At 37.8% G+C, this 144,179-nt stretch overlaps 3 protein-coding genes across 12 annotated transcripts; 1 reads left to right on the top strand and 2 right to left on the bottom strand.

Annotated features, from left to right (window-relative positions):
• The first annotated feature begins 22,600 nt into the window (after positions 1–22,600).
• CCDC66 (coiled-coil domain containing 66) lies at positions 22,601–52,923 on the top strand. Of its 7 annotated transcripts, XM_082487564.1 has the most exons (18): positions 22,607–22,674; positions 23,825–23,889; positions 27,079–27,496; positions 28,381–28,516; positions 28,689–28,792; positions 29,872–29,996; positions 30,782–30,940; positions 31,779–31,910; positions 34,585–34,838; positions 35,225–35,309; positions 36,059–36,220; positions 37,721–37,868; positions 38,293–38,415; positions 39,720–40,198; positions 41,916–41,953; positions 42,241–42,527; positions 42,967–43,094; positions 47,001–47,386. In XM_082487564.1, the coding sequence occupies exons 3-18, from the start codon at positions 27,079–27,081 to the stop codon at positions 47,082–47,084; spliced, it is 2,862 nt and encodes a 953-aa protein (XP_082343690.1). In that variant the 5' UTR covers positions 22,607–22,674; positions 23,825–23,889; the 3' UTR covers positions 47,085–47,386. The 7 variants fall into 7 exon arrangements, 6 of the variants coding, with proteins under 6 accessions (XP_082343691.1, XP_082343690.1, XP_082343693.1 ...); XM_082487565.1 differs by lacking the exon at positions 23,825–23,889 and having other exon boundaries at positions 22,601–22,674; XM_082487567.1 differs by lacking the exons at positions 22,607–22,674; positions 23,825–23,889 and adding an exon at positions 52,885–52,923 and having other exon boundaries at positions 26,542–27,496; positions 47,001–47,087.
• On the bottom strand, positions 48,877–83,665 carry TASOR (transcription activation suppressor). 4 transcript variants are annotated; one of them, XM_082487562.1, is made up of 23 exons: positions 83,238–83,665; positions 75,663–75,808; positions 74,424–74,516; positions 73,411–73,483; positions 71,646–71,737; positions 71,139–71,297; positions 69,708–69,835; positions 69,006–69,037; positions 68,191–68,296; positions 67,679–67,782; positions 67,453–67,556; positions 67,155–67,227; positions 66,957–67,031; positions 64,613–65,329; positions 62,415–62,857; positions 59,794–59,938; positions 53,643–54,586; positions 52,810–52,932; positions 52,042–52,201; positions 51,242–51,350; positions 50,919–51,097; positions 50,675–50,833; positions 48,877–50,014 (listed from the first exon to the last, which is right to left on the bottom strand). In XM_082487562.1, the coding sequence occupies exons 1-23, from the start codon at positions 83,620–83,622 to the stop codon at positions 49,452–49,454; spliced, it is 5,112 nt and encodes a 1,703-aa protein (XP_082343688.1). In that variant the 5' UTR covers positions 83,623–83,665; the 3' UTR covers positions 48,877–49,451. The 4 variants fall into 4 exon arrangements, with proteins under 4 accessions (XP_082343688.1, XP_082343685.1, XP_082343686.1 ...); XM_082487559.1 differs by lacking the exons at positions 75,663–75,808; positions 83,238–83,665 and having other exon boundaries at positions 64,613–64,971; positions 65,164–65,329; positions 74,424–74,505; XM_082487560.1 differs by lacking the exons at positions 75,663–75,808; positions 83,238–83,665 and having other exon boundaries at positions 62,415–62,593; positions 74,424–74,505.
• Positions 83,666–93,805: 10,140 nt separating this feature from the next.
• Positions 93,806–125,342, bottom strand: ARHGEF3 (Rho guanine nucleotide exchange factor 3). Its single transcript, XM_082487854.1, has 10 exons — positions 125,140–125,342; positions 111,331–111,438; positions 104,376–104,546; positions 102,559–102,621; positions 102,120–102,216; positions 101,933–102,009; positions 100,178–100,435; positions 97,807–97,977; positions 95,109–95,246; positions 93,806–94,089 (listed from the first exon to the last, which is right to left on the bottom strand). Exons 1-10 carry the CDS (start codon positions 125,233–125,235, stop codon positions 93,937–93,939), a joined length of 1,332 nt encoding a protein of 443 aa, XP_082343980.1. The 5' UTR covers positions 125,236–125,342; the 3' UTR covers positions 93,806–93,936.
• Positions 125,343–144,179: the final 18,837 nt, after the last annotated feature.

Below are 144,179 nucleotides of genomic sequence, written 5' to 3'. Positions count from 1 at the left end.
CCAATCCCACTTTTACATCATATTCCACTAGTGTAGTTTGTTGATTATCTTTCTGACTAAGAGCAATTTGTGATTTCAGTAATGGAAACACAGCCATGTATTGTAACAGCAGAATTAACATATATAACAAAAATGGAGGTCTACATTAAATTGACTTGATTACTTTCTATTTCTTTATTAAGCTATTTAGAAAAAAGAAAAAAGGTGATAGCTCAGAATTTTAAATATAGAGGGAGAAATGTTTTCTAATTGTCATCTTGACATTATATAACATTTCCCTACAAATAGGTACAAAATGGCTGCTAATGTACAGGAATTCCTCCTTGTCAGTCTGGCACATCTATTTCTAGTGGACTGCAAATCTCAGCATATGTAATTTGCAAGGCTGAATATGCCTGAGGTGTGACTGTGCAATGCGGGAGAAGGTGGCTCTCATAACATAGTTCTTGCAGATTCAAGGATTATTTTTTTTTCTGTTATCACTTGATAAAGTATTATTTAGAGGGGAAAAATCCATATGTGTGACTATGCCTAATATCCTTTTTCAATTTTTGTGGGCTTTCTCATTGTTTAATTGACTGCATTGGGGCAGTCAAATAAAAAAAAAATTAAAAAGGAAAAATACAGGAAAACATAAAACTTTAAAGCTTAGTGGAAATAACTAGTAATTTTGTTTCCAACCATTTCTGGTTATGGATTAAATATACCATAGTACCTTTAATTTCCACATAGTTTTTCTTATTTATTATTTAGACTTAATCTTGGGAAGAAAACTCATTTGAAGCTGCTGAAAGATGACAGAAACCTCAAAACATAGGAAGCAAAAATGAAGCCTATAATCAGCTAAAATAGCTCTTTCCTCCCCTCACCTTTAAGAATGATGAAACATGTATGCTCCTGTCAACCCATTAGCATTGAGTATCACAGTATTCTTTTGGCAGATGTGAAAAAAGCAGGAGAAAACCATCATCTATGCTGAAGCCACATAGAAATGTTGAGGGGCAGATTCAGAACTCCCAGAAAAAACAGGTGATAGAAACAAATAGAAGTATTGGTAAAATTCTTGAATGAGATTACTAGCTAGAGGAAGAAATATCTAAGCAAATTTCTATGAATGTATCAGACATAGAGAAGGTAAGAGAAAAACAATGAAAAACCTCACAAATATAGCTTAGTTCCATTGTACTAAAACCATTTCTTGCTCCTTCTGGATGTAAAAGACCTATGTAGTAGTGAAGTATAAACTATAAATCACAAGATTTTTCATGTTGGGATAAAGGAGTATTTTGCCATGCAGTACTGAATTTATTCTGAAATCTTCAGGGCAATTGGAAAGCAAATATATATAGCAAAAGGCAGACAGGCAAACCATATGTTACAATAGCAGCAGCCGCTGTGAAGGGTGGGATAAATGCATTAATCACTGAAGTATATCTCAATTTAAAAGATTTTTATAAACCATGAAAGATCAGACTACAATACTGAGAATGATTTCTTGATCCCTGAGCAGACTGTGCTACTACTGTGGTATTGAGAACTGTATATGGCCATCTTTAATACGAATAGAGGCACCAGGGAGATACTGGGATAAAACAGGAGGCAGTAATTACAACAGCAGTATTTTTAATAACATTTCCCTGCTTCTTATTTATGTTTGCTCACATTTCTCTGCTCCTTATTTAAATGCATTTTGGCTTTTCCAAAATAAATTTTTATTTCCTGCATTTTTTTTTTTAATACTTTGACCATGCAGCTGTGAAGAGGAGTACATCTGAAAATGATTTGCAGCTACAGCAATTTGTCTAAGAAAATGTACTACCTCTGTAAACAAACCTTATCTCACAGGAAATATTTTGCCTGCTTCTTTCATGCAGCTAATGGGATTCACGTTTTTGGTGTTTAAGTACAGTTGCAGTTTTAGGATCCTAAAGAGCACTATGGCCTGCGCTTGACAGACAAAAGGGTTACTTGAGAAATAAAAGGGAATCTGAGCAAAAATACTTTGTTGTCTTTAATGAGGAAAAAAAATAGGAACACAGGAGCATAATGAGAAAACAAAGTATTTTGGAAGTTGAAAATTATTTCATGTATAATAGTTTACAATTATATTAGTTGAGTGAAATGGCTCTTTATTTCCGTGTTCTTGTTACAGAGCAGAGATTATGGTGATCCACAATGTATTATAAGGAATAGAAGTGAAGAAAGATCAGGCTTAAAAAGGATTTAGTTTGGCATAGCAGCAGGTACTCAGGAATGTAAGGTGAGTTCAGGTTGTTTGCACATAAAACCACTACATCTTCAAGACCTCCAATATTGGCTGTTTAGCACACTCATAACTGAACTTTCATATATGCCTACTAATACAAAAGTAGGGAAAAATGCCCAATAGCAGATATTCTGGTTACACGCTTTCTTTCAGGGCTCCTACCTGCATTTGATTTTTCATGAGTTCTCTGTAAAGCAGGACATTACGGTGTCGAATCTTTGTTTCAGGTACTTCTCAGACACCACTCCCATCTTGTTACATAGACAAACCACTCTGGTCGCACTATAGTACAGGTTTTCTTTTTCTTGCCAAGTTACTTTCTAGACACATTTTTTTTCTTGAGAAGCTGTGGGTTGTTGATTTTTCATAGTTCTCTTCTTCCTCCCAATTTGTTTGGTAAACACAATGCAGCAGCAAAGGCAGCCATGGAATTGAATGATGCTATTTGTCAGTTACCTCCTGGTGTGATGAAGCCAGCAGGAGTATAAAAGCACAAAAGAATGCCTTTAAAAGAAGAGTAATTTTCTTAAATGTTGAGAAGTGATTCTCTTAAGATAATACTTGCAATCAGCACCCAGCATGTGCAGCAACCACGTACTGGAAGACAAAATTGGCTGCTTCAGAGAGTTCAGCATAAAGCAGACGGTTGGGGTACAGTAGTTCTCCTACACAAAGTTATTAAAAGACAAATCCTGTATGCTACTGAAGCTCAAACTGAGGTGTTCCAAAATCACATAGTTCTTATATAGAACAGAAAATAGTTAGGATCTTCGTGTTGCTATTTGAAATTTAAGCTGTGGTCACCAAACCCATCCATATTAATTAGTGTGTGTCTTAAGAGATGCTTTTTTGCAGATCAGCTTGGAAAGTAGAACACTTTCAGAGGCATAGAAATGACTAAGACACATGCAAGTAGAACAAATACACTAAGGAAGAAATGAATGAGAGGTGGGGGAAAGACCAGAATAAAGTACTGCAATAATTAGAATTCTTATTTGTAGGAGAAAAAACTAAAGCATATTGCAATGGAATTATGGTTGTGGTTATGAAAGGTATACTGGAAGAACATGTGAAAGCTACTGAGTTACTGATGAAGTACTCTTTATTAGTCTAGTTCCGGCAATGGTCAGCACTATAAGTACAGAGATGACTCCTACACTGATCACCTCTGGCAGTCAGTTTTTAATGGAATTTACGGTACACTATTATTCCTGAGATTCCTGTTTACCACTTATAGTAGAATCCCAGGTGAAGCAGTATCCCCAAGGCTGCACATTTTCTGTGCTCAAAAACTAGATTAACTGTTTATAGCTATTCTAGCACTATCAGTGCTATTTGTTATTACAGAAACATAAACTTAAGTTTCATTCATTTAAAATTCTGAATCTCTGAACATTTTGTCCCCTGTTTTCACCAGAGACATTCTTTTTATGCTCTGATTTTGAAGGGAAGCTATCCAAAATTTCAAATTGTCTGAAACATTTCCTTTTTTATATGCTGTTGTAGATTTTTGATATAAAAACACAGACTAAGTGAATCTTAACCATTAAGTTATCAAAAGGTGTTCCTTTTGGTGGAAGTGATGGTGGTGGAAGCGCTGTGCTGAATGCAGATTACAAGGGGAGAATAAATGTGCTTCACATAGAGCCCACTGGAAATTAACTTCACATGCCATTCAGATTAGATGAATAGCATGGCTGGAAATGGCTTGTTTTGTCATGATAAAATTAATACAGATTTTAAAATAAAGATTATACTCTGCAATTAATATGACGGTTTATGATTGCTTAAATAAAGTGAGAAAGACATAGGCACTTCATTTACTATGCACAAATTGCATATTTTATAAAAGTGGAGCTCTTTTAGAATCATAGAATGGTTTAGAGTTGGAAAGGACCTTGAAGATCATTGAGTTCCAACCCCCCTGCCATAGGCAGGGACACCTCCCACTAAACCAGGTTGCCCAAGGCCACATCCAGCCTGGCCTTGAACACCTCCAGGGATGGGGCCTCAACAGCCTCTCTGGGCAACCTGTTCCAGTGCCTTACAACCCTCAAAGGGAAAAACTTCTTCCTAATGTTTAATCTGAACCTGCCCTCTTCCAGTTTAAAGTCATTCCCCCTTATCCTATCACTACACGCCCTAGTAAAAAGTCCTTCCCCAGCTCTCCTGTAGGCCCCCTTTAGGTACTGGAAGGCCACAATAAGATCTCCCCGGAGCCTTCTCTTCTCCAGGCTGAACAGCCCCAACTCTCTCAGCCTCTCCTCACAGGAGAGGTGTTCCAGCCCTCGGATCATTCTCGTGGCTCTCCTCTGGACGCGCTCCAGCAGGTCCATGTCCTTCTTATGCTGGGGACTCCAGAGCTGGATGCAGTACTCCCGGTGGGGTCTCACCAGAGTGGAGTAGAGGGGCAGAATCACCTCCTTCGACCTGCTGGCCACACTTCTTTTGATGCAGCCCAGGATACGGTTGGCCTTCTGGGCTGCGATCACACACTGCTGGCTCATGTTGAGCTTCTCGTCAATCAGCACCCCCAGGTCCTTCTCCTCAGGGCTGCTCTCCAGCCATTCCCCGCCGAGCCTGTATTTGTGCTTGGGATTGCCCCGACCAAGATGTAAGACCTTGCACTTGGCCTTGTTGAACTGCATGAGGTTGGCTTGGGCCCACCTCTCCAGCCTGTCCAGGTCCCTCTGGATGGCATCCCTCCCCTCCAGCGTGTCTACCTCCCCAAATAGCTTGGTGTCATCGGCAAACTTGCTGAGGGTGCACTCAACCCCACTGTCCATGTTGCCAACAAAGATGGACAGGTCCCAGTACGGACCCCTGAGGAACGCCACTCATCACTGCTCTCCACTTGGACATTGAGCCGTTGACCGCAACTCTTTGAGTGTGACCGTCCAGCCAGTTCTTTACCCACCAAGTGGTCCATTTGTCAAATCCATGTCTCTTCAATTTAGAGACCAGGATATCGTGTGGGACAGTGTCGAACACTTTGCACAAGTCCAGGTAGATGACATCGGTTGGGCTTCCCTTGTCCACTGCCGCTGTAACCCCTTCATAAAAGGTCACCAAATTTGTCAGGCATGACTTGCCCTCGGTGAAGCCATGCTGACTGCCACCAATCACCTCCTTGTTTTCTATGTGCCTCAGCAGAGTTTCCAGGAGGATCTGTTCCATGATCTTGCCAGGCGCAGAGGTGAGACTGACTGGCCTGTAGTTCCCTGGGTCTTCCTTATTTCCCTTTTTGAAAATAGGGATTATGTTTCCACTTTTCCAGTCAGTGGGAACCTCGCCAGACCGCCACGATTTCTCAAATATGATGGCTAGTGGCTTAGTGACCTCATCTCCCAGTTCCCTCAGGAACCATGAATGTATCCCATCAGGTCCCATGAAAGTAGTAAGTTTCATCATGCCAATGAACAGGAAAAATTTAATTTATTTCTAAATATATAGATTATAAGTATTTAGCTTTTTCCTGGATTTATAGTCTCTTTTCCAGTTGAATGTTTTTTTAAATGTTCACACCATATTCTTCCGTCATCTGATGACAGAATCAGCAGGGAAGTAGCTATGTCTTTGGAGGAACTGCTTCTTCATATAAGGTGCAGTGATGCTGCAGACTGGGTTTTGATGCAGTCCTTTTGTGGTCTCCCAGCATTAGCATTACAGAATCACAGAATCATTTAGGTTGGAAAAGACCTTGAAGATCATCGAGCCCAACCGTAAACCTAACACTGCCAAGTCCACCACTGAACCAGGTCCTTAAGTGCCACACCTACACATCTTTTAAAGACACCCAGGGCCTTTTTTCACCACACACCTTTCCAGCCACTCCTCCCCAAGCCTGTAGTGCTGCATGGGGTTGTTGTACCCAAGACCCTCTCATCTTGCAGCCATTCAATGGGTTTCTCTTGATACAACATTCCTGCAAATCTTCTCCTAACTGGGACAACTCAGAAATACAGCAAGGGGAGGGACACGTGGACAACTGCACCTGCCTCTTGCTAGAAAGAGCAGTGCAGCAATTGGTACAGATTCCATCTCTTCACCAAAATCTCCTCCTCTAAGTAAGACGCAAGCTGAAACTCCTCCTGCCAACAAACTTGGGCATTTGCCCTCATCATACATATTTCCCTCACTCTTTGCAGCCTAAATCAGGCTAATGTAATCCTAAGCTGAGTCCAAGAAGAATATACCACTTTCTTTTTCAGAGTGTTTTCCACAAAGGCAGAAAGAATGTCATTTGCTCTCAACACTGAGAAACAGAGCTCCAGCACAAGCAGACGCACTGCTCCCAGGGAAGAGCTGCAACTGAGAAAGTGCTATGGAAACAAGAGACCCTCTTGCCTTCACACTGCAGCACAAGTCTCACCTGTGCCACAGCCACCCCCAAACAACAGACATGAGCTGGTCTTTGCTCTGCCTGGTCTATATTTTAACTCTTGCTTTATGGGACATTTACAGAATTCATCTTATCACAGCATAATCTGATATGTATTACTTTAGAAGCAATGCCAGGTTCAGCATTCCTTGCTATCCATCTACTTCGTGATCTACCAATTCATATATGGTGCTGCACCACATTTTTTTCCATTATGACAGCATAGCTATTTGTGTGGTTATACGGTGAAAATCAGGAAAGTCATCCACTGAAAATTACCCCCCCCATTTCCCCTCCCTTTTTTTACCTGCACAAAAATTTCATTCTGATCAATTCTCAGTCCAGCTCCACATGTGACAGCACGAAACACTTGTACTGGCACACAGAAAAGAATAACAGTGCATGAAGGGGTAAGATGTCCACTGAATCTTTTAACTTAGCCAAGGAGCTTCTTTCTTTCACTATGGTGAAAACTGCTGTCTTAGCTCTATGAGAAAGCTTCTCATATCTAATAGTATCAGGCAACAGTCTTTCTAGTTGAAAGTTCAGAGACTAGAAACCAGAACTTAAAAAAAAAAAAAGGTTCCATTTCAGAATGCAGAGTCACGTAATAGCCATGTTGCCCTCTGCTGCTCTATTGATACAATCATACTCTTTTTACGAATAGAGTAAGTATACTTCTGATCTATTTTTAAATTTCCTAATTTATTTATTTACATTTCCAACCTGTTAATGAGTCATAATTTGAGTAAGTATATACCTAATTACTGCTTATATTAAATACATCTGTCTCTTGGGAAAAAGGAACAATGCTTATCTAGAAAGTGCTATCATGAGGTTAGTGGCTTAACTAACAGTATACTGTGGAATAGCATTTTGAAATCTAAAATAAATGTGTAATTTTAGTTAAAAATCCTTAAGTATGTGGGGAAAAGAGCCTCTCTCACAGAAGTAAAACTATTGCTCATATCTGACCTCTGGGATAATATTCAAAATGGTAATGAATAAAAAAATTGAACTGGGAGTGATAAATCATTTTCCTTTTTTTCCATTCTGTACATATCCAGTTTGTAACAAATTAAAGACTTAGCAAAGACTATAGAGCTTGTATATACAGTAACAATTAGACACGTGGCTTTGTCATCTGAGGGAAAAAAAAATCTATTAATTGATTAGCCTAAGTCTTGCATTTTAGGCAGTATTATCATTCTGTTCACTCAGAAGCCAGTTGTTTCCAGCCATCCTTTGGATCATCTGTTATTATTCAGGAGTGGTGTGTCCTAGGGACAGTAGAGTGCAACCATGTTTTTCTTCTTAGCTGTAACGTGATAAGCATTAGATGCCAGAATTTAGCAACTCCAATAACGAAAATGGCCTCTTACTTGTCGCAGGGGTCCTATTGCCAAGTGATTATATCAGTAGGTCTCACAGCTTCTGTCACATTCAGCCTATTGGTTGTCTGGTTTGTAAATACAAACACTGCCACAAATCCAGAACATTTTCAGTCTAAATAGGGATAAAGTATGACAGATGGAAAGTAGAACACAGATGGAAGGAGGGAGTATAAAGTCTTCATTGCCACAATCCATATCATACTTATTACGAAGGAAAAAATAGCTCCATTTCTGAAACACTCATACAAAATTTTTTGAGCTTAGAACTATCATAAATCAGTTGCTGATGAATTGCTCAGCAACTTCTGCCCTTTAGGCAGTCAACTGTCCCACTGTCCCTATATTTCTCTTTTTTTATTTTTCACCCATGACAGTCCATTCTAAGTGTCATGGACATCATCTTTTTTTCATTCACCAAACAAAGATTCAAATGTGTAAGCATTTTATGATCTCCATGACCTTTCAAGTGGTTTAAGAGTTTAGTTTAATTCTATGGTGATATTATTTGGCTTACTCCAACGTTGCAAGCATACAAAGGTCATTCAATAAGATCTTAAGTGCTCTAAGTTGTTAATTTCCTTAGCATGAAATAAGAAAACATGATAAAGTAAATAATCCCTTTTTTTAGAAAAGAAGAAATGGAAGTGAAAAAAGACACAAACAACAGGTGTTAACCCCTTCTATACAGTAGCTATCAGGGGTGATGTGTGTATAGCAGGGCCTGGGTAAGGAATTCCTTTCCAAAAAGCTTATGTGAAAGGCTCCAGTACTTCAAGTTGCCAGTTAGTTCAAGCATTTATGAAATATTATACATCATACACATAAAGAACCATGTAGCCTTTCTGACACTATTATTTTCAGTGTTTTGCTTCGCCCTGAGACTGAAAAAAAGGACTTATTTACCTTGAAAAACTGAAAAAAATAAAAAGCCCACCTCTTGCAATTTTCCAAAAGTCCTGTTGTGTAACACCATGTAGCCATAGAGATGAGATGAAACTGCACTTTTCTATGTTACTGGAAACCAGAACAATGTACGTGCTATGAAAGCGAGGTGCCACTTAGAGTATAACATATTTGAAGAAAAATCCTATCAGATAGTTTAATAACACTGCCCTATATTGCAAATGGAAAAGTGAAGTAGGGAGGGAAATACTACACCCCAATTATTCTGGAATAGTAATTAATGTGTTTCAGCTCCTGGCCATATGGCTGTTTCACAGACTATCTTTGGACATTCTATTTGGGCATTTCTGACAGTATAGTAGTAGTACACCATCTATCTAGCTCTGTGTTTTAACTCCCTAAATACAAGTCAAAAAGCACACACACATACACTCAGCTAAGATTAATCATACAAAATTTCAGGGAAAATATTTTTAATCACTGTTAGAAACAGTCATTACCATTTCAGTGTTGCAGCCTCTTCCTTTGCAACTTTACTGATACTTCTTAGAAACTTCCATCAGTCTGGCAATAATCCCATTAAAACCAAGTTATTTTCTATTTAGTGTGCATAAAAGTTACAGAATTTGGCTCATTCTTACTACTATGATCCAATAATGCATGCTTCTGAATTACCACATGTTGTAAAAGCATACTCAATTAAAAACATCAGGTATGACAGAACATTATAGAACACCCTTTCAGAATCTGACAGTTTTTTATGACATGTAAAGATTTGCACAAGTATGAAGCAATTTCTTGTAGATACTGGAATAATTGCTGGCAGATTTAATTTGTTCCAGAATAAAGTAACACTATCAGATGTACATTTGCATTGCAATAGTACAGAAAAATCACTGCAGAAGGAAGACTAGACTGCCTTGAGCTACAGTAAGCAATATGATGATCTGTTGTCACACTTGTCATCACAAGTTCAATCTCATCTTATAATAGCTAGATAAGTGTATTTTTCTTTGAAGCACAGAGCATTTTTGAAAGCTATGGCACAACATTTTTATCTTCTTTTCTTAATAAAGCTCCTTTGCCTGTTCAAAAGGAATATCCTGAATTACTGTTGTCCCAGTATGTTTCTATTCAAGCTTATCTAATTCAACAGTACAAAGCTTTCAGAACAAAAAGAAATACAGTATATACTTATATACATTTTTGTGTATGTATACTTACAAGAGCAACCCACATATATATTTAATATATGTGTGTGTATACATACACCTCCATATATATATAAAGCTTTCATGGTAGAAACAAAGCAGTTGGCAAAGCTTATTCACGAAGTGGGAATGAATCATAAAACATTCAATAGATCCAGGCTGTTTTCCCAATTTTCCGCAAAACAATTATTGCCAGATATAATGAACATGCTTTTCAAATACTGATAAGTGTTACATCTAAATGATTTTACATATTCAGAAATTCTAAAGCACATAGGAAAATGACAATATTCAGCAAGTAGCATTTGTTGAGATTTATTAAGATTATTTTGAAATATATCCAAGTTCAAGCCCAATTTGGTTTAAGAAGCAAGTTATGATTAAACAGCTTTGCTCAGAAAACTTGACAAAAGGGGAGACTTTTACAAAGGATGAGAGAAAGCATTACATCAGCATAGGTCATCCTTTTCTGTTTTGTTAAATCTCCATCCATTACGCTGCATTTTCTGTTTCAGCTATACCCAAGGGTTGAACAAGTTAAAAACAAGACATAAGGATAAAAGGAAAACATTTCCAATTCTAAAAGACTTTTTATTGTTAAATTTCAGGGGGGAGGGGGTGAGGGGAGACATGGAATTCAGCGTAGTTGATGGTCTTTAAGCCAAATCAATTTCTGCAGTTATTTATTTTAGTTGGAGCTCAATCTGCTATTACTGCTTTGGTTAAGTTTTTAATGCACCATTTAGTCAGCCAAAATTTACGAAGTTCTGCAGAAAATACAAAAGAAAACCTAGGAATTTCTGGAAATGGAACTGTTAGGGCAGAGTTTATAAATCTACTGAAATCTATGAAGTTTACCCTATTGCCAACCGTAATTACAACTGTGAAATTCTGCAGGAGGAAAGACAAAACTATAATAAAACTTTCCATTTGGGAACATTTATGACATTGTACTAATTGAGGGACTGATTCACCATCATGTATAACCTGTAATATTAACAGTATCTTTGGAAAATCTATACAAAATTCTATTTGCCCAACAGAATTACTCATAGAGTTACAGGGACTATAATAAATGGCAAGGAAAAGGACAAGAATATCTTTTTTTTTTTTTTTTTTTTTTAGGGTTAAATAGTCTCATTAATGACCATAAAGAAATAAATGATCAACTAAACAAAAACCCACGGGACCAAATAGAAAATTGTGCTAACTGGACACATAAGTTTTTCCTTCATATTGTTCTTACCCTAGGTAATATAGAAGTTGAAGTTTGCAACAATTTATCACTTTCTCCCATATTTGCGCATGAATCCAACCATGTGTACAGCTCAAAGGTGAAGGAGAATGTGCTGAAATTTTGGGAAGAAAATACTGATAAAGGGAAGAACAAGCGAATATGAAAATGCCTATGAAAATTGCATTGTTTACAGTGTAGAAAGAAAAGGGCAGATGAGGGAATTTGGTAAAAATCCTATTTATGCCTCAGCACAAATAGCTTTATATTCAGTCCACTGATATTCTACTCAGAGTTTTCTTAATCAGATTAGCAAAAACATAAAAGCATTTTGAAAATGGTTGTAGAGATGCGTGCTTGTTTATATATGCCTCTGGCCTATGGGTGTGCTTCTCTTCCCTTATCACACAAAAGTGCTGTGATCTAGATTGATCATCTTCACAAAACTTCTAAATGCACAAAATAATCACAAATTCCCTCAAAAACACAATGGTGTATTAAATATTTTTTCCTAAATCATGTTACAATAAAGTATAACATTGTTATGTACTATACCCTTGCTGACTATTTTAACATATGTAACATTTCTATAGTTCCCCCCCACAATCAGAAACAATTGGAAGAAGTATACAAGACATTAACAGTTTTGAAGAAAAAATAATTTTTTAACGTGCTGTCATCCTGTGATAATGTCACATCATAAAAAAAGACGTAGTCTCCTTCAGTAACACTTCCTAGTTTACAATAAATGGATACATAGGATATCCATTCATACAAATGAATATATCTATCTTAAAGCAAGATAAATGATAATCCTCTCCTCTCCTTATTATACTTCCATTATTTCATGTGAAGGTAAAAATCAACTCATAGCTGATTTCTCAAAGCCACACAATTTCTAACTAATGCTGCTATTCAGGATGTTTGTTTATTATTGTCATGTCTATTGTTTTCCTGTTTATTATTTTTATGTCTATTATTTTTCAGATACTGCAGAGCTGTATTTATTTCCTGTAAAGAAATAAGCAACTTCATACCTTCCCTCACTTCCCAAGCTGCGGCAGCTATGCAAGTCAGTATTAAGTTTATTCCAAAATCCCTGGAAATCTGGTTTTAAAGACTGAAAACAAGAAGCCCCAGAAGCCCAGAATGTACCTTTCACTTTTCAGATATGATCCATTACAACATGAACATACATTTTTTCTTTCCCTCAGGAATTCTTCAGAATAGTTCCTTTGCCTAAGTTCTAGAAATCAGAATGGTTCAAATTCTGCATAAGTTAAATTTTATCCCAAGTAGTCAAACAATATAATACAAAGTGATGGAAATATAAGTGCTAGCATTCATTTGCTAAAGCTATCATTTTCTTTTATATTTCTGCAGCTGCTTTAACTTTGATTGCTTCAGTGCTTTCTCCTAGTATATCTTCTGCATGATGATTTGTGCAAGCTCTGATGAACATTCCCTATTTAACTGGTATAGTTGTTTTTATCTTAAGAGGTTTTGAACAATTTATAGACATTTTCTTCTTAAGATAAGTTGCACTTTAAAGTATATGTATATAGAAGAAGAATAAAGAAGGGAAGAAAGGTATCTGCATAACACCTTATCAGGTAGCTCCTCAGAAAGATTCAGTGGCTTGATCCATTTTTGGTATGTAGAGGACTTCACTTTCTCCCCTTTTTCTCCACTATTTTGGCCTCTTTGAGTTTAAGATGAAATTTTGAATTCTTAAGGTATAATATAGTTTTAATTTATTAGTGTTTAATTTACTACAGTGTTTTCTTGCTTTATCATAATCATTCGTCTTTGATAGCAAGTACAAATAAACATCATTACTGTTTCAATTATTTCATTATTATTTCCTGCTATTTCTTGCTAAGGTTTTGGTTGTTTTAATTTAGCTTTCATTAGTTTATATTCAAATGCATACTGATTGATTTCTTGGAAGGACAGTTTCTGCGATCCTCACATCAGATATTTATTTTGTATCTGCTGTGAGATATTAATTTTATTACATTAAATGCTTCTGCTATGTAGTAGAACCTAGTCAGTTCACATGGGACAGTTACTACGTATAAAGTTGAAGAACGCATCAGTGCCAATATCTCCGTATCCAAAAGAAGGCTCCTTCAAGAAAAGTAACAAAAGATTTGACAGCCTATTGGATTTTTATGAAGGGGAAAAATTGAAAGGGGGGGGGGGAATCAGGCTTTTTAACCTGGGGCAAAAACTCTTAGCTGTCAAAAGATAATCCTGAGATGCTTGCCATGTCTTAATTAAACACAACATGGGCTGATAAAACCTACCTAAACTCCCTGCTGTACAGTGAATTTCTGCCTAGACATTGAAGACTATTTTGAATTCTCCGCAGCTTGCAAATTGTACTGAACAGTTGTCAGATTTCTGCATAATGCGTTTCAGTCAAGACTTGAGAAGTAAGAAGCTCATTTGTAAGTATTTTGCAGGAGATGCTTTCCTGACAAGAATGAAATCTTAAGTGGTAATCTGTGCTTTATAGTTTTTTATTATAAACCAAATCAAAACATACTTTTAGGAAAAAAAGATGATACATCCTTCAGAAGAAACACTGGTCCATCCTCACTTAATAGGTTGATCATTAGTAATATAATTTTTTAAAAAGTCCAAACTTGATGCTACACACTAGTGTTATGTAATTAACATTCTGCTACCCGAAAATACTGTTATTTTGATGCAATCTTTATTCTTCCCCAGCATTTGATGGGGAATATATTTGCAAGAAATATGACTCGACGCTGTTGTCTTTTGACTAACACTGTATATTACGCTATTGTACCATGAGGTTTTGTTTCTTTGCTAGTAAGAATGTAGAAAGAAATCTTGGTAAAAATCTGCAGCCACTCCGGTCACAATCCATTCTTTGCTTGATACCTTTTGCTATATTATGCAGTATGTTCTATTTCTACACTTTGTACCAATTCTATGGTAGGTATAACACTACACATAAATCTTTTCTTAGTCACATCACTTTGAAATAAGTTTTGTGATGGATTGAGATTTTTTTCATTTAAGACTGCCATATGAAGAAACAGGACAGGAAGTGACTGTGACAAGAACACTGTATAGCTGCGTGCAATTTCAAAGTACTGTATGTCGTGTACAGACAACAAATATGCAGCAAGTACGCTTGGCTTTTTGAAGCAAGGCTCACTTCAAAACATATTTTTTCCAAAAAAGGCTACTGGAATATTCAGCTAAGTATGTAATCTCTGAACAATTCCTACAAACAATGGTGCATGCAAAGGTTAATATTCATAGGTGTGCATGAGATACCTGAATATAGAAAATACTTCACGAGTACCTATGGCAAATGCTATTAAGCCCAAGAAGCTAAGTAAAGCATTTCTCTCAATAGGAAATTAAGATTCACTTTTGTTCTGATACAGTGCAACTCCACTGGAGCAACAGCCGCTTTTGCCATACATGAATTTGGCTGCAACCCAGTCAAACTGATGGAGTTGAAGGTTACAAAAGGAAAAGACTACTCTAAGCTTCAATTTACATAAATTTGGGTGGTTTACTCCTGAGTTTGTCTTCCCACTTTAGTGTTGTTCAGAAATGCTTATGCAATAAGAACATACTTTCTTTACATTCTTTATGTGGTCTTGATGGTCTAAACTGTATATATTTCAGAGCATAAAAGTACCGATCTTGCACATAACAATCATTCCAAGGTAACACGTTATACAAAGTCAATGCCTATTGACACAATCTCAAGCATAACTATTATTTAAATCCATAAATATTAAGGGAAAAAATGTGTAATATCCCACACTGAGAAGAAAAGTACGATACGCATAGTCTGCACATTTGTTGGCCACAAAGGCAGGTTTCAAGAACCGCATTCGTCTGCTACATAGGAATACATTTTGGAACTATTGTAGTGTTTAAAAACATCTTAGTGTGTAGTAATCTATGATATCAGATGTAAACTCCAATTTATGGACATCACGTAAGCTCCTGTTTGGAATACTATTTTAAAATCTTAACATGCAGTCCTGTATCAATTGGAGTGCCAAAAAGTAACTGGTTTTCTTGAAATACATTGTTTGATTTCAACAGTCACTTTACTTGGCATACAGTTCATACAATGATTTCATTAATCCTCAAGTATGCTAGCTAAAGATTAACACCACCTCATGCTGGCATTTGATTGTGTAAAGTTGATAGATACTCGTTATCATTTTGCTTTTGCAGGAAGCAATCAAAAAAAACAAGTCTAAAAACTTTCGTTTGTGCTCCCTAAAATGTATTGGAAACAAGGCCAAAACTGTTTAGGTTTCCCTTTTAACTTCTGAAGACCTGAAAACTAAGTATGAATTTGAACCTGACCAGTAGGATGTAAGGCATATTCATGCTTCGAGGGCTGCTGTTGGTTAACAGTGATCTTTGTTTCAATGCGCATCTGTAGAGCCCTTGACAGGCATTTGCTGTTTGCTCACCTGTACACATAGCTTCTCTATAGTTCAAACTGCCAAGTTTAATTAAGAAAAATTAAATACACCTTAAGGACATTCCTGATATACTTTAATACATCTGCAATGGCTGGATATCCCACAGAAACTACATACAAGTATTAAGAGGAAGGATGATGATTTCTGTCTGTCACAGACAGGTAAAAGATACACTTTCTTTGTAGGGTAAAAAGATACACTTTCTATGAATGTTACGTTATTCTGTGAAGATCTGGGAATCCCTCCCCCAAAATTAAGTTAAAACCCAGAGATTAACAGACTCAAGCCACGCTTGCATTATATTCAACTATTTAAAAAATACTCCCTCATGCAGCACCAACGCCAAATACAAAACTGGCTACATTCCATATGCAAGTCCCAAGGAAATGTACTCTTAGGGGACCTTCTCAGCTGCATTTGTATTGTAAATGCATTTACAAACCCAGTCCCAGGCCAAAACCCCATTGTTCTAGCTTCCAGAAGCTATCGCTAACGATGTTGAACTTAATCATCATGCCAATCCATCTATCCACCTAGAAAACAAGTACAACAATTCTGAGTGGGGTTTTCATGCATATGTAAGTGACTGAAAAAATCAATGGGACTTGTTCTCCTAAGACCCTTAAGACCAGATATTAATGGTATTTATGTGTCTGAAGATCAAGGCAGACACCTGATGGGGCTTTCATAACACCTACCTCCCACTGAAAGCTCATCCTCTTACCTTGCTTATACGGGCTATTAGGAAAGTTTAATTAATGAGTGATTGAAGTGCTTTGTATAGTGTTTCATGATCCTTAGGAGAGATGCATGTAGCCTGAAAGCATTTTTATTCAGTCCTCTGGAATGATAAGTCAAGGACTTAGGAATACTGGTAATTAATCTATCAGGAAATTAAATAGAGCCTGGTAACTCTTCTCCTGCAAGCATTCCAACAGTCCTTGTGTTATAGAAACAAGTATTATCTCCTCTACTGTCCTTCCTAAAAGCATAAGGACTTCAAATAGTATTTTTCGACAAGCAGTAATAGGAAACATAATCTTTAGGTTTCTTAAGATATTTCACGTCAATTCCTATCACGTCCATTAATGTTGGATTCTAATATTCACATAAGAATCAGTAAATAAAGCTACGAAAGTTAATTATAATGTGGAAGCATGGCAAGTTAGAATATAGTCCATACAATGGGACATGTCATGAATAGATATATTATCCACATAGTTTGAAATGCGTAGCTAAAGCATCCAGTACAAAATACAAAAATGTCTAATGATAATATGTAGATTCCACAGCCACATATTTCAAAAATGTATGCCAGTGGGGCGATCGATGTCATAACTAGCGAAAAGATACAGCTAAGAGAAATCCACAAGTTAAGGCTGGACTTTTACTACCTGATGCAACCTATATTAAAACTCTTCAAATAAAATAGAACAATTGTCTTAAAGTTGAAAGGCTCTCATCATTTAAAATAGTAACAAATATAGAAAGGTGAAAAAAATTAAGTATTTTTAAAAATGTGTATCAGAGCAGGATTTATCTTCAAAAAGTCCTTTACTGGTTCTTCAAAAAACATTTTAAATTATAGTGCATACACCAGATAGTTAGATTTCCTTGCTCATTTAAGAAAGTATGTCAAGAAAGTTATAGGCTGCAGGTAATGAGACTGCCTAAAAATTGGTACTACCAGCATTAGTGCACAATGCACTCTCAGTGCAAGACAGAAGCTGTCCTGTTGTGGGACTGAGTGATTCTCCTTTCCATTTGATAAATAAATACTTTGATACAGTCCTCCTCATGATATATAAATATTACATAGGGACTCCTTGTGAAACTGTGCTTCAGTTAAGGAACATTAGATATTTTTAGAATTCTACTTCTTAATGTGGGAATGACCCATGATATTTCAGGAGGAAATTTCCAAGGTAGTTTGAAGGAAAAAAAGAAGAAAGAATTTGTCTGGCCTTCATGATAATACAAAGTCAAGCGTGCATTAAAGGAAGCAACAATTTTTTTTTTACAGTGTAGGAAGTCCTTTTATACAAGTTACAATCTGCTTACTTGCATTTAATTGTATAAAAATCTTGCACTTAACAAAATATGATTCTTCAAAAATAGCAAGTCTTTTGGGCATTTGATGAAGTAGTACACAAAGTAAAACTATTTCAGCCAACTTCATCAATGGTGTAGCTGTTAAAGAACTAATTTGACGCATTATATGCAAGCAAAACTAGCTCTGCTTCAGATATGAAAAGACTTACCAAAGGGCAACAGCCTGTTCAATTCAATAAAGATAATTTAAAGGAGTATAAATACTTACATGCTTTATGTATTGAATTTACAAAAAGACTACTAGTCAAACTAAGAGCAAATGTACATTCCAGTTAACACCTTCTCTCTGCCAAAACTCACTTAATCATGTTTTACTTTTTTCCATCTGAGTATTATGAAACTGCAGGTGCTCAAGTTTTATATACCCATTATACTTCAGAATATACCCATTTACTTTAGAATGAAATGTCCATCAACAGGTCATTTGATATACTCCTTTGCCCCACAACAGGATCAAATATACAGTATTTTTCTTTTTAATAAGTGACTGACTACATCTCTTCATTTAGACTAACCAAGCCTTACTCTTTTCATTCTCAAGCCTCTACCGCCCTTAGACATATCTTTTGTGCAAATAAGGTGTAATACTTGGGTTAAAAGATGGTTTTAAAAAAATCTAAGGTTTAGTAACTCTTAGCCAGACCTTCAAATACAGCCAGGCAAAAATTCGGATTTCTCCCTGTAAGTCAGAAAGGGTAGCAATAATCTCAATGACTAAAAGTTACGCAAATGTTCCCATACATGGAGGCAAGAGTTCAGAAAACAAGGAGTAAAGCAACATACAAACAATATAATTCAGAAGAAGGAAGGAAGGATGAATTCAGAGAGGGCTGAAAGATGACTTTATTCCAGCTTCCTTGATTCTCACTTTTTTGTTCATACCAAAAATAAGTACATGCAGTTTTACCAAAGCACAGCGATTAGCATGTGATTAACTCTTCATTCTGTAGATATTTACCATAGAAGTGGTATGGCCTAAACAAAAAAGTGATCAATTTTCTGCAGCTTTCAAAACTGAATAGTGATGTAATAGTACATAAATTGTACATCAATTTGTACATCAAGTGTAATCTACTGTGATGTATGAATTCTCCGTAACATTTCATGTATGTTCATTTACAAACAGCTTTAAATATAGAACAGAATTAAAAATAGAGCATAGGGGACAGGTTTATTCTGCTACTTTGATTTAATAAGAGTCTCAATTGCTCTTTAATACTAGGATGGCTTTTTGAAACAGACTTGTGATGAATTATCTATTAAGCCCACATATTGTATCCCTCAACACTACCCCATTCTGGAACCTCCAGTTCCATATGTGTAGAACAAGTTTTCTAGATGGTCTTAACTTGTAGACAAAGAATAGAATAGTGCTGTGTTTTTTCCAAGTCCTGAAACCACTGTGATTTGCGTTAAAATGAATATTTAATCTTAATTCTGGTATCATCCTAGACACCTCAGGAAAGGTTCACTATGAACAGAAAAACAGCCTTACCATCTCTGTGGACATCTTGATAAAAGAGCAGGCTATAGAGTAGATTGTGAGGTACATTATTTAAAAACTAGTTTTATTTACAGCTTCAGATAGCAGCACTTGATCAGCTACTACCATCTTTTTGAAATAACCTGTTTTCACACTTGTCTAGCAAAACACTGATGTTTTATTCAGAAAACAGTAAAATGGACTCTGAATCTTGATGTTTCAGAAAAAATGGTTTTGGAGTCCTTGTAAGACTATTTTCTGTATAACAAAGTTAAACTTTTGGAGAGTTGCTTGAAACTATATTGCCACCTGCTGTCTCAAACAAAAATCAAGAGACAGGTCTGGTTGGCTGCAAAACAACAGAAATCTAATTTGGGAAACCTATTGTGAAGCAGAGGATGAAATATAAATTTTAAAATCATGAAGAATGACTTAGTGTGCACTCTCCCTCTCTTTTGCTTGGTCATGATTTGTCCAGAAAAAATGACATGAGTAAATGAGAAAGAACTTACCAGTGAAGATTATGTAGCTAGTCATGCCCTGCTCATCATAAAATAACATTCTCTTGCAGCTCTTATCAGAGTTGGGATACAACGTACAGTTGGGATGAAATCAGGGATACAAGATTCATGAAAGTGAAAAGCTGCTTATTACAGACCCAGTGTTTTGAGAGAAACTGTGGATACTGCAAGCTGACTCAGAAGAAGAAAATGCTTCAGTCTTCTGTACCTCCTTTAGCAAAGAGGTGATAATCTACAGGAACTAGGACTTGGTCTCTCTATGGTAATGCTGCATTTCAATGAATTAAGCCTTGAGAAAAGCAGGATAGTGAAAGACAGAGAGTAAGGTTAAGGGTTTATTAACACCTTACTTTGAGTGTTTTGAGGGAACTAAACAGAACGTATCTTAATCGGTATATAAACACTGTTAAATTAATCAGAAGGGATTATGAATATGAACAGAGACACACACCCCCCAACAAAAAAGAAAGTGTACACTGATAGGTTAGAAATATGCATACTAACTCACTCAAGTATCTGGGGAAAAAAAAAAACAGAACAGTAATACGTCGTTAAATAAATAAATAAATAAATCGCATTAATTAAAATATTATAGCATAAAGCAGTATCTCTGGGATCAGGTTAGCAAGAAAAGAAAGAAGCTGCTCTATGGAACACTACAAAGTTGCTATTCTTGGACAGTAGATAAGGAGACACATAGTGCCTGTTTGAAATGTTTTTATCCAAATTCAACAGACAATGCCCTTCCTGAGGTAAAAGAGCCCGATTTCAATATTGTTGTGGACAAGCATTGTTCAGCAGACTTTTATATTCTTTTGTTTTTGTCTCACCTTGATCAAATTTTTATTTCTGGACTTAATAGTGTTCGTACAATATATCAGCTAGACAAATTAATGTTTGGAGGTCATTCTTGATGACATCCCAGGGAGATTCACAGAGTAAGAGATTCAGTGACACTGATATAAGGCAGCCAAAAATGGCAGCAGGTATCAACAACATATCTTGTGTGTTCTGTGAGAACACTTCATATAGAGTCCATTACTGAGAAAAACTCCAGGTTTTCTTTTCCTCCCTTGTTCTAGTCCCTAAATGAGTTTCAAAGACTTGTTAGCTGATCCATCAATCAATAAATACCACATAAACAGCTGCGAAGCAATAGTAGAAAAAGAGTCATTATTTTGTCTGAGTATTGACATGTTAATTTTATATAAAGACAAAGAAGTTCAGATAGTATGGCAGAGAGCAGATTTTGTGTACACATTAAACTCAGCTTCATTGCCTGTTTCTCTATTATTGATCAGTTGTTTTCTTTTGCAGTCTCAAAAAGGAAAAACTTCTATGACCGTCAGCTGGAGTAAGCACTTACAGGATCTGCCTCTACATATACGGGACCTCTGGCCAGACAAAATTAACTACATCTAGAAGCAACACTATTCAAGACAAGTCTTAAGGTCTTAGCGTCCTTTGAAATGAAGGATTTCAGTAAGCATTTGGCTTTAAGCATAAGCTTAAACGCCATCTTGAATAGTTGACGGGCTCTGAAGCATTTTACTAAATCTGACTATACCCTTTAACACAGACAAATCCTCCTTACGTAAGTCAAAGATGTTTTTCTTACAAATGAGGCAAAATGTAGATTCATTTAATTTGCACGTTTACACGTCCTGTTATTCACGAAGCTATACCTGCAGAACAACAGACGGCACGGTGCCCGATATTCAGCTCCTGAAACGCTTCTCAAGACCACCACAAAGGGACCGTGGATACCCCCCACCACCCACAGCACGGCCCGGGAACCCACCAAACACCGCGACGACCGCGGAGTCCACAGGACCGTCATGCAGAAACCAATTAAATACCTCTAAGCAAAGCAAGCCCGAAAGAGCCTACTGAATACAACTACCCGTTAAAGACAGCAGAAGTTAAGGATGAAAAACGCCCTACGAGGAGACGGCCCTCACCTGGCGCCCCGAGCAGAGGACGCCCGGAGAGGTTCGGTGCCGGGGACCCCCCTCCCTCCACCCGCCCAGGGAGCGTGGGGCCGGGCAGACCGCCCCGGCCGGCTCTGTCCCTCCTCAGCCGCTTTCCGTCTCTCCTCCCCTGACGAGACCCGGAGGCCGCCGCTCCCCACGCAGCGCCAGGACGCCCGGTGAAGCCCCTCACGGCTGGAGCAGACCGCCCGCCCGCCGCCGACAGCCATTTCTTCCCCACCTCTTCAGCGGAAAAGCGGCCGCTCCGGTTCGGAGGCCGCAGAGCCGAGCCCCCGCCTCCCCCCCCCCCCCCATCTTCTCTCCCTCCCCGCTCGCCCCTCTTTCCCCTCCTCCCTCCGCAGCCTCTTGAGCGGCGAAAACCGGCTGCGGAGGGAGGAGCGGACCCCCTTGCAATCCCCCTGCCGTTGCTGTGCACCCCGCGCGAGGCCGCCCGCACCGGCGGGGTGGTTTGTGAGGAACCTTCCCCCAGCGGGACTGCATGCCCCACAACGCCTCGCTGCGGCCCACCCCGCAGTGTGCGAGGAGCCCATTGGCAAAGCCGCCGCTCGGCGGGAAGCCTATCGCCTCCCGCCTCCTTGTGCGGGTCTGGCAACAGTCGTACACAGCGAGCGGGGGACGCGCGCCGCTGCCGTCCCTCTCTTCAGCCGCGCCGCTGGCAGCCGGGCAGAGCCATGAATCTGGGGTAAGGAGGGAGGGGGGGAAGTTACTCGCTGGGCCGGCAGCGAGAGCCACACCCGCCGGCTGGGACGCGGCTCTGTCCGGGCCCCTCACGGCCCCGGAACCTGCCCGGCCTGCTCCTGCGCAGCGGGCCGGTGCCGCTGCTCTGAGGGGAGTTAAGGCGCTTAATGCCCGGCGGCCGAGGCGCTGGTTAACGGGAGCGGGCTGGGCCACAGCGCCGAAGCGTTCCGCTTTCGGAGCCGGCCGGCCGCGCTTCCCTCCCGTCAGGGAAGACCCCCCGCCGAAAGCGCGGCGGGGCGAACGGCGCCTGTGTGCACGCTCCTGGGCGACCGCCCCAGAGCCCCAACCCAACCCCCCCCGCCCCGCATCGCCTCCTGCCCCCACAAAAGCGTCCGCAAAGAATAGGTGCTGGGCTCGGCTTCGCTGCCGCGTGCTGCTCGAACGTCTAGAATTACAGCTTCGGGCGCTTCTGTGCTGCCGGGTAATTAGAAAGTTGCGTGCGAGCTTTAGATGTGATAGATTTTTATTTTATTTTATTTTTTAAGATCGGTGTTATTTTGAACATCAGTCTTCATACGAGAGTTTCTCAAATTAATGCGTGGAGGAAGAAAAGCGTTTGGGTACTTTATACTCATACACCTAAATACTGCCTTTTTTTCTTTTTTAAAACTCTTACAGTAGCCTTTGTTCCACTTTAAAATGCGGACAGTTTTGCATGGAAGCGCAATTAAAGACTGTTTTCAGAATACAGCCCCTCTTTGCAATCAGCACTGGCATTCAAGGAGATGTGTTTATCATTTTTCGTAGCATGCAGTTTATATTGTTGGATTGTTAAATTCTTGAGGCAGGCATGTTGCTATGTATGACAACATAGAGTCACACCTTCGGAGTGAAGATTTATTTTGTAACATGCAAGTCCAAATTTTCGAGTCTCAATAATAAAAATATACCCTTTTCAAGACCTGTTGATTTTGTAGTATTAAGTAACTTCTCACAAACATAGAAAGCTTGGGGTATGAAAGACTGTCTGGAACAACAGTAAATACAGTGTTATAATTAAGTACAGTTGTCCGTGTTATTAATGTAAAAATCTTACCATTATCAGATTACTTAATATTTCAGCTTCCCCTCTCTCTCTCTGTCTCATTTTGCAGCGATGGACTGAAGCTTGAAACTGAAGTGCTGGATGGAAAGCCTAGGCTAATTTTAGCTGCTTCTGGTATTTTTTTAATCATTTATCTCAAGTAATCTTTAAAGCTTCTTGAAGTTAAACCTAAGATCCAAGCAACATGAAGCACAGCTTTATTGAAATATTTTTCAGATTAGGAAGAACATTTGTGCATTTGTGTTATTTACAAAAGTCCTCTTACTTACCAGCTTGATACTGAACAGTAGGTTGATAATAAACTTCTGAATAGTCTGTCCACTGGTGAACAGGTGGCAGATAGCCTTGACTCTTTACAGCTTGTCTCTCTATTCATAAAAAAAAAGATAAGTGTTATTATATATGGCATAACTTGATAATTTCTGTAACTTTGTAGCACCTTAGTTACCAAGCAAAAAGAAGCCTAATAACTCTGCTTAATTTACACATAATTATATTGTTACAGTCACATTTCTGTCTTTAAAGCAGCTTTAGTATTTGGCAGTTGACGTTGATAATTTTCAATAAGCAATTTATTTAGGCCAGATCTCATTACTACCATCTGAGATAGACTTTTCCAGTATATGTTCATAATTAAGCGTTAATAAATTTATTTTTGTGATTCGTCAGACATATGTTTCTATACAAGCACAAGTCCACTTTCCCTGTTCTACATAGCAGTCAGGATACAGAAATTCTCCATTTAATGCTCCCTAAATTATACTTTATTTTCTGCCTTTACCAGACAGCTCTCTAATGATGTGTTGTGGGGTGTTTTGAGTTAGTAAGGAATACCAGTCTACTGCCAACAAAACCTTGCCCTACCTCTGAAACAGCAATGCTACAGCTTTCACTTTTTACAGCCGTAGTTAGCATCATTGGCTGGATAGGGCCATTGCAGAGTGCTCCAAGATAAAGCATTACCTTTGACTTTGAACTAGCCTTGAACATGCAGTCTTCTCCAGAAATTAACATGTTTATACAACCGATACAAACAGCACTTCCTTGAATTGAATTGTGTCCAAAAATGCATCAAGTTGTGGTACTTCTGAATTTAAGTTTTCTGCACTGTCAAATACTGCTCAGAGTCTTAAGGGTGGATTATTCTGTAGCAGCTTAAGCTGCTACTTAAGATAGTTTTCTCTCTTACACAGAAAAAACCCAAAGAAAAAAACCCATAAGCAGCATTTTGGAGTTCCACATTACATATCTCCCCAGTGTGATAGAAAAGACACTATTTATGTTTCTTTCTCCTTTCCACAGAGAAGTTGGGTTTGCATAGCATGTAGAATTCCACTTTATTTTATTTCAGAATAGCCAGAAAGAAGTCAAAAAGTGACTTTTACCTACTCAGGTAAGTGTTGAATGCTTGAGAAGACAGTGATAAACACGGCCACAGAACACCTTTACTACTGGAACATTATCAAAATGGTTCAGGATTTAACTCCTGTCTCTGCAGGACAACAATTCAGTGTACTCCCAAGCTTTAAGATGTTCATCTAGGTTGGAAACTATTAATAGTGTGGTCTTGCAGACTTTAAGAACAGTTCATGTTCTCCAGTGTCTTTAGTTGGTAATGCAAAAAAGAGGTATAGGTGCTACCAGTGCAGTGTGCAACACTGTCAGAGCAATAATTGCATAGCACAGCTGAAGAAGCCTTGTTTCCAATGGATACGTTCCACTAAAATATCATCCCTGCTATTTTCTCCCCCTTTTCCATATGTGCCGGATTTTGTGCGTTGAGGACCACATTCCCTCTATTAACTGATATTATAATATTCTTTATTAATAAGTAATATATTAAACATAGTACTTAATATTATTTTTAAGACCACTACACCTTTATGCATCCTCTAGGGTTTGGGTTAAAAAGCTGAAGAGTCTTTCAGGGCATGGGTAAGGAGCACAATAATGGATGGTGTGATTATGCAAGTATTGTTTCTTTAGGCTGTTAGTGATAGAGACACATAACATCGTGTAGTAAGATGGGGTTGGATGCAGGCACTACTCTGGAAGGATGTGACACACAAAGGAAACTGAAAAATCATAATAAACAAACAATTAAAAATAATCCATTACCACAGGGCTCTCTGAGAAACAGAATGAATAGCAGAGGAGGATCAGACTGGCACAAGAATTTTATTAGATCTACATAAAATTGGAAATAGTTACTGGAACATTTCTAATTTTTTTCAAACATACTTTTGAAGTGTGTATACTGAAGTATTAAAAAAAAAAAAGTAATATAGTTGGGGCAGATGTTTTGGGGAAAGTACTTTCCCCCTGCCTTACAGTTTACTAATTTCTCAAGATTGTTTTTCAGGAGGAAGTTGTTATTAAATACTTCTCTCATATGTTTGTGGTTTTTTTCCAAAAGATAAATCAAAGCCTGCAACAAAGGTAAGTGGAAAAATGGCTTTTTTGGTTAGAGCACACAAATTAACTAGTTGATTTGTTAACACAGAAATTTGACAACACATTTGAACTGTCTAAATTCTTGTAGCAAATTATATTTGTGAAAGATAAATATGTATGTATGGGTCCCTTCCAACTTGAGATATTCTATGATTCTGATTTCTCAGGTTCATAATAGCTGTTAAAAAGGATGAATTGAAAGCCCTCTGACTACTTGTACTTTTGCAAAATGCTTTAGTTTACTTTGCCAAGAAGTTACAGCAGCACAGGGAATCATCTAAATCAGAACTTTCAGAGACCTTAAAGGGATTCTGGTAGAACAGGAATCTGGAGTGTTCCAGTTTAGTCGTGTAGGGTGTCTCTGTCTGAGTAAACTGGAATGCAGTGGGCTGGGGAAGGAAAGAAAGCAGAAAAAGGTCTCAATACATAGGAGGTAATTACAAGTGTACATCAAGGATGTTGAAAAGGATAAAACTTTAATACAAAATGGAAAAATCAAGATTGAAATAATACTGGCTGTGTGGTGAAAACATATACCAGTTTGAAGCCAGCCAGAAACATCAAAGAAAAGCAGAATTAATGTTTATTAATTCTTTTAAATATTATAATAAAGTTATTTTTCATACTGCCATTTTTAAATATTCGAATATATATGCTATATTCTCTTCCAAGGTATCCCTAGTACTTATTAAGAGATTTCATTAGTTTATACTGAGTTAGTTTCTATTGATCTAACAGAGAAGAAAAATGACACTTATTTTACTTGTTGCTTCAATCTTGTTTTCATTTGTTACCTATGAAAATTTATTCCCTTATTTAATATATGGTGAAATTTTATTGCTTTAACAGATGGGTAATAAAGCCAGAGGACCTAGACAGGCATTGAGAATAAGGCATACTGGGCATGTTCTGAGGTCAGCAGAAAGTGCTTGTATCAAGCAGGGAAACTTAAAACCAAGGAGTGATTCAAGCTTATCAATGACAAAAAGTGAACAACTGCAAGCTACTAAACACTCCTCACATCAAGCCACAACTAAAGATCACTCTTTGATTTTCCAAAGAGATAGCTCAAACAGATATCCTGATTCAGAGAATCCTAATGTTGTTAAAAAAAGTAAACAGAAACGTCAAAACCCATGTGTATCAGCTGAAGACCTAAGAAGTTTGGCATGTTTAACACAAGAACAACTTCAACAGATTTTGATGACTGTAAAAGAAGGAACTAGAAGTGTCTCTGAGAGTCGTAATGAAAATCAAGAGGATATGGGTAAGATACCAATAGTTGAATAAGTTAGTTTCATGAAAACAGAGTAAAACATTAAGCTTAAATTATGAACTCAAAGTTCAGCTTTATTTGCAGGTTGCAGAGATGTTACTCTTTTGTTTAATGGTCTCAGACAAAATACTGTTTGCTATTATGGATGTGAAATTGCCCATTAGTGTTAGGAACCAAGCATTTGATAATTTTAACAGTAAAAACTAAGGATTGCTTGTTAGCATTCCAGTACTTTGAAGAGCGAAATGGCAAGCAATTCTGTCCATATATCATGCAAAAAAGGAACTGTTTTACACTGGGGGAAAAAACATAGAACTGCACTGTATCATTATGAGTTTGAAAAAAAGCAGTACCTCGAAGAGATAGACCTTTCTGGTTTTGTGAAGAGTTTAGGTCTTTGCTGTGTGTCTCAAGCAGTAGTGCCATTTTCCTCTGTCCTGAAGATGTACCTGTACCTTTTTGCCTAGCGGTAATATTACTGTTGAATAGTATCGTTTTTTCAATTCTTCTACTAAGAAGCATAGGAATTATTGCGTATCTTCTTTTATTACGTCTTTACTCCTGTTTGTGGACCTATGGAGGTGGTCAGCTCTTTGCCACCAAGAATAAGACACACAGCAATTAAGCAATTAGAGTCCCCAAGTCTGCGCTCTTAGCCAGGAATAGTGTTTACTGTAAGTCTAGGGTTACAAAAATACCCTGTGACATTGCAACAATGTGCCTTAACTATACAAGCAGGGCTGAAAGTAGTTTTGTTAAATAGTGAGGAATTTGAAAATTTCTGCTGTTCTTAAAGTATTTACTCAATGCTGAAGAAAGTTTAGTGGTCATCTATATATTTATGTATATTTTTATATATTTATATTCTACTGTAGCCACTAATGAGGCATCAGAGGAAAACGTTATAGTGTTGCTCCAAAAAGCTCGTGAAGTTTCATGTGTTCCAGATGAAGCTAACTCTGATTCAAGCAGGAAACAAGAAGCATATCCACAGCCAGGACAGAAAGTTATGTACGTAGATCTGCATTACTGTCTGCAAAAATTGTCTCTCCAACAAAGATTTGTATTGTAATTCTTAATCACAGTAAGAATCTTTATAAATGCTAATTTAAAAGTTAAAAAGCTAATTATTAATTTTAAAGTTAGGTAAAATTCTTTTTTTCCCCCCCCTCTCTCTCTCTAGAAAGGATCCGTGGAAACCTGCTGACATGTTTAGTACCTTGGGTGAAAGAGAAGGGGAGAAAGCCTTATTAGAATTTAAAAAGACCCAATGGAAAAAAGAATTAGGTACTTATGATATACAGAATATATGTCTGATCAATTTATTACATTCAGGGTGCCAAGAAACTTTGAGTTCCATATGCTCTTTTAAATTTACTTATATCAGTGCAGTTGCTACAAATTGGAAGGTACATAGTTTTATTAGTCTCCGAGACAGATTAAGATACTTGAATTTCAAAATTTTATGCAAAGATTATCTATAACTTCTTGCAAATAACCAAAGTAAAGTAACCGCTTGTAACCAAATAAATATCACAAATAAATATATTCAGAATTTATTTCAATCTACATAATTAAGAAATACTGGATATGAGATGCTTAGTTACAAGTTTTGGCCGAAGTTTTAATGAGTTATTTGCCACCGATTTTGTCACATTCGGCCAGTAGTTGATAGCCATTATCATTAACAAATTCATTTGTTTTTTAATGGGAAAAGCATCACCTTAATCTACAAACATGACTGAATATATCAGATGACAATTTGAACTTGAAACAGTTTGCAGTCCTGCCCCGCCACCAACCAAGGGGATTCTCTGTAGAAAAATAAAAATGTTTAATGCAGTAGTAAATTCTAAATTCTCTCTGACAAATTAAGCTTTTTACAATCCACATGCAGAAGTGTGGCGTTTTGTTTTCAACTTGGGTGTAGACCATCTGGTTTCAGGGTTTGATTCTGCATTGTCAGTAGCTTCCATGTATAGCTGCATTGATTTTAATAATATTACAGTAGTCCAAGACTAGTATAATAAAATGGAATTTATATACTTGGTTATTTCTATTAGATTTCCCTCTCCCCCTGGGACATTGTTAAGACTTGAGTGTTTTGTAGTCTTCTCAGAGATTCCGACATTACCTCTGCATCTCTGGGCACAGACTTACCCGTCATCCTCTTAAGAGCAAAGCCATGTTTAGACTGATTGGTTAGACAACGGGGACTTACTCCTGTAGCCCAGTTTAAAATCAAAATTACAAGGCAGACTTGCATTGCTGCTTTTAAAAACAAACAAACAAACAAAAAAACCCAACTGCTGCACATCTGTATTAGGAACTCTTACTAGAGTTTGGTTTTGGTTTTTTTTTTGAAGATGAACAGGTAGCACTGAAGAAGAAACTGAAAGAAACTTTGGTGGGAGAGATGGGTTATTTCTGGGCAAAACCTGGCAATAATAAAGCCCATAAAGAGAAAGAGGAAACAACGGACCCAGATAAGGTAAGGCTATCAATAAACATGGTTTCCACAGTACTGTTGCAGAACTGTTCAACTTTTAATTCATACAAGATCTTCTTTTCTATATGAATGCAGTAGAATCCAATCTCAGTAGTCACTTTAAGCTCTTGCATGGCATGAATTGCTGCAAGTGTGTTTCACGCTTACATGTTGCTCCAGTTTGTAGCTTCACAAATAAAGGTCTTTGTAGCATGAACAAACCATTCCTGTCCTTCCGTGTTGATTCCCAACTAAAACATATAAATCTTTTCCAGTTCTGTTTTGAGAAATAGTTCCAAATGTAGTTCCTGGTTATATAATTATTTACATTGTTGACACATATATTTGAGTTCTCACATATATTTGATTGCTTACATAATAAGCATAGCAATTTGATTTTTACTCTAACCTGTCTTTTAAAAAGTCAGCTGTCGCTCTGAAAATGCTGTCAGATAAATATTTTGTACTCAGATGAGGCTGCTTCTCCAGTGAAATCGATTGCTGTTAATCGGAAGTTAGGGTTGTAAATCGCTTTTTTTGTGGCGTATTCAGCATTCCTAGAAAAGTTACCACTTTGCCGCATAATTATGTAGATTGAACCAAATTCTTAAGAAATACCGGATATGACATGCTTAGTTACAAGTTTTGGCTGAAGTTTTAATGAATAGCAGCTTCTAGAAGTATAATTTCCTTGTTTATTATATGTTAAAGGCCATTTAATACAAACAAAACAGGTGAGCTAAATAAATCAATCAAGTCTTAAACAACAGTAGTCACTTTATTTGCAGACAGTGTTTCCACCTGACTCAGTTATTACCACTGAGGAAAACTGTGTCTGCACAACTGCTTTAACCACAGAGGCTAATCAAGTTCCAGTGAATGTTTCAAGTGCTCCAGCTGGGCAGTCTTCTGATTTCAGTTCTTATTGCACAGCGTTTGTTTTAGGGGTAAGATTTTAAATTGCATGCTGTTATGGGGTGGTGTATTTTTTTTACTTATTTTTTGACAACAGATGTGTATTTCTTTTAAACCAGAAGAATTCAGTAGACCTTTTTGCTCCATCTGGAGAATTGTGTCTGAATCAATGTATCTCAAACTATTGATGCTTTGAAGACCGAGCATTTTCAATGCTGATGTGAGGAACAGTACTAGAGGTGTGAACTGAAGTGTTACTTAGCTTTTAAGCAGGCGTTAAAGAAATAGAGAACCTATCAGAAATAGAAGACTTTAAAAAAATATATTGATGGTAGAAGGTTAAGTAGTTTTTGAGTTATTGCTAGTAGTCGCTGATTGAAGAGCAGTTTTTGTCAGATAGCACTGAAAGTTCTCAGTGCCACTGAGTTTGTTAAATAATACAGATATCCATTAAGAAGCAGGAACAGAAGATTGTATCTAGAATTTACTTGAGACAGATCACTGCTAATTAGATCGTGGTGTTGAATCTACCTGGAACACAGATGGAGCAGTGACCCATAGGAAGAAGAAAGGGATTTTCGTTCATGATACACAAAAGTAAGGTTTTTTTGAGTGAGAGGCTGATGGTTCAAGTTAGAATACTAGTCAAAACTGACTTATTTAGCATCTTTGTAACAACTGAAGCATTTTTATGGAGCAGTCTGAGACGTGCTACAGTTACAAACTTACATTCATTTTTTTTTGTGCAAGAGAACAGCCCAGTTAGCCTAGCAACCAAAGGCAAAGTTTTCTGCCAAGTCTTTATTATGTGGCTAGACAAAGTACTGAATGTTTTGTACAGGAAAGAGACTAGCACTTCTCTTATTTCAGGAAGCTGTGCCACAGGAACAACCTTTTAGTGCTTTGAAGCATGAGCAACAGAAGAAGTGGCTTGAAGACCTGGACAAACAGAAGGAAGAAGCTAAGCTACGAAAAATAGAAGAAAAACTTAATTTATCAAAGGTATCTGTGGTCTAGAGGGGCTTTTTGGAATAAGAGAAGTTTTTCTCTCTATTTTTGTTCTAAGAAATAAAAATTTGAATTGTAGACCTAATGAAGGAGAGACAAAGATGTAATTACCTGCAGCATGTCCAGATTTTCACTGTAAGTTCATAGGACAGTCTAATTGAATATTCTGCCAGTAGCTGTTCCAGTATTTCAGTGGCAGAGAACAGACTACCATGTGTCTGGTGAGATGTGTTAGAGTGTTTGCTGCAGAGATGAACACAGTGATATTACTATACTTTTTTTTCTTTCCCACCCTTGTGCAAAAGCACTAGGGTTTGGAAGATGTAGAGACACTGGCCAGACACGTTGTGAAAAGAAATTTTCTACGGATTATGGAAGGAGATGAGAAAAGAGAAGGAAAGTTATAGACAAATACAGTGTTTCACAGTGGTGTTCAAATCCTGTTTCTAGAATTATTATGTTAATATGCATATACACACACGCACTTATGCTCTTATGAAACTTTAAACACTTGTACTCCAAAAAGTATTGAAAAAAATAGTCTTACCTCTTTTACCCTTTGGTTTTCCAGGCTGTTGAACGTAGGTCTCTTATGCTGGATCTAGATGGAAACTCTGGCCAATATAATTGTTTTGCAGGTAGAATACCTGAAGAGACTTTTAATACTGTCACTACTGGCCAATGTGGTCAATATATCTTTTACCCCTGGAGGTTCTTCATGTAGAAGCTGACTTCTTTCCTTTACATGTTACTATTTCTACTATATCAGTAGTTTTAAGGTCAGTGGAATGCTCTGCGTTCTTATACAGCCTGATACTGACACTCTCTTCCAAAGACTCTTTGTCTTTCGAAGTGAAGAAACACACAGTGAGATTGTGCTATTCCTAGAATCCAGATTTCCAAATTAACTGTACACAGCTTTAACTCCAGGATTATATCTTCCACTATGCATGGGATGTATTCACATCATGAGCTGTTCTCTATCACTGGTAAACAAGAATCTTGGTTACCAAAACTTGATTGACATAAATGTTCATAGTCTGTGGCCTTCTGGATTACATGGCTACAGTTTTTACGCTCAACTGAAGCAATTACATAATTCCTATACAGAAATTCATTTTAATTTCACAGTTTGCAGTACTAGAAGAGAGCTTTTCTGCCCGTCTTCAGGAAAAAAAAAACCCTTGTTGTTAAGGTTGGTTACATACCTACATACAACACAAGTCTCTTCATTTCCTGAGTTGTTGAAGGAATCAAATTTCCTTTGCAAATTGAGCTTTATAACTGGGAAGGGAACACAGCTGTGAAAGGTTCTTTCATTAGCTGCCTGGGTTTTTAATTTGATAGCTATGCTGTGGGAAGATGGTTGCAGTCACCAGTGAGTAACCTAACAGTAATCTCACTTCCAGCCTCTTTTTGAAGGGAAGTTAACGTGCACTTAATCTCGTTTTCTTCCACATCTTTTTTTTTCAGGTCTTGCGTTATACTCTCAACCCTTCTGCCTATTGCACCAGAGACGTGCATAAGAATAAAGTAGATTTTCCAACTACTCTGATCTGCTTCTACATCACAGAGTATTGAAAGGGAACAAAACTCAGGGAACAGGAGGAAGAAAAATTTGGATTCTCATTATTTGGACTATGATTTTCTTACTTCACTTAAAATAGGTGTGAAACTTTTCTGACAGAAGGGAATTTTTGTTTAAGGAAAGGACTCACAGAAAGTTTATTAGATTAGATTATGTTAGTTTTTTTCCTGCAGAATGCAAGTTTTGAGGCAGCCATTCTGAGGGAAACTTTTTTTAGTCAGAAGAGAAACCTTCTTAGTACCTATAGCAAAACCAAAAGCCTCTTAGGTAAAAATCTTTTATTAGTGATAAACTGGAATGCCTCAACTGCCAACACTGAACCAAAAAGATAAGCCTGGGTGTTACAGAAGAGAGACTTAAACCTAGTATGTCACGTCTACAAAAGACTTTACTAGGATAGCAGTGGTGGCTGCAGGGTGTGGAAGAGATTTTGAAAGATGGCTTATTCTATAATGGGCCTGTCTAGCTGAAACCAGGAGGTTAGAGATTAATATCTCTGCCCAAAGTACATTAATTCTGCTACCATCCAGAATTAAAATGGAAGGGGTAAATGTAGGACAGTGTAAAAGATGCCACTTGTTCACGTTACTAGAGAGAGAATATGTACGCAACAGGAGAGTATGGCAGACTGGACAGGGTACTGACCTCTCAGTCAAGCAGTTCCCAGTAATATTAGAAAAATTATGGAATGGAACAGTAATACAAATTGAAAAAGCAGTACCAAAAAGCCTGAATCCATGTTACCTTACTTTTTTATTTTTCAAAATTTTTTTTCACTTTTTAATTTTGGTTTGTTTTGTTTTTTTTTTTTTCCCTGAAAATATAGTAGCAATATGTTTTTGCTGACCAAGGATATGGATCGGCAGTATAATTTCTGATCTGACTTGCATTTTAGGCAACAGAGAGACTTTTGTTTTCCCATTTAGGGAATTAACTACTGTCTGTATTGTAGCCCCGTAACAGAGCATTTGAAATATTTCTGGTTTACAAAATGTGTATTGTCTGTTTGTTAACCATACTTTATAGAAACAGTGTAATTGAGCGCATTTCCGTTTTTTTTGTTGCTTCATATTTATTTAGGCTGAAGAGCATGACAGATGGGCAATGCATTTTGATTCTTTAAAGAACCACCTTAATGCTAATGCACAACACCCCTTAAATGGAATGTACAAAAAGCAGCCTGAAAGTCTTTGCCTGTCACCTGACCCTAAGGAGCTGACTGCTTTTATTCACCCTTTTTCACCTGCAGCTTTAGGCAACCTCATGCCCTCAAAGGTGGGAAATGCAGAAAAAGCTGCTAAAAACAGTGCTTTGGAACACAATCAGAAAGTCAGGTGAGAAAGCTTTGTAAGGATAATCATCTTCTCAGCCAGTACCTTTCTGATATCTCCTCAGAAATTAAAAAAAAAAAAAAAAAAAAGATTTGAATAACATTATTTAAATCTGATCCTTGGATCTTATCCATTTGGCTTTTGTTTTTTTCAGAAATACATGTTGTTTCACTTTTGAAAGAGAGAAGTGCTTCCATTGTTCATTAATAAAATTTACTGCAAATAACCTTACTTTGCTCCTTACTTAAATGAATTTTGTAATTGTAAACTAATACAGTGGGATAACCTCAATATGAAAATGTTACTTGAAATCTAATTTATTCTAATTAAGAAAGGCTTTATTTTATTTTCTTATGATTAAAAACATTTACGTGTTTCTTTGTTCGTAGTTTCCTCCGTTCAATGACAGCTCTCCTGGACCCTGCACAGATTGAAGAGAGAGACAGGCGGCGGCAGAAACAGTTAGAACATCAGGTAGACTTCTCTTTTACTAACGGTATTTTAATAAGAAAGGATGAAAGGTAGTGTTGTCACATGAATAAAGCATGAGATTTAATACCAGAATCCAGCGAGGTACTTGACTTCTATGCTTCAGATTACACGTATATAGTTGTTTAATGGTATTTCATTCAGTTAGACTGTATTATTTTCTTTTAATATTTGTACAGAGATGATTGTATTTCTGTAACTGAATTGTTGCATCAGAAAACATACAGTGCAGTCTTTAGAGCTTTAGTACTTTTCTCAGCATTTTTCTTCAGTCTCCACTGTCATCAGGAGGACTGATATTTACAGGTACCCGCTCCATGAATCTGTCAACTTTTATCTATTGTCATTTACATTACTTCTGTGGCACTCAAACTGAATGTATATCTGCATGACGATGTCTGTAGCGCAGTGTTAAGAAGTCTTAGTATAAATGTAAAGATCCTGTTCTGGTCAAACTATTTTTCTGCTAGATCGAAATACTAGCTTACAGTACAACGGTAAAAATCAGACCACCATTCCTTCACAAGAAAAAGAAAAGCTTTTTTGAAAACATAAAAAGCTACTTTTGTTTGTTTCTGAGTATTTCAAATTGCTTTATTGGACTGGTAGTTTTTGGGGTTTTTTTTTGTTCAAATCCAATTATTATACATCTATATGGAAGTAGATGAATATATAGCTTATAATAACCTTAATGTTATATCTTTTACTTTTCCCTTTTTTTCTGATATTACTAGAAAGCAATAATGGCTCAGGTAGAAGAAAAACGAAAAAAGAAACAACTGGAAGAAGAGCAGAGAAAATGGGAGGAACAAGAGGAAGAACAGCGCCTAGCACGAGAAAAAGAACAAATGCAGAAACAGTTTGAAGAAGATAAGCTGAAACAAAAACAAAAGGAGGTGGGATTTTGCATTTTCTTTAGTCTAGATAGTCTGTAGTAATACTGGGTTTTGACAAAAATAGTTCTTGTTCTTCACCTTCAAAATGGTGTTGACTCATCATTTTGAAAATTAAAACTGCCTGAAATTTAGGCATTTGAAATCAAAATCTGTTTCCTTAATAAACTTACAACACCAGATGAATTTAAGGCAGGTTTCTTGTTTTGGACAAGGGCCTTTTCAGGAAGAGAAATGGATAAGAAATGGCAAAAATGGAATTGTAGTTTTAAATAATGAAGAAACATGTATTTTTAAATGCCAATCTTAAATTAAAAAATTCCTCAAAGCATGCGATACAATTATTATTGTTCATAACTTGATGCTTTTAAGAGGCTTCAGTATCTGACTGGATGTGCTTTCACTCTGGATTAAAGACTTTTTTCAAAATATATTCTGGAAAAGTAATTTTAAAAGTCATTCCTGTTCTAGAGCTCTCCTCTTTGTAACTATTGCTGAGCTTTACATACTCCTTTCATATAAAGGTTAAGTCAAAAGTAACATTTTGACCTTTGGTAAGTACAAATTTTGCATTTGTATACATTCTTACCTGTTACAGAAGAGTCTGTAGAAGGTTAAAAGCTTTGTCTGATATTTCATTCTTCCTTTTGGCACAGTAGCAGCTATTACTCTTTGCTTCATTTTTGGAACAGTAGCAGAATTCCATGATGTCGTAAGACAGGGTGATTCCAAAAACACACCTTTCTCTAATACCTGCAGAAATGCAAATCCCTGATTGCTCTGCATTTTCTGGATGGGAATGTTGAACATCTGCCTGTAGATGCTAGAACAAACCGGTAAAATATTGCTAAAGTCATCTTTCTCTGTAATAGCTCAGCTCCTTCAAAACATTTTATGCTACCAGTTGTTCTTCGTTCCACCTGCAAATGCAGTAGGAATTGGGGATGAAGTGGTAATAGCAGTTTGGAAAGGAGATTTTCCTTGGCCCGGTCTCCTGTACCTTGAATGTGCAGAGTCTGGAAACTGTAACCCTCATATTTAGGAATGTTCTGCTTTTGTTAGGGAGGCTTCTGCTGTCCCATTTCTGTGGAAGTAGGAGGAAGGTGGGCTTTAAAATTATTTTTATTTAGGCTTCTTTTATTTCATTAAACCACATGATGTAGGAAGCCATAGCTGGCTGAAATCAGATGGCATATAGGAAAAGATCAACTTATTAGAAAAGAGATAAATATCCAAATAACTTTGAGGATCTAGATGGTCACTTTTTTATGCTAGGATTGAACATCTTTCATCAGCACAGGAGAGGTTCTGAATTTATAATCATAAAAGTTCTATGTTACATACTGCATCTACTCAACTAGTTTTGTTTTTGTCTTTTAAAATAAATGCTTTACCCAAAATAAGAATATATGTAAACCCTAAGGAGTATATGGCAATCAAATAATCCTAATTATTTTATTCTCAAAATAAATGATCATGTATATTTACTTTTTTTTTTTTAAGGAACTTGTGACTCTAAAAACAAATGAGCTTTATCAGACAATGCAGAAAGCTCAAGAATTAGCACAGAGGTTAAAACAAGAACAGCGCATTCGAGACTTGGCTCAGAAGGGACATGACATTTCAAAACTTCAGAAGAATCTTGGTGGTGGCAAGTACAAGTCTTTTCATATTCAGTTTGCCTACGGTGGGGTTTGTTTGTTTGTTTGCTTGTTTTCCCATTTGCATTTGGGTCAGAAATTGCTCCTTTGATTCACGAACCAAATTTCATTTCAGCTTATTTACCTTCCAAACAAATATCAGTGTTAACTAATACGGACAATATTGTATTTTAGTAAGCTTCAAATACTATGTTACATAAAGAAAGAAATAGAAAGGTATCACCAGGAATGCATAGGGCATGTTCAGACCTATGTGCTGCCGATTAGATTTCCAGTGAAAAAGGCAGAGTATTAGGATCTGAACCATAGTTCTCAATCTTGCTTTGAGTTTTAAACCACGATAGACTGATAACTTGATAGCATGGTTTAAATGGAACATACGTTACTAAATTGAACAATTTTACTTCTTTTTAGGTGATACAGAATTTGAAAATTGCAATACTGACATTTCACATCAAAGTCATAATTTTTCTGATTACATTAAGAGTCCCATTGATCAGCAGACTTCTCCTTGGAAAGACACTGCTGTACAGACAGGTATGCAGCCCTTAAATTTTAATTACTCTGTTGTACCTCAAGCAAGACAGCAGAACAGCATATTTGTGAAACTGAGCAATAGGGCCAAATCACTTTCATTCAGAATGGAATAAAACTAGAAAGAAATACTTGGACAGACACAGGCGTGTTGGAATATTACAATATATCACTATATTTGTCTAAATAAATATGTCTATATAGTTGTTACTTACCAGTTACAGATTCAAATCACCCAATCTGAAATATAGCATTGACTTAAGAGTCATGGTTACAAGCCATATAGGACTAAATTTATTGAGGCATTTAAACGTGGATTTGTAGTAGTTTTCAGTGTGAATGTTCACAGGTTTATGTAATGTGGTTTTGTATCAAGCAGGGCTGGGCTCCTAATGAATCCTTGAAAATACTGGCAGAAACATTGTCAATAATTCTGGAATTAGAAAACTAGACTCATTAGAAGATGAGAACTTACATTCAAATGTTCAGAAAAACATATTACAATTCTTGCTAAATACCCAGACACAATTGCGGGTCCATCTAGATAGAATACTTTCCAGTCTTTTATCTTGATATTGTATCATACCATTAAAAAACCCAGATCAAACTTAGTCTGCGTTTATTAATGTTGTAGATGAGGTGCACGCAGATTCACTGTACACTTACAGTTACTTTATGCCTGGAATTTAGAAATTTATTACCTTCCTGTCACTTGTGAAGTGGAAGCTTTATTTTATCTTTATTTGATTCAGCAACAATTAATACTTTTGGTTTTGACAATGCTAGTAGAATTTTCACTGTGAATTTGGAGAGTTTACAAATTAAACAATGTTTTTGTGTGTGCCCCTTAGTAAAGAAAGAATCTGGATTGTTAATAATATAAAAATTGAACAAAATATTTCCAGTGGAAGAGAAGGATTGGGAAAGTAAGATCTTCCCAGTAGCACTGTGAATATGACCAAACCATCAGCATGCTGAAAAACTAAACAGAAGCTGTGTTTTGCTCTTTACCATTTGGTACCATGACAGAAACAGAATTCTACATTTTAAAATAATGTTGTTTCATTTTACTTAAATTTTGCTTTTACAGTGATGTGGTTTCTTTCTCCAATCTTTTTCTCCTCCTTATTGAGTTTGCTTCTGCTGGTCCTATCTATCTTCCACATCAAAAAGCATAAAACCCATAAAATTGTAACAACCCATTTTTGAATAAAATCAATAATGGTAGATTGATATGCATACAAAAGTCAAACAAGTAATTTGAATAGCTTAGACTTGGAGTTAAAATATACTACTGTTATTTTTAGATGACTTTAATACTTCAGCATACACTGAGTCTGCTGAGGAAAGAACTGCGTGTTGCGGATCACCTGATATTTCCATAGAATACAAAGAAACCTCTAGCAGCAAAAAATACCGGAAGGAAGTGCAGTATCTAGATAAGAATAAAATTTCAGGAAAAGAGAATGGTGGCATTTACAATGACCTATACGAACAATATGCAAGAAGAGAAAGACAAATCAAGCCTTCAGAAAAATACAACAAAAGACCAGACTGGAATATAAACAAGCCTGGGAAGAGATACATTCCAGCCTCAGAAAGATACCCTAAACAGCTACAAAAACAAAGGGAAGAAAACAAAGTAAGACGACAAATGGAGCTGCTTCAGTTGGTAGAAAGAAACACCCCTGGGAATCTCTGCCCAAAAAAGGGTGGTTATTCAGACAGGTCTCCTTCACCTCATGGAGAAATAAGTATGAAGAATAAGGGACACAGAGCGAGAAAGGTAATGATGTGTATTTTTAAGATTCTTTTTCCACACAGTTTTACCTGGATTGGAATTCAGTTATGTAACTCAAGCATTGAGAATTTTCCTGTTATTACCTTTTGTGTAAAGAATGATGTCACAGCGTTGTTTCATTCTTCATGATCAGAAGGATATATTCAGATTTTGTGACTTAGCTTTTACTGTCATTTCAGTCTTCAAAAGTGTTTATTCTCTTTCATTTATTCATCATCATTGATTCATTTTGTAACCAGGGAGCTTGACTAAAAGCAGTGTGCAGGGTAGAACGACAAGACTGACTTTCTCTTTTTTTGTCCAGTCATTATGTTGTGGTGATGGTTGAGGTATAGGAGTACATGCTCAAGAAAACAGTTTTTATTTCTACAAAGAACATGAATTACTGAGGACGTACTCTGTTGTCAGAAAAATGCATCCTTCTTAGTGGAGTAATTTCTCCATTTGTCGTAAGCGTGTATCAGTGTAGCTTGTGGCTGGGAAAAAAAAAAACAAACTATTTTCATTTAAAGAAAATACTATCATCAAATATATTCATGCCTTTTCTCTCTCTCTTGCTTGCTCGCTGTCTGTCTGTCTGTAGATATATATGTTTGTATAAACACCTCACTTTCTCACACCTTCCAAAAAAAAAAATCTGGTATAGCAAAGGTGGCCGCTTTAGTGCTGTTTAGCCATTTGTTTACTGTGGCAATATACACGTATTTTAGAAGCTGTGGATATTAAAAAAAAAACAACTATGTGAAAATATATAACTGTTCATATAGATATCTTCAAAGTTAAATTCATTTGTTAAACTGAGTTTATTGGTTTATTTGAGGTTAATGGTAAATCGGTAAGTTTTGCGCTTACATTATTGAAAGGTAAATTTGTACCTGAAGAACTTTGTACCTGAGAAATGAGGCAATGAATTTTAAGCAGAGTTTTAAGGTAAGTTAGTGTTGTCTGATACCATAAGAGGCAAGGGATACGTTAATCACAGAATCACAGAATCACAGAATTATCAGAGTTGGAAGGGACCTCTAGAGATCATCTAGTCCAACTCCCCTGCTAAAGCAGGATTGCCCGGAGCACATTACTCAGGACTGCATCCAGGCGGGTCTTGAAAATCTCCAGGGAAGGGGACTCCACAACCTCCCTGGGCAGCCTGTGCCAGTGCTCTGTCACTCTCACCGTAAAGAACTGTTTCCGTGTATTTGAACGGAACTTCCTGTGTTCTAACTTGTGCCCATTGCCCCTCGTCCTGTCTCTTGGAACCAATGAAAAGAGCCTGGCTCTATCCTTCTTCAACCCACCCTTTAGATATTTTTATAAATAAAATTTATAATATTTTTCATTTAAATAAAAAACTTGAACTGACTGTGTCTAGAAACACAACCTTTCCTCTAATAATGATTATCTTGGGTTGAACCTTTCAGGTTTATAAGTGCAGCTTTCCAAGGTCATTGGAAAATATATAGTGTTTTTGATAGTCCTTAGAGCTACCAAAAACATAAAAGTTGGAGCAAATCCTCCCGTTTAATTTAGCTCATAGACACTACAACTCTCTTTAATACAAGTCTGATAAATTCCTTTCTCCTGAACTCAGGTCAAACAGTCCTTTTGGAACTTCAGAACAAACTTGTCTTGTAAAATTAAAGCTTTTAATATAAAAAACTTGAAGCTTTTTATTTTACTTTTGACTTTCTTGGTTTTCTCCTAGGAAGAACAATTACATAAGAATTATTTGAGCAAAGAAAGGTACGTCAATACTCTGGATTAATGAAATGTATAAATACATTAATAATGAAATATACATGCCTGCCTTTCCTGATTTGGAATGTTTTTTAAAAGAATTTAGACACATCTGATTGTCAACTATTAAAAATACATAAGACCAGACAAACTACAGGTCTAAAAGCAGAGTAAATGAGCAAAAGTCCAGTCCTCTGAGGACTCTGTCTCTACTATTTGAGAAAATTCATCACATTACTGAAGCATTGTTTGGTGGTTTGTTTTTTTTTTTTAACTGAAATCGTTTCATACAGATCTGAGTCGCCACCTGTTCCAGCAGTTAAGAACAGATTACACCAAGTACAACAAAAGCAGATACATGCTTCTAATTTCCTGGTGCATAACAACAATAGTAGAAGAGAGAAAAATACCAAGACAGATACACAGCAGAGGAGCTCCTCTCCTCCTGTTACAGAAGCTGGAAGACCTCCCTCGTCACAATTTATTCCATATGTTCGAACAAATGAAGTATATTGTCTTGATCCAGATGCACCAGTGACTAGACCTTCAACGCACGACCCACAGTATCAACAGTTTAATGGTACTGAAATGTATTGTGAACTGATTCACGTAGAAGAAATGTTAGAGTGATTTAGTTCGAAGTACTACAATTTATTCAAATTGGTATTTGTCTTTACTGAATTTTGCTGTAACCCATGTGTGTCACAGCAGTAAACTGAAAGCCTAGGCCACCAAATGATACTAATACTAAAAAAAAAAACCAACCCCAAACCAGAAAAAGTTTAAAAAATCAAAAAAGCAACAAGATTTCTTAGTCTTTATCTCTCTATTTTGTCTCTTTACCTTTAATGAAGTATGATTGTACTTCTCTGGTATTACTATTGTACATAGATTTGGGTTTAGGACTCTAATAGCAACCAAACTCTGACCTTCACAAGTTGTGAAGATATACAGCTTCAAAATCAAAACAAAATTGATAAAGAATATTGTTAACTGATTTTATATACATTTACTTCTAGATTCTTACCAAACGCCACGACAGATTTTTAGCTCTGATCATGTTAGAGATCCTCTTCTAAATCCGAATGCAGTTAAAATCAGGGAGAGACAACAAGCAATTCTCAAAGGATTGTCAGAATTACGCCAGGTAAGGAAAAAGTTATTGCATAAACATGTATGTATATATATATATACAAAGTTAAAATGAACATTGCAAACTATCACATAGTCACAAGCATTAGTCTTTAATTCATTTTTCCATCACATATGGTAAGTTGTGGGCTCTGTCCTCTACTTTTGTTCCCTATTAGTAATTTTGCTTTTCATGCATTACTTCCACCTTTGGACTGTCCTTAGAGAGAGACGATGGACTCCTTAGTCCTTAGATTAGCTGGGAAACACTGGAATACCTGAGAAAACTTGAAACCAAGAGGAACGGTTTTGTTTAGTCTCCAGGTTTCAATAGTTAGGGTTGCTTGTAGTAAGAACGTTTCAATTTCAAGGGGAAAAAGAATAGTATTTTAACAAATCACTGGAACCCTTATTCATGAAATTACACTTCTGCATTTTTCACGGCTAAGCCAGTTGTGACGCAGCAGAAGAGTTAGCGGGGTGGTACTCGTGTCAGTCCTGCAAAAATACTGTAATTTGCAAATTTGAAGTGTGAACACTTATAAATTCCTTCCAAGATAGCTATTCTTTTGTTAATGTGTAAAAGTGAAATTCAGGGTTTGTCAAATCGGCCACATTTAGTGAGTGAATATAACATGAAATTTAGTTTAGTGCTACACACACAATTGCTCCTGAGACAAAAGCCTGTGTATGTTTGTATACACTGTTCTATTTGTAGTAAGTTGCTGGTAGTGATTAGAGCTATGGGATTGCCAGAAGGATTTTGAGTATGGTGAAACTGTCTGTAGAGATCTGTGTTGCAGTAAATTAAGATCATAGGTGGTAACTGTGAAGTTACATATTTTCCCGATTGGAGCCAGAATACCAGGACACTTACCATCAGGCATCTAGTTATTAAAACATGAGTGAATTTGATACTCCACCTGTTGGCGACAAGGTATGACCCATAGCAGATTCAAACCGCAGGTCTGGACAATCACACAAACAGTTTCCTTTCGTGCTTCTAAATGGCCTGACAGGGGACTGCAAGAGAAAAAAACCATGTTTACGTTTAGATTTGCATTTCATTCTCAAAGAACAGTAAAAATAAAGATGTATCAGTATCTTCCCTTGGTTTTGAATGGCTCCATACTAAAAGTACTCTTTTGCTAGCAGCAGTATTTATTTTTCTTTGCCCTAAGGGAAAAAAAAAACCATATATGTTGAAAATAAAGGGAAGAAAATCTCTCAGACTTAAGTAAACAAAACTATCAGTAGTTGACACTATTAATTACCTGCTGTGCTTTAGAAAGACAGAAGTTGTGCCATACATACATGGTGTTTCAGGAGTACGTAAATTCCTGGTGCAAATGAAGGGTCACGGCTCTCCATAAGTTATTAGGAAAAGTTGTAACCCAAGAACACTGAAAAGCTGCCAGTTTCTAATGGTTTCCAAGTAGGTTTGACTGGATCAGGTCTTCCCCAGTGCTCATTAACATTTTTGTTAACTACCTACACCTGTTAAGTATTTTGTATCCAGGCTTCATTTGCCAGTGTTACTTCGGTTAAGAGCGAAGCCAGCCTCAAAGCACAATTTGAACCTTGTGCTTACTGAGGTGAACAAAAGCTGTGAATATTGAAAGAGATTTAAGGTGATAATATCCATGTTGGCAAACTTAGGAGACAGGAGCTTAGGGACATTTTTGATGCACAGTATATATTCAGATCTTAACAGTTGCTAAAAACTAATGTTATGGTTAATCTCTCAGTGGTCCTTGGTTCTGAAAGAGCCTTAATTTAGAACATGTAGAGTTCTTTTTTAAATATCCTACCAGCTGCAGAATGCGTTTAGGACATTAACTGTTGAATTTGGGTATATTTGTATACCTAAGTATTGTATACGCCTACAGATGACACCTGTCTTGCATTGGTTATTTCACTGGAAAAGGAAGAGTAATGCAATATTTTCTATGAAATGTAATTTAGACAAAGAGCAGATTTTACTTTTCTATTTCAGAAGATAATCAAGTCTTTTTTAAAAATTATATATACATGCAGATATATACTGGATTGATACTTTCAGAGTAGATATATGTATTCACCAAATATTTGGCCATTCTTTAGCAGCCTTTTGTCTGGGGGAATTCACAGCTGATTTGACCGGTCTTTTGCCTTTGAAATGCACACCCAGCTATAGCCATCATAGATAGACACAATTGGGCTGTTCCCGTGTCGGTCCGGCTGCACTGGCTGCCCCATGGAAGACACCAGGGAAAACAGAGGGCGGATTTGGCCTTTCCTGGCCAAAGGGAGGGGGAGTCTGTCACTGCACTTGTTACAAGACAGCAAGTCTCCTCCTGCGTTTCAGGTGACAGTGGTAATAGGAACTATCAACAGACTTCTTTTTTCCTCACTGAAATCAAAAGTCAGGGCAATAAGACCCAAGTTTATTCATCTAGCAAAGTGAATTAAGTATTTGTGAAAAAGAATGGCCAAAGTTTAAGAAAAAGGACAAAAAAAAAACGAGCTACAGTCAGTACATACCAAAGCATCTTATTTTTACTAAGGCAATCAAACCACTTGCCAACAGGTTGTAGCCTGCAATAGTTAAGTGATCGTGCAGCCACCAGCCCGCTGGCCAAGGACACACAAAGAGAGCCCTCACCAGCCCCGGGCAGATATTTCACATTACTTTTCTCTAGGCCCTTTTTATTACCTTTGCAAACTGTGTGATAGAGTTTGTTCCAGTTTCCAGCGTTACTTACTTATTTCTCACCTCAGCTCTGGGTTGATTTAGGGGAATTTATTGCATGACTGTTTTGTAACATGCTACTAAATGCAAAACATTCTATAATAGAAGTAGTTATTGACAAAGGGACCGAACAAGTCCACTGAGCCATTAATAGAAATAGCGGGTAGCGTTGATTAGTTAAAAAGGCAATTCGTCGAGGGATTGCAAGTAGGCAGCTGCTGCTTTTGGAAAGATGTAGAGGGAAGTCTTAACAGGCTGCTTTGCTAACTGAAGCCGGTTCTCCAGGCCCTTGCTCCCCTTCTGTGCCACCAGGAATGTCGTGTCTAAAGTCTCGTAGGCCCTGCTGGCTTGTGTTAGTCTGTACTGAGCTGCACCAGCAGCCTCTAACCCTGCTCTTTGAGAATGGTCTTGCAATGCTGAGGAAAAATACCATTATAACTTTTGCTTTTTTTCTTTTTTTTTTATTAACAAATTTACTTGGTACCAAATTACTTCTGACAGGTCTAAAATGGATAGAGACCAAGGGGCCAGATATATCAGTATATACGATCCCATTAATTACTTATTTCAGATTTATGAATGTACCCAACATAGCTGTATCATGTATTTGTCATCACATAGCTAAGGATACACTTCCGGGAGATTTTTCATTACAGGTTTTCTCCATTGTCTGGTACTTAAAACAGTCATTAACAAAGCAGGAACCTTTTACCCTTTGAGAGCAAATATGCATATCGTAAGACATCCGACGCTGTTCTAGTACAAATGGTTAATGCTGTCCTTTTATCTTAGAGTGTAATTTACATTAAGACTAAAAGGTGGTATCCTTCAAGTTTTTGGGTTCAGCTTCATCCGAGAATACGCTAGAATACCACAAATATAGAGACAACGCACAGAGGAGCGAGTTAAATTCACTACAATGGAAAGGTCCTTTTTGCTCTGCACAGTCATCCCTGGAAACTGGACTGGCTTCCCCTGCAGTCACACCACGTCTTTGCACAGGACAGGAAATCTTAAGTTCCCTCTCTACTGAATGTATTACATTGTACCGCCTTGCTTTTTTTGAGTTGCATATTTAAAAAGCATTGAGCCATAACAAGTAAATTGTTCTAAAATATGAAACAGTGACACTTTATTAGTTCAGGCTGCATGAGGAAGACAACATTCACATTTATAGTCCATTTATTTCAGGGCCTCCTGCAGAAGCAGAAGGAGTTGGAGACTGCACTGATTCCTCCTATGGCTCAAGAAGATAACTTTATTTCACTGTTCTGAGAGGTACATATGAATGTTCTGAAGTCTTAAAATATAAATGCACAGCACTTTGTTTGCTATTGTAATTAACTATGAACCACCTGTATCTTTTTTATGAAAATTTTAAATTATGAATTTTGATAATTACAGGGTCATGTTGCTTTTCATATTGAAGATACATTTAACTAATGATGGTGTCTGTTTAGAATGGTCTTCATGCTGCCTGAAGACGTGTGTATTTAATGTAAATCACCAAAACACAGCATAAAAATGTTATATGGGTTTTTGTAGAACTCAGTGTATGTATTTTGATAAATAAAAAGATTAAGATGTATTCTGAATGGCTTGGGTAGACTTTGTTGGTATTTTTAACTATGTGAAACTGCTTGTACTTGTCTAAGCCTAAAGCTGTCGGAATAGTTGATGTATATTAACTCAAGTAATCTCAAATTTTAAGACTACAGAATTGCTGACTATAAACTTTCCCTCCCCCCCCCCCCTCAATTGAAACAGGATCGCAGCACTTAACATTATAGTGGGCTGGGCCCAAGGCAGTAGAACTCAGTTTAAGAAGTTTTCTTATAAACAAGGTCTGAAGACACAATATTCAATGCTTCCAGTCAGAATTAAATGTTTAATTCAGATTAATTTGCTTTTAGTCTTCAAAAGATAGGATTATGTGGGGTAAAACTGTTTCTCTTCTAGATCTGTGCAGAAGATGCATAACCTGAGTTCATGGTAGTTGTTCTGTGATACCAAGTAATAGATGCCGCAGAACCTCAAACCCGAGACTCTCCCAGCAGCGACTGTTGTTAGGCATAACCTGAATCTGAAAGCGCCTTCCAGCAGGAGGGGAGGGAAGGGAATAAAGCTGCACTCGTTCCTCTCAGTTGTGTGCCGGGTCACGCAGTAGGTGAGAATCTGCAGGTGATGTCACAGGTGGTAGAACAGTTCTTCACAAATCCATTATGGTTTCTTCATACAAAGGAGTTCTTTTTTTGAAACAAGATTATTTGCCATGTTTGGTGGGAGAGTAACAACTACTGCTCTGGTCTAGTATTGATTTGTTCTTAATTTAAGCAAATAAATCAAACAGCTGTTAATAGAAGGAAAGACCTTTAACTTTAGGGGTAATTCTATGGGGCCTGTTTGTTCTTTTTTTAACAGATACCCTTTTTTAACCAGTAATATTTTTCCCAACTAATTTTGTGAGTTTAGACTCATATAGTTTCAAACTCTGTCATCTGGTACTAAAACTGCACATCTTACATAAAAGCTTTAAAACCCGAATTACAAACAGGAAGAAAACCCCCAAACATAGAACTTTGTCCAACCTGAAGACAAGAGCAGTAAATGTATGAGTCAAGAGCATTAGTATATGCAAAATGAGCAATGTAATAACAAGGGCGGTCTTGAGACTCCACAGCTATTTACTGTCAGCTGCTGTTTTCCAGAAGCCCGAGTCAGATGATGTACAAAATGAGCCAGTTACAAGGAACCACTGGGGAAAAATAAACAGATGTGAAATTAAAAAGGACAAGATTAAGAAACAGATAAAACTCTGTACTTCTGACAATACTAAGACTGAGGGTCTTCTAATGCAAATTGAACTACCACAGTCATTAAAACCCGGGTTGTCCTTCTCTCATTACAGTAATGACAATGGCAAGACAAAAGCTGTAAGATCGCTCTGCTGGTGCTGTAATAAGCATGGAGTAAAATCAGGCACAAAGATAATTGCTACTCCTGAACTAAAGTTTGGGTGTGTTTCTCACATACTTTGAAACCAACAGAAAAACCACAGACAATGCAGTGTGTTAGCAAGTCCTTTGTGCACTAAAAGTTTATTTTATTTTTGTAATGGAACTGCACCATTGGTTACTCTACTTGAGGTATTTAGCCAAAATCCAGTATATAGTCATTAAAATAACTACGCTGCCTTAGAGCTATGTAAAAACATTTGTACAAAATCTGTGTCAAATGTCAAATAAATACGTAAGGTTTGATATTTATGTAAAGAAAAGTGATTTGGATAGTCTTACAGTTAAAAAAAACCCTCGCCGTTTCACATATTTTAGGCAAACATTCAGTTTTACATTAAAACAGACCTCAAACTGAAGCCCAGGTACAGGTCAAATACAAACATAGAAACTTAAAAGTGCCAACAAACAAGATAATTCAAGTACAGTAAATGTTAAAAAATATATATATTTATTTCAATTTTCAGATGCTTCCAACAGGTACAGGCCATCAGAATTTAAATAAGACAAGAAAACATTTGAGATAAAGGACAAGAAACGTTTTGTTCCAGAATAAAATAGAAATTGTTAATCCACCATTTTAGAAACAGAAAAGTCCACAGCAACTTATAAAAAGAGACTTAGGAGTTTATTTCTGTTTTGAATATGGCCTGGAAGAATCACAATTTATATCCCAGCCACCAGGCGATGACAACTTGTCTGTATCCATGCTCTGACTGTACGCAGATAGAAAATAATTGCCCCCTTCTTGGTTTTGACTTGCAGAAGAAATTTGGTATGTTGTTCCCAGAAAAGTCTGATGAGTGAGCACGTTAAAGTGACTGAACTGATGGGACATGTTTAATTGTCTGCTATAAACTTGGAAGTTATTGAAAGGAGCTCGTTCAACTGAATTGTGTTTTTCTGCTTCAGCAGAGCATGTTGTAGAAACCGGAGTAATTTGTTGTATCTCTTCCAAGTCAATTTTAGAAGTCTTTTCCATCAAGCCAATTTGTGCTTCAGGAGATAACTCCGTAACTGATGAGCAGCTTTCTTTTGCATCTGCTCCATGTGACCCCTTGGCCTCTGTCTGCAAAGCTTCCAAATGAGTATCATACTTAGAGGCATCATTGCAGATTTCTATTTGTGATGTTTCATCCCCTGAATCCAGAGACATGTCCTCCTCATCCTTTTCATCGTTTTCTACAAGAACTACATTAAAAAAAAAGAGAAAGTCCTATTCTATTGAAATACAAACCTTTGTTAGAAAAGCTATACACTACTCACAGAGTGTTACGCTTCAGGTCTGCAAGTCCAATATCACTTAAGTCTTGGTCTTCTGCCACTCTTGTTCATTTACTCAACATACACATTTAACCCTCTGTGTGAGTGTCCAGTTATTCCGATGCTAAAAGCTTCTGCGCATTGTGTTCATGTTTAGTGTTGGGAAATCCCAACTCCCAGCTCCAAAGGGGTTAATGTCAAAACAGCATCTAAAGTTACACAGTAGGTGAGTATTTGATCAGACAATTAAAGGAGTACAATTACTGACATCTCAGTCCTTCTGCTACGGTTTCTAAAAGCTACCATTAAGTCTATCCTTTTCCTGAAAACAGACGGTTACACCACTTTGGCATATGTCTACTTTCTTGAACACCACGTTAGCCTATGATTCTGTATTTAAGATCTCCTTTGGTGCTCCATCCCAGCTGCTTTTCCCCCATCATTTAAAATAGAAAAAGAGTAGCTTGAGAGTTGGGTTTTCCTCGCCTTCTGTAGTGTTAATTTACAAGAGTAAAGGCACGCTAGCTCAAGGACCTCCACCCCACACATCTAATTAGCTAAAGAAACTGTAAGTGTATTTAGTATTACCTGACTGTCTTTTGTGAGCATCAGAGGGAGGAAGGCTGTTTTCTTCAGTAACCGAGTTGTGATAGCCAACAAGACTTTTAAAATTTTGCATAAAGTCATCAACAGTAGCAACCACTATTCCATTATCAACATAATTTGAAAGTGTTTTGAGATTCTTTTCTAAATACAGAAAAGGAGATTTTTGTATTAATACTTAGCACCTATTATCAAAAGAGGGAGACGTATTCATAAATTTGGGGTTTACCTGTTAAGAAGACAACATGTCTCTGTTGTATGTTTTGAGCCTGAAGCCTGATAAGACACTCTAATTCTGGAGCATTTCGAGTTTGAGAGTCACAATTATGGTAAGACAGAATCTCAACCAAGTGCTGCTTTTGATAGGTATTCAGAAGGGTCAGCAGACTCAGGGCACTGGCATTCAACCTATAACGGGGGAAAAAAGTGCACTATTAGAAATATAAGGTCAGTCTAAATATTAAATTTCAGTCAAAAGACAAATAAAAAGTAAGTTCTACTTAATTACAGCTGAAGCATTTTAACAACTGGTATTGGAAGAACACTACTTACCTCCCCAGCTCTTTAAGTTTCTTTTGTATTTTACAGTGGACTTTCCACTGCCATTTCCCATCTGGGGTACTAAGATCCTCCAGAAACTTTAAGAACTGTTTTAGTTTATCTGTTTCGGAGATATTGAATAGAAGTTAGATCTTGCGGTATGCAAACTGAAAATACTGCTTCAGTTTATACATAAAGCTTCTGTCCGTTTTTATCAAAGTAGTTACACAGCTGTGAACATCAGCCTAGTGCTTTGGGTTTTTTTGCCTAGCAGATTAGCCAACAACAATGCTTCAAAACAGATTCTTTATTGTAGGGCACATGCTTAACAATGGTACCTGCTTATGTAAAAGCTGAATTCAGTCATACATGATCTGCCTTGCTAAAATATATTTTAAAAACTGGTAATTTCATTAACTATTAAGTTTCAAATACAGAAAAAGTGAAAGAATGTGGTTTTTCAATATTTTTTCCTAGCATATTTGTGGATTGAGTAGTAAGGAATAAAAGGTTCCATATATATAACTACACAATCTAACATAAACTTAGAAAGACAAGCCAAGATCTCCAAGTTCACACATTCCCCAGAAACATGTCCTCCAAAAAGCCCATTGAGGTAAGAGACTGAATTAGCTGAAGTTCTCTAATAAAAAAATAATAAAAAAAAAAAAATCACAAAAAATAGATAGAAGTCTTGAAAATTAGAAGACTTGATTGATTCTTCACTGCAATAAGTATGGCATCTCTCTCATATACTAAAATGTCAGGCTTTTTTTTGTCTGTTTTAAAGCTTCAGAAAACACCAGACTTACCTATAGTGATGGACTCCGGATTAAGCACAGATTCATCTGACACAACAAAACCACCAGACACAAACAATTCGTTGTACGTGTGATTTTTCACATCATCCAAACTATCAACACCCGCAAAGCTGACACAAGAAAGCCTCTTCAAAGTTACTAAGCCAGGAATCTGTTTAGAAATATTGTAAATCAGAGATGTATACCAAAGATCACACACACACAAAAAAAAAAAAACACCAAACAAACAAAAAACTACAGAACCTTCCTACTTACTAATACCAAATGTCAAACTTCAAAACACATTTTCAAAGATTTATTTTTCCTGGTGCCTGGGGAAGTGCTCTCTCAAAAACATTACAGGAATGAGACAGTGGAAGTTGAGCACTTGGAAGAATTTTACTTTCTGTCCAGCGTGGGTTCATAGAGCCCAGCTGTCGGCAACACCTTTGGTGATCCAACAGCTGCCCTCCCTTGCCATTAGAGCCCCACAGAACTAGAAGCAGAACTCCTACTCCTCAGGCCTCTGTACAGCTTTACAGCTACTAAGAATAAATATGCATTAGCACGTATGTTGGAGGGGGGAAGAAGTTATGGGTATACAATGTAACAAGACAAGGCATTTACCACAACCATTTTTATTTTTTCAAACTGCAACTAAACACTGGACATGGTTTAAGTGCTATGTTGTTATGAGAAAGTGGCCTTGCTCGAAATGAGCTCGTCTCACAATGCTTTAACAGTAGCTTTCTGTAGTACACATTTACTTATGTGAAATACCTTATGGATGAGGTTGGCGATGTCTTCGTTTTGGATAATTATCAGCAGTTTATCTAAATCAGCTCTTCTTTTCAGGAACTGTTCTGGATGGCACTCTGTGTTACCTAACTTGGTGAGATACTCCTAACACCACAGAAAGAGAAGATGGTGAAGAAAAATGGAATAGTGAATCCCCACATGATGACTGCGTTAAGTATCCTATTCAAATGAATCTGACAGAGACAGGTTTCCTTGTCTTACCCATACATTGTTCGGAAGAATGTAGCAACACAGACATGGGCTGTTTCAGTCATTCTTACAGACTTGTGCATAAGTGGCCAACTGACCGTCTAGCAAAACTGCATGAGTTTTCAAGTAAAGTCAGAAGATTTTATTATTTCACTTTCATCTTATACATTTAAATACAGAAGAACAGTACTCTCCAAAAGTTACTGGTACTATTAACTCGAGGGGAAGGGGGAAAAAAACCAACCACACCCCCACACATCGACTTTCCATATACTCTTTCTAAAATGGCAAGCTATCACATTTTTGCCCTTATCTTTTTTTCTGTAAGGCCACCCCCCGGCAGCATCTTCAGAAAGAATCAAACTACAGCCTGTTCTGCTTTCCAACTATGAGAAAAAGACTTACGTAAAAGCTAAATATAAGCAAGACTACCTCAGAACCTCAAACAAGAAATGGGACAGGGCAGCCTACTTTCACAATTCAACCTTTTTTGAAACAAATTTCAGACTACCTTATGTTTGCGAGTCCAGTTTTATACATTCTGATTTGAAAGGCACTCTGTTCTCTTTTAACACTAAAGAGAGGTTGAACTGGAACATACTTACCTTGATTTCTTTGCAGAGAATGCTTTCTTCCTCTTCATGAATATAAAATTTCACAGTGTTTTTCTGTACATCTTTAATAATTTTGACCAAACTATTAAATACTTCAGGTTTTAACTGGCTTATAAAATCAGAAAGGGCTGGTTGGGTTGAAATGTTTAAGTTCTCTGGGGATTTCTGTGTCTTTTCTGGTGGCTCCATCAGATCACCACTGGAAGAGGTCTGATCAGACGTCAGCATATCCTCCATTTTAGCATTCACGTGATCCATTTCCTCCTTCACTAAGGGCAAGCTTGACAAATGCTGCTCGTTAGAATCCAGATCTTCCACCACGTTATTACACAATGGCTCCAATAACAATGCCGTGTCATAGTCCCCGCAAACAGGTACCGTGTCGGGTGCAGGATTCAGTGCAGCGTTACTAACTACTTCTGCTGACTCAGGACTAGAATAAATTGATGGAGTATGCCGAATGCACGAAGAGGACAAAATAACGCTATTCAACTTTTCATTCAGTGTCTCTATATATTCTTGGACAGAAATCTCTGATGCCTGTAAACATATGTATTCAGAAAGTCTCATTATCCTCTCTCGAGCAGAGAAGACTGGTGTGGACATACCACTAACATATGCAATATTCTTTTGCTGCAAAATTTCCTGAATCTTTCTTGCAAAGAGATTATATTCTTCTAATAGCGTAGTCTCTATTATTGCACTAATGGAATGCTTAGTTGTAAAAGGGTGATCTGCTAGCCCACACTGATCTTCAAGTTTCTCCACTTGTCTTGTATAAAGTCCATCTTCTGCTGTTCCCTTTTGTGCGTCTGAAAATGGAGAGTATGGAAACTGATAATCAGAACTTCTCTGCCTATTTATTACCCGGGGGTCATTAGGCAAGGCATCCTTTGGTGGCAAATGCACCAGTGGTTCTTCTGGTGATTTCAGACCTATATAGGAAGAGTTAATCATCATCATCTCATATTTGAAAGTCATACACAACTGATATACTAAAACCTCCAAAGCACAGTTTTAAAACAGCATTACTGTTGTGCCTCCCCCCTCCAATCAAATCCAATGACTCAAGTGTTACTATCTGCTGAGGTACAAAAGCACAAAAAATTTAATCCTTCCTAGAACAATAGCATCAAAGTAATTTTCCCAGAGATAGTATCAGATTTAAACATAACAGGAACCGCCTTAATTACCACCACCAACAAAAAAATACCAAATTAGAAATCAAGCAGGGTGACAAATTATTCAAACATTTTCATTTGCTACTAGGCTAAAATCCTCAGATTTTCAAGAGGCTTATTTTAGCCACACATTACCTTGTGGAGTTAGACTGCAAGCTGCATCTCTGGTCTCACAATCAAGAATACAATTTTTTTGCTTAAAAAGGTAGGACGTAAGTCTTATGGTAAGTATTGAAACAGAATCAGTTATGCTGCAAGGAGTGCTGAAAGCCTCTCATAATGCAAACCTCAGATCCTTTCTGCAGCACTCAGTTTCTTCACCATCCACATTCAAAACTATGGTTTTGTTTGACTTTAAACCAAATTTAATACTTTGTTGCAATCAATGATATATATAGACACACAGGTATTTCACTATATATATGTTCCGTAAATACTTCAAAGAAGGGGGGGTTGTTGGTTTTGAGTTTTTTGTTTTGAAGCGTTAAAGCTAGTACAGTTGTAAGCAGAAAACCAGATTTCTTGAACAGAAGCAATAACCAAAATAGCACAGTTTCTAAAAGTGAGTGTTCTTTTGGACTGCAGTCATTTTTGTAGCCAGTTAAAAGAAGTTATATTCAGTCCCTAATTTAATCATGTCCATCCAGATCCAAAAGGGAAACACATGCCACTAACAGAATCCCTTTGTCCCGGTGACAGTATCGCCTCACATCACCTTCGTGCCACTAGAGTTCTACAGAGAAACCAGAAATGTGGTTCCATTTTATTTTTCTTATCAATGAAACTATATATTCTTTCTTTGTCCTTCAAAGCACACCCTTTGAGTCAACCCAAATTTCAAGTTTTCTTTAAAATCACTAACATGGCTATAAATCAGGTTATTCCAATTAGTTCCATTCTATTTTATTTGAACCTTTGTTCTGTTGCCCTATACCTTCAGCGTTGATCTACACCTTTTGCATACATAAGTATATTAATTTTAAATGACTTTGAAAAACTCAGTAGCAAATCATAATGTTAACAAGTAAGCTTAGTTTAAGCTCGTTTGAGAGACCAGGCACTTAAAATGTTATGTATCTCATTCTTCTTGAGCTGTTCAGCACTTACAAGCTACATCACTGTTGAAATCAAGAAACATTGTACTATAAGCAAGTCTCAGTAAGAAGATTAAAAGCTATACTATGACTTTAAAATTTGGGGCTATTTTAGTAACTCCTTACATTTTAATACAGCTAATCCATTGCATACCAAGTTTTAGCAATGAGATTTTGTTCTGTGGCTCTCCTGTCTGCACCCCCAGTACAGGGAAAATTTAAAATCCCAAGGTTACTGAAAAAATGAATATACAATCCACTCATCCTGATTTGATGGAAAATTTCTATAACAATCATATTAGGAAAAAAGTTTAAGATATATATGATTAAGAACTGATTAGGTTATTCTTCAAAGGTTATTATTTAAAATTTTCCAGAAAGAAATAAACTTAGCTTTAAAAACAAAAGCCTTTGCTTTTACTAAAGGTTTTTATTAAAAAAAAATAAACCAGAATGTAAACAGAAAGATATACTGCTGAATATGAGTATAAATCCAAAATATTTTCTAACATGCAAACAGGATTTAAATAATAAAAGGATTATTTAACCTAATGTTACCCTTATTTAAACAGCATTCCCTAAAGGTGGCATCCTTCATAGATCTACACCTTTGGGTCACAAGTCTTCACAAAAAATAAATGCACAAGCAAAGAGCAAACCCCAAATAAATAAATAAACACTTCAACAACTGTTAAAGTATGATTTGTGATTTCAAATATACTCTTTGTTGGTAGTACCCCGTAACTGGATATGTCAAAGAAACCAAAAAGAGAACTGCCTGAAAACAATCTTCGAAAGAACAGCTGTTTATGAGCTGCTGAAATATTTATCCTTGCAGATTAAGAGTCAAATTCTTCACTGTTTCAGAGAGGTCCTTAAACAGTGATTCCAGAAAGAAGATTCTTGGGTAGATTTTGAAATCAGAAATTCAAACACCACCTGACAAAGAAATCCTTGAACGTTCTGTTTCTTCATACCCGAGCTTAATTTCATCAAAAGCCATCATGTTTAAGAATGCCTATTAATGCATTAATCTTCTTTTACAAGAGAAGGAAGAATAAGTAAGAACAAATACCATTTTTGCGCTTTACGTCTAAAGCCAAAGAAGAGTCTCAAATTCAAACCAAAACTGAGTTAGCTTTCAAAAATAAGACCTAGGTTTGCTTACTATTGTCAGAATTTTAGACTATATAATCATAAAGAAATGAACACCACCACGACACAGAAGTAGCCCAGCCAAGTTGAACACCTATGAACAGCTATCTCCTCCAACACTTGCTGATGTCATCAGGGAAGAAGCAGGACACACACACCCCCCCCAAGTCACAAACAATTAAGAGTTAAGTTCTTAAAGTAAGTTTAGCTGAACATGATCCCTGTATCAAAAGTAAAACATATTTTCGTTTAAAAAGAAAAAAATCCAAGAGATCGCTCATTTGCCTTCCTGCAATTGTGCAGAGATGAAAAAGAAAAGACTGATGTTCTCTGAATTCCGTTCTATAGCTAATTTGCTACAAAAATGAGACATGGAGAAGCCATTGGATTTAGAAAGCAATCAGTTTCAGAAAAGAACAAAGCTTACTTTAAATTATATTACTGAATCGATCTTAATTCCCTAAAATAAAAATTCAAAGCCCTATAGAAGATACTACACAGGACAATATACACAGTAAAAATCGAGTGCCCATAGCCCAAAATATTAAAGGCTCTTTTGACTTTCCTACAGCCACCTTGATGTACTTCAACAAAACGAATCCACTTGCTGAATAGCATCTTACTGTCTCATTTTTTAATGAAAATTCAATACCAGGCAAGAACACGAGCTGCTTAGTAGTTCAGGCTATAACAACATATGCAAACTGTCCCAGTCACTCTTCTCACCTGTTTCCTTATCTTCATGTTTTTCCATCTGATCTTCTTGAATTCTTCCTGCCCCTCCTGAAGGAGAGTGGCAGTTAGCATTTTTAGAGTTTCTTGGTGTTTACGTAGCACCTTTTACAGATCATATTGCAGAGCTACTCAATACCTGGAGTACTGCATCCACCTCTGGGGGCCCAGCATAAGAAGGACATGGATCTCTGGGGGCCCAGCATAAGAAGGACATGGATCTGCTGGAACGAGCCCAGAGGCGACCACAAAGAAGATCAGAGGGCTGGAGCACTTCTCCTATGAGGACAGGCTGAGAGACAGTTGGGGTTGTTCAGCCTGGAGAAGGGAAGGCTCCAGGGAGACCCTATAGCAGTTTCTCAGTACTTAAAGGGGGCCTACAGGAAAAGCTGGAGAGGGACTTTTTACAAGGGTTCTGTGATTCTGTGAAGGGAGTGTTCTGACAGGACAAGGGGTAATGGCTTTAAACTGAAAGAGGATAGATTTATATTAGATAATAGGAAGAAATTCTTCACTCTGAGGGTGGTGAAGGACTGGCACAGGTTGCCCAGAGAAGCTGTGGATGCTCCATCCCTGGAGGTGTTGTTCAAAGCCAGGTTGGATGGGGCTTTGAGTAACCTGGTCTAGTGGGAGGTGTCTCTGGCCATGGCAGAGGGGTTGGAACTAGATGATCTTGAAGGTCCCTTCCAACTCTGTCCTTTCTATGATTCTATGAATACTTACTGCAGTAACAGCTAATTTGTAAGAACTCAAGAAATCCAGTGATGCTCAACACAATCTCATTCATCTCTAGAGAACAGCACTTCTTACTCTCAGAAGACTTCAGAGACATTTTTTCTAGTAAGATTTGTAGTCTCACAGATGACTGTGCAACGTGTCAGTCAATTGACAAACCGTTGCACGAACTTCCACATCCAGCATCTATGACGTACTACAGTTTTTAGATGCTTAATCATCCACTTAACTAGTTATCTCAGCAACCATATCTCATTTATATGCATAGTGACCATTGCCTCCAGGAGTGAAAGAAATAAGGTCCTATCCAAACCACTTTACAGTCTCCATACTCTGTAACTCAGGAAAATATCAGAACAGCCTTTTGATGTTTAGCCCTTAAAGAAAGTACAGAAAACGTCACCCAGAATTGTTCTGTCATTTTGTTGAAAGGCTTATGAATACCGTGAAGGAAAACCTGTTTCTCCTACCGTCCTCCATTCTCAGCCAAACTAACAAAAAAGCTGCTGAACTACATAACTGGATGGATATCAGAAGTGTCCAAAAGACAGATTCCAGCATTCCTGGAACACGACCAGAAATCAGTAAGGTTTTACTGAGAGAATGCAGTTAAATTCTATGTAGATTTAGTCATAAGACGACTTGATTCATAGCCTTGAATTTAGAGCTCTTGATGACTACTCCTACAGCCCAGTTTCCACATCCTTTAAATCCTTGGTTTTATGCTCTCCCAAGACCTGACACTTGACTCATCAAGAAGTAGAAACAGCAGCTTCTTCTGTAAGATTATTTAACATGTAAATATTCAGATATGACAAAACTTTAAAGCTCTTCCAGTAGAAGAGCTTGATGCAGTAAGAAGTAGACTACTTTCTGTAAGAACACATTTTTCATGGATTTTCTGGATTATCAGCTGCAACTACCTGCCTATCTAATATTTTAGTAGAACCTAGCAAGTTCAAACACTGAAATCAAAAGAGTTACGTACCTCACCGCATAAATACCCAAGCATTCACATTTCTAAATTATGTCAGTATGTACCCAAAGCAATATTCTCTACCAGCATCTGTTTTCTTCCAGGAGATTTCTGTATTAATCAAATATCAGAAACAACTGCATAGGCAGCATACGCATATGCTTGTGTACCAACATGTGACCCAAGGATGGGATCTCTGAAAGACAGAAACCTTTAGAACGTGTTTTCATTCACTATTTGTAGCAACATAAGAGTTAAACCCATCTTACCTGTAATTGGAATAAGTTTCCAGTGCATTCCAACTTCTCCTATATTATTTGAGTTGGAATGTTGCCTGCGATAAACATGTTCTATAGGTGTACTAGGACAGGGGCTGTAGTCTTCAAAACTACTTACACTTCCAGTGCTTGCTTCCTAAAAAACAATAAAAATTCTCAGCTGAAAACTTTTTTTTTTTGGTAGCTATTAAGCTTTTACACTTTCAACAGCTGACAGTAATAACACACCTGAGTTCACCAGCCTATTGGGAATTTTGCTGCCAATCAAGTCAAGTCAAACTTGGAAATGTTTACATGAGGTATTTATATATTTCATTTACCTGTTTGATCATTTCTGAGACAGATGTCTTTGCTGATGGCCTACCATTAAATAAATAAGGCAGTCCTGAGCACATGTCTTAGAGTACAGAAGCTGGGTGGGGCAGGGAGGAAAGGAGGCAAAGAGAGGGGAAAAAAATATAGGAAAACTGTATGCTCCTTCGCCTTTTTCAGGCTGTTGTCTTGATAGCTGACTAAAGCCATGAGATGTTGGCGCTACTGAGGAGCTGCCTGCAACTAGTATTAAACCCTTGAACATTCCCATTTCATCCCACGTTCCAGATGGTTAGAAGCAAAAGAGCACAGAGATTACAGGCAGGACAAACTCTTTCCTGGTCCATGACTCAGAAACTGGGCTTTGTGCAGAAGTTATCAAGAACAGAGATCGTAGAACAACCGCTCTGTAGCATAATGTGATCAAGCAAGCACCCGGAGCACTCTGAACCCTAAGCACAAGAACCTTCTTCCAGTGGTGTTCTGCCAGTTATATCTTGTCATGAAAAGCATGGAGAGAATGCATGCACACCAGTGCACCAAGAGGGCCCATAAAGAGAGCTAGGCATGCATTTAAGTGCTCAGAATTTTTCAACTCTGCTCCCACCAAAACTACATAAAGCCAATTCCCCAACCATCCTTAATACCTACAGAGCATTGAAGACCTTCCACTATGCACATTTCTGAACGCCTTCTCACTCAGACTCTGCTAGAGGGACAGAAACAAGCCCATCACCTTTTCCACAGTACAAGATCAGAAGATGAGGACTGCAGGCTCCCCACTTGTGTACACAAGTGAAGGGCATTCTCCTGCCCTATAAAATGCCTACTAAGTAGGAGAGAGAATACACTTTGAAGAGGCTGGACCAAAACCAATTCCCAAAACTACAGCAACAACTGCAATTAGAGCAAAAGGATGCTTGATGATTGTAAAGCAGTACGAATCACTTTATTAACCCTGAGGTTCTGTCACCAGAAAAGGTCACTAACTCACACACAGAAACAGTCAGCTGAGGTAAGCTATTGTCATTGGGGCTTTTTGTTTGTTTTTAAGGTAACAGTCCAGAACCCATAACGCACATTTAATTCCCACAGACAATCAACTTAGTTTTGCCAATCTGTTCTATCAAGACAAGAAGAGACAGCTGTCATTAAAAGGAAACAGCTCTCACTCTGCTTCTCTAGAGCAACTATTGATCATCTGTGGATAAACATTCTTGTTTAAGATACCTCCAACCGACTCTAAATATCAAATACAAATCACAATTCGACTTCTTTCACTTTCTTACTTACGGCAAGAAAGCAACAGGCCAAAAAAAAGTCTTGAAATTATACAGCCTACAACTGATATATTTATTTTTGGTTTGCATTTGGGGGGAGAAGAGGGAAGAATTCTGGGTGCATAAGCTTTGAAAAAGATGGTCTCAATTTAGGCCTGGGAGGAGCCTGGTCAAAAAAAAGGCTTGCTTCTGTGCTCGCGATGGAATTTCATAATTATGACAAGTTGTCATATCCAAACCACCTATCAGGTCTATAAGGTTAAAGACTAAGCAGTACACAATCATTAATGGCCTCTCCTGCAACCACTGCTGAGAGAGTCCATACAGAACAGCAACTACTTACAACCTATTTTTTGGGAAAAATAACAGCTAGGCAATAACTATGATGAGGAACTCTCCTTACCGTGTTTCAGGTTCAGCAAACCTCAGTATCCCAGCCAGACCAAGAATCACCCCCGAAGAAGGAGAAAGATGGGAAGCTGTATGCAAGCTGTTACAGTACCACTATACCTGTTCCATGTAATAACTTCACAGATCGCTAAAAAAACCCACCACCATAAGCAAGGCGAGAGCCAGAACAGAGTATCTTTTTTCTACAAGAGACAGAAGACAACTGCAAGGCTTTGGTCTCAGCAAACATGAAAAAACACCCTCATATATAGCACTCAGCAACAGAACGACAGAAGTTTTGCTGCCTATTGCTAGAGCGGCTTTATATGACACTCACTGTAAAGCTCATGAGGAAGACTGACCATGGTTGCTTTCCATCTTTCAGGTATTCTTAATTATAATTTTATTATAGAAAGAGTAGACATAAAGAACCAGGAACACACATCCTAAGATTTAAGAAAATTTCCATATATGCTCCTACCAAACAGAAAAGCTTCTTCACAGAAAAGTTAGTGCTTATCTACATTTACCTATGTAAAAAAATAGATTTTTTTTTTCATTCAGTCTCATAATATTTATGAAAATATTACATTCATTATCAGCATCTACCTACATGGCAGTTTCACTTACTTTTAAATGTAGCGTGTGTTCAAGGCCTACTTCATTAGCTGAAAGACGTAGATCAACATCAACTGGGTAGGGTAAGCATGCCACATCAGTTTCCAGCATCACTGGGCTCTGTGGGTCCTTAAAGTTAACATTTTCAGCCTGAGCAGTATTAGGAAGTTCATGATCATCTTTGTCCTGTGCTGGAATGGATTCATATTCATATTTTTGTCTCATATCCTCTTCAATTTCATCAGTGCTTAATCCTAAAGCTTGATTTACAGACCGTGCCAACGATGAATCCAAGTGTCCTGCACTAGCTAGTGTTTCTAAAAGCAGTTTAATGAGGCCATGCGTGTCAGTAACAGCGGGGTCGGATACATCTTGCTGCCTCAAGTCAGTATCATGTCCACCAAGACCAGTATTAACTGAGAAAACAGAGTGTGGAGAATCCGAGGTTCTGCCCCCTTAGAGCAGGGGGAGGAGGGGAAAAGTAATCCATTACTAAATTTTAAAATAAAAGCAAAACCAGACACACACCCCAAACGCCTAGCACATACCCACAGTCTCACTCCTTAGCATCAATTCATACAGTACATATACATTTATTTTCTTAACAAAAACTTTTAAACAGGTAGATGTTGATAAAAGGGCAGTTTCTAAAGCTAATAGTCTCCCCCAGAGAAATAATTACCTTTTTTAGGTCACTCAATACCACGCTATTTTATGTTTCGATAGAAGTCACATACTATGATCTATGTATTTTTTTGAAACCTTGTAAAATTCTCCATTACTTGTTAAGAGAAAAAGATTAGTTTGAGCAAAATACTTTTCTCTCCATCCTATCACTGTTGCTCCAGAAGCTGATGACTATCTTAATCCTTAACCTCACAAGTTATCTTAGACTAAGTGTAAATTCTAAAACTTTACCATACCTATTTATACTAAACGTCACTTTAGAACACGGTTATTATTCTTCTACTCATCCTCTTGGATGAGGAAATACCACATTTATTCTTCTTGAAAAGAGACAGGCCAAGGAACTACTTTAAGTATCTGATGAACTCCTAACTCATTTATCCTATATAGAAATCGAATCATGTTTAGCTACTTAAGCTCTCAGTATTTTAGGTAAGACTTTTCAAGACAAACAAATTACTTTTAGGGTTATATAAAAACACGGCATTCAAACCATAGATAGGTGTTGCTGTTTTGGTATGCCTGAAGGAGTTAAAGCAAAATGTAGTTTTAAACAGATACTGTTCTGACTACAGCCAGGCAGAAATGCATTTACACATTTTACATTAACAGTCAATGTAAAAAGACCCTGAAGGTTCACAGACATCCAAGCAGGAATCCCAAGATCTAGCGTGTAGCCTACCCTCTGTCTCTTCCATCCACACATGCCAGTATCTTTTGTCCCTCTCAAAAGGGGAACTTCTTCCTAAGATCAGCTTCCGAAACAATAATTCCACTTTATCTTCCAAAACGATCCATGTACACATGAGAATGACTGGTGCTAGATGGAATCCCCCCTCTTCTTTGTACCACCCTTATCCACAGTTTTCCCCCTTCTGAAGGAGGCCCTTGAGAAAAGGGTCAGGGAAACAGAAATCAAAGGGGTTTTTGGCAGATCTTAAGTATCAGATAATATCTCTGATAATTATCTGAGGTTTGGATGTAGATAATTTCATGTACAGAATAATTTAATCTTAATACTATACGGTTGTTTCCTTTGTCTCACCACACACATTACTGGCTATTTCAAAACTTAACTGTGCTTATGTTTAGAAGTGTAATTCTCCCCTTCAATCTAAATTTATTAGGTATTATATAGGGTATTGGGGCCACAAAGAATTACAGCAATGCTTAAAGTCAAACTTTGCAAAAGGCATTACAACATCAAGTCTGCTTAGTACTCTATATTAGAAAGTCTTTGGACAGTTCCACAGCTAAGGAAACTCTTTGGCACCTTCTTTCCAAAGAGGCAGAACAAAAGCAGCTTCTATGACAAGTTCTGGTAACTTGTTTTCTAGAAAGAGGCAACCTACGTAAAAATAAGCTACATCTCTATTTATAGATTTCAGGCCAACGTTTAAATGAACCACCATGCATTAAAATATCCAAAGTGTGCAAGAAATATTCGATCCATAAAGATTAAATGTTAAGCATGCACTGAATTACAATGTTTAAAGTGCAACTCTAAACAAAGACTTACTTACCTTCGTACTGACAGCTATTCTCTGAAGATTCACTCATTTTTAAGTATTTCCGCAAATTTTCAGACTGTTTTTCCAGCTTCCTTTTCAGACCACTTTTATTCCTAAAGTCTTCAGAATCAGAATCTCCACCTACATTTTTTTTCCTACACTGGATTAAGTTAATAAGTTCTTTGAGTCTATCGGGATCATAATCTCCAGAAAGAGGCAGTTTTTGCTTGGCAGCAGTGGCTTCGTATTTTGCACGGATTCTTTTCCCGCTTTTTGCATTGGCAAAATCAGAGTCTTCTTCTGTGGCTTCATAGTCTGAGATGGGACTGAACTGTTGAAGTTTCCGATTTCCTTCCATCAGTTCCTTAGCTCTAGAAACAGGTAGTTGATATGCCTCACAACCAAAAATATAGTTTTGCAAGGAGCTGTCAATATGAGATTTATTTTTTGGAGCAGAATAAAGAAATTTTTTCTCATCCAACCGTGATTCATACCGATATAATACAAATTCTCTATATTTTCCAGAGCCACTACAGCATCTTTTCAAATACTCATTTATATACCTTTCCACAACAGCATTGAAATCTGCAGTAGTGTCTTTACGAGACTGGATTAAAGCAAAATGTAGAGACTGAATAAACTTTGTGAATTCTGGAATGATTTCCTGATTTTCGTGCAACACCATGGTAGTTGAATTTTTCTGTGTTCCAAATGGAACACTTTTTTGTGCTGCCATAGGAGAAAAGGGAATTCACAATTAAAATCAAATCATAAAGCTATAAATAAATGATGACTAGTTAACAATATTCTGTATTATACATATTTGGTGAAACACAGTTTGGAACAACTGTGGAGAAATAACCCAAAAGCCAGGAAAGGAGTTTTTTGTGAAGTAATTAGCTTTAAAGCCTACTTAAAAGTCAACCTACTTATAGTCATGATGAACTGCTCATTTTCATAATTTTGTGGTAACCTGTATCCTAGATACACATATCATTTCCAATTTAAACCACTTTACCCACCCTTCTAGAAGGCGGCCACTTCAGAGGATTACTAAGGTTTTACTAAGAAGCAGCCTAACAGCTCCCTGCAAGAAACAGGGGAAGCATTACTCCTTCCTATGCAATCCTGACACATTCATTGTGCTGCTTCTAAGCTCACTGGGTCCTTATAAAATTATTCAGCTTAGTAACCCAGCAGAAACCTATATAGTTTTTTCCATTCCTTTGCAAAGCAACACAACTCACTAAATCAGAGATGCAACAGGAGCACGTGACAAGAGCAGGATTTCCCTGTTTGGGAAACTTTTACCACATCCTTGAAACAACAGCTCAAGAAAGCTCTAAAGTTATATCCTTCTTTTATTTTATTTATTTATTCACAGTCTTTCCTCCTTCCAGTCACAGACTGAAACTTTTCTCCATTCAACCATTTAAGCACCTCTGAAGACTCAAACCAGTGATTAACCTTGTGTTTGGCAGAAATTGGAGCTCACAAGTCTTTGAAATGTCACAGCAGCAAGAACTGGAGTATTTTTAAGGAACTGGCATGCGCGCACTTTAAATGTCATCTTATATCATATCTCCTCTTACCCAATCCGTAACTGATTGAATTTTCACAATTGTTACTTAAAAAAAGGTAAGAGGTTTATTAAAATAAGAAATACAGAGATAAGAATCTGGGAAGCTGCCAAGACTTAGGCCAACATAGAAGTGAAGTGCCTGGAAAGATCTATGTTTTGACAATATCATTTCTAACTCACATCAGGCCAAAAAGGAGTGCATTCTTCTGCTAGTGCTACTTATTGCAAATTTCAACTGTAAAAGATTAACTTTAAAGTCTCATCCCAAAGCACTGAAGTTCTACTAAAGCCTTTCAGTCATCTTTTATTACCTGGTTGCATCCATAATTTCTTTGCTCATTTACTCAGGTTTTGATGCATATCCCAGTGCAAAAAATTAATTACAGGTACATTAAAGGCTGTCACATGTTTTGACGGTTAAAGAAAGCCCTCAAACCTCTGAAGTGCAATGTTATTACTAATGCATAGATCTCTTGGAATACTGATGTTCAGTTCTACTAGAATATACAGTCAAGAAATTTGAGCAGGTTTACTTTCTCAAATATGAACAAACAAACCTAAACTATGTAGTGTGGTAATTACTTTTGTGAGGAAATAAACACTTTCTGAACACCATTACTACAACCATAACCAATGCAAACTGTTAATTCCTAGTTTACACTGACAGGCTATAACACTACAAAGCTTTCAACAGAATATAAACTACATTTATTATTACATTTTATACATTTAAATAAACACGCACACAACACTCTCAACAGTGAACAAACTTACTTGAGCTCATTATACCTCTAGGTTCTGGAAACAGAAATAATGCGTGTAGCATGCGGGACCGTCCAGTTTGGTGGTCTAGAACACAAGAAAATAAAGTCAGCTGAGAAGACGACAACTATGCTTCAAAAGTATTAAAAAAACCAATCCCCTAAAAAAAAATCCAAAACCAACTCAAAACCAAAAAAAGAGTATGCATACCATAAGGGGACATCATTTGCCAAGGAGAAAGAAGAAAAAGAAATCCTCTGTCCAGAAGTGGTTTCACAAGAACCTGTTTTCAAGCAAAAAAAAGTATACCATTTCAAACAATCAAAAGACATTTGCTCTATGAATGCTCCTACTGTCTGTAAGCTAAATTCCTTCACAGGTAGAGAAGTGGCCAGATAACGAATTCTAGCGAGATCATGGATCTTGTAGTATGCTTCAATTACTATAGTTAGTAATTTATATTTAAATTATTTTTAAAAACAGGAAAAGTTAAATCTGTTGCACTCACAAGTTTCTCTTTCTCTAGTTTTTGAAGTAAACCCTCCAAGTGACTACCAGAACGGGACTTCTCCACAACTTCATAAAGGCTACAGTACATGCCGTTCTTCAACACTGACATGATACAAGGGTAGAAAGAGAAAGTAAGAAAAACAGAAACAAAATTATAATTCAGAAAACTTTTTAAAATTCTGAATTAAAAAAAAAAAAAAAAAAAAAGAGCTAGAACCATTTACCTTCTTTTGCTCCTAGGTAAGTTTCTTTATAGAACAATGCTGGTGAAACTTTTTTCTTCAACTGATCAATGCTTACAACTTTTTCCACCTCAAGCTTCTCAGGACTGGAGGCAAAGGGTCGGGGGAGGGAGAAAAAAAAATAAAGACCTCTTTTTTTCTCCCCTCATAGTCCTACCTTATTGAACAAATAAGAACTATCAAATACACGCTCTTAAAAATCAGTTCCTTGGACTATCTCCTGAGCCAGTGGTGTTTATTCCTGCAAAGGAATGTGTCACTTCAAAGGAAAAACAAACAAACAAACAAAAAGAGATGCTGAAAGAGTTGTGTGCATGAACTAAAAGAAACTCTGGATGTGCACAACTCAGGAGTCTAGTTTGACACATTTAAAGCATCTAGTCAATGTGCATTTTAGATTTTCATCTGAATATATCCAAAATTCACCAGTCTCTACTAGAAAGAGTTTTAACACAGCAATATTATCAACTTATTCTTTAAATGGTAATACTCACAGCTTGCATGGAAGGAAAGGACGTGCTGCTGATTTCAAAGAAACATGGCACAAAAGTTTGCCTCTATTCCAAAGCTGCCCCCTCCATAATGTAAAGTTAGATTTATCTAAATTAAGATGGAGAAAGAAAGACTAAGTAAAACTACTTGCTAGGTGGGACTAAAAGGAATTGGCAGTAAAGAGGCTGCTGAATCTCCAAAAGCAGTTTACAAAAAATTTCATACTAATACCAGACCAGACAATAATATGTTAAATAATAAATTAAAAGGTAACAGAAGTGATGTTTACAATCCCATCTTGTTCTGACCTGCTCTGAGCAGAATAAAGGAGGTTGGTACATTACCTGTACCTGTCTATATAAGCATGCCCTTGATGCCAACATCTGTGGAAAGATATCCTCTTTCCTTACCTTGACTGTCAACCACTTCCACACATATTAGTATTTTGCTTGAATGAGGTTCAAAAGAAAAGCAGGACAGAGGATCATATTATTTAAAGTGCCATTGAACAGCAGATTTGGGAACAGAAGAAAAGTTCTTACTACACAGTAAGTAGAAAAAGATGGGGAAAAAGACTTGATTTTGTTCAGTTCTGTTATTTTCTGGTAAAAGAAGACACACACCGAGGTGTCTGTTCGATCATCCAGTATCAGGAAGAGATGCCTGCAATCAGGATGGTACAGGACAACACTCAGGTATACAGTCTGCATAACTAAGCAATCATTCCGGTTAAAGACAAGTAAAACTACAAGGGGAAAAATGTCCAAAACCTTCCATATCTATATCATAGAAGCAATATATTTCAACTCATTCTTACCTGCACTTCTATCTGTGTTGAAGCTGTTTGATCTAACAAAAAGAAAAAAGACAGAATGACTAGGTTGAGACAGAAGCTTCTGGCTACTAAATTTTACATTAAGGATATTTTATGAGTCTAACAAAATAATAACACTGATAATTCGCTCTCTAACCTCAAGCTATCACTGCTGCAGCATCTTGTGCTATTTCAGATATCTTGATAACTATTTTTAGCACTCCATAGTACAGTCCCCACATCTGGATGCCTTCCTATCACCATAGGTATCACATTGTATCTATAATCAACTCTCCATTTAGATATTCTCTCCACAAGCAATGAGACAACGCCAGTGAAGAGTTCAGCGACAAAGTACACAGAACATTTTTTTTAGAATACTAAGCAAGATAATGCTGTGAACTCTTTTACTTCTGTGACTTTTCTCAGTTAAGCAAAAAAGCCCACTTTGTGCAGGGATTCCACCTCGGCAGAAGGCGAGTAGGTGAAAAGAGCAGCAGAACTGCTTCCTACAGGGGCCAGCCCGCTGCAAAAAACCAATTGTGTCACCTCTTGCTTTGCTTTAGAAGTATTTATTATGCTAAGTCCCTGTGACATGTCTATTCACTTCAGCACTGTTCATCTAAATCAATTCTAAGCTACTGCCAAGAGCTATGAATTCTTCATGCTGCATGCAGTCTTTCATAAATTCATTTCCTCGCTTACCTTGACGGGGGCAAGAATTTTGGTACTTGCACCATTTCATCTTTATAAGTAAATGAAACCACAGCGTAAGGACAAACATGCCTTGGTCTTCGTCTTATCTCATCAAAGCCATATTCATAAAAATAGTACTAGAAAAAGAAGTGAACACAATGTTAAATTAGAAGTCTGGTAAACTGTATTTTGCAAATATACTAACAATCCATGACCTTTCTTCACTGAAAGGTATACTCTGTTTCACAGAAATAGCTTACAAATATACCTCATGATTATTTAACAAACAGAGTTTGTTTGAAATCCATTATGCAAAACATTAACTGGTATATAAAACAAGTTTTAAGTTACTATAATAAATAGTAATAAATAGCAAAAAGGAACATTTATGTTCCTTTCACCAATGGCCTACTCCTTCAAAAGCTGATACCTAAAGTAAGGAAGCTTTTAAATGCTGTTCTCATATGTACTTTATAACACAATCAATTAAGGTATTTTTTCCACCCTCCTTTATCAAACACTGACAGGACAGACACCACCTCAGGAGTTAATCAAGAATGAAAAAATAATTTACTTGAAAGTATATTCTTGATGAGGTAAAGGACAATCAACAAACCCCCCAAAAAAATTCACTGAGAAAAGTAAATATGGCTATGAGTTTTTGAGTCCATCCTTAGTTCAGTCACAAAAAGCTAATATTAAAGAAAAATGTAAATTAAGGCAAGTTTGTAATGAGAAATTAAAACACACATTCATTTTCTAGCCATCTGATTCAGTACCCAGCTCTGATTTACAGAAGTCAAAAATAAGTTGTAATACTGAAGAGAATGCTTTCAAGGAAGTATCCCAAAACCTATAGACTTGATGGAATACCCTGACTGCAACAGATTACTGCAGTAACAAAGATGGAACAGCTGGAGAAACAGAGATGCCTGGAACTGGTTCCAATCTCTCCTTCCTCACCCTCTCCAAACCTGAGAATTTGGTAAGGGAAATGAAAGAAAAAAAAAAGAAAAAGAAGAAAGGGGGGGGAAGGAGAAAAATGCTGTTCTTTCCTAGCCAATTTTTTCCCTTTTAGAAGTCTCACTTAATACCCAGTAGCCAGTTCTACTTTTACACTTCAAACTCCACATACTATCTCTTCTCCTCCCCAGCCTACATTCCAGGCTCCAAGTACATTCCCTAGCTATTTCTTATTCCACCTACATCCTAATCTGAAGGAGATCTTCTCCATCAAGTCCAGGTATAGGAAAGGGAATCAGGAGCTGTAATATCTAATACAGGCATCTGTGGGCTACTGCTAAGCATATACTAGACTGCAGCTTTACAGGACATGCACAATATTTTTTATATCTTCGGTTATTTTACCTCCATCATTTCACAAGTTCTGTTTATAAATTTCTTATATAAGAAGTTAAAGCATGCTCAACTTTCCTCTACCTGAGTAAGTTCATAGGCTCGATAAGCCAACAAGGAGGTTACTTTATTTGCATTCTTTGAAACATGACACTCATGCTTTGGTGTTGGATCTAACGCACTCTTCACTGGTGATTCCATTGCTTTCATACCCATGTGGTCGTATACGCTTTTCATTTTTCCCTGTAATAAAGCAGAAGAATTGTAAGCATAAGGTTTTTTCCTGAAAACTGGCAAACTGGTTCAGGTACCAAAAGAAGTAAGAGCAGGGAAATGAAAACAGGCCATTAAAAAAAAAAAAGCCATTTATAGAAGTACATTATTTTCATACTTTCAAAGAAAACAAGACATTTTTATAAAAATTTGTTATGCTTTATTTAAGCTCAGTGTCAACACTTGATTTTAAAACTGGTAGGGTTCTAGTTTGTCTATAAGCAGATAATTGTGTAAATGGAATTCAATAACTTAGGTTAAAAGCACCTTTATTTTCTCAGTAAGCAATATAATCCTTCAGGAATTAGCAACACTTACCTTTATTATTTTAAAAACAATCACGTCTCCAGTTGCTCCAGCTTCTAGGGGATTAGGCTGCAATAAATCAGCGTACCTGGAGATATACACACCTGAGTGGAGTATACAAAAAAACCCCAACACATTATGCTAAATGTTAAAACATTATTAGAAGTTTAAGAAGCATTACATGGGATTAAAGCTCAATGTATACCATACAATAAAGATACAACAATCTTTTTGGAGTACCATCAGAGAAAGGTGGAAGGGCATGTTCACAATTTGCAACTTCAAGACAGCAGAATAAACGTTTATTTGCACCAACTGCAGTATGAAACCCCACAGCAGAATACAGACACCAGCTCAGTTTGAAAGGAGCACACCCACATTCCTGAAAGTGTTGTGACCAAGAGGACAAGCCCTGCCTAAAGGCTACACAGATACTGCTTTCAGGTGTTTATTTAAACAGCTGAGCTCCTTCTGCAGAATGTCCCATTGCACAATGGAGAGATAAGCAATGAAGGTATGACTGAGAAATAAGGCAGGAAAACACTGGCGTCCTCAGCAACCTTTCATCCTACAGTGTTGACAAAAATACACTGTTTTGGAATCGTGAATTGACACTCAAAGAGAAAGGTAAAATAATTTCTCTCTTTTCAACACTTCAACCGTAAATTTCATAGATCTGAAGGCCTCAAACACACACTGTCATCTGTTGGTCTAGCTGAATACCTCAGATCAAATAACTGTAACTGAACTCAGGTACTCAGGAAAGCATCCATTTTGCTTAGGTTCCAAGTCTGTATTTAACTGCTTTAATAAATTGCTCCAGAATCTTTACCAGCTAAAACAGTAAAAAATTATATGCTCGTATACCTTCATTCCCCCCCCCCCCCATCTGTTCTGCTTTCAACATTCATATTAGCACCTCTGTATCACGTTACACTTACAGAGGTTGCCAAAGTTATTTGAGAGCTGGGGAAGGACTTTTTACTAGGGCATGTAGTGATAGGATAAGGGGGAATGGCTTTAAACCGGAAGAGGGCAGGTTTAGATTAAACATTAGGAAGAAGTTTTTCCCTTTGAGGGTGGTAAGGCACTGGAACAGGTTGCCCAGAGAGGTTGTTGAAGCCCCATCCCTGGAGGTGTTCAAGGCCAGGCTGGACGTGGCCTTGGTCAACCTGGTCTAGTGGGAGGTGTCCCTGCCTATGGCAGGGGGGTTGGAACTCGATGATCTTCAAGGTTCCTTCCAACCTAAACCATTCCATGATTCTATTTAAAAAGCTTTGCAAAAGGAACTTTGCATCTTCGTCTTTCAAATCTCTTAACACCTTGTGACTCTTCCAAGTCTCCAATTTAGCTATGCTCTTCTTGGTTTTGTGGATTCAACAACTTTAGTTCTATCTACATCGGTAATAAGCTGACCTACTATTTTCATTAGGTATTTCTGAATGCATATATGTATGTACACGCACAGAGAGGCACACAGCCGTAGCTTGCATTAGTTCTTTGGCCTCCTAATTTTACTGGGAAGACATTATATATTGGTTTGACTTAAGCCAAAATGAGAATTAGGTCTTCCCTTTGGGAAAAGAATTTAAATGAACTAGTCAAAAACAGAGTTATGAAATAATGTTCTGATGTCGATCTCCATGGCTAAAAATACCTAGCTGTGATATTCCTGCAACAAGTAATAGAAAAAGGACTGAAAGTTTACACAACTGCATCACATTATCTGCCAACTCATACTGAACGATACCAGCACATATAATGAAAAGGTAGTTACCCATGGAAGGGCTGCCGAGAATCGTTATTTTGGAGTGGCCCACCTGCAGCCCCTTTTCACATATGTTTTGGATCTGAAGAGAACAGACATTTTTTTAAGCAAGTCTATCAGGAAAGTCAGAATCTGAACAGAACAAACAGCGAGAAACAACAATTACGGAATTTTGATTTAGCTAAAAAAACAAAACCAAAAACACCCGCCCCCCAAAACCCTAACAAACAAAGCCACCCAGAGGTAAGACTAGTCTGAACTGCTATATAAACTGTCAAACTGTGCAAGTCAAACTCTCAGTACAAAGCACTTACACAGACTCACCTGTATCTTAAAAAAAAAAAACAAAACCAAAACAGCCTTCCCATACCTTAAACACACTTTATGAACATTACTTTTAACACACAAAGCAGAAGTAAACCTGCCAAATGATTGAGTACTTAAGAAATCCTGGTTCTATAATAGCAGAAAAAACACAGAAATTCCATTTCCATCACTTTCCTTGAAAACATATGATCAAAGATGAGACACAGAAGATAAAGTCCATTTTCTAATATTACAGGTTACCTTCTCCTGTAAGGTAACCTCTTTTTGACTCAAAAAAAACCCCAACCCAATCAAAAAACAAAACCAAAAAACCACTAAAAACCAACTACCATGAAAACACGCGACATTCCTTTCCAATTAAAAAAAAAAACCACAAACACAAAACCTATAAAAACCCACATGGCATCCATAAAATCTATCTTTTTATTTATAAAACAGAGCCTAAACCAGAGGAGCTACTTTACAGGCATGTAAACGGAGCACCTTATATAGGAGAGAATAAAGGATTTAAACGCTGACATAATACTGTATCTCTTGCCCATCCTTCTACACTTTCCAGTGCTGAATTTTGCAAAAATAACCTACAAATTAATAAGTGAACCAGTAAAAACACTCAGTTAAAAAAAAAAAAAAAACAAGCACCAAAACCTCTTAACTGAAAAAGAAGAGAAAGCACTTTATATGCATTTTCTTACCTGAGGTCGATCAACCATCAGAAATGCATAGGTTTCAGAAAGCTCTTTTTCTAGGCGACCATCAAATTTCAGCTCTCTGCGTTTTTCTGTGAACTAGTATTAGAGAAAGTTCTTAACACACATAGACAGATTACTGCTGTCACATTCAAGTGTCAAACTTTTAAGGTCCCATCTATGTTAGCAGATCCAAGTGTACAAAAATAATCAAAAAGATAATTTGAACAAGACTACAGTATGCTAAAATTAAATTTCAAAACCACTATACCCACGGGAAGTATCATTGGCTTAATCTGCCCAAATATTTCTTTGTTTGTTTGGGTTTTTTTTAAACGAAGAGACGCTCTTCAAACAAACCTGAGCAGTAATGTTTTAGTGTTACCTTTGTAGCATAACTATCAAAACCATCCAGCTCAATGCCTTTGAAATTCCAGAAATAAGCCTTTTTCTCTTTTGAGGAGACAGACCATTATCTCATGTTGTGCATGTACTTTTGGAGTTGCACCTCACTGCTACCAAGGTGGTTTTCATCAGGTGCAATACTCCTTAGCTGTAACCATGAATCATAAATGTTACAGTAGCAAAAAAAAAAAAGAAAGCTTCAGAGTTTACCTTATAGTTTCAAGATAATAATTATAGCAAACCAATTATATATTCAGTTACTCCACACATGAAGCTTTTTGGCCCTGGGACTGAAAACTTATTTCACAGTTATCAAAGAAAGCCAAGGCTGGATTTAAGAGACACCAGAAAAGGTACAGCAGAAGCGTTTCAACCAAGCTGCTCCACTTAACTAGTTCAAGTAATCAGCTCTGAGGTACTTCTTGGAAAACAATAAAATTACAGAGATTTAGTAAACTTAGCATCACAAAAATATTTTAATCTTAAGTTTCAGAGGAAGCATCAGGCCTTTCAAATAAGACACTATAACATCTTTCCAGGTAATTAAAAATACATTAAAGAAAATTTTTGAAAACTGAAAATGCACAGAGGCAAGTGGTGCCAAATACAATATTTTTTTAGTCTTTTTTGAGTATCTGGCAGGCAAGATTCTATGTCTACACAGTAATAAACCTGCATGAAGAACAGTTGCTTACATTTTGGGGGATGTGAGTTTGCAACTAAATATCAAACACATAGGTAGAAAATAATCTCCAGGTCTTTGCCTCTAGACTCAGAGCAAACATGAAACTTTGTTTGACTTGTACCTTATTCATAAAGAGAAGCCACAAATATACTCACTTCCTTTTCCAACAGTTCACTATGAACTAAGCTGGCTCTCCTGTAATTAAAATTGGACACTGAACTTGGTTCCAAGTAAGATGAATGCAGAATCTTCACAATATCCTCAAATTCTCGAGAGCCTACAGCTACTGGCTGAAAGAGTGCTATGAAAGAGAAGAAATAAAATAACAAGCTCTAACACACATCTGAAAAATTCAAAGATTTTCCAGTTCATTGACAGTTTATGCATAAAGACAAATGGTTCATGATTCAATTTAGAATACAAAACACCTAAAATATTTTAGAAAGATAGAATTTAGACTAGAAAGCTTAAGTTACAGTTGCGTAGAATTATAGAATCTTAAAAAAAAAAACCAAACACATTTCTTTATGCTTTGTTAATATTCCTCTTGAACAGCTAGTTCTGAGAAGTTAGTAATGGAACCACCTCAAATCTGAATTTGCTGTTTGAAAACATCTGATATGTATTGCAAAACACTATAATTAAACTTTTACAATTCTAATTAAACTAATTAGCTCTTTTAATTAAGAACTAGGAACAAATTGCTCTAATAAAAACCTCAACAACAGTTTCATAGATTAGCCTCTCTCGAACCGTTATGGGGGTTTTTGTTTGTTTGCTTATGGTAATTAGACTAAATATGAATAAATTCAATACTGTCTTAAGAAGCTCAACAAGCTCCTATTATTATTACTTATGATCTTATCCCGTACGATAACCGCTTTAAAAGGAAAGCCCTTCATTTTTGGTTTGTTGCACAAATTGACCTTCAGGGGAAACCTTTGCCTAAGTTCGCACAGTGAAGTGTTCATGTCCCCAAGCTGCTTTATTTATATTTGGGTACTGAAAGTTTCAAACTGCTGAGAAGAGCAACCCGAGAGTGGGCCAGCAGAGAATCTGAGTGCAGGTTTGCAGGGTAACGTCTAGGAAAATACTACTCCTGGGGGAACTGAACTAGTTCAGTATGGCAAGTGTTTTTCTCCCCAGGGTAATACTTCCAAAATACTCGCAAGAAGTGCAGTATTTTTATGGTATTTGCAAACTTCAGACAGAAAGCACTCCCAACAGATATTTCTGGGACTGCTTTTGCTCTTTTTCCTCTACCAAAATAAACTCCCAAACCACTCACCACCTGAAATTGGCTTGAATTTAGAATAGTTAAGAATGAACTACAATAGTACTAGTCTCACATAAAAGACAATCTACCATTATTCTAACAGCAAATTAAGTTTAGTTACATCTTTAGAGTGTATCTCCAACTTCATTAAATAATGAATGGTAGTAGATTTAGATAGTAATCTTTTCCTCATTTGCAGGAAATATTTACTACATTAGCCACAACATAAAACAATTATTCTAAATGAAAACTGAACTGTCTTGTGTTATCTAGTAAAAGCTGCATTTACATACACACTTTATAATGTAATACAACATCTGCAAACTAAAGTAAAGCAATGATTCCAACACTGGCAACAATGAATAAGTAATTTTTTAAGAGTGGAAGTTATGAAAGTGATTAAGAAAAGGTTCTTATGTAACGCCTTCATTCTTGAAAGGCTGACAGCAATATGGGAGGAAAGATAATTGGAAACGAATGAAATTCTCAATTTTGTATTACTAAGACTGAATGCACTTGTACTGAAGAGAGCGACACTTATTAGTAAGATATAAAACAAGCCTACTATAGATATACACACACTGGAAAAGCATCTCCCGTCCCACCCCATCCCCAAACACCTCTTCAATCCTTCTGACAAGGAGTTATTAAACCCTAATATTGTAGTGCATGAGTTGCACATATTGCCTGCTCCTCTTCTGTCTGAAAGGACCCGTTAAGGCAGAAGGTCACCAACCCCAGCTGCTTGTCCAAATTTCCCGTTTCCTTAACAGTGATTACTGTACCCCACGCCTTCTTCTTCCTTCCTCCTGGAAACACATGCTCAACCCAGCCTACTTCTTTTGTGTCGAGTCCAGGCAAGTAAAAAAAAACTCTACAGGACTAGCTAGAAAGTGTGACTGCAAACTATACACAACATCTTGCCTACTTCCCAGATACAAATCTAGGAAGAGGAATATTATTGCACCAGTTAAGAGTCTGTCATTCATTCAAATATGGTCAACTACATTCTCATCTGTTCCTAAACATTTCCTGTTCTGACAAGCGAGCTGGGACAGAGCTGCCCAGGAACAGCAAGTGTCCCTGTTCTTCAGCTACGTAGAACCTACATAAACTACTATACAATTAGCTCTCAACAGATTTATGCAAGAGCTCTACCTAAAGCCTTGAATTATGGAATATAGCAAATTAGAGATTTTTTTTAAAAAAGATTGTTGTGGGTTTCTTCTTCAATTTCTTAGCAGAGGACCAAAAGTATGTTTTACTACGACTGATACTTATTAGTCAATAATATATATACCTTCTCATACTTCACCAACTTTATACCCCAAACAAACATCATCTAAGTTCACCAGATACTACTGAAGCTAGAAGGGCTGTTGCTACCTTTGTAGTAAAGAGAGATCAAACCGGAAATATTTTTAAGTACTTGGGCATAAAAGTCACTTTTGAGATTCCAACTTTCCTATTTGAGAACATACAGCACATTAAAACAAGACTGATTCCACCTAACGGATCACATCAGTCCAAGAACAAGACCTTACATCTACCTCTGAGTAGGCAAATGCTTAATAATTCAAAAACTTCATGGTAAAGGAAATTCTATTCCTTTGATGTGCACTGCCCACTCAATACAAAATGAACAGGAACAGAAACTACACGTACAATCTTGCCTTAGTTTACTTCATGCATAAATTAAGAGTAATTGGCTTCATGATCAGCTATTGACTGGGAGAAAAGGAACATGAATGAAATTTGTTGAATGTATAATCCTTACAGAACACAATACTTATGTTTTGAACATCACTTACGAACACCAAATTTTATCCTGTCTTTGACACTTTTTCATATGTAGTAGTGGAAGACAATCCACACCTGGTTTGAAAACTAGACAGCACCCACTAAGCATTTCTTCTTCGGGGGCAGCCTGCTAATTTTGTATCTATTGCATTCTATTTCTGAGTAGCCAAATGATGGATGGAGCAAAGAAAATCTGGTAAACTGACTGCAGGACAGCACTGCAATCATAAAATAAAAAAAAAAATAAGTCAGTTAGCTTTGAACTACAGACAAATTACCATATACAACAGTCCAAAACTTTAAGAGTGCACGGCATAAGCCTTTTTTTCCCCGCCCCTTGTTCAAGTATGACTCTTCAAACACGCTGATCGTATGCTTCGTGACAGGCTCAAATCCAGTTTCACAGTCCTTCCAGAACTTGAGGCACTGCAGCCTTCAGGTTGTTACTAACAACATGAAACATTACCTACTGAGGTAACTAGGAAGGCAGTACTTTTCAATTTGTCATCTAAGCATTGGTGCTAAAGGGCAGCTATTTTCTAAAAGGTTAAGGTCACTACAGAAGGGCCTGTATCTCACTTAACAAAGGAGGTCAGAAGGAAGAAAAAAAAAAAAACAAAACCCTGAACAGTACTAAAACAGACGTTCTACAGCAGTCGCCAAATCCTACGTTCACAGGCAAAGGATGAGATTATTAAGCTTCTCTCCTCCAGTCCTGCATCACTTCAAAGACCACTAGTGTGTGCATACACATTTTTCAGGCTCACTATACAAACCCAATAAGGGTACGCTGCACCTTTATTGGACCTGTGTAAATTAAACAGTCATTTATGTAAGGACTAACTTGCAGTATCCTTGTAACACATACAAGTCAACTATTGTGGGTTTTGCTGGCTTGTTCTGCAGAAGTAAATAAATACTGGTTTTGTTTAGTTTCTACCCCGTGTATTTGAACATACGGAAGAATTTTTAGGTGGAAATTAAGATTAGCTAATATAGTACCCAGTCTACGGACAGACATTAGACTGGATGTTCGGATGCATGTAATTCCCTACAGGTTGAAATTTCTCTTTTACAGCTGTCTGATGCTTCAACTTGAGAAAAACTGAGTGTGAAGTTAGGGGGTTTGTGGTGCTTTGTTTTTTTTTCTTTTGTTTTTAAGTCAGAAGGTGAAGAAGAGGAAGACAGACATTCTCTTTAAGGAACCCTGAACTAACTAACTAACTTTCAAGTGAAGGTAAGTAAATTACTTATATTATTATCAGGTAATTTGGCAGAATGCTAGCACTCTTCACAAACAAGTGCTACAAAAGCACCATTTTCTTTAAGCCTTCATTTTTTAAGACTAAAAGAAAAAATCTGTTTTGCTAATGAACCATAATGTTACTTATGTGATCTTTATCAGCCCAAAATGTCTTTTGCTCTCAAAAGGTCTAAGTAGTTTTCAAGTTCAACAATTGCTTAATGAAATCCCCACGTGGAAATAGCATTTAGCAAATAGCAGATATGCATCTCTATCAAAGAAGTGGCAAATTAGAAGACAAAAGACGAGGCAAAATGAAACATCGAATGCTATTAAGTAGAAAAGGGACAACCTACACCTCCAAGCAAGTACTGCTAAGACTTTTGTGGACAAAAGCAAGAACTTCCCCACACTCAGCCAGAGAAACAGCAATCATTTGGTAACTTGGTAGACTACGGAAATAATGTCCAACCTTTACCAACATGCAACCCGTTACGTCATTGGTGGCTACTTAAGCATGTTTTTTGGAATTGCCTTTTGGTATAAGGACCACTCATGGAGTTCAGTGAATCAAAAAATGCCCTTCCGGTGCTTTATCTTGAAAATTTGTTTTCCTCGTCCTATTAAACAAGGATGTTTGAAGTTTCAGGCAGACTCGGACAACTGAGAAGATCTGACAATCAAGTTAGAAGAGCCATGACAACTGGCTATAGTACTAAGATTAAGAAAAGAGATAAGCTACTCAAGAGAGCATAACACCATTACTAAACTGTATGTACCAAGAAAACAGACGCTTTCAACACAGTTTTAAGTAGGAAAACAAATGCACGTACACATTTAAAAAAAAAAAAAAAAAAAAAAAATCTCACAGCCAACCTTTTTTACATTTTGGTTTCCTGAATTCTTCCACTAGGGGGAAAAAAAAAAAAAGGAAGTCAGAAGAAAGATTCTCTGTGACAACTAACCACAGTTAGTTTTAAGAAGTATGTTTCCTCCAGATGCATTTCTCCACATTAATAAGGTTCTTTCTGTTGACTTTCAGTCCCTTGTTAAGTCTCCAAATAGAGGTTGAGAGGAATTCCAGAAAGGCTAAATAAGCTGCTAAATCCTACATTTTCTAGGATTCTCCCCTTACATTTTTGTTTTGCAGATTCAATTTTTAATTGCTTTGTAATCAAAAATTGTTCCCCAAAGACATTTTGGTGCTTAAAGAAAAAAAAAACAAAACACCAAAAAAAAAAAACCCAAACACAAACCAAAAACCACATAACAAAGTCATCCTGTACAGACTTTACAGTTTGTACATGACAAATCATTACTCTTCATAATCAAGACAGCAGGTATCTCTCAGGATGGTATGTCCAGTAATAAAATGGAGGCTTAAAAAGCAAAATACGGACAATTCCAATACAAGCAAGGATGGAAGTGTATTCCATGTGTATTTTTCATGCTGGGATTTAGAATCTAGCCAAGAGAGCTCTTGTAAGAGGGACAGATGATATTGATTATTTTGTAAATTAACAAGATTTAATTGAACACTGGTACCAAGCATGTTCTAAGTGTATGCCGCTACAACGTCAGTCAACGCACTGCTAATCTTCTAGTTTAATTCCAGAGCTGATTTAATTGCATCATTTCTCAATTGCCAATACCAATTCCAATAGTAATTCAGTTGGCCTCAAAGACCATGTTGGCAGCTTCTATGCTAGCCCACTTTTGCTAGCCTTGCCTACAACATGCTCTCAAAGCCCTTTGCATTATGGTATCACATGGTGTATGACCAACAGTCAGCAACCATAAGCAACTATACAACCACAAGCACCATGGAAAGAGTGGAGAAAGGTCTGTTTTGAGAATTCTGGAAACCGTAAATTGCCAGTATAATTAAAATGTCCAAGAAGCACTCTTTAAGCTGAAAGGGAAAGAAAAAAGACAAGTAGACTAAAAAGTAAGCCCTTCAGAATGGGTCCAACGACCCTGACACTAGCAAGTGAATTTTAGAAGTAGGGAAAGAATGGTTTCCCATTCTACCCTAGAAGCCACAGAAGCACGATGTTTGACCTACATAGTCTTAAAAGCCTTTTACACACTGTAGGAGATAGTTCTGCATAGGCAAATGATGAATTAGATGATCCAAAAAGGTATTCTGCAGGTTTTCATTCACATTGGAACAAAATGCTAGAGAGGAACTTCAAATGTCTGTGGTTAAGTAATAAACGTTTCTGAGATATATTTTAAAGTATTCAAATGTTACCACACACGGGTCTGACATACAGAAGTGCAAGAGGCACAATATTTTATCCAGACATTTTTCTGTTAGATGAGCAAGAGACTTTTTTTCCTCCAAATCAACCCAGTCCTTTGTACAATGAACGTCTGTGAAACTTGTATTCCCCCTTAGGGGGGGTTGGCAATGGGAAAGAAAGGGAAGAAAAGGAAAAAAGGGACATAACTGCCAAAAATGGAAGGAGGGAAAGACTGGATAATGAAATAAACCTACCTTCATCTCTTCCTTACAGAAGAAAGCATTTCAAGAAGTTAGATGTTAGACTCTTCTCTGAAGAACTAGAAGCCTATGCGAACAGGTATTTTTGTGATACGTACTAAGTTACTGACCCCACATTGCAAAAGGTCAAGAACTGAGATAAGTTTCAGGGAGGGAATAAGACATGTCTTCAACGCCACTTAACAAAATCAAAGATAAGCAGAAGCCAATGGAGTCTCACGAAAAGCAAGAATACCACAGGCTTTTAGAGGAAGAGTTACTGGAAAACCAAAAAACAAACCCTGGATGCTTGGAAGAGGAACACTTCCAAGGCAAGGCACGTGAATGTGGGATGCTCGCCTCCTCCCTGCAAAGTAAGGAACCTTCACGAGATAAGAAGTCTTCTGCATATCATCAATGAAGGACAACTCAGTTCAGCATTTGCTAGTCTACCCCAAACAGGATTACACCCCTGTCCTGCACAGAGGAGCTCAGGGGGAAGAGAAAAGTGAAGCATCTTCTCTGCATGTCCTTGTCCCAGAGAACCATCTTCTCTGCGTGCGATTGCACCTCCAGAAGCAGAGCCAGGATCAACACTCAAGCCCACCCTGATCGCATCCAGCTGTTCTGTCCTTTTAAAGAAACGGTCTGAAATTCAAGCCGAGTTTTGTTTTCGTTTTTTTTCTCCTCCTTGTGACAAAATAAAAACGAAAGAGAAAAGAGGGAGGGGTAGGGAAAGAATGTAAAAGCCTCTCTGACGCTGAAAATCTTATCCCCAGCAGCCTCGCTAGTCCGAGCCATGCCACAGCCTCCTCCACACCCGCAGGATTTTGCATGCAGCTGTGTGAGGTGCATAAAGAGCCTGCCTAATGAATCAGATGAAGAGGGGAGTGAGGGAGAGAAGGGAGGGAAAGGGAAGGAACAACCTTTCTTTTCTCTGCTCTTCCTGGGGATCTGAAAGTTCCTCCTAACAGGCACGTCTTCTGGGGGCTTAGGGAGAGGGGGAGGCCCCCCCAAAACACCGCTGGGCGGCTGCTGCTGCTGCTGTTGTTCATTTGCCGTTGAGATGCTGCTCCTGCGCTGGCTGCTGCTAGTGATGCTGAGGTTTGAGGGGACCTTGTCCTCTGCAGCCACAGCAGCCACCAGCAGCGCCTCCCCAATGCTACTGCTCTCAGAGCGTCCGCCATTTTGTGTGCTGTCCTCAGCGGCTCTATTACTCTCCACCCGGAGGAGGCCCGCGCTGGTCTTCTCCGTCCGCTGATGCTGCTCCGGCTCCATCTCGCCACCACTGGAGATCACGGCATCCGCCATTCACTCCTATCGCCGAGAAGCGAGCACGATAGCCCGCGCCTTCTCTTCCTCCCCCACCAAACTACCCCTTCCCCAGCGCCATGCACCTCCCGCTGCCGCTATTGCTCCCCCTCCGTCCGCTCGCTTTATGGCAGCCCCGCCGCCCCCTCCCCGCTCTCTAACATGGCGGCAGCGCACACAGAAAGGGGGCGGGGCTAGACCGCGCCGATCTTAGCCAATCCCTTCGCGGCAGAAGTTATAAATACAGGGCAGGCCCTGGCCCGCCCACGCTGCGGGAGCCGCCTCGGTCGCGCGGTTGCGAGGGAGGGGCGGCCGCGGCGGGAGGCGGAGGCGCTGGGTGCGGCCACCAACCGGGCGAGGCCCCGGGCTATCAGCAGTGCCTGAGAAAGGTCCTTCCGCCCACAGCCTGCCGGGATGGGGCGGAAGAGGCAGCTCCCTCGTGTCCCGCGTCCCTCCTACCAGCCCTGTGGGCGCGGAGACCCCGCAGTTCCTTCCTGCGGCTCCGGCGGGAGGCCCCAGGCGAGGCCCCACGGCGGCCGAGGGGAGCGCGGAGCGGGCCCGGCCCCGGTGACCGTCGCCGCTTCTAGCGGCGAGCGGGGCCGCCGCTGGGCCTACGTCCCCGTGCCGGGGCAGAGCCGAGCCCCCGCGCAGGCAGTGCCGCTGGGGAGGAGGGGACGGAGCGTTTCGCGTGAAGATAACGGCACATGCTCCGGTCCGCAGTCCGCGGGCGGCCCGTCCCCGTGCGATTGTGCAACGGCCGCGCTGGCTCGGAACAGCCCCCGGGAGCGTGTGCGCCCGAGCTGCCCTCCCCCGGGCACCAACCCGCGCAGGCGCGGGAAGGCTCTGCCACCGGCGCTTGGGCGGGTCACGGGCCAGCTGCACGGGGCACGCGCTGTCCTGTCGCGACAGAGCAGGCTACTCAACGAAGTCTTCTCGACATACTCCCAGGAACAAAAAGTAGCAGCGCGCTAAGAGTGCCAGCTCGCGCGTCTTGCTCTCAGATGTAAAGTTGTTTTCAATACGTTGGCCAAAATTTCTCCTTTGAATAATAATAATAATAAAGTATTACCCATAAAGGACAGGCAAGTCTCTATATACTTTAACAGAATTCTTGGATAGTCTCATGATGAATTAGAACAGCACCTTCTCCCCCCCGCCCCAATTAACATCTTCCCCTCTATTGCGGGGATGGGTACAAACACGGACAAACTTTTTCTGTCTTTGGACTGACATGTCTTTAGCGTAAGGAGTAATTCCAATTAAAACAGTAATGACGGCTTTGTACAAAGACCACACAAGAGATACAGTTCTCACTGAATCAGTTAAAAATATGAACAATCTGGTTTGTTACACTTTTTGGGGACAGAATTTTAAACTGCAAAGAGAAGGGGTGTTATCGCAAAGACTTTTATGTGTTTAATTGTATAACTTCACTGAATTTAATCCTCTTTTCTATGTTCAATCAAGTGCATGTACATGCCCTCCTAGCATCGTGACAAAAGACAAACTATAGTAAGGATACCTCACAGTACGGGTACTTAAGTGACAATAGCTGTTTATGTTCCAGGGCTTGCACAATTACAAATTGCAAGCAATCTTCAACAAGAAAAAACTGCACGTGCAAGTAATGAACTACTTGACCTTTTTAAAAAATAAAACAACTATAATGTCTCATCATACAGATTAACTGAAGGCAACATAATCCATTATTCATATACCAAAGAGCACTGTTTTTGAAATGCAGTGAAACCGAATGCTGTAAATGGTTTTGGTGCTATCGAAGCTAAGCCAGAGACTGTTTTTCCAGCAGATTTGCTAAGGACACTGATGAGGTAATATGCTGCTGCTGCTGCTCAACGATAACGAAAACATCCCTGTATTATCAACATTGTTTTTAGCACAAATCCAAAACACAGGCCCATGCTAGCTACTATGAAGGAAATTAACACTACCCCAGCCAAAACCAGCACACCATCACATCTACACAGTTGTTAGGTATTCACGGATGAGCTTTGCTGGGTTCCTCTGCAGTACTTTAAGGCGTTGCTACCTCATGCTGTCTGTTCGACACCTGTATTGGGGCCAGTGTGATTCCAGGTTAGCATTTATTCACCTCTGCCACCCCTGCTGCAAGGCTTACAACTTCTGGTAAAAGAAGGGAGTGAATATGTGAAACCCAACTCAGCTGAATGATTTGATGTAATTATTGACAGGGAGCAGAATAAAGATCATCACAGAGCATTAAAATGGTTAATTGCCTAATTTAAAAAACCTCTAGTGCCTAGCACTTTCTAGCTCAGCAGGTCAGGTGGCTTCTTGCTGTGGTGGGAGACAGCAAAACATTACAGCTTCTCTGCTCATCATCATCGAATCTACTGCGCACACTCAGCCCGTTACTTCCCTAAATTGGCAAAGCAATTCATGGGTTTGAAATCATATATCTAGAATTTCAGTTGTAGAAATTGCAAACAGTGTTGTCTACAGAAAACTCACCTACAGAGTTTTTCAAATCTCCCGTGTGCTTACTTGGTAGTTGTGAGTTTAGATTCATTGCCACGTTAGCTACCTAACGTGTGAGGTTGAACTCTTTGCTGTGTAAATTATCAGCAGTCACAAATGCAGCAGCTGCATAACTCAGAGTGAAGCCACAGTGATATTTTACATTTAAAATATAATGGTGAAATTTTAGCTTTTTTTACAAAGGATAGCAAAGACCTTTCTTTGGCAGCTCTAAGGAACGCACTGAATTGAAAAGTGCCTGCTGAAAATAACTCATTCTTGCAGTGCCTAAGAAATACCAATATCAGATATTTATTTTTACAAGTAACTAGCAAAACACTAAAAGCTCACCCTTTGTTTTCTTTGTTAAAAGTATACTAGTGAGGTAGTTGTTGAACAAATGCATACATTCATTAGTAACTTATACCAATTATCTTAAGTCCTGATAACTGCGGTTATTTATATCATCATCTCAAAAGCAGCTACCGAGCTTAAATGCAAAATTTTTCCTATGCAAGGAACAAATATTTTAACCTAGCCCTTTTATTTTATTGATCTCTTTTTAGATTACCTGTAAGTCAGAACATGTGAGTAATCTACCAACTCACACATGGTCTGCTGCTAATGGTGGCCTCCAGGGTGTTAAAAGAAGATAAGCTAAAAATTATTAGTTTCTTCTTAGAAGTCTTTGGGGAGCCAGCCAAGTTTAAACAGGGTAATTAGTATCTATAACTATAATTTACATAAATTACAGAAACATAACACCAAACATTTATGTAATTGCAGAAACAGTATTCAATTATCCAGGGGTAATAAAAAACATAAATGCAGTGTTCAACCTATGGATAAATTAAGACACTCTCCCAGAGAATTTGATGTTCTCCCTCTGCGAAGATTCAGTGGTGGTAAAGAGAGTATTACGGATAAGTTGATATATTATCAGAATAATTTTGCTGTGTTTTACCTTGTTCAAATAGAACTTCCATATACAAGAAAAAAAATGGAAATACCATTCTAATGTTATAGAAATCTGTGCTGATACATCATACATCTCCAAACACGTCAACCTGTTTTATTAAGTTTGAATTGGCAAAGCTGTTAAATCACTTCTAGGCTGTATATGTCTTCAATATCAACTATTCGATATCAACAATTCGATATCAACTATTCGATATCAACAATTCGATATCAACTAGTTCAGTTGATCAATCAGTGTTTGGATTATAGCTGATTTGCCTGCGTTCACTGATGAGCAGTAATACCACAGAGCTAAGTCGGTGTCCTCACTCACATTTTACATGTACACTTCTTTTCTTTGCTGTAATTTCTGGGAACATATTTAATAATTCTTCTGTGCTGCATGAATCTAAACCGTTATATGAAAGACTGGAAAAATGGTGTTGTTTTATCTAGAAGGGAGAGGATAAATAACAGCAGTTACAAATATGGAAAATGCTGCTGCAGACAAGGAAATATTCTCTATGACCTTGGTGACTGGGATGAGATTTAAGTTGTATCAAAGAAGATTTAGGTTAAATGTTCGAAAAAACTGTCTAGCCATAGAAGTTAAGTACAGGAAGAAATTCTTTGGGGACACTGCGTTTTCTTTAACTGGTGTTTTAAAGGTAGGTAAGACAAATTTCTTCCAGAAATGGGTTCACATTTATTTAATGTAGGCCCTTCCAACCATATTGTCTATTCTTATTCCAAAAGAATTACTGAAAAATGTATCTATGCTTTGGGCATTTTCAAAAGAAAATTAGGTCTTCCAGTAGCCATTAAGTTAATATGCGTAGATGTAGTAAGTATATACAATTTTTTTTTCTTTAAGAAATGTTAGTGTGTATATATATACACATTACACGTATTTCCTTGCATGTTTGAATTATCATAGCTCTATTGACACACTGTTCACATTAGATTAAGACCTATCCAGAGACAGTGAATAACCATATGACAGTAAAATTTCAAAGATTTCAGAAGAAACACTGGGTCTCAATTGCATATCTTCACTGTATTCCAGTAATTCTGGAATGGAGCCACTTTGTATGGATCAACTATAGAGCCGTTCCAATAAATTCAACAAGCACTAAAGAAACAACTACAAAAAAAAGTTAACAGGGTGGGGAAACTAGTGCCTACTACCCTGTAACTGTGAGAAGTATGCCTACTACCACTTTCTGTCACAACAAATACTGGAAAATATGCTAAAGCATATGTTTACAATGTATTTAGATCTGTTCAATGCCTAGAAATATAAACATCATAAGCATGTATCATGAGAAATGCAAACAAAGTATGAAGAAGTCTTGCTCATTCACCAAACAACATACAAAGATGTTTTCCTAATGTATTTCCTGCTTTAAAAAGATAAGTCTTTGCAGCTGTACAAAATTATTTTATGTATTGCCCAGAGAAGTTGTGGAAGCTCCGTCCTGCCCAGAGAAGCTGTGGATGCCCCATCCCTGCAGGTGTCCAAGGCCAGGCTGGATGGGGCTTTGAGCAACCTGGTCTGGTGGGAAGTGTCCCTGGCCATGGCAGGGGGGTTGGAACTAGATGATCTTCAAGGTCCCTTCCAACCTGAACCATTCTATGATTAATTAACATAAGACTGGGAGAGATCATCACAAAATTTACGCAGTACTACTTGATAAATGGTGTAACAATTCTGGATCGCTGTACCACTATGAATGTTAAATCCTGATAGATATAAAATAGGTAGCAAGAATCCCAGTTCACAAAACAAAGGTTCAGTGAAAAATCACCATAGGAAGAGATAGCTGAATACTCTGAAGTGAAAAAAGGTTATAAAATCTGTCACCTTATTGTCTTTATAGTTTCCGGTTTCTGCGGTTTCTGGTATTTGCCAAGCATTCAACAGCGACTCCCTGGCTTGCACCAAGTGGTTTCCCACCCAAGTACAAAGCAGCTGCAGATCCCTTTGATTCTGAAATCAGATGATATGAAATACATTAGTAATACTGATTTAGATCAGATTAATAGCCACAAAATAAGAGACATTTGTAAGGGAGGGTTACGTAAGGCTCTGTGCTGAAGGAACAAACTTGGGTGCTCGCTCCAGACATTACCTCAGTATTCTTTCATGAAAGCAAATTTAGAAAAGCAAAATATTATTTAGTCCAAGCATATTGTTATGGTTTAATTTAAATAACTAGAAATTACTATTTTACTTTCCAGAAATTACTCTAGTGATGCAAAACACATCTAATTTCTTCAAATGTTTAAGTGCTAATTTTGAGTGAGGGTATTCATGCTGACTAAATTTTAGGTGCCAGATCAAAGACAGGAGAACAGTGTAATTAAACTTTCTTCACAGACCATACAAAGAGAGGCACCTTCAGAAAATTCAGAGACAAAACCTAATTTACACCCTTGGAAAGAGCTTTACTATCATTTACCAGCCACGCAGAAAACGTGCCCATGAGAGTAAAAGGTGAGATGAACTGGGGAAGTAGTCTCGACTTGTCTCTGTAAAGCCAGGGATTAGTAGCAGAAATTCCCCTAGTACTGTTTTCTAACAAATTTGTGATCCACAGGCGAAAGTCTGAAAAGATCTCCTTGTATTTTTTAAAATACTGGCTTTCATTTTATAATTATTAATACATTTAGAATCTTAAAATATTTAAAGTAATCAAATCAGCTCTAAAAATACGCAGTTATATCCAGTAGATGGCAGCATCAACCTGTAGAACAGATTACAGTATTTTAAAATCAGTATTCATGAGTAAGCATTAAATATGGAAGAACTGACCATTCTAGAACTGGAACCCCATATTCAAAGGAAACAAATCTTCTTCCATTTATATAGAACTCAGTTTCTGGCTCTGTTAGCAGACAGTCTTGAATCCCCTGATCCAAATGCCAGTTAGTGCTACCATAAAACATCAACTTTTTCAAAACCAGCAGTTGATTAAACTGAATAATAAACCTTCTGATATATCTTTCAAACTCTAGAAATTTCTGCAAAACCTTAAGAAACCTGCTTCTCACTATTGCACAGGCATTCCTAAGGTATTAGCCCTCGTTCAGGTGGGTCATGCTGAATAGGAGTCACCACTGAGAAGTATCTTCTCTACCTTGGAGCTCAACTTTGGGCCTATCTTTTATCCAGATTCTGGCAAATGAGTCCCCGGTATTGAGCTTCACAGACGTCTTATAATGGACCTTTGTGTTCCAGGAGACAGGTCTTCATCCTTGCATTGTCCTTTTCAGTGCTGAAATCAGACCAAATCTGGGGAACTAAAGACCAGAGACAGTTAAATTTTCTTTTGTAGTTTCAGAGGACCCACGTATTTCAAAGACTTCAGGGGCATTCTCTTTGCTTACCCTTCTTTCTCAGTCAAGACAATCTATGCTTTTACCTTATTACTTCTGGTTCATCAGATCCTTCCACGAGCCAAGACTACACCATCTGTCTGTTCTTACCAGGAATAAAAGAATGAACAGGTTGATAAGATGTGTCAAAAAGGTATGAAACTGTCACATCAGACTACTGACTTCCTGCTCTTGAGAGCAAGATGCCTCCTCACTCATGCTTCTCTCCGATCGCGAGATCCAGGTACTCATACCTCAGATTTAGAGGAGCTGGAACTCATCCACCATCTGCAGCCCTCTCCTTATTTTGCCATCCCCTCATGGTGATCTTGGAAGCCCTCGACACCTCAGGCTCTTTACACACTCCACCTGTTCTCATTCACCTTGTTGCCAGGGCACTATTCTTCCATCTCAGATCCCTCAGAGATCCCATATGGAGATTACACAGCTTTGAACTATCTCATTAGTAGAAGCACTGTACATGCAATGGTGGGTGACCTGAGAAATGAGAAGCAATTTTCTGCGTAAGAACCATGCAGAGGCCTATGTGTACTGCGTGGCTGCAGAACACACACCAGTTCACTGCTGCAGTGTCTCAGACTCCATTCTGCTGACACCAGCATTACTAGCCATGAGGATCACTTTGACGTACCTATATTATATTTCCTCTTTATTTTGCATTCAGCATTTTACCCATCCTTTCTGGTACGTTGTATTGTTCTCCCCCTGTCCCATCATCAGAAGTCATTCTTTCAAAAGCAGTGGCATTTTAAAAGTGCTAGAAGCAAAACAAGCTAACCAAATCCAGAATAACATTAGGATCCTTAAAGTGGAACTCTTACTCCTCAAGATGATTTGAAAACAACACATCATTAAGCTTTATTAGATCAAATCTGTTGCTAAGTGCATGTCAACTACAAAGCAAAACTGAAACACTTGCACTGCAGCGTGTCAAACGTGATGCTAAATGATAGTATACAAATGTAAATTAATCTTCTGAGATTCACTGGCTGGTTGGTGGCTTTGTACATGCCCCAGTATGCATCATTTCAATGTTTTGGAATAATAAATATTTAGTAGACCCACAAGGAACAGGAGAAACTGATGGCAGGATATTAATTTTGGGTTCCACCTATTTACTAAATTGATTATATAATACAAAACTTTGGAGAATGTGCTGAAGTAAGTGCAGTGATTTGTTTCTTCATTAATATATTGTATCTAGCAAATTAGATCCAAATATGTAACGCTTCCACAAGAACCAAAATATAAGCATTGGTCACTTATGTTAAGACTCACTGTGTACCGTTGAAATCTTTTTGCAGTCTTCTCGCACAAACAACCAAAAATCACAATGGTTTAATGTAATTTATTTGAAATGCTTCCAGAAAAGCTTAAGGCTATTATTAAAAAAAAAAAATTACACACATTCATTCTTTCTTCTCTATCTGAACACTTTACATGCTTTTTGCTCTTTTTAAACATTTTGCTGAACAGGTTTTATGAAAGTGGTTCATCATCTAATATGCTTTCCTAGGCCTTTTCTTCTGCAAATTTTTCCTTTCTCTCATCTTCACTGGCATACTCATTCAGCTCTAAAAATGAAGCAGTTGAAATAAATTACAAAGCCTGAAACAGAAAAGAAGATTGACTTTTTTGAAAAACTATAAATACAGAAATATGTTCTATAGGGTAAAAATGACATTTTTTTTTTTAAAATAAAAATACCTTGTTTTATATTGTTTATCATCTTGTCACACCGATTTCTGTAATGTGTATCAGCATATATATATGTAAGATAATTGGCATTTACTATTTTCCGTAAACTTGTAGAACACAAGAAAAATGTTTTTGGCAATAACTTAGCATTTTTTTTACTTTTGCTGGTACGACTACTTTGCACAGGTTATCTTGTGTAATATAAAGGATCACTTAAATTTATCAATACATCATTTTCATAGCTTGCCATACAGCACTGGCATTATTTCTTACACTAAGAAATAAAATATTACCCAGGGATTCCTGAAAAGTAACAGAACATTGAACTGAGTATTTTAGACTGCATTTAAGTGACTCATCTGCTTCTCATCATAATGAGTAGATTAGATCAGCCACCAGAAAACACAGTAACATTGCCAATTATAGCATGACACTAAATGTAACAAACTTTTAAAACAAAACTTGAGAAAAATATAAAGGATGTAATACATCCTAAAGGAAAAGCAATTCCCTTTTTGTTTAAACTTTCTCTACATAATCCCATAGGGTATTTGTAGAGCACCATTTACATAAAATTGTCACTTAGTTTAAAAACCAACTACATGTAATTGTAAACAGACATTTACAGAAAATTAAATGTTTTATCATTAGTTCAGTGGTGTTTAAAACCAACAGTGGAGGTCAGTGGAGTGCAAAATGCTGAAGAGGGCCTATTCACAAGCAAAAACTTTTTTCTGTTCTGATCCTGTTTGGGATAAAATATATATGGCGCTGAAAGCAAACTACCAGCTTATTTACAAATAGCCAGTATTCTCAGCATTTCATTTAATTCAGTGCTGGCTGTAGAGGTTTGGTTGGGGTTTGGTGGTGTGTTTTTTTCAGTTGATTATTTTAAGCATTATATGCTTTGATAAATAAACCATAGCACGACGCTGACGACTTTAACTGACCAGATTTTAATAAATTTGGTTGCAGGATCTTAGGACAGTGCTTCATTTTGAAAAATTAATCCCTAACAAAGTCACTGCTTACATGGCCTGCTGTTTATAGTTCTTGTTGATTTAATACGGCAAGAGTTCAGATCGGTTATTGCAAGATTACTCTCTTTTTTTTTTTTTTTTTTTTTTTTCCTTCCATGCCTTTATGGAAACTTATTGTCTTGATACCCATCCTGAAACTTCATATTAAGTCCACATCTTCAGCTGCCCCTTTAAAGGGCAAATAAAGTACTTCAAAAATTATGAAAAGATTCTTTATGTAATGCACATATAAACAGTAGTTTAGAGATTCTGTTTACAGCAGGACATTGAGAATAACCGGTCAAGTACCTCTTTCATCCACCTTAGATGTTTATGGAATATAATCACAGGATATGAGTTGCAAGAGATTCCAGCTTATACAGATCTGCAGTTACAGTACTACACTCATATGTACGAATACAAGGAGGACTGCATTGACATTGTCACAAAAAATACTTTAAAAGTGCTTCTCCAAATGGTTCCATGTATGGAATGCAAATACTGTACAGGTAAGAGAGAGATTTTCTTCCATGAGCTGTAAATTTTTGTCAAACATTGGTTTCTATTTGCTTTTCATTTTCACAACAGTTTGTCTGTTCCATACGTTCACAGTCGATACTCATCTCGCTGGTGTCCATACTACAGTCTGACTCACAGTCCGAATGGTCCATTTGCTCAAGCGTAGTTTCTCCCTGGGGTACTCTGCTTCCATTTGGGGACAAAAGAAAATGTGCTTCCGAGTTCAGCACGCCAGCTTTGCCTGCACATGTAACTTTTTCTTTGGCCTGGCGGATACAGTTAAGCCACTGTTGCTTGTTGAACGAGTCATTGGCTTGCAGTGAGTGAGACTGGCTTTGAGATCCGTTTTTGAAGCTGACTCTGAAGAAGTTTTTGACTGAAAGAAACAATACATATCACAACACTGAATGCTTTCGCTGAATGGATATTATAATAAATGAGTATATTAACATAACAGAATCGGTAAAATCTTTGACTTATGATGTTTTCCTGCCAATACCATGTCAGACCAGAGAGAAGAGTCTGGGTATCTCCTTGTTTTGTGGGGCAAGAACACAGAACACCATAAGCACTTCTAATAATTTCTTAGTGCTCGATTAAACAACTTTGGTTCTGCCATGCATGAGCTACCTCTAAAGCTTTAAATGAATCAGCAGGATTAAGGATTCTCCCACACTTCAACACGTCCCCTACTTCTCCTGCAAAGCAGATTTCCAGGACCTTCACTAAATACTGTGCCTTGCGTCAGCTGGAGATTGCCTCATCTCTCCCATTCACTGCACTAATAAAGCAAATATATACAAAAAACCCTCAAAGTTTTCACAAGATAGGTGAGATTCAAAGGTCCCTTGTAATAGAAACAAGAATCTTTATAATATGCTTAATTAGAAGGATATTAACTCTTACCTCGACATTAACATGAATAGCTGCAGTCTTAACACTGAGCACTACATTAATTATCTGTCAGCTGAAAGACTTAGTTATGGAATAGCAATCAATGTCTCCGTAATACAAGAAAAGTCATAGCAGCTAAAGCTTATCTTAAGATTTCAAAACACACTTGCTTATATGTAGGTTTGCCCCTACATTCAACGTATTCTCCCCTTCTCAATTCAGTACAGAAGCAGATGTGTGGAGAAATTCCAGTATCAATATAGTGAACTTTGAGAAACAATATAAAAAAAGAAACAAGTTACAATACAATAAACCAGTCTGAAATAAAAATCAATATGTTGGATGTAGATAATGTGGATTTTAGAGAAAACATTCTGATGTCTCGTTGGCAAGTGACTTAAGGTTATAATGACCCTCTATAAGCAAATAAAAAAATAAAGATGTAGTCATACTTCTCTCATTGTTGCTGAATGCACCACGTATGGATCCACCCAATCGCACCTCTCCATCTTGCAAGTCTTCTAGCACAAGCTCCCTCACGGGAATTGGCTGTCGATATAGCTGGTAGCAGAGCTGTTCATTATGGGTGATAGCTCGAGTAATCACCAACACTTCTTCAAAGAGGAAGACGTGCAGTTTCTGTTAAGGAATAATAAATAATAATGCATTATTCCTTATCTAGAAAATCATGAAACAAAATTTGTTTAAACTCTAGTACATTATAACCTTGTGTTTACAACAGTTAAAATAAATAAAGATTCATCTCTTCCCACTATTTAAAAGTCTTGTGGTGCATCAGCATGTAAGTATGTAAATATAACAATTTTAAAACTTCTAAAATTATTTTTCCTGTCCTTTTCTCAGTTTCTTATGTCATGATCCTAATTAATCTTTTAGTGTTGAGGCCTTGAACTGTTGAGCATGACATTTCAAAGCGCTCTCTGGAGCGGCATGCTTGTGAGTGTTCTTTTTTTTTTTCCGACACCCACTTTTAACTTTTCTCTACTGCTTGTGTTACTAAGAAACAGGCAATCTCATTCATTCAAATATTTTCAATGAGGAATTATAAGCAATCTCCTTACAATTCACACGCTGCTCACAATCAGCTTCACCATAGCTCTTTCAAGCTCGGAAGATTACTTTTGCTCCTAGGTGGCACAAGTCACCTGTTACCATCTTTAAATTATGTTGCTCCTCCCATTTTGCAATTTCCAGTGTCTTCCAATAATAAACAAACTGAAATTTTAAATTCTTTTACTTGATATCATGCCTCAAAATTAATTTTTTGTTTTTCACTGCCAAAATTGTCTTCCCAATCATGAGTAGCTGTTCTTTGCTTCTAAGTTGACCTGACTCTAAATCTAAACAGGCACATTATTTGCACTCTTAACACAACATAGATCTTCAGATCCACTTACTGTAAGGTGCCCTCTTCCAGAAAAAGAGGATGCTTTCAGACAACTATAATGGAAGAGGCAATTATAGCAGAAACCTTTCCCAATATGCCTTGGCAGTCTTCTGATACTGAAAAAGTCCATCGTCATTCTATTTTCCCCACAACAGACACCTCATTTTATATCCATGAATAGTCCAATTTTCTTCCACTTGTGCGTCTCGAAGTCTTTGCAGGACACACACCTAAACTTTTTGTTTGTTCCTTATTCTGCAATGCTGTCATCTTTTGTATTAGCAGTGAACCCATGCAGGGTCTGGTAAAAAAAATAAATCTATCCAGTATGTATTTCAGTTTAGATGTTTGGCAAATGGCTACCTTTTTATATGAATGAAATATGAAAGAAAGCAAAAATGTGTGAGATCAAACATTAGAGGTATATACAGGTATGGATGTTTGCTTGTGAAGTAGGTATTTTTTTTAATATGCTAAATGTCCAGCAAAAATATCTGGTTTAGTTTGAAACTCAGTTTTCAAACCATCACCCACAAAATGTTGCAGATTCTTCATAACATAAAGCTTTGTTATGGCTGATTTTAGTGGGAGCAGTATGAAACACTTTTCAATGGCGAGATCTCTTATTTCCTGCAAAAGCTAACACTTTGTAATAGCAGGTGTGAAAAGGAGACTGATAACATTAAAATAGAAATGGTTTGATCTGTTTTTCACCCCAAATCAAAGCAGTGCAGAAACAAAAATATCCCACACTGACAGTTGTATTCAAGGAATACATCAGTGTGGAAACCTCACTAAAACGCTGGGGAATTTTAAATACTGTTCATAAATTGAAAACAATTAATTATATACTTAATGCTACTAAAGAAAGGTGGGGGTAGTGTGGATGGAGTAAATAAAGCTTACTAGAAAGACAAACAATAAATTGGCAGTTTGTTTCACTAGTTTGCTATACATTAACTGCCTGCCTAACCTTATCAGGTGAACCAGAAAACAGCCTCCATTTAATCTTTCTGTCTCAGCCATATGATAAAATATCATCCTTCTATTGTATGCATAAACATGCTACATAGAAGCTCTCCCAATGCTGAGAAATGCATTTAGAATTATAGTTATTCTGTTTGTTTGTTTGCTTTTAAATAAAATTTTCATAAGATCAGTTAATGAGAAAAAGATCTTTTATTTATTGCCCATTCAAAATTTCATGTTGTTTCTAGCTGACCTAGAAAAAAACCTTTCTATTCTATCAATATCTCTACTAATGTGTATGTTCTTTATTTTTTAAATTGGAAAGCTCAGCTCATGACACTTAACAATACCGCAGACTCCTGGAGACTGGAATTTGCAGTATCAAATACCAAACTTCTCTGGTCAACAAATAATCAAGTAAAACATTCTTAATAACCCCAGCCTTTGACCGATTTTAAATTTGCTAGTACATTTTGTGTGTCGTTATAGACATTACTATCATGTCTCTGAGACAAGAAATACGTTTCTTATTTGTTGGTTTTATTCTCCTGCAAGTTTTACTGAAATTTATCGATTTACAATTTAGCCAGGATATTTTTAGGTCCCCTTAAGAGACAAAGACACATATAAGCTTATCACCTCCATATAGATATATCTGGGTGCTAACAAAAAAGATGAGTGTCATATATAATAGTTGATATTTATCAACTTCCTATATACGAGAGGGTGATGTTTCTGTGTGTATACTCACAGCTCTTCTAGCTGTCATGCAAAATGAAGATCTTTTAAAAAGCTATTTATGACAAAATATTTGTTCCTTACCACTCCCCTGTTGTTCTTCAGTTCACCATGACAACATACGACACGTGAATTATCAATCAATGAATCCCTTTGGCCTTCTTCAAGATAAATAAGTCTCTCTTTGTAATATTGGCATTCAGATTCACCGGTCTTTATGTTGATTTCAGCCACTATGCCCTGAATTATATTTATCTACAGAAAAAAAATGAAAACACATGAACTTTAAATATTCTGAGCTATCTCCTAATAACTTGAACTGTAGCTCCAAGAAAATACACTTTGATTTACTGTATATTTTTAATAAATTGAGGTAGACCAGCCTGTAAGAGTATTAATTTCCATAACAGTATTAATATTAGCAACAGAACTAAACAGACTACAGCGTACAAAGACACTTTAGTTTGGCTTTATCATTGTTTCTAACAGAGGACAAATAACCTGCCTTAAAAAATATTTATTTAAAATATATTCTAATTATCTGAAAACTGCTGCCTTGTATCAGAGAACAAGAAACAGAAGAACTATCAAGAACCTTATCCTGCAAAATATGCAACTAGCCCAAAACACTAAATTCTCAACTTTTGTTCATTATGAAAGCTACCCTCTGGAAATAAGACAAATTAATTTTATTTTTCAATTCCACTACTTGCATATACCTGCAATTTTACAATTAAAAGCAATAATTATTTTGCCTTTTGCTTAAAAAAAAAATTAAAAAGAAAACTTTGCCTTTTCTATAAAATTGCACTCTCCATCTTGAACTTCCTTATACTACACGCTCTGTAAGGACCTTGAGATCAATTTAACAAAACTTAAAATATGGCTCCTCAATCGTGCGTGTGGCTGTGAAGTTCTGTTGATTTTAGTCAAGCCTAATAGTGATCATAGGTTGCTTCGACTGATCTAATTCCTACATTAGATAACTGGAGGTGGAGCAGCGGGATGGGCTGAGACATACATGCCCAAACAGATAATTCAAGAATCTACTAATCCCGGGAGATTTATCAGGGATCAACTTGGCTCAATGCGCTCACAGCAGATTGCCAGACAGGAAGACAAATGTACTTCATAAGCCTAAAGCAGCGTCAACAGCCAAGCACATAGAGCCATTTCTGTTTCCCAATTTAACTTGGCAAATATACAATTTATGAAATACATCACTTCAAAGATAAACAGGGTTCTGCTGAAGCAGAATACCACAAAGCTATATAAGGCTATTGAAATATCAAGAAAAAAAATCCCGATTATATTTTGTTAAACAATTACCAAATACAAGTACTGGAAGCATAATTGTAAAAAGGTATTACCAGACATTTTGTAGAAAAGCAAACCTTAGAAATTAGCAGCAAATTCTTTGAGATATTTATGATTTTTTGTTTGGGTTTAAAGGAATATACACATGGGGTAAATGTACTTCACACATTACATCTAAATGCGAGTAGCCACGCTCTGAATTTAAACCACAGTTATCCAATTTAACAAGAGAGAACTTGAGCTGGGCAAGGGATTTGGGGAAGGAATAGCAGAACAGTTGCGGTCAGGTACATGTGTTTTGAAACATGCACTCTTCAAAAAAAATGAGAAGGGTGGTCATTTTTTGGGCAAAGAAATACTAAAATGTACAAAATATTCAAGTCTAGGCAAATCATAAATTTTGTCCTCAAAATGTTAATGACATTCACTTATATTTAAATGCGATTCAAAAGCAGTAGGATACAGATGATATTTATTTAGTCATTAATTTGGAAGTGTGCAAACAAATCCGCTATAGTAAACTCCTTTACTCCCAAATACACATTTACATGTGTGCACGTTTCATTGGATTTTTTTATTTTTATGTACATATCTGGGAAAGAGCAGAAATCTTAGAAACCTTTCAAAATATCTGATTTGGGCTCCTTTCTATTAATAAGGAAGTTTTAAAGCCTTGGATTTATCCCTCTGATTTTACTTCAGAAAGCACGATGCTATTTCAAATAAAAAATAGAATGAAAGCAAATTTCAGTAAGATTCCCGCAGATGATAATTAATCTAGATTCAGAGGTTATGGAAGGTCTCAAGCCAGGGAAACCTGAAAAGAAACGTCCACATTACCCAGCTTAGATTAGCATGGGAAATGACATTGAAAGGTAAATACAAAATGGACCAGGATCAGACAAGAGCTGTGGAAAACACCTCCTTGCCCATCCCTTTTTTTTTTTTTTTTTTTTGGTATCACTTTGCTACTGAAATAGGATTTAACTGGGGGAGAAGGGCTAGATATTTCATGTATTAGTTTCGGCTGTTCATGTAAATTGTAGCATTTCCATATTTTATGAAGTGTCCCTTAATTCATTAATAATCTAAAAGTGCTATAGTCTCCAAAAAAAACCCAAACCCAACAGTAACTCACAGCTTCTTCAAGGTGCTGCTGATCTGGATGATCGTTTGGTGTGTGTCTCAAAATTTCTCTGAGCAGTAATGGGTATTTAACCAATCGGCTTCTTGGGATGTCAAGGAAATTCCAAAGGTCCAGTTTGCGACTAAAAGGAGACTCCAAGCAGCGCTGTAGGAAATCTTGCACTCTGTGATCTTGTTTCTTGTGATCCAATAACGCTTTGGCTGCTACTTGATTGCTGCAGTAGCTATCATAGGAATTTAGGCATGGAAGCTGAGGAAAGGAATAAATTATTCTGCAGCTGAAACAAAGCACCATTTGCTATACAGAAAGTTTCAAGTGATTCAGGATGTCAGAACTCATGCTGAGAATCTTTTTGCCAGAGATTTATCCGCAATTTATTGATGATAATGTTTTTAACAAAGATAAGGTTTACAAGGGTCCTCTGACACCTTGTTCATCATTTAAATCATTTAGAAGCACTAGCTCATCTCAGTTCCTAGAGATCTCCAATATTATTCCAAAGAATTAAAAAAATCCACGGCTTAAGATTGAGCACTACTTAGTGCAGGCAATAGTTGAAAACCAAAGTCTGATTTTAATTATGAATGGAAACAAAAGCCTAGGAATGCAAACTCCCAGACCCGGCCTTTTTTAGGTAAGTGAATTTCTGTAGTCAAACTTCTATATTGCCCTCAATAACCTTGCCCAAACTAAGAGGACAGAATTGGACCTTAAATCTGAAAAAAAACCCTGGCTTACATGTTGATTAGAACAATATATCAATTTACAAAAACTGCTGTATTAACACACAATAGATGTAAAAATCTTCAAAGGAAATTAGACTTGGGACATATTTGGAACAAAAAGAAATTCACTGGTGTTCAAACACACCAGAAAATAAACATATTTAAAATTACTTTATGCAAAGAAAAAGACACTTTTGACACTTACAAGCTTATCATTAACTATTTGCATTATGTACTACTATTGATCATTTTTCTCATGTTTACAATAGGCCACTGTTTCACACAGAGCTGCTAAATGTCTGTTATTACCTAATCCCTTAAAAATGTCAGGCCTTTTTTTTTTCTGCTAAATTTAATTCCTTACATATACTTACAGATAAACTTTTCACATATCTAAAATCCTTTTAAAAACAGCTCTTTTTTAATATAAGGAGCAACGTTATCAACAAAACTAACAAAAACTATTCTCAGTATTTATGTTGTTGGATGCTAGTGAAAGTGAACTTACTGACATTTTCTTTTGTGGAGCAGCAATAGCATCTCACTTGGATCCCTGTCTGCCTTATTTTAACAAACATTTAGAAAATCGGTACTTCAACGGCACTAATAATTACCCATTACCTTGACTGGAACAGACTGACATTCAGAAATAACTGTAGGGTGCCCTTACACAATGTGACTGTTTGAGCTTGATTTCCCTAGGAAACCAGAATACAAATGGGGGCAGAACTCTAGTCTGACTCTTGATTTTTACTTAAAGCATATTAAATACTGCTCATCTAATCTACTGAATAGCAAAAACTTTAAAAAACCAACATCCTAGTCTAAATATTTTCATGCAAAATACCCAAAAAGAAAAAATATTCCGTTATGTCTCTAAATACTTGCCTGACCTTTTAAAAATACTTTGAGAATATATTTTTGACATGTTATGCTAGATGTGGAAAGGAAATTGTCTGATAAAAAAATATGTTGCAGCTCCAAACTAAAGTCCCAAAATTGATTAAAAACTCTGCCTTACCCAACCCACAAGGATATGGCCAACATGTTCAGTTGATCCATCAGGTTTCCTGACTTCTTGAAGTCGCCTAAGAAGATCTGATCGTGATTAAAAAAAAAAAAAACAGAAGAGAAGCTTCACTTAACGAACCAAATGACTATAAATCTATGTGCAGTAGTAATGCAGACAAAGACTATTTGAGTTTTACCTTCATGTAGAGGAATTAGAGAGTCCAATGTTCCAAAAATTTGGTTCAACTCTTGTTCTGTCATTATGGAAAGTTTAAGCATTGGGTCATGATAAGCCTGAAAAGAAAAAAAGGGAGGCTCTGTAATTAATATATCATTGGTAGTTGAAAGATTCGTGATAGTATTTAAAGGTGCCTGTAAATAAAACCAGACCAATTTCTGACAATATTTTAAAGTTTCATAACTGTATCTTACACTACGAATTTCATACTTACAAACAAAAATTAAAGCAGCACATTTAAGTGTTTCAGAAAGAATGGGAATATACAAATATGTTTTGGGGCTTTTTTCACCCTCTGTTTTAGCAATTATAAAAAGCAAGGATTATTTTAAAAGCGATATGAACCAATGAATACTGTTTGTTGTGTTGGTTTGGTTTTGTTTTTAAAAAAAACATACCTTTTTTGCTAACTTCAGATCTTCTATCAAGTCTTCTTCTCCCTGGGAAAGTTCAAAGATTGCCTGTAAAGAGAGACACAAATATAAAATATCTTTATTTAATCTGTACTCAACTTGTTGAGTTGGTGTTATATTCTGAATAGTTGTCTTCATACCATGTAGCAGCATTTCTCTGCTAAATCTAATTGCAGAAATAAAATAAGGTTTTATTCCATAGCTACAGAATCACGTGCAGTATTTTTAAAAACAGAGCTATATCAGATTGCTCATAAGATGCTTATCTGAAATAGCCACAGAATTAATTTTTTTCAAATGGATGCTATTTCAGTGTGATATTTTGACTCAACTATATCTTAACTGTTTATACAGCTATTTGCGTAGGAGTTTGTTGTGTTCCATTTTAATACATGCAGTGGTAAAAGTTCCAGGTGGTCTAATAAGTAAAAGAAACATCTTTAAAACATTTCTTTGGTAGGGAGCACTTTTATTTTGGTACCAGTTCATTTTTTTGTTACAAAGGCTGAGCTCTACTTCACTGTTGACTGACATTCAGTTGCTTCTCTTGAAGCAGATTTGAGACTTAAAAGCTAGCAGATTAAAAATAACCACCAACCTAATACACTGGCTTATCAAAAGAATATTGTATTTACTTATTGCACGATTTCATTCTAAACTGCGGTACAGTAAAAGTTAACAACGTTTTGGTCAGTTAGAATTACTAACTTTACAGTCAAGGCTTTCAACCTGCATAAATGGTGGAAGAACATTTTCAGCTGGTGCAGACTCCCCTAGCTCGATAATATGCACGCATGGAAGGCTTACCACAGCCTGAGTTAACTGACAGCGCACGCATGGAAGCGGCCCAGATACTCTGTTGAGGCATGCAGTATAAGAACCAATCTAAAGCAGAACCCTCATGCGAAACTTCCTGGAATACAGCTCATTTATTTGGGGTCTATGAAGGGTCCTGGCTTCTGCCCCAAGCCAGTAATGAGTGTTACACTATGCAAACAGTTTCTTCAGTTTATTTTTCAATAAGCCGCCTTTGAAGTTCTCAATTTTAAAAGTACTTTCCTATTCATTCTTGTACAATGCTAAAATCCGCACAAGAAATGCCTGACGTTACTGTTGTTTGATTTATGACTCAGTCTCTGAAATATTCTCAGAGGGATTATTATAAACTGTTGATACCAGCTAGAAATTTCTGTAGAAAAAAAATAATTCTTGATTTCGCAGGAGCTGTCATTGGCTGTAACATGAACTATTTAGAATTTGTCAAGTACAACACATTAAAACCACTGATGTACTTTTTTTTTTTTTTTTTTTGCGCTTTGGAAGATACATCTTTTGATCAATATTTCATCTTACTAGCACTGAAAACTTCCCGAAAGACACTCTATCCCAACAAGGGAAATGATTATGCATTTTTGTGCATACATATCACCTGTTCCTGAAATAGCATGCTCATCTATCATTGCTAGAACAACAAAATGAAACATCAAAATATCAACCATCACTACCGAAACTGTCATACAGAACATGAACACACATGCAGCTAATCACAGTACAATACATCTTAGTAACTTTACATTTATTAGGGAAGTATGATGAGCTGATTTTAAAAAAGAATATATTCATTTAATATAGCTTGAATTATAAAGACTAGAGATGCAATTCTACTTCTAGTGGAGGTGGTGATGTTCTGTTTAATATCAGGAAAGCTTAAAGTGCTATGCTAATGCCTACCAGCATTCCTCAACTCCATGCTTTAAAAATGACTTTTGAACGCGAAATGTACGGTTAAAAAAAAATTATACCTCTTGACGCTTGATTTCTTTAGCTGTAAGCATGTGATTGACACAAACATCAAAGGTCTCACTCCATAGTTTACTGTCTCTCCGCTTTGTGTTAGCAGGGGGCATATTTCGAGACCATGGTCGTGCACTGACCAAATCTGGGCGACTGTCATTGCGGAAACTGATAGAACGCTAGAAATATATAGAAGAATAGTTTTTATTGTTAGAATAGTTTCACATTACACATTTTTTTTTCCTAAAGAATACATAGTTTTGTACAACAAACAAACGTTATGTACTTAGTTTTTACTGTGACTTTATAGCAATGTTTAGTACTGGGAACGCAAACCAAATTGTTTTAATACATCTTTATGGAAGGCCAGTACTTCCATTCCTGCAGTGAACTATGTCCATGTCTGGTTCTCAACATGTTTGAAACTATACAATGCATTCATATACCATGCAACAAGAATGAACTACATAGATAATGGCAGAATAGTACACCACACTAACGTAACTGATCACATACAGTTTCAATTGAGTAAACAGACAGGAATTATTCATGCATTACACACATCTGCCTCATTAGATCCCTAATAATTAAAAATATAGATATATTGCAAATTTTAGAGACAAAACCAGTAGGAATACTTTTTTGGTTCATTTTAGAAGAAAGATTCAATTGTTACACAGAAACTCTGGAAAGCCAGGACAGCAAAAAGCTGATAGATAAACTCATCTTGTGTATCCACTGAAAGTCAATGGAATCGTTGGGCTTTGTTGATTTGATGGGAGGTGGGTTTGTTCAAAGATGTCTGTACTGAGAAACAATACGTCCTACCTTGAGGACATCAGATGAAAATGTGCATTACATCAAACGCGTATTAACGATTTCAGAAAAAAATTGTTTTCTTGGTTGGGCAGAAAGAGGGTTCCTAAAGTGAGACTGCCCTTCAAAACCTTTCCTCTTACCTTAATAAGTATCTTGCTACCTGATGGTAATAGCTTTTTTCTTTTTTTTTAAATTAGTGCTATAATGCTCTAACTGAACAAACTGGTTTTGATACATGAAGAAATCCTTTCAACTGGTAATGTCCTGCCTGTTCAGATGTATAATGAGATCAAGAAACTAATTCCCATAGAAGGTGTGAAATGGGTATCTGACTGAAAAGAAAAGAACAATCATATTATCTTTAAGGAAAAGCTATGTCAATATTCAGATTTTAATGTTTAAGACAAGAAACAAGCCAGATTCTTTCCACACAACTTGCTCTTACTTATTTCTTAGCATTTGATGAAATGTATTAAACAATCAGTGCTAGCGGATAGCAAATGGTGAAATACCAGTATTGTGTTCCACTGTTGTAAAATCTTCATTAATGTTTCTGGAGCCTCTGAACTGTGATGATGTGTACCAGCATCTCTGTATCTATTATGTGGTCAATAAAAACAAGTCAAATTTTAAGTGAGACTTGAGAGTTTTATTTGCCTGTAGACTCTTAGAAAGAGTTCAGGCTACAGATGGATACTTTATGCTCTCACTGTCCTATTTTGAGAAGATTCCTTTCTTGCTTCCTTAACATTAGAGGCTTCTTTTTGAGGTCCTACCTCTGAAATGCCTCAAGTATTTCACATTGTTGAAATCCTCTACATTTTTGTTGTTATTTAAAACCTGCCTTACATAACACAATTGTCTTTCAATTGCCTTGAGTAAGAATATTTAAAACAAAATAAATTGTCTTCATTTCCAGGTTGAAAGCAGCATATACAAAGTACAATATTTGAAATTCCCCTCTGAAGATAAGAGCCCACGAAATGCGAACAGCGCCTATACAGTATGTTTTTAAAATATCAGAAGACATATTATATAAATAAAAACTGTGCCTTTTAACAGAAAGCATTTTGAGCCCTTCTTGGAACTGACAAAACCCCCTAAAAATAAACACACACACACATATACCAACCTTCCAAAACTTTGCAAGTCAGGTGCTAGTCTTCCTTCAAGAGTTAAGAAGATAAAGAAACACACGTGAAATTACATGCTTAATTCATACTTGTTATAACGATGAATCATGGAACCCATTATTTTCACATGCAAATGGAAGGATTAGGGAAAAGGGGCAGGTGTGTTGCATCCACAAATCACCAACTATGAGAACGCAGCCAAGCAGAACACTTGTCATTCCATGACCCAGGGTAGAATGCCCTTTTCCATGCATTCCCATATCCTCCAGTATATAGCTCCTTTGTTTGTGGTGGAGTTTCCTTAAAGGAATGTTTTATGTTGAATGAAGAAAGTGCTTATAATGAACAGCACCAGAGAGACTGATTTTTAAAGTAAATGCCTTGATCTTGAAACCTTTTAACAATAAGTCACATATTGGGTTATAAAATGGCATGCACCTGTAACAGCAAACTGAAATTACACAGTGTTTTGAGAAAAGTAAGCTTTCACATCCACCGATAGTCATGTTTCTTTATGCTGCATGAGGATGCTCGATACTATTCTCTACAGCCCCATACTGTCCTCCATTGGGCAGAAGGGGCACAAAAGGGCTGAGAGATTCAAAAGGAAACCAAACTCCCCAAAAATCCTACTTGCTTGCTTAGCATCTTTGCTGCCTGGACACAGTAAGTATATATTTAGTTTATTTCTGTCATACATCAGCCTTTTAATTAAACCCTACAAGATATACCTTGCTTAATATTAATAAGGAACATCGTATTGAGGATATTTATTAGTGGAACGGGAAAGAAATATTTTGAGGTGTTATTTAACAATAAGGACAAATCTCACTTTAAGAGCAGGTGGTTTCTTTGGCTGCCATGTTTCCTTCTTTTATACACTAACACAGCAAAGGCAAAAAAAATGACTGACATCCTGGTGCACTGAAATCTAGCTAGGCTGAGAATCACATACTTCAGTGTGGAATCCAAGCTTATTTTAACATATTATCTTCTCCTTTGCATACGCATTGCATAAATTGGCTCGTGAAGCTATGAAGAGAAACTAACACATCACCAGGGAAATACTATTTAATGCTAAAATTATTATTTTGTCACTTGAGAGTCAAGCATACTTGAATCATCAATGCTGTAACAGCCAAGAAGATAAATGAGATGTAAATCTGATATGTAAGCCTAATTAGAGAAATCCCCAAATAAATAATAATTTTTTCAGTAAAAGTGTCTCATAATTTAAGATAAATGTACAACATCAGTTTAACCATCTCAGTTCTACTACTTTACTTTTTTTTTTCCCAAATAAACAGACGCATTTCAGTTTAGTGGAATAGAACCCTAAACTGAAGTTCTACCAGAAATGTTTAAAAACAAGTTTAAAGGGTATTCTGATAGTATCTTTGGTTGGTACTTGCCATAAAGGTGGGGGAAGGGGGGGGGAAAATCAGTCATGTGATAGAATCCATGAAAGACTTGTAGGAATGTCAAAACAGCATTTCTACATCTTGTCTTTTAAAAATGTTTTTGAAGGAAGCCAGAAACTAGGAAAATATGTCCAACATACTTGCTAAAAATTATGCTCATCTGGGATTATTAAAGTTTTCATAGAACTCCAAAAACTAAAGGTGCTGGGGAAGAATCCAGCCACAACCCCTAATTTTGTTTACTGTATTTATCTGACTGCAATAGCTTTCACTGGCTGTTACAGGACTGTTACTATGAAGGGTCAATGTGTTGCTGGTGTTAATTCATGCAATTAACAAACCTTTATTTCAGCTGCAGTAAAGCAAACAGCTTTGTGTACTAGGAAAAGGGCACTACAGATCAAAGTCCCAGCCTTCAGAATCCATGTTAAGAAGAGTTTTCTTCATAAGATTTTTAGAAATTTCTGGTGTCCTAAGACAGATAAAGATAATTTGGACTCCCTACTTAAATTCACTGATGAAAACTGAAGTTGCAGAGGAAGCTAGCCAGACTTTAATGTCTCTTTTCAGCATCAGCTGGAGTTTTTTTTTTTCTGATCCTACTTTCAGCTTTTAAGCTCAACAGCACAGCTGTGAATAAGACCAAGCAGAAACAGATCATCATAATCGTTAGTCTAGCTTGATGCGGACTGAAAATGCAGCTATGAAATAAAGTGGTTTTCCAGGTGGATAAGCAAATAAGGTATCCTACAGATATACATACAGACGCTGTCAGAGATGAAGCCAACAGCATTATATTAATCAGTTAGTCTACAGTGCTCTATGTGACAGAAACCGAGTGACCACAAATAGTCCAAAAAAACCCCAGAAAGCAAGCTGGAAAGACTTGATGTGTTTTGTTACTCGGAATCCTTGTGGAAAAGTATTGACAATAATGTGGGAAATTATAATAAAGTTAAAAAGACACACACACACAAAAATCAAATACCTCTGTAGTCAATAAACTATGGAAAATATGAAAAGCTGCTAAGAACATAGCTTAAAAGACACTACAAAGATCTCAAACACAGAGGTGTTTCTCTTCAACCTGCATGCAGAAAGTCCATTAATAAAAAGTAGAAGTTAAAAGTACAGAGGTAAGGAAAATTATGCATAAACTTTTTTTCCCTCTTGCATAAATCTTCCATTCAGAAAGAATATGTAAGAAGGTTTCTTTGAAATGCCATAAAGGAAAGCCAGAATTTTCTAATTCCTTTTACTGATGCTGTTGGTGTGGTCGTTTTGGATGGATGTTCTGTTGTCTTTGTTTTGATTTCTTCCAGGGGAAGAAGTTGTTTGTTTTGGATGTTGTGATGATTATAGTAGTTGTCTTCATTTTACAGATACAGAACATCTAGCAGCAATGCAAGAAGAAACATGGGTTTTGACTGAAATAACTTAACAATAAAGATACATAAAAGTTCATCCACTAAGAAAAATAAGCACTTTTTTGTTTTTACAGGCTCTATACTGTTCCACAAGGCACAGTGACAGGTATGCAATACATAATAAAGCAAAAAAAAAAAAACTGTAGATGCTTCCCACAATGTTTCTAAATAATTCCAAGTGTGGCACCCGAGCACAAGGTCAGTCTTTTCTTCCCCCCCCCTCCCCATTCTATTGTTTCTGACAAAGCCAGATAAGTCAGTTTACAGCCAGCCATGAAGGCAGTTGCAGGAAGCCATGAGAGACACCCCCAGCATTCATCACTCGCAAATGGATTCAGACCTAGGATTTGGAGAACATACAGTTTGATTTCTCATCGCAGATCCTTCAAGCACATAGTTACTTAGAGGAGATGGTATGAATAACATCACTGTTAAATCTCCTTAGAGGCAGACAGTTAATTAAAATATAGTCTTATAATCAGTACGAACAGAGCAAGAAAGAAATGCTTGCAACAGCAGGACTTGCAACAAAGCCACTGTTTTCTCTTCCATTTTTGTTAAAATTTGCCCTGAAACACATTTATGTAGCTCTCATCTCGGGAAGCTGCTGCTACATGCATGAAAGGGTATTTTGTTTTGGATAGCCTAAATCAAACATTATTAAATACAATATTGTCCTGGACAACCCGGTCTCAGTGGCATTCACTACAAAACGACGGCGTAGGTACGTAAATGAGGACAACAGCTGTCTAAGGCTGTGAAAAGGGAAGTGCCGTGCTCAGAAGCAGTTTAGCCAAAAATTAATTCACTTTCCACACTCCTCACAACTGGAACTAATGTAGTCTTTTCAGAGTCGGGCCAATTTTTTCCTGGAGGCAGACTACGGAGGAGATTTATACGCCCCAGGGAATACAGGCATCTCTGCTCCAGTCACGCTATAATACACCTTCTGGATCAAACCCAAACTGAGGGGAATTCAGCCATTTTGCCTTTCCTCCAACCCACACATGCGGCTTTTGTATGCAGATGTCTGCACTTTCAAAATCGTAGGACCCGAACACAGGAAAACCAGTGTTAAAGAAACCCAGTAATATCTGTTTTCTAGATAACTACCACTACAGAAAGATGGGGTTCTTTCCCATGACTTTTTATTTGTTTGTCATAAGACTCCTAGATCTAAGGTCTTCTTTCTTTCCTCCTTCAGATTAACAGATAACTTCAGTAATACTCTCATTAAGCTAATTTTGATTAAGTAACAGTTTTAATACATTCAAGATATCTTTATATTTCCTTTCATCAAAGAAATTTGGCTTGTTAAATAATTTTCTTTAGATCTCATACATGCCTTTTTACAGAAACAGTTTTAAAGAGGGAACTGTCTGGCCTTCTAGGCCAGACCCACAGCCGTGTTGCAGCTCCCAACTGTTTGCCATTCATCATGACCATTAGCAGTTGAGCACCCAAATGTTTCACAGTTTCTAAGTCTGAAGGCACAAATACTTTATAAATTAAAGTTCCCTTAGTCTCCAAGTATCTTAAATATTACACACCTAATCTATAATATAGAAATTGCAACTACCAAATTATTTAATTTCTAAACTGTATTTAAAGATTGCTTGACCGTTATTCATTTGCATCATCAGCTTTGAAAAATTACTGTTTTTCCAACTGTTCACCAACTCTTTTATTTAGGCAAGGTCAAAGTTTACTACACAGAAGGAAATTTAGCAGTCCTACATGGCTAACTATACCAAAAATAACAATTTGAAAGAAACCAACCAAAATTAATAGAAAGCATCATGGAAAATTCTGTTCATCAAATTTAAAATGAATTCGTAATCCTTTAGTCTAACGTTGTATATGCTACAGGTGCAATAGTTTTCTTACTAGTAGTTAAAAAACATCAATTTTAACTACTGGTAGTTAAAAAACATCAATTATCTGTACAGAGAAGTGGGTTTTCGGAGGCGAGTTCTGAGTTTTTAAGGTGAGTGACTGTAGTCATAAGTTGCCTAAACCCGTTTGGCATATGGCAATGGGGGGTGCGGCGTGCACATATGTGCAGTTCACATTCCCATGCTAACCCTAGAAGAAATTGCGAATATGTATGCATTCCCCTTTTAGCAAGGCAGTTTAATGCAGCAATGCATTTATTGTGATTACCTGAAGTGTCTGGCTGAACCGCTTCAGTGGAGTGGCCCGTACCGGGGGGATGAGACTCGCTAGTGATGTAACTCTGGAAAGCGGCTTGACTCGTTTGTTACTGGGCTCCTGTAGCAGGGGAGGAGGACAAGGGAAAGGAACAAAAAGGAGGGAGCGTGAGCGTCATCAGATAAACATTGCTACCAGTTTTGCTGATTTTCCTAAGAAAGCATTTGTAAAAAGCAAGTTTGTAAACCTGGTATATAATTAGGGTAGTGAAAAAAAAAATAGCGATTTTAAACGCTGACAATGACAGATTACTCTTGGCTGGTACATACAGATCCTGGAAATAGCTGAAAAATGTAATCATGCAGAAGTTGGCATGGCTGGGAGTGGGGGAAGGGAGAAAGGTAAAGAAAAGCAAAATCATTTTATTTCATTAACTCATTCTTAAAAGAGAAATTTTCAGCAGTGCTCGGCAGCTAATGCATGTTATGATAACCTTGTCATTGAAAGAAATACTTTCACATAAAAACAATTCTATTTGTTTCTTTGCCTCTGGCACTGTCAGCATGTGACTATTCACTTAAATGTATTTTATTTCAGAAAACATAATTTAGACAGAAATCTCTACCTCTATTTGTCCTTCGAGTACATGTTCCTATACTTACATATACAGGCAAACACATTAATAACATGTTTACGTGTATTTAATTTTTGCATTAAATAGAAAGGAAAATCAAACAAAAATCTACCATAAAGCATTCCATTTAATGCTTTTCATATATACTTTTAACAGCACTTATAGTAATACATAATCACTTCAATATGATATGCTAATTGACCTGCAGATTTAAAAAAAAAAAAAAAGCATTAACAGAAATTGTAACACAAAGAAAAAAGTGATTATAAATACAGAAAAATAGAACAGTTACCCTTGGCTTCCTAACCTCCATCTGACATTTAATGGATCTTGAACAGCACATGCAAAAGGCAACTTTTGACAGAAAAAGAGCCAAACCTTCCAAGTGAAGTTAAAAAACCCATCCAACATCATATTTCAAGGACATCCTAAAGCAGTTCATCTTTCTTTTTCAGCCATGCTTATAAAGTTTGCGTCGGCTTCCTATGCCTCCAATTTCCTAGACATAGCTTTAAGAAAATGAAGCATGCCTATTGTCCTTTTGTTCAGAAATCCAAATCCTTCTGGAAATAATGCAGATTTGTCATCCTTCCTGATACCAAAAAATAATAAATCTCAGCAGCGATGATCATCATCTGTGTTACTGGCAAGAAAAATTCTCTTCCATTAGTACAGCAACAGAGGAAAGGTGAGAAGCAGCTACATATTTAATTTTCTTCTCAGCAGGCAGACCTGGAAATCCATAAATGCCGGCTGAGATGAAGGACAAAGTGTTTAACCCTCTAGCAAAAATAATGTATTCCATCACACATGAAACCTAGCATTAAAAAATTTTAGCAGCCTAAATCAAGTTACATCCTTATCTTCACCATCGCACTGCTATTCATATTCCTTCCTTTTCAGCAATCTTGTCTTTGACACGGGTTTTTGAAGGAGTACTTTTTTTACGTCATTGCAGTACCACCAGCATACTTATCTACAGCATCACCATCCCCACCCCCCATCTTACAAAAAAAGAAGAAAAATCTTTGAGATTCCACTGTAATTCTTCTCTAACTGGTGGCTCAGCCATCAGCTGTTTCTTTTTTATTATTATTTAGAATGCCAGTCCTGGTGCACAAATAATAATATCCCATGGCAGAGCCTGCTTGTTATGAATTGTGCTGCACTGCAGTGAAAGGACAGGAAGTCCCAGACTGAGTCGGGCAGCGCTATGCCAGCAGCCCAGGTTTTGCTACCAGCTCTACCTTAGCAGCAAAGATTACTTAGACATAAATATCACACCCTGAAAGCAAAATCTGGAAATCAAGACTGGGTGGACTTTCCAGAAGATAGGGAAAGGGGGATTAGGATTAACAGAAGACTTCTCCTTCAAGTGTAGGGTCCTGCACCTAAGGAGGAATAACCTCATGTACCAGTACAGATTAGGGGTTGACGTGCTGGAAAGCAGCTCTGCAGAGAGGGACCTGGGCATCCTGGTGGACAAGTTGACCATGGGCCACCAATGTGCCCTTGGGGCCAAGAAGGCCAACGGTACCCTGGGTACCATAAAAAGAGTGTGGTCAGCAGGTTGAGCGAGGTTATTTTCCCCCTCTACTCTGCCCTGGTGAGGCCACATCTGGAGCGCTGTGTCCAGTTCTGGGCTCCTCAGTTCAAGAAGGACAAGGAACTGCTGGAGAGAGTCCAGCAGAGGGCTACAAAAGATGATCAGGGGACTTGGAGCATCTCTCATGAGGAGAGGCTGAGAGACCCAGGTCTGTTTAGCCTGGAGAAGAGAAGACAGAGGGAATGTCATCAATGCTTATCAATATCTAAAGGGCAGGTGTCAAGAGGATGGGGCCAGACTCTTTTCAGTGGTGCCCAGCGGCAGAACAAGGGGCAACGGGCACAAACTGGAACACAGGAATTTCCATCTCAACATAAGGAAAAACTTCTTTACTTTGAGGGTGGCAGAACACTGGACCAGGCTGCCCAGAGAGGCTGCGGAGCCTCCTTCTCTGGAGATATTGAAAAACCCACCTGGACGTGTTCCTGTTCAACCTGCTCTAGGTGAACCTGCTGTGGCAGGGGGGCTGGACTAGATGATCTCCAGAGGTCCCTTCCAACCCTGACCATTCTGCGATTCTTTACTGCTGTACCCTTTTTATTATCTTTCAACTTTGTTCCCACGTATATGTTCTACAGTCAAAAGACAACACTCATAGATCAAATTTGGGCTTTTTTGCATAAAACATCATAGCCATATCTTGCTTGAAAGTTAAATGCTCCCCATACTCTTACAGACCTTTTCCACACATATTGTGATCTATTCACAATTTTACAGTCTTTCAGTCTTAGTTTATAACAAAACTAAGCCCAGAAGCCCTTGGATAATTTTCTGAGGAGTCTACTGACAGCAAATAAAATCACAAGAGAAGTAAATCTGTATTTCACTGCATCTCTGCAGCATTTCATTTAAGTGCATTGCAACTTAACTTCCTAAGTAATGTTTAAAACTAAGTAAGGAACGGCAAGTCAGTTTATCCTTATTTGAATACTTCCAAACACTGTGTGTTACTGCAGCTGAAGTTTATTAATTACTACTCAAAGCCTGCAGGCTAAGCACTCAGACCAGGACCTAATTTGCTCTGCAGTGTGGGGCACATAAACTTCAGGCAGCTGTGAAAATGGATGCACAGCATCAAATTATCTTGGAGAAAATCAGCCTGAGTAAAAAGAACTTAAATCACCTTTTTTTCTCCTGGAGAGTGAGAGGAAGTGAAAAAAAGAAATAGGATTTCTCTTTCTTCATGCCAGACAGCCCAGAGGCTCTCTGAAACCTGTGCTGTCTCCTAACGAAGGATGCCTACAGTTCCAGGGGGCACACAGTAGCGCTTCAGCCACCATCAAAAACGTTAAGCTCTTCTAGACCTTCTTGTTGTAAGCCACCAGAGGTCAGCACGTCTCCCAACAGTCAAAGGAAAGTTGTGATTGTGAAGGCCTGCAGAGGTCCTACTCCTTCTGTCTCAACATCCCATTTTGGCTTCCTCAGGTAGTGTATCATATTCTGATCTTCGCACCGAAAAATCTGATCAGAATTAAAACCAGCTAAAATACGTAGTTCAAATTAGGAATTTGATCTTATTAAAAGAGATGAGCATTATTACAGGATTCTGTCCAACAGAATTATTTAAGATAATGAATCAATAATTTCAGGAGTCTAAGACTTTACATCTTTACCAATTAAGACAAAGTAAATCTTGTTAATCAGAAGTTCTTAATTATGATTAAAGGTTTCTGAATACTTCTAACGTGAAGTTAGAAGCACATTAGAAACAGTCACAGAATCACACAGAATCACAGAATTTTCAGAGTTGGAAGGGACCTCTAGAGATCATCTAGTCCAACTCCCCTGCTAAAGCAGGATTGCCCAGAGCACATTACTCAGGACTGCATCCAGGCGGGTCTTGAGAATCTCCAGAGAAGGGGACTCCACAACCTCCCTGGGCAGCCTGTGCCAGTGCTCTGTCACCCTCACCGTAAAGAAGTCTTTCCGTGTATTTGAACGGAACTTCCTATGTTCTAACTGGTGCCCATTGCCCCTCGTCCTGTCACTGGGAACCATTGAAAAGAGCCTGGCTCCATCCTCCTTCAACCCACCCTTGAGATACTTGTATGCCATAATAAGGTCTCCCCTCAGCCTTCTCTTCTCCAGGCTAGAGAGTCCCAGCTCTCTCAGCCTTTCCTCATAAGGCGGATGCTCCAAGCCCTTAATCATCTTAGTTGCCCTTCACTGGACTCACTCCAGCAGTTCCCTGTCCCTCTTGAACTGGGGAGCCCAAAACTGGACAGTTGTGGCCTCACCAGTGCAGAGTAGAAGGGGAGAATGACCTCCCTCGACCTACTGGCCACACTCTTCCCTATGCAGCCCAGGATTCCATTGGCCTTTTTGGTGACAAGGGCACATTGCTGGGCCACGGATAATTTACTGTCTACCACAACCCCCAGATCCTTCTCCTCCGAGCTACTTCCCAGCAGGTCCACCCCTAACCTATACTGGTGCCTAGCATTCTTCCTCCCCAGGTGCAGGACCTTGCACTTGGTTTTGTTGAACCTCATTGGGTTCTTCTCTGCCCACCTCTCCAGCCTGTCCAGGTCACGGTGGATGGCAGCACGGCCCTCTGGGGTGTCAGCCACCCCACCCAGTTTGGTATCATCAGCAAACTTGCTGAGGATACACTCTGTCCCCTCATCCAGGTCATTAATGAATATATTGAACAAAATTGGACCAAGTATTGACCCCTGGGGGACACCACTGGTTACAGGCCTCCAACTAGACTCTGTGCCGCTGATCACAACCCTCTGAGTTCTGTCCCGCAGCCACCTCTCAATCCACCTCACTGTCACCTCATCTAGCCCATACTTCCTCAGCTTCCTAAGGAGGATGTCATGGGAGACAGTGTCAAAAGCCTTGCTAAAGTCAAGGTAGATGACATCCACAACTCTCCCCTCATCCAGCCAACCAGTTATAACACCATAGAAAGCTATCAGATTGGTCAAGCATGATTTACCCTTGGTAAATCCATGTTGACCACTTCCAATAACTTCCTGTTCCTCAACGTGTTTGGAGATGAGATCCAGAATGAGTCGCTCCCTTACCTTCCCAGGAAGTCTGTTAGGTTAAGCTGGAAATAAAAACCCATCAAACCTTAGTGTTCCAGGTGTCATCTCCCCCAGAGAAGTCTAACAAGAAGAACAATCAGCACTGAGTCACCCTCTCCACTGCGGAATAATGAAGTTTGTACAGATAAGGCTTTGACTGAACACTGAAAATATAGCACTACCAGAGCAATTCTGAAACTGTAAGATAGTAATACTGAACCTTAGACATTTGATCACAGTATTTTTGCTGCATGCTCCACATCCATTCTGCTTCTACCTCCCCTTTCATCGCTACCCTCACTCTCAAGCTACGCTGCCTTCACACCAGCACCACAGAGAAGCTGAACAAACTGTTGAGGCCAATGGTCTGGACAGGGAAAAATTCCACAGTCGCACGCATAAAAAAGTAAGTTTTAAACAGATGGTTGTTTTTCTCACCAAGGGCTCTGTTCTTCAGAACCAACAGATCAAATGGAAAGAGAGGAGAGCGTGAACTGTTCTGCTTTACCGAGAGATAATGACCAGAATCTGCACTTGCACATTAGTCCAATAAGATCAGGGAGCTGCAGTCCAGATGCTGCTTCCCAAGCTTTTTTTTTTTTGGGGAAAAAAAAAAAAAAAAAAGAATAAACAGCTTGAGGTTAGGAATTCCGAGTACATTTGTTCACGATTCTACTAATTTGCCTCTGAAAAATCTCTGGTTTTCCAGTTAACCAGGAGTCCTGCAATCATAAAAATTTTTTCAGGTATGAATCCAAGCACATGGGAACGCAGAACTGTGCGATTCCAGTGTCTGCCCAGCATGAAGAGGCTCCAGTAAGGACACATTGTCCAGCTAGAATGAACATCAGATTCCGGGTCCGTACCTCTGAGTGTGCTCAGAAGACTCAGAGCTACCCACAGTCATTACTCCTCCTGCTCCCCCTCCCAGTTCAGGGAACTCTTAGAAGCAGATGGGATTGAGATGGGATTTAGTGGTTGGATCCACTTGCAACAACCATCACCTGTCCAGTCTGGGAACCAGGCCAAGTTATGACACAAAAAATTCAAGAGTTACAATGTTTTGCCTGACCTTTTAAAGTTGTTATTATTGGTATTAAAGAATAATTTCAGAGTTTTAAAATAAAACAAAGTGTTAGACTGCATTTTCAGAGTCACAAAGACTTGACGAGACAATACGGGAAGTAAATTGGAAAACAAAAGATCCAGACTACAGTTTGGCAGAGTTTCCAAAATGTGGAGCTGGTATATGTGAACAAGTAATGTTAATCTGACAGGGCTTTAAATTTGATATAAGGCTAAATAAAGCCGAGGGAAACATGAGTGCAGGAACTTCAAAGGCTGAACAGTCAAGTGAAGTCAAATTAATACCTGACTAGGCTAGAACAAAGAGCAGATGGCTTTTGGAGGGAGCTGTATATTTGAACTCAAGATGACTTTGGTAACAGTTGAATTCAGAGACCAAAAAATTAAAGCTGGAAATACTGTGTATATATGCAGCCTCAAAGAGAACTCTTGAAACGGTGAAAAAAAAAAATGATAAAACAAGCAAATCCGTGTCCAAAATCTGCATGGTTCCGGAAATCGTACAGTGGACATTTCAAACAAGCTCTATGTCCTTCTGAGAGAGTGTAATTTTATCATATACTTTTCTGGGGAATTCATAAGAAGATAGAGTACAGTAATCACAATGGCATAATCACCGATTATCACCGATTTTGGACAGGAAACTATCAGATAAAAAGTTTCAAAGAAGCCGTGCCTCACCATTCTAATGTGGCATGAAGGACACAGCGCTCTAGATTGCTTCTTCCTTCTAATTTATTCTGCAGATCCTATATATACATACAATTGTATTTCTAGTATCTTCTACATATTAAACTCTAACCTAATAGTTTAGACTGCTGGTTAAGAAAGGAAAGCTCTAGCTTTTAATGTGTAACTCTCAAAAAAATTAGTCTTCTGCTGTTGGACAGCTGGGAAACGCGTACAGCAAGCAGCTTCAGCTGTAGAGGTACCGGGAAGCCATCCTCTGCCAACTCCCTCTTCAGTAAAATTTAAGTCTTTTTGCCTTGTAGAACTGAGCGAGGAGTTGCTTTTTAAAACTGTGATATGGTCATTTCAACACAACATCATCTTGGCAAAAAGATAACTTTTGTATCATTATTTTTGCCTCTAATACATACAGATTACCATTTAAAAGCCAAATCTTGGCATACAGCACCCGCTCCTGGGGCAAGCTAAGAATTCAACAGCCACAGGAGCATGTTAAAGCAGAAGATTCTTTGAAGAATTAGGCACTTGCATTAGCTGTAATGTACTGACAAGCTAAGTCGATGTTATTTTTATTTCTTCATTAGTGAAACCGGCACCTAATAATTGGATATATTGTAGCCAACAACACAGTACCTACCTAGATATGAAAAGCTTCTAGGAGGCTATTTAGGGGAAGAAGCTAACACTTCTCATGCTCTTCATCCACAAAATAAAACTATTCTAACACTAGTATATGTAAAGAATGGAATTTTCCCAAAGTGTAAAGCAAAGTGTCAGAGCAAGTTAAATTCGTTTAATAATATCGATTAGTTTTCTATACTCTGTCATTCAACAAAGCCACCCACAGCTTAATTGTCACACTTTGACGGATAAACTACTCTAGCAAAAGATTGGTTTTAATTTCCTAACAAACAGAAGGAATGGAAACAAGAAGAACTAGGCCGAGCTCCCTTTATATTGCCTGCAGAACAGCAGAACCTATGACCTGGATAACACACACTGAAGAACACAAGGTAATAGTCAAGGTGCCACATAAAAGGTCTTCATTTGCTTCAGTACCTCACTTCAAAATTCTTTCACTCTGTGCTCCCGACCAGCTTAGCCACTGATTTCCTCCCAGTGAACAGTAAAAGCAAACGTATGTTCACTGCTGGTATGATTGTTTTTCCACCCGACTCTCCCATCGCTTATCAGCAAGTTCAACAACAGTCTCCCTCCAGAGAACTGGTGCTGAATTTGACAAACAAGGGAAAAACATTTCCCTGCGGGGTCATTACATCTGTGTCTTCAGCCCACTTGCAGCACCGCTGTGACCACATTGTGTTGATTTTTCTGATTGTATTTAAAAACAAACGCAACAAAAGGAACTTACAGAGATTTTTAAGGCAACCAGAAAATAAGTGCTATGTGAAAAGTGGTACAGGAAATTCGCGTTTTAGAATATTAGAATTTACCCCGTTTACCTTCAAAGGGAAACTAACCTTCTCTCAGTCCACATACAGAACCACTGAAATTGGCAATGCTTGTTAAAAACATCCTGACTTACTGGAGTTCAACAAGTTCCGAGATAATTATTTACTGTAGTAATTCTGGATTTGGAGTTGCTAACTTTCTTGACATTTTATAAAAAAAATATGGTGGTTATTTTTTTTCCCCCTTTTGATAAGCTTTCTGTTTGTGAACCAAGACAAACAGATATCCAAAGCATTCATTCTGTGCGATGGGAGCATTCATTATGGCAAAATGCTTTAACTTAAATTAGTCTCAAAAGAGCTAACAGTTAATAAATGGAAGACAGTATAAATTGAAACAGTACAGTAACCTTTGTTTCAAACATAATCCACGAGCAGTGCCAGCAAACTAAAACAGAACCAGTCTGTTTCAGACTTCATGTAACTCGCTAAATTTCCATACTCCTCTACTTTAAAGGTTATTAGTTTTTAGTCAACTTTATAAGGGTAAGTCAACATTTGTCATGGCAGGAAGCCCAACATTATTATTTTTATTAGTCTGCTACTAGTTAAATTGGCCTAAGATTAAACAGTTCTAATAAATGCCCACAAAACTTGGAGTTTAATAAAAAAAAAACACATTCAAGATCTGTTCCACAGGATGTTATCAGTATTTAACCTTCAGCAGGACAAAAAAAAAAAAAAAAAAAAAACCAAACCAAACAATGAAGGTTAAAATAGAAAAAAACAACCTATGTTACAACAGAGGCTCTTAATACAGCAAACACTTAACCTAAAAATAAATTAAGCTGGCATCTCGGGCTTTTTGCACCTTCAGAGAGAAGCAAATCTAAATCTAGAACAACATTCTCAATTGTTATTAATGCTAATAAAGACTATATTTTTTGATATTTGAAACAGCAGAGAATGTGCCTTTGCTTTATAGTATCTTAGAAATACTCCAACTGGGAAATTCCAGAACATTCAGTCTTCTAGAGCTGAGGCTGATGGTCAAGAAAAACAAAGTAGGTGACTCTAAAGCAGTTCGAAATATAGTTCAGTGTTACACAAAGGTAACTAATCATCCACACAAATCCATCCTAAGACCCGGGCGAGGCATCCCACTAGTAAAACTGCAAGAAGAATTTATTAAGTGATTTAAGTAAACTAATACATAAAGGCAAGTTGATCAGCCAATAAATTGTTTGCGTCACAACTTTCTTTCAAATCCACAAGGTTCCATCCGCCACCCACACGCTCTGATGGGAGCAGGAGGAGGTTTGTTATTCCTCCTCTGCCAGTCTCCACAAAACCAGCAAGCAAATGAACAAAAATCCAGAGATATTTTGTTTTAATCACAGTGCTATAAAGAAGAGGCCCTGAAATGATAGTCAGGATACAATGAAAAGCCATATGGAGAAGTGGTGAAGTATTCTCAGTCGAAGAAAATCAGCTGAAGTTTGCAACACGCCAGCGCATCATGTGGTGATAGAAGATTGGCTCCTTGCTGCAAACAGGCTGCCCTCGGTAGTCCCCGCTTGTAAGACCTTGGATTTCATTTGCCATACTCAAGACAGAACCACCGAAGTGGCAGTAGCCTAAGGACAAGTTGCATCCAGCTATCTTGACTGGTCATTTCTCTGCAATATCCAGACATCAGTATCTCTAGCAGCAGTTAGGAAATTAAGGCCAATTAACAGAAAAACCTCACGCTGAGGTGAATTAACACCAGTAACAGAAATTCTGAAAACCCAGACAACCGATGTAGAGTTGATTAAATTCTGCGTTTCCTCTCATTAGAAGGCGCCCGTACAGCCAACCTATGACCAACCTTTTCCATTCTGGAACAAACTGGATATGGAGCTGGACGGCCAATTAAGAAGCAGACATCATACAGCAAGTTGCTGAATGGAAAAATAAAGGCAAGCTGTTTGTTTCAAATTGCCATTAAGCAGAACAGATCAGCAATTCCAAGTGGGGGGTTTGACACGTTTCCACACTTAGCTCACTGCAGTTACACCACACATACTTACCTGAATTATCTCAAAACTGCAGCTTGCTAATATTTCATTGAAAATGAAGTACATACATTTATGAAGATCAAAGAAAATTCATGACTTGCAGTTCATCTCAATTTTTTGGCCCCTCTCCCTCTGGCTCCATGCCTGGTTCTCATGTTAATGATGTGCCATGGCCTGAAGGCCTTTGGGTTACCCTGCAGGTTAGTTTGCCTGCACTACCCACGCCAAATTAAACATGGCCCTGCACATCAAAACAGTGAGGATATCAGGAGACAAGAAAAGACCAAGAAAAGACAGACTGCAAACAGCTCTGATTCTTAGGTCTACGATTTCTGCAGCGTAAGGGTTGTAAGCAGACATACAACATGCTGGAGACACAAAGGAATTCTATGCCACCGTTTTAGAGCCTAAACCCAGGCACTGTGTTAGATTCTGTACAGCAGACCAGAACATCCTTACTCTGAGGAATTCATGTCTTCCCATGACTTCCCAGACCTTTAAACCTCATTCTGTGACTGTGTGAGCTCTTTCTTATCTGCTGCTCATCCACTGGCTCTCCTTCACTTTGTTTCTTTTTGGGGGTGATAAGGGAGCTGCTTTAACCAGTGAAACATAGCAAACGGTGTGTATATAGAGATCACTGGGAAAGACATGGGGCTTTTTATACCTCAAAGCAAGCAAATGTCAAGTTTTACTGTCTCTATTTTTCTATTATGAAAAATTTGGAAAGACCCTAACACCTCTGTACTGTTTACACCTAGAATTGTACTACATTATTTTATGTGGGGTATGAAATGATGTATGTAAAGGCCCTATAGTATTTTCCTATATTTACTCATTCCTCAGACACAGAAGGGCTTTGTTGCCCTTAAACTGCATTTAGAAAGAGTTAGTTATGATAATTGTACTTTGACTAAGAGGTACACTAGTCTTTTCTCAGAATCCAGATTTTTACCGTTCACATACATTTCAGACATTTTATTTGTCATTCTTTTGTGACTGTGCTAATTCTACGGCGTTTATGCCAAGGAAGCCAGTGTGGCCTAAAGAAAGGACTGTAAGTAGAAAACCCCTGTCCTCTGTTGTGCCACTGACTTGTTCCTCAAACACATTTCTGGTTTTCCACTGCTGCTCTGCAGGCTCCGAGTAAAGTCCAAGAATAAGGAAGAACTAACCTATTGCCCGTAAGCTTCAGCTTGTTATCCAGAGAGCCAGCTGGAAATCTGGGAAAATTTTAACAGTTCAACATACGCTCAAATTTTTGGCTGAATTTCATCCCATGTAAATACTATTGTACTTGAACTTCCAGGCTGTATTTTGTGTCTGTTCAAAACAAACACTAAAAGATTATCGTTTAGATAAGTCAGAGGAAATATTTTACAATCACAAGTTCTGATTTAAAACCAAAACACATCATCTATATGGCAGAAAATCTGTTCTATTCCGCACATATCAAAATTTATGCACAAGTTATTAAATAAATCAACCAACTTCACATGTTAATAATTAAAATGAAACCCTGGTTTTCAAAGCCACAAATTCATAACCCCCATACAAGCTAGCACTCTGGTGTAGTAACACAAAATTGTGGTAGAAGGCGCCCGATAGCTTTATTTAGACATGTAAATACTAACCAGTGGAAGAACAACTTAACATTACAGCTTGAGAAGAAACATGGATTTCCCCCCCACCCCACATTGACAGACTTCAAAGAAACAGGCTGCAACATCTATCCTTACAGTGCCTTTCACAAAAAGTAGGTTTTATTTCTGCTTCCTAAAGCAAATTTTTTGAGTGGCAGGTGGTCTCTTCACACCCTCCTAAAACAAACAGGAGAAATGTTTAAAAGTTTATTTTTCAGAAAGCTGGAAGTCCACCATACCCTCAGAAAACAGCCTGATAGCATAGGGTGCATTTTCTTATTCATATAAAACAGAGACTGAAAGATTATAAATCCAAACCAACTGTTTGCACGTTGTAATTTTGATTGATTGCATCTGTTATTGGATACTTCCTCATGCCCTAAGCTTTCACTGAGACTTTTTCTTTGAAATTTGACTATAATTAAGCTGCCTTTCCTAACTGTAAGAGGAACACTCCAACTTTTCATATGCGACAATTCTATTCATTTAGAAAAAACCCTTCACGTAGTAAAGGCTAAAACCTTTAATATTACAGTTAATAAAATGAATACCCCGAAGAGAACCATTTGGTACTTAACAGCTTGTGTTTAACATAGATGCATATGTACACACACACTCAGGGTGTTAATTTTCAAAAACACACTGTTGAAAAAAATTCCACCTTCGTAACCTGCTACAATTAAATCCCTTTACATAAAAGTACACTGAAAAGCAAGCGTGCAGCAGCTTCTTATTAGTTCTTAGCTTAAGCACCACAATTTAATAGTAACTTGGCTTATGTTACTTTTACTTTAGATCTATTCAACTGTTGGAGGTAATTAATCTTTGATGCAGTTGTATTAAATGCACCCAATTTAGTAAGTTGTCTTCAAGTTACTCAGCAAACAAGACTAACGAAGAAGCTATATAATCAAGCGATAAAAACTTCCAGAGAGAAATTTTATCCTTCCTCCAGCACAGCTAGACAGAATCCTGAAGGTCACTGTTTTCTTTCCAAACAAGCACACAAAGCAACATTAACCTAAAGTATCAAATATTTAAGTCTTTCATGAACACTGTTCCAGAAGAGTTTCACTGTTTATGAAAATTTTGCAAATGAATATGTTGAATTTGGGTTAATGAGTAAGATTTTTAATGTCACTTAAAAGGATTTCATACTTTTTAAGAAACAGAATAGTCAACCTGCTGATAGAGCAGTTTTCAGTTAACTGTGTTGTTGTATTGATTTCTTGATTTACTACCGCTGAGGAAAAGATAGATAATGCTTTGAGACACCATTTCCCAAATTTCCTTTGCTCAACAAAGCATATAACCAGTTCCTGCGTAAGTTTAAGAATTTGTAAGTAATGGTTAGCACTGGAATAGAAAACAAATAAATGACTTTACATGTCTAAACCAGGTGTTTCTCAATTAGCTACTTAAAAGATTAATTTTAATGCCTTAAAAAACAGATGACAAAAATTTAGATTCTTTGTTCCTTGCCTTATTTCAAAGGAAAGTTCAACATCTCGAGAGGGCGGTAAAGGATGCCTCAACAAACCAGGTATCTATACATAGCAGCCTGTTTTCAAAGCACATTACTTTTCCCCAAGGCAATACAGATCACACTACGAGGAAAAATCAAGTTGCGACCGTATCCCCAGTAGATTAAGTACCTCAGTCTCTTTAGCCGGGCTGGTCACTGTCTGCACTTCCAAGGCACAATTTGCCCTCTTGACGGAAAGGTAAAAAGGATAATCCTTGGCCACCATGGTGGCTGCAGGAGGAGCGGTTTCGGGGGTCACAGCTGATCCTGTCCGCGTACAAACCGTGAAGACAGAGCGGAGCCTCCCCTCGCCGCCACTCGGCAGGTCTGTGCCCGCGATGTCCTGCCCCAGGCTCCGCACAGCACCGCCCGCCACAGCTCCCGCGCCCGAATGAGGCGGGTCGGGCAGAGCGCCGAGACTCGGGCCAGCGGCCCGCCGCCCCGCCCCGCCCCGCGCCCGCCCCGCCCCGGGGGGCAGCGACGGCGGCACCCGGGCCCCGCTCCCCGCCGCTGTACCCCTTCTCCCTTACTGACCGCGCAGCATCAACGCCACCCAGTACAAATCGGAAAATTTACGCCGGCGTCCTTGTTTGCTTCTCGCAGGGTAACTGCAAGTCAGTTAGCGTCGGGCTTTGCGGCCAGCGAAGGAGCCGAGAGCAGCGCCGGGCGGCCTGGCTGCTAACAGCAGTCCCAAAATGGCACAGTACTCGTGTCCCAAATACAGACTGCAGTCCTGTGGATGGCAGTGGCATCTACGTTCTGCGTGCAATGCTCCTGCTGATCAGAGGAGGAATGCCGCATCTTGTTACGCTGCCACAACATACAGCATCGCTTTTATTTTTTCCTTTCCCCTATTTTGTTCACCCATATTGATGCCTTTTCCTGTCTGGCAAGCGGGACTTTGTTTCTTGCATTTTTAAAGTTCCACTTTTGTTGCTATTGTTTAGTCAAAGAGCTCTCCTGCCCGCACCCCTCATTGTAACAAACCGAGAAAGGGGAAAAACACCTTTGCCTAACATATCTCACAGGGTAAACCGAGAAAGGGGAAAAACACCTTTGCCTAACATATCTCACAGGGCATTTGCGCGCCTGTGCAGCCAGGCAAGCTCTGTTTGATGTCTACTTTAGGACAAAGGTAGGGAAAATTTCCTGAAAAGAGAGAGGAAGTGTTAGGGGCCCTGTCTGCAACACGGGATCGATCCGGCAAAAAGAGTACATGGGAGACAAGGAAAAGGAAACTGAGTAGGAAACTGGACGGGGGGAGGAGGGAAGGATATTTTCAGCCAAAGGGAAGCAGGACAACCAAGAATAACTTCACAGAGTTTGAAAGAATTAACTGGCTTTAAAGGCAGATTGTATGATGGATATTGCTTTACAAGGATTTGCTTTCCTAAAGGTTGTTAATCAGATAATGACATCTTTAGAATAAGCTTAGTCAAATGGCATAGTCCTCGTTTGGACACTTTCCTTTTACTTCATCAATACCCCAAACAAATAATCTCTCTCACACTTATCCTCCTAGGCCTTTTCAGGAACAACCTCAGCAGACTCAGAGATGGTCTCCTGCTGCCTGTTACGCAGACCTCTCTATTTTGTAGTAGTCTGCTCATAAAACAAAAAACCCCACTGGTTTCCCAACCCCACAATTCCTGGAAAATTGCTAGAACAAAGTTATCAGTACTTCCAGATGTTCGTTTATTCTAGAAGAAAATGTGACTTTTGAACATTTTGAGTGTTATGTGCAGTGCCACACTCCACATCATCATAGCAGGATGGGAAAAGGCTCGCTGAAAGCAGAAGTGTTGACAAGAGGCATTGAACAGCTTTCATGCAGAGAACAGTTAAGCAGACAGGACATTTCAGAGATGAAAAGACAGAAATCAGAGCAGGTGTGAAAAAGATCTGGAAACCATGAATGACAGGGAAAACAAATAGGGAAGGATTTTTCACTGCATTCAAATACAGGGGGAAAAAAGGTGCTTCAGATTAATTTGGGGGGGGAGGGGGAAGGGGCGGGGAGAACATCATGACAGCCTATTTCTGTTTTGTACTTTTCCCTAAACCCTTGGAGATTTGGTATTAGGTTACATCAATCTTTGCTGCAGCCCCCTTCCTTTCCATATTTCAAAAAAATATGAAAAGAATGTAGCATTTGATTTTATTTGTGTTTTGCACATTCCTCTATCAGTATTATTGTTGTTGTTGTTTTCCCCTTTCCTTTGCTGTTCTGTTCTGACTTCATCTCAACCCACAAGTTTTGCCCTTTTCTTCCCATTGTCCCCCCATCCCGCCAGGGGTGGGGAGGGAGTGAACAGCCACACGGTTCTTTGTTGCTGGATGGGGCTAAACCACGCCACTGTCTTACCAGAGGATTTCTGAGGCTACAAACAATTATTTCATTCACATGAACATGCATTCATTTTTGCAAGCCTTCTTCAGTGTAACATTCAGAGGCCAGACCTTTCAGCACAACCTGATAACGTTGGACAGATTCTCCTTGCATTGGAAGCACATGAAAACACCAATACACACAGGTTGCATAAAATGGTCGAGAACCTCCTGAGAACGCTGCAGCTGCTGTGTAGCCACTTAAGCCCAAGAAGCCTTGATTTCAAATACCATCTGGGTATGTTTGTTTATGAACGTGTATACTAACGCCATTTTAAACATCAGCTTCACTTAAATCAGACAAAATGCCTTCAGGGCTTCTCCTCAATGCATTCTAATCCTGTATCATGCTTCACAGCATAAAGAGCACTTCACACAGGACAAGAGTGTACCAGTTTGGAGATTGAAATAATGAACTTTGGGTGATACACGTAAAAAAATATGCTGAGAGAGACGTTCTGTCATTTCTCCAATAATCAGGCCAGTGTGCTTCAGTTTGGCTAAGCATCTTGAGAAACAAGAGAAAAATCTGTTTTGAGAGGAATATGACTCTTAAAAATAAGCAGGACCTTCATAGCATTAAGTTTCAGAGCATCTTGCACCTACAAGATAAACCTCAATGAACGTCTAAAACAGGATTCATTAGACTCTTTGGAAGTTTGCTTACTTCACCAGAAGAGCGCAAGAGAGGTTTTAGAACTGAAATTTGGACCCAAAGTTCACTGATGAATAGCACCTGACTTTATAAGTATCATATTATTTGATGGAATAACACAACGGTACAATTTCAAACAATTCTCTCTTTCAGAGTACTGAACTTGTCTGTAGCATCCTACGTGCATTCATAATCAAAACTCTGTTTAGTTATGGTATTGAGTCCCTTCTGTGTTGTGTATCAAATACAGCATTCAGAGTCCATTCTGAAAGATCTTACAAACTTAGTCAGTACTGATATACAGTTACATTTCATTTCTACATTAATTTAGATTGCAAAGCGACTGCCCATTAGGAGTCACTGTATTGTGTGTGTGTGCACACGCCCAAGCAGAGCCGAATGTCAGTTCATGAACTTGTGGCTGAAAGACTCCCTGGTGACATCCACTTACATAGCTGGAGAAATAAAGGTTTCAGTGATACCACTGAGGAATCTTGTAAGGGAGTCTACTGATTAAAAAAAAAAAAAAAAATAGACTACAAATATACACTAACGCTATAAAAATCAGATCTGAATTGCGAGCACTTTCAAAAAACAAACTAATATTTCAGAAAACACAATGCTAGTGACTAGATTGCACAGCAGACTGGTGCATCAGTTTTGCTATTTCCGGAACAGGTTTTTTGTAGCTTTGGTTGTTTTTTTGGTTTGGATTTTCTATTTATTTATTTACCTAGGCCAAAGTCTGACAGTTACTTATCTGTCAGGGAGAAGTAAGTGAACTATTTGGTAACTCTGGACAGCCCTGCTTAAGAAAGGTGCCTACCACCATTGAGCTGGTTCAGGACTGAAGTTCACCCACAGTTGTTCTGTGATTGTCTTGTTCACCCCATGCCTTCAGTTAGTTTCCTCACACATTCCAAATTAATACTGAAGTAACTATTGCAAAAGCATCTGTCTCCATGGCAAAGTCCTTTGAAATATTCAGGGTTTGAACCTTAAAAATATCTTCATATGTGGCTAGAATTCCTTTTCATCTTACGCTAATCTTTGAAATTCATATAGCTTTGATCAGAGTAATTTTAAAATTAAAATGCAGTTGATTAAAGTTTTCTCAAGGGATCCAAAATATGATAGCAAAAGAATAAAAAACAACAATGAAAAAAACTATTTCCTTTTAAAGAATAGTTAAGAAGCCATTATGCTAAGCAGTAGCAAAAGGCACTGAAAAACATTTAATCTAAACGTTTAAATATGGAAAAGCCCAATGGAGTGAAGAATCTTCAACCATTGAAGTCATGGGCTTTGAGGAGTTCAGTGGAACAGAAAATCATTAATTAAAGCTGAACTCTAATGAAGAAAACCCACGACATTGTTTAAAGATTTGAGGTGGTGTTTTTGTTGTTTTGCGTAAATTTTGTTTTAACATGATCTTTGCCAACACATTTTAACTGCCTTTGGGCAGAAATGCAGAATCTGTGATTAAACAGAAAGATTTTGAGATGTCTACACCCAGATCTCAATTACCTTCTTCCTCCTGATATGCTAAATGTGACTGCTTTTCCTATTAAAAGTAAAGTCTGTTTTGCCAAGCTGTTGAAAAAAAAATCAGATAAATACAATTAATTTTTGTTAAAATATTGGTATGCCAAGAAGTTAAAGACTCTGAATGGCTGCCTGCCTGCCTCTGGTTTTCTTCCCTCACCCAATCTAAAACAGCCCTTGGCTTCTTTTTGGTCTGTGTTTGACTGTGAAGTCTAAGAAGCAGCCGAGCCTTAGTTGCAACAATTCAGTCTAATTATTTATTTTCTTAAATACAACCAGCAAAGCTAACTATATTTCTCCTATGATTCATATTTCTGGGAGCTTTTCCTTTTGATCTGTCCATTCTGATGACTTAGAAATACACACTTATGGACATAGACACTTTATGGGTGAAATATATGCCTATGCGACAAGTTTCTAGTAACAAGACAAGAATTTAAGAAAAGGTGTAATGCTTAAAAAAATAACACAAACCAACAAAACCAACTATGCTATCTCTATCATCTTCAGATATGCTATATATAAACAAGGCCAAGTGCAAGATTGGGCAGGTGGGTCGGGACAATCCCAAGCACAAATACAGGCTGGGCAGAGAATGGACTGAGAGCAGCCCTGAGGAGGAGGACTTGGGGGTGCTGGTGGATGAGAAGCTTAACTGAGCAGGCAATGTGCGATCACAGCCCAGAAGGCCAACCGTATCCTGGGCTGCATCAAAAGAAGTGTGGCCAGCAGGTCAAGGGAGGTGATTCTGCCCCTCTACTCCACTCTTGTGAGACCCCACCTGGAGTACTGCATCCAGCTCTGGAGCCCCAGCATAAGAAGGACATGGACCTGTTGGAGCAAGTTCAGAGGAGGGCCACGAGGATGATCAGAGGGCTGGAGCACCTCTCCTATGAAGACAGGCTGAGAGAGTTGGGGCTGTTCAGCCTGGAGAAGACAAGGCTCTGGGGAGACCTGATGGCGGCCTTCCAGTACATAAAGGGGGCCTACAGGAGAGCTGGAAAGGGACTTTTTACAAGGGAGTGTTGTGACAGGACAGGGGTAATGGTTTTAAACTGAAAGAGGGTAGATTTAAATTAGATATTAGGAAGAAATTCTTCACTCTGAGGGTGGTGAGGCACGGGTAGGGAAATTGTGGATACCTCATCCCTGGAGGTGTTCAAGGTCAGGTTGGATGGGGCTTTGAGCAATCTGGTCTAGTGGAAGGTGTCCCTGGCCACCCCATCCCAGGGGGGGGGTGTAACTAGATGATCTTGAAGGTCCCTTCCAACTCTAACCTTTCTATGATTCTATATTCCCAGCTGATTTTAAGAAAATTACATTAAGAAGAATGAACGGTGCATTGCTTTCTTTTCAAAAAATGAATTGCTGTAAGAATATCAAGTTATGCAGTAGTCTCTGAGTCATCCTGAGTAGAGCAGCTCTGCTGTCTAGCTAAGTTACTCTAGGTTTATGGAGGGAGTAAAAGATTTAATGTAATGTGAAGTGTGTCACAGAGAACCAGATTCTCTATACAATTTTGTCTCAGTGTGCAAAGAATACTTTGCATATGATGTTTCTGAAAATTTTACCCACCATAAAACCCAGAAATTAAGTAGAAATATTGTACACCCATTTCAAGGGAAAAAAAAAATCTCAGTAGTTTGCACTTTATGGAGTATTCTCTCATATATGCACCCATCCTAGGTATGTGGTTTCACGGAAAAAAAAAAAAAGAACAAACCACAAAACCAAAAAAACCCCAACCACCCAAAAACCCAGAAGTCACTGCCTAGGAGACGTACAATTTCTGTAAGAATATTCAAAGAAAAGCTATTATTCTGAAATAACCAGTGAAGGTTAGCCAAGCTAATGCTGCACATATACACACAATTCTGCACTTACTGAGTATCTCTGAAGCCTTTCTTCGACATACCCCAATATCTCTTCAGGGTAATCAATATGAAGCTTTCCTTTCAGAAAAACAAAAACAAAACCCAAACACCAAAACCAAAAAACCCAAGCAAACAATCAAAAGAAAACTTTTTAAGCAGTCATTTCAACCAAATATTATAAATTTGAATCTGCTCAGGAGCTGGAATGCAGAAACACTGACAGTGATGAGGGAGTAGCTAGAAAGCACATAAACTGCCAGATAAAGGGTATTTATCGGGCAGTTACACAGCTGTTCAAGAAACTGCAATTTCCTCATTGCACATACAGATCGTACATATGGTAATGAGAGTTAAAATTTACTAGGTAATAAATATTAGGAAGAGACCACTTGATTAAACACATTGGAGCTGAGAAATTCCAATAAAAATATGATTACAGAATAAGTGATTACCATTAAAAATGTTCTCTCAAAAATCACAGCTGTAATTTTTCTAAGTAGTGTCCTAATCCTGGAAAGTTCAGTGCAGAAAACATACACACACCTCTGGGGAACATTTGACATTACAAAACTGACCCCCAAATTTCTATTCTGTCTAGATTCTCCATTTGAAGACTACCTTTCACATGACTCTTGTTTGTGTATCTTATGAAGTAACCAGAGAAGGAGGAAGTTACGTTTCCTCACTGTTATCACAGGCTGTGATTTGGGATTTGCAGCCAAGGTGCCCTGAACTACTCCCCTAAGTTTTGTCAAATACAATTAACAAATAGCAGGAGTCTCCATTTGTCTTCCACCGTGAATGATGGCTATTTCAAAACACCACCTTTATACTGAAGTACATTCCTGTTGACCTGATGGAGAGACGTGATTCTCACACAAATCATCATGAATGTTTTATTGTATAAACACACATCTAGCTTGTAAAGCAGTCTGCAGGCTTTCAAAGTAAGACATGCATACATTGTTTCTTCATATTAATGTAGGCTGGGGAACAATTCTGCACTGGGAGGCAGATGAAACAACCTGCCAAGTTGTTTCGTTTTGTTTGTTTTCATTTTTCTAAATTCATGTAACTTTTGATTACTACAGAAAGTACTGTGCAGTTAAAGGATGCCCTCTAACAATTGCATTTGCACTGAGACGGAAGTGCTCCCATCCCTTCACGAGCTTCCTTCGGAAGGCAATAACAACAACCCATTTTTAAAGCTGCCTCAGATTCATCTATAAAAACTGTTATGGTGACGAGTCTGTAGCTCAAGACTAAGGATAGCCTGCCCAGAAAAATCAGGACAGATTCACGCTTCTCCACCCCTCCACCACACCCAGCAGTGCAAACTAATTACGACCCACGGTGGTCCCTCAGGAGGGAATGCGCAGGGTGTGGTGAGGCTGGATAAAATGGCCCTTCACAAAGTTACACTTACAACAAAGAAGTTGGTTGAGCTTGTCTGAGTACGCTTCCCTGGGGAGAGCAGGAAGGAGGAGGTGGGAAGCACTGTACTGATTTATCAATGTGGATTTTAAACAGCCGGTCAAGTTCTGTAGAGGGTGAAATGACGACCCAAAGTGTACCATACTTTCCTGAAATTTTACATTGGAAGGGGCCTTCTAGGGAGAGGAAGTTACTGGAACCACTTGTATGATGTTTAAATGAGATTAAATGTAATTAAAATACTTTTGCTTTGTAATTAAATTTTGTAAAATGTAATTACAATACTACAGGCAGTGTGGGAGCAGGAATTTCTCTCCAGAGCACTCCTGCTGACTGGAGAATTAAGTAACAAAGGTCGTTGTAAGAAATCATTGTCTCTAATGCAAAGTGTTTACCAATACATCCCAGTAGTGGTCTATTTTTTGTTTTGATTAAATTTTATTATAATAACATTTATATTACATGAGTAACTCCATAATATTTATCCTCAGAAAGGACAAGATTTTATAATCTTTTGCTGTATGCTTAGGTATGAGCAAGAAGAAAATTCTATTCTATTAAGTAGTAACAGGAATTTTCCCCACTCTGTAACTGATCTCACATCTAGTACTGGCCAAATGCCACTCAGTTTGTTCTTCCAACCATCCACTCCAATTGCGATACGTAAAGCAAAGTTTCGGGTTAATACGGATTATTAGAGCAAATTACGCAACTGTGGGGAAAAAACAAAAAACCAAACCAACCAGCCAAAAAAAAAAAAAAACCCACAAAAAACCAAAACCATCCCCCCAAACAAACAACAACCAAAGAGCTTTCAGGTACACAGGTCCTTCTTCGGGTCAGAAATAAAAAAGCAGCAAAAAGATAAGACTCGGGCCTTTTGAGAGTTTTCTTTTCCTATTCATTTATTTACCTAGCTGTATGAATTTCAAACCTTGTTATACATTTCATTGTGTTCAGTCTAATATATTTTACTACATTGATCTGTTAGTATGATTCTCCCCGGTCCCGAGAAGTTATCTGAGTTAATCACGTTCTATCCTTCATCAATATTTTATTATTTTTATTAATTTGGGAATGAGTTTTTACTTTGGGAAGTGCTGTACTCAAGAAGCAAATAAAGTCTCAAAGTGCTGACAAAAACCAGGATTTTACAGTATGGCTGAGGCGAATTAACAGTTTGCCACTTGTAATAGGCTAAATCTCATTTCCCTCTCGTCTATCCAAATCCCTCCCCTCCTCCCTCTTTTTCCTCTCTCCCACTGGCACTGTACCCTTGCTCTGCGTCGTCCTTCCCTGCCACCTTATGCCAACTCTAGCACTCATCTCCTCACACAGGTAAGTCAGCAGGTCCAAAACCACAAAAATACTTTCTTTTGCCAGGTTTCTTTCTGCTGGTTTTGTGAGCTGAATAGGTTATTGTGCCGTGAGAAAAGCACCAGAACTCACTGAAGGTAAATGGAGAAGTGCACAGGTACAAATAAGGACAGGACAGGGAAAAGGCTAGTATTTCTCCTCCTAAGAGCTATAAACTTAGCTCAGCCTCAGTTGTTTCATCAAGTCGTACCCAAAGAATACTGTCAGCATTTCAGTTTTTTGGATGAAAGTTTTGGATCAGAAGATTTATTTATTTATTTTTAAAAACAGACCCACCTATTGATTTCCATAACAACTGTGCACTGTTACTCATCTTCTAGTCAGTTATTTTTGCCAATTTGAATATCTTGAAATTAAGAGAACATCTGTGCTTCTTGAATAAATATTTAGAACAGAAGCCTTGAGACTGATTTCATGTTCTCCTGGGCACGATGTACCCTTTTCTAGACCATAGCCAAGGAGATGCCAGCAGCATTTCTAGACTCAAAGTTAAGCAATTTACAGTTCTTTGACACAGATTACAAGACATCCATCGGAAAGACTGATGATAATCAAGCAAAACAGTGAGACTATTAAGTGCTTTACGAACAGTAAGAATAGTCTGATATCTCAACTACAGTAGAGCAATCTTGAACCTGAGACGCTTTCTTTCACACTACAACACCCACTGACAACCCAAGGCAGAAAACCTCCACATTTGGTCCTGAATAGAGTTTTGCAGATCAGGCAATGCCTTACAATCCAAATTATCACAGTGATTATCCAAGTTGCAATATTCCACTATTGTGGTCCATTAATCTTTTTAGAAATGTTGTTCAATTCCCATGTGCTATGACATACTGTACAAAAAAATCAGACAAAAATGAACACAAAACATTAAATCATCTTTCTCTTATCCACGTCCTCTCCCTACGAGGGGGGAGGAAAACCATGGTATAACGTCAAAAAGAAGTGTCCTTGCAAAAACTGATAATGCATCAACAAATGATAGAACTAACTTACTCCCAGTACCAACTGTATTGTAGACATATGACCTTAAAAATGATGTGGCATTAGCAACTATGTGACTAATCTGTAAGAGGCAGCCGAAATGGGACATAACATCTTCAAACAGACACCAACAACCCACACTAGAACAGAACGTCTTTGTTCATACCCCTTTATCAAGAATCAGGGAATTGAGAAGCTATTCTTAGGAATGTTTTACTGCAGGTTATAAAAATGTTTTATTAAAAGTTACAAAATAACTCTCTTCCCAAGTGTAAATATAATGAAGTAATCCCATATGGTACAGAAGTTAACTATAACAAATGTTAATTGAAACGTAAAAATATAAATAAGAAACAGTTTTCCTGAATACTTCTTTCTTGGTTCAAGGCTGAAGGCTATCTCCTCTCTGGTCGAGTTGGTAACCACTAACTGCTAGCTGGCAAAAAGATCAAGTAAATCCTATCTGCAACCACGATCCACCATAAATGTTCCATTTGCCAACAACTATGAATTTTGGACAGGTGCCTGACAACCACTGTTAACTTTGTTCCCCAAACAGCAGAGATAGTCAATAATCAAAAATGAAAAAGAAAGTCTTAGTAATTCCAACTACCACAGATAAAATAACGGTCATTATTTTCAAAGCTAAGAAACAACTCAAAATTGCATCAGAACACAATTTTTGCTTCTATTAGTCTTGAAAACACAGTGATTGACCGAACACAGAAGCAGCAGGATATATTCACGTTATAGCAAACATTCTGATTTTATTATATAATCGGGTTTTGTCTCTAATTACATGGATGTCAAATATTGTATCCTCAAATCCCTGCAAAAACATGAACATACTATGCCCTTAAGATCCTAGAAATAGTGAAGTATTAACATAAGAGATTCTAGAACAACATGAGGAGACTTAAACATGAACCCATAATTAAAAATATTTTGTTCTTATGATGCACGTTAACCAGAAAATATAGGCAAAATAAAATGGAAAAAATATACTTTTAATATCAGGCATTGGTTTCAGAGTGCAAGATGATTAACAGCTGTCAAGTTTGTTCTGATTATCACGCAACTTTTGGGGAGGGTTCTTCTGAAAACATGGGGCTGCATAGGGGGATGAAAAGAGCACAGATTAAAAAAGTAGAAAAAAAAAAATCAAGCTAAGGATGAAGGCTGGTATTACAGAACAGACAGGAACAGGAATGAACCACTTAAATGGCAGAATGTTTTGTGGGATTGGGATAAATAATTTATCTATCCTTTCAAAAGCCTTTGTAGTTTCTGTTTGATGCGAAATAGAAGTCGTTAGAGCAATGCAAAGAACAGTACAGCACGATCAAAGCGATCACCAAGGAAAATGGCTTTTGTAATAACATTTGGCAATACACATGGAAGGCAAAACTGGTTTTGTTAAGGTCAGAAAAAAAAACAGTTGTTGCAATAATCAAAATGCAACATAGTGAGATCCTGAAAGAGAATTTTAGCTTTGCAAATAGAAAAGACCAGAAATCAATACTGACATGGAAATAATACGCAAACTTATACACAGAGCATACAAAAGGACCTACTGCTCACGTGGGTCTGATGCCATTCAAGAACACGGCAATGAATATTATGAATATCCCACTAGCAAACTATACACAATACTGCACACTGTGGAATTCCCAGATTCCCAGAGACATTCCTTTTACTTAACCGAATCTTCGACCTTGCACAAAAGCAGCAGTTTAAGTAGAGATGCAGGTGATCTTGAATTAAAAAAAAAAAATTCTCCCAAAAAACCTTACTTCCCTCTTCAGCTCTCAAAATGTGGGTTTGTGTATGAGTTCTAGGCTGCTAAAGAAGAGAATAAGATCACGTAACACTTCTCTGTAACTAAATTTGCTATAGTTATAATGGCTTGCAAGCACTTCAACAAAGAACTGTTTTTCTGATTTTTGTTACCTTGAAGGACAGTATAAACAAAATATTTTTTTTGTCCAAACCAGAGAAAAAAAAATTTGGTTTTGCTACATCTTCTAGGCCTAAAGAGAGGGGTAAACCATGAAAGAGAAACCCTGGCCATGTTGAAATCAAAGGAAGTTTTGCCAGAACTCCAAGCAGGCTCGAGTCCACCCATATGAGAAAAACAGTGCACTGGTAAAATTTTGTGTAAATTGAGTATCAGGAACTTAGACAAATTTAGAGATATTGAAACCAGAAGAAGCTATCAATGGAAGCCATCCTACCGACTTAGCAATGACCTAAATTCCTCTTAGAAAAAAAAAAAATTTAAAAAAAAAAAAAAAAATCAATGCACAGGGGAGGGGGAAAATAAAAAACCAAAGAAAGCAAAATCAAACTTGCAACCAGCCAGAGCTGCTAACATAGGTTGAAGCAAAAAATATTCTGTCACATATAAAAGCTGAAAGAGGAAAAGGGGAGTAAAAGGTGCAATAGGGGTAAAAAACATGTTCTTCCAGGCTGCAGGATACAGTGCCTTCATTTTGATTTGCAGCAGTAATTATTAATTAGAAGCATGATACATTCCAGTGCCTGTATACTCACCTTGTTCCAGATATGGTAATTAAATAATGAATAGAAAAGTATAATCAAAGTACCAAACAATTTGGAGAAATAGCAAGAGCAAACACAGTGCTGGCATGTGAAAATACTGCAATAGAGTAGAAGGAAAAATGTTAAACTTCAAATGTTGTACTTCAAGCACATTGTCTGGTACAGGTGTTCTCAGGGCGTTCTGCAAGCTTTCCTTGAATTCACTGCTCCATTCCTCCCTAAACCAAAACAGGACAGGGGAAGAGAGCACAGACTGGATGTTCAAGATGACCTAAGGGAGTTACAGTGATAAACAATTTTTTTCCTTGTGGGTTAAGTCCTATGAATTGTCCAGCCATTGTGCTGATGAATCAAAATTGAAAGGCTGAAAGGACAGTTTTATAAAAGTATAGCTGTATAATAAAGATCGGAATGCACTTCATATCTGGAATAGAAAAGCAGGTATGTTATTTCATACTGTTCTCTGGAATTTGGTGGGTTTGTTTTTGTACAAACATTTAGAAAATACCTGCTTCTGTTCATAATTGCTTCCTCTAAATCTGGTATTTGTATTAAAATAAAGGATATCTATCCTCCCCAAATGATTGCAGTTTTATCACAATAAGAATCTATTTTGTTAGTTCAGGAAGTTACATTTATTTTAGTACGTGCTATCTAACAGCAGACGTGTATTAAAACGTGTCGTTGCAGGATATATTAACCACATCACATGAATAAGCCAAACAGCTGAAAGAAGAAGCTACAAAGACCTTTTTGAACATGAGCAGCCTCTCTATGAAACTAAATCACCCGTCCGATATTACTCGCACGTATGGGAAAGATACAATAACCAGGCAACAGATCTAATGCAAGGCATAGTCTTCTGCCTTGCAGCAGTACACTTGTTCCAAACTGCTACCTACTCTGCTAGCGCTTTCCCCCCTCACCGTGCTATACATTTAGATATCTACAATCACGATTCAGATATTATTTCCCCAAGATACAACAGCTTGGGGGGGGGGGAGGGGAGGTTGGTTTGTTTGCGGTATTTGGGTTTGGGGTTTTTTTAATCATAGCCTGTCCTCACATTCTTTTGCAAATCCCCGCACCCTTTGTAAAGTGCAATGCAATCAAAAAAATCACGTTAGCCAATTTTTATGTTTGTATCCAGACTATGAGAAAGCAGTTTTGAGTGAGATATTGCCAGTTTTCCAAAATAATGGTAACAGAGAGAAACCCAATTAACGAGTTACTACAAAGAGACATTTTTCTTGCAAAAAGAGAAAACAGAAAGAGAGAAATCTTTAACCCTGATGGATCCATCTTGATTCCATCTCTGGTGTTTAGAGATGAGCAGTTTTCATTAGGACTTCATGTCCGACTCAGTAGGAAAACGTCACCAAGCCCCATGCTGAAAAATGACATCAGAAATACCAGACAATGTTTCTCATCCTCTGTGTAACCTTACAGAAGTATACAGTACAAATCCAGTTTTGCCTTCTGACCATGATATACCCATGCACAGATATCTCTGTAAGTACATTTTGCTAGCGAGTGGGCTCAAGAGTCAGACATTCTTTGGAACTAAAAGCTATGCAGATTTTACACTAGTAATCCCCAAATTTTAGGGATCATGGACAACAATATTAAGCAAGTGGTGCGCTTACTGACAACTTCAGGCTTGTAATTAGGATTTTATTTTTCTAAATTTCATATGGCCACAAAAAACATTACGGTGATCTCAGCAACAGCGCTGTCTACCATCCATAATCTCAGGACCACTGTTTTAGACCTTTTCCCTCTAGTAATTAACAACAGCTATGCTTGTGAGGCGACCAATACTAGCAAAGTAATTGAACAGTTCATGTGACACTTAAAAAAAAAAAAACAAAACAAAACAAAAAACACAAAACCAAACCACAAAACCCCTCAATATCTCCTCCTAGTACTCACCAGTGAAAAAAGGCAATAATACTAAAGAAACACTCCTAAGATAACATGTTTGCCTGCAGTTTTTAAGATTCTGATATGATAATTTTGTTAAATATTTTTCTATATATGAATAAATTCCAACATCTAAGACCACAGCTTCTTCCCCTCTGTATTCACTTCTTATAGGATGAGGATTATGTCTTGTTTGTGAAACTGGGTGGAAGTTTTTAATGGTCCTTTACAGGAAGTATGCATCTGTTTTTTAAACCTGTTCCTTCCTAAGCTTGCTAAAGTTGGCCCCAAAAATATATCAGGAAATAACTGGAGGATGAGGGGGGTGGGGGAAAAAAACTTTAAAGACACCTTGTCTTAATTAAATCTAAAAGTGTTACTTCGTCCTGTTCAACTGAGTCCCGTATAGCTTCAGCACAGCACACCTGCCTGGGGGAGGGGATGTGTCAACAGCCAGAACAGGTTCCTATTTCAGCTGCCTCCTGTAATTGGCGGTATGGAATTAATTAATGAAGTGGAACCAGCACATACTTGAACACACCATAAAATCAAACATGGCAAGCAGGATAGAAAAAACATTACTGCTTTCTTTAATACTCATTTATTGCTACAAAACGTGGAAAGGTAAAAGAGTAAAACCAAATGCAAATTCAGAAGCAGATGACAGTGCCGCTCGCAGCCGTTTTTACCACTTGGGTCTCGGTCAGCTGCTAAGCTACTGCCTTACTACAGTAAGAATAGTTATCCTACCTAATAAACAATAGCCTTTGACATTTTTGATCTTAGAATTATTTTAAATAATCTGTCCAAAGCCATATGATTCGCGTGGCTCCAACAGCCTCAGCTGGAACCTCTCCGTACCCAGAATCAACATTTCAACTACTACTTCAGCTGGCAAGCCAGGTCAGGCACGCCGTCAGCTCCCTGTGCTCACCAACTCATGACAGGAATGTCATTTCTGTAACCCTTCTTCTTGATCAGCTCTTATTGTTCAGCACAAGCCACCTTCCCAGAGACGAGGCCAAATGTTTAACTGCTGTATTTTAAAGAACAATCTTTGGAGGGGTATCAACTAAAAAAGTACCTGGTTATTTTTGGAACATTTCCTTCCATTTCTTTTTGTTGTTAAATAACAGCAGATCTTATAAGAATATTTCTAGGATGTATGTTTTGGATTGTTTCTCTTGAATGAAGCTTCCTTTCTAAAGTTCTGAGCAAATACCTCTACCAAAATAATTTTCCTCTTCAAAATACCCTACAAATTTGTTATACTATTCCTGTAAAGTCGTAAAGCATACCTCCTACTTCAGCAAGGAGAATTCCGAACCAGGTGAAAAATGATGCGAGAGAGTTCAGGATGGAAGTCGTATCTGGAATAAATTTTAGAATTTGGGAGTTCCTGAATCTGTATCTTCTGTTCCAGACGTTTGAGTATTTTTTATTCTTCCTAAAATCCTGAGTAGGAGATTTACCTTAGCAGCAGCTTAATGAGATGTCCATCACAAACAGTATCCCAACGGCTCCTGTTCTCCTAATCGGGCCTGGGTCCCTATGCCTCTGTCTGGGAGCTCCTAAATATACTTCTGAACAGATTACATACTTAAAAGCTTATGAGCAGAGTACGTCTAGTATCTTGTCTTTTTTAATCATTCTTTCTCCTCCCCAGTCAATTTTTGGTAATGAACAGCACTTCATTAAGCAACCTTAACTGACGTTAAGTCAAGATTCAGAGAGATTCTTAGAAATATCTAAAGAATGTTTCTTCAGTAAAAACAGAGGGTTGGGTTTTGCTTAAACTGTTCTTACAGAGTATCTGCAAAGCAGCAGATAATTCCTTCATAAACACAAAATCACAAACACAAAATGTACACAAAATCGGCAGAAATTACTTCTGTAAATTTATAGCTGTTTATGATGTGATGTAGCTATCAGAACCCGAGTGCCAGCGACTGCTGCTTACAGCGGAATTTGCACTGATGGAGTGCTTAGAGCTTCACAGAGTTGTCATTGATTCGGTTTTGCGATATATACACACCCCTTCAAGTAGTTATTATTAATAATTCTATTAAGGAGAAAGAAGCCATCCAAGCATTTTCCAGGTGATGCCACTCCAAAAATCGCAAGTGCAAGCCTGGCTGGCTCAGACCTTTTCCGTATTAGGAAATGACAGTAACCTGAGAACAATAAATGGTTCCTGCATTAGCTTTTATAATTCCCAAGGATTAGACCTACTTTTTCCATATAGAAGCTTCCACATGGAAGAGCTATAACATTTTTGCTTTTCTGACAATCCTTTTACAGAAAGATGAATGTTGCCAGTAACGATTTCTTCCCGCTTCCAGTTCCTATTTCATTACTCAATGGGAAATTTTAACTCACTTTTTTTGAGTTACTTTTAAGAAGTGGGAAGTTATGTAAGCTATAATAAAATACGGCATAGCTTCATTACCTGTGTAGCAGTACCTACATACGCCACAGGAACTCTATCAATCCTTCCTTTGTCCCTTGCATATAGGTTTGTGTTTTGGAAGGACCTCACACATCAGATTAAAATTAAAAACCTAAACACTGCTGAACGCACTAATTCTTTGCTTCTTAAACTAAGGTCACTAAGAGGAAACTAGAGGATGAAAGCTTTACCAGTAAATCCATCTAGCACTTGTATATTTACAGCTTTGTGGTCTGTTTAATGTTAAGAACTGCTTTTTAAGATGTCCTCATCTGTATGTCTCATTTGTAGAGTTTTTTTAGCCTACTTAAAACAGTGAACGCCACAAAGAGGAAGCTATTTTTAAAGACCACTAAAAGTGACAAATGCGAGCAAATACATGTAGCAAGAGATCCATCATTGCTAAACTAATGGATGAAAAAAGATTAATATATTGACGCTATTTATGTTTTCTGCTAATGTAAATAAAGACCACTGAAAGACAGATGACACCAGTAAGAATCACAGTATAGCTACAGCATTGCTACTAAAGAATTTTTTTTGGACAGAAGGCATCTCATTTAATGGAAGGGAACATTCATTCTTCCTATTCCCAGACACAGAAAAAAAATAAAGAAAAGTCTCCCTCCCAGGAAGCCATGGGGAAAATTATTTTTCCTGAGGCATAGCATCTTAACTCCCCGAAGAGTTAGGCAAAAGCTGCAAGTTATGCATCTAATCCCATTCATGACCCCAGATGCAGGTGGTATCCTATTTTATTGGTCTTTCCCTCCCCACCCCACCCTCCCATTAAAAAAACAAAACAAAACAAAACACCCCACTCAATTTAAAAATACCAGGTAGAGAAATTATGGATGACCATTGGCAACAAAGGGGTCATATTATCCTCAGCTGTTTCTTTGGCCAGTTATGCATTTTGGAACTTCTGTAAATGTAAAATAAAGTGCCCATTTGACATGACATTTTAAAGCCCGTATGCAGAAAAATCAAGTGACAATTTGATACAGGTACTGCCTACAAAATGTCCTGGCAGAGAGAGATCAGTATTCACTGTTATCGCAGCCATGCTGTAATGACTCTTGTCCTTTTTTTTTTTTTTTTTTTTTCTTTTTTCCCTTTACTATATAACAGAACATCACTGCATTGACTTCACGCAGTAAACTGATTTTAACAAATTTGTACTGAAGTACTTCCTGGTACTGCTTTTAATTTCCTTCTTTCACAGATACGCATCCTACATCAAAAGACTATCTCAACCACAGCAGGTTCTGAAATTCTGCAAGCAAAGCAAGCTCAATCCCAATCACGTAATAAAATAACAACAGAATAATAGTTTCCATTTTAATAACATTTTGTATAGTCCCTTAAATTTCATGAATGAATTTTCTTAGTATCACTAAGGAAAAATAAGCGCATCAGCATTTTATAACCAGTGAAAACAAGCCACAGAATGGGTGATACATGCAGGTCATATGAGAAATGTGTGCCATAACCACAAGTAGTCTCATAACTCCAGATGCGCACAAACCCAGCCTCCCCATCAGTTTTTTAGTCAGTTCCACATAGACATCGGCAGCAAATTCTTTATCTATAAACTGTTAAAAATTTCACGTGAGCAGAAAACAGCATAAAAAGCTGATTTTCCCAGCAAGAGGTTCTCCTCTAACAATAAAAATGCCTCCAAATATCAAAATACACAGGCTGCTTGAATTTAGAGCAAATTTCACACAGTGCGCAGGAAGTCACTGTGCTATTCTGAGAAGTGATGGTACAAAAGAAAAAAAAGTCACAAAAAGAGCACAATTAACAGGCTTCAGATGTAAGCAAGAAACAACAGAATATGAAAGCAACTCCTCTGCCAGAAATAAAACAATGCATACAAGAAATAACATAATGCACACAACATATATTCCAATACAGCAATGATCAGACAACTCTCAGCTTTATGCCCCAGAATTGACTCATTTGGCTTA

The sequence above is a fragment of the Vanellus vanellus genome, assembly GCF_965231255.1.
Source record: "Vanellus vanellus genome assembly, chromosome: 9".
In the NCBI taxonomy this organism is placed as follows: Eukaryota; Metazoa; Chordata; class Aves; order Charadriiformes; family Charadriidae; genus Vanellus; species Vanellus vanellus.
This window is presented reverse-complemented; position numbering and strand designations above follow the sequence as displayed.

Excerpts from the sequence above, each read along its gene's own strand:
- CCDC66 (XM_082487567.1), top strand. The coding sequence starts at position 27,079 with ATGGGTAATAAAGCCAGAGGACCTAGACAGGCATTGAGAATAAGGCAT. Across the intron at positions 27,497-28,380 it reads TGAAAATCAAGAGGATATGG|CCACTAATGAGGCATCAGAG; the intron begins GTAAGATACCAA and ends ATTCTACTGTAG. Across the intron at positions 38,416-39,719 it reads AGACACTGCTGTACAGACAG|ATGACTTTAATACTTCAGCA; the intron begins GTATGCAGCCCT and ends TGTTATTTTTAG.
- TASOR (XM_082487562.1), bottom strand. The coding sequence starts at position 83,622 with ATGGCGGATGCCGTGATCTCCAGTGGTGGCGAGATGGAGCCGGAGCAG. Across the intron at positions 69,038-69,707 it reads AAATTCTTGCCCCCGTCAAG|ATCAAACAGCTTCAACACAG; the intron begins GTAAGCGAGGAA and ends TCTTTTTGTTAG. Across the intron at positions 67,783-68,190 it reads CCTTTCCTTCCATGCAAGCT|TCCTGAGAAGCTTGAGGTGG; the intron begins GTGAGTATTACC and ends CTTTGCCTCCAG.
- ARHGEF3 (XM_082487854.1), bottom strand. The coding sequence starts at position 125,235 with ATGGTGGCCAAGGATTATCCTTTTTACCTTTCCGTCAAGAGGGCAAAT. Across the intron at positions 102,622-104,375 it reads AAGAAATCAAGCGTCAAGAG|GCAATCTTTGAACTTTCCCA; the intron begins GTATAATTTTTT and ends CTCTCTTTACAG. Across the intron at positions 97,978-100,177 it reads AGCAGCACCTTGAAGAAGCT|ATAAATATAATTCAGGGCAT; the intron begins GTGAGTTACTGT and ends TTTTTTCTGTAG.